Source organism: Uloborus diversus, chromosome 1 (genome assembly GCF_026930045.1).
Source record: "Uloborus diversus isolate 005 chromosome 1, Udiv.v.3.1, whole genome shotgun sequence".
Taxonomy (NCBI): Eukaryota; Metazoa; Arthropoda; class Arachnida; order Araneae; family Uloboridae; genus Uloborus; species Uloborus diversus.
In genome coordinates, this window is record NC_072731.1 from 154,221,106 (window position 1) to 154,322,136 (window position 101,031).

Consider the following 101,031-nt stretch of genomic DNA (forward strand, 5'->3'; position numbering starts at 1 on the left):
AGCAAAAAAAAAAAAATAAATAAAAATAATAATAATAACTTTATTGTTGTTGATACAAAATTCTTTTGAGAAAGTGCCTTTTTAATGGAATAGAGGTGCCCTTTTTTCGGGAAGCACCCTGCCCCTTTTTGGATCTAAGGAAAACACTATAATACCAATATTCTGTAAAATAGACTAATTTGGATTTGGTTAGTTACTAGAAAAAATAAGAAAATTGATAAAGAGAGGATATAAATAGCAATAGCAGAAAAAAAAATATTTAAAAATTGTTGCCTTACTTACTATTTGAACATCATATAATTAAGATTTTTTTTTTTTTGTAAGTAGAAACAACACTAAAAATATTTAGAAGTAGACATGCCAGCACTTACCGCTTCAGCAACTTTTAAAATTCCAGGTAAAGTTTTGATGTAGCTTGAATCAAAACGAATAGCAGGAGATACTTTAGTTGTTGTAGTTGACGCAGTAACAGTTACATTTCCCTGAGACATCTTTGTGATTTATAACACTTCACAAGGTAACTATAATACTACCTGAAAATAAATAAATATAACATGAAACACATGCATATGTTCTTAGTAAATTTTTAAGTAATTTTCCTGTAGTACCATAATATTTGTATGTAATTCACTTTAACTGGATGCACAGCTCTGGTATTTTTTAATGCCACATGATGATTTAGTGAGTATGTCAGATTCTAAGAGATGTTGCAATGAGAGCGACTAAATTTATAAAAACTTAGCAAAAGACGTGTCAAATCATCCAAAAAGAAATAACAGGATCATTTGTCATAAGGAAATCTTTCTATGCATGAAATATAAAATGAAAGAAATGAAAGGGGGGCTCAACCGAACCAAGCACTGCGACCAGAGGTCTATTGTACTAGTCCCTGTACAGAAATCTTAAAACAGACCAGTAGCTGAAGCAGAATTCAGCGAACACCGAATAGGAATATCATGAATCTCGCATGGTTCAAGCAAATGATGACCAAGGAGTTCAAAGCTAGAGGCAGAACACACTTCACAATCACACAGGTGTGAGTAATCATTTCCTCCTTAAATAGGTAATCTCTGCAAGTTGAATCATTACCGATACCCATTATAGCAAGATGCCGCTTTAAGGTGTAAAGTCCAGTAAAACCAAAAGTCTTTCAAATACTATTTTTGTTCAGAAGCCTATTGCATTTCTGGCACGTGATCCTCAGAGACAATCAGGTCTGTCCTCCTTAGGAAGAAGTTGAATGTGTTCAATGTCCACGACAGGAAGCTTTCTCTTACAACAGCCATCTTAAACAGACACACTGGTTGAGCATAGGACTGTGGTTGACCAGTCCTTATTCTTAAAGATGCAGCAGTTTGTGCAAGGAAAGGAGTTGAAACCTCCGATCGATGACGTTTGGTTTCTCCTACCATCTCAGGAATGGCTGGCCCAATGGCTTTCGCCTTCTGTAACAGCCTCCTCTCTCCTGCCTGTGCCTGTTGTGAATAAATGAGTACCCCCTGCCCCCCCCCTACTGTAGAGTCGGTGGGTTGCAGGAATTCCCCCTCACCAGTCAATGGGTTGTAGACCCGCACCCTCACATTCTCCAGCTGCAAGGCTGCTGGTTCTCTCCTTCAAGCCAGTATCTAGCTCCGAATTAGCTGGGAACTGGGCGGTGGTAAAAGGTCAACACTCGCACAACCACCCTGTACGAGTGTAAGGCAACTTACGAGGTTTTGTCCGGTTCCTCGAGGGGACTGTTTAGACATCATACAACCCAGATGCCATCCACTCATCACCACAGTGCCTCACACCTTAGATTGGGTATCCATTTTAGTCACCTTTTACGACACGCATGGACTACGTTGGGACTATTCTTCTCCGGTCACCACACGAAGAATTTCTATGCATAGAAATGGATGTTTATTTTTGTATATAATGCTTAAATCAAGTTCATGTCGGATTTTTTTCACATTTGACACAGATGACTTTTGAAGCTTAGGAATTCCCATGTTTTTTTTCTGCCCCCCCCCCCTCCTCTATGGAGGATGAAAACTCCCTTAAGGAGGGTTTTGCCAAGAAATCCATGAGGCAGAATATTTACACCAATTAATAACAATTACTGAATTTTTGGAAGTTTAATAAAAAAATTGAAAGAGGTCTAAATTTAAATTTTTTAGTATAAAATTGCTTTTTTCTACATATAGACCGGAAATGTGACAATTTTTTCTCTCTTACTTAAGCATGTTGAAGCAACTTTTATTTTTGAGGTATACAACACGCAACATAGTTCTAGTCAAACAATAAAATCTCTAATTATTTAAATTGACAGAAGAAGTTTGTGCCAGTTAAATGAAGAAAACCTTGCTTGCTTTGAATTACACCAGCAATAGTGACATTGAATAAGATTTCCCTTCATTTTCAGGAATGCTTCACACTGGACTGTAGTATTCACAGATAAAGACATTCAAATAAACAAGATAGCAGGTTATTAATATTACAAGTGGGCTCCGCCTCCTGCTCGCTAGTCCAAGTCCCTATTCACTGTCTGCGGCTGGTGACAATTGATGATTTTAATGCTTTATCCCTGTACTTTCCAGGACATCCAGGGGTGAAAATGTCCTCAGGATATCCTTAAGCCTGGATGTTCAGCCGCCTAAGGTTTAGAGGGGAGAGACAGGATGGAATAACTTTCAGTGGATGTTCTTTATCCAATGGTATCAATGTTGAGTTGACCTAGTAGATTTTGCCAGTCCAGAGGAGATAGGGTTATAGACAGATTTTAATAGTAGCACACGGGCAGGGCCGCGCCCTCCCTATATGCAAGGTCGTGCAGCGCACGACGGCGCCAGAGTCAAAAAAGCGCTGAGCTCTACCGATTAAAAATGTTTCAAATAGGGGAATAAATCTACAACCGAAAAAATAAAATTAAACTTTTAATTTTTGAATGGTGGCGGTGAAATTATACTGCTCATTGAAACAAGCAATCTGTCGTTCTGCCTATTTTAAAAGAAAAATTATTACCTTATTGTGTCAAAACATGATATTCCGAAGCGCATTACACTGAAAACACTTGACGCTAACTAATGCGTGAATTAGCAATTTTCTTCCCTAATGTGCAACCATGAATGCTTTTTTTGTAGTGGCTCTGGGTAAGCATGCGAGGCGGCACAGCGCAACAAATTTGCTACTCCCCATTTTGGCTACTGAACTCGAAATAACTTTGAGATATGAAGTAAAAACATACACTGTATTCAAATTAAATATTTGCCATGCTCCGATTTCGGGGTACATACGGATTTTCAGAGGAAAATTTTTCAGTAGTTTATTATGGGGGGGGGGGGGGGGGGTCTTAAATGTATTCTTCAAATTAGATTAATTTTTTAAAATAAAAATGTAGAAATGTATGATGCTCACCATCTTGAGCTACTTTTGGTATGTATTTAATAGTTCATTTTTTACTTTAACGGTTTAAGATATATAATAAGTCCGTAGTGATGCGCCTCGCACTGAAACCGAAGGGGATACTCAAAAGTGATTTAAATGCATATGAAAAATTTTCGTGAGTAGTATTAGTCAATCAATGAACTTCCTATATTTTCCTTGTGAAATGTTTTATAATAAATAGGAAAATGTAGAACATTTCATTTTTAGTATTAAGATCTTGATACTTCAGCTTATAAATGTCGGGGGAAAATCTTAATCATTTTTAAAATAAATTTTTTAATTAAAAATTTTCATGTTGCAAATTATTTGTCAACTTTATTTACGCTCCAAACTCATTTCTCTTTCCTTTATTTCCCTCTTTTTTTTTTTTTTTTACTTTTTTTTAATTCCGTATCGAGATGAAAATACTTTCAAAATTCCAAGCCCTGGAAGCCCCTCCCCCCCAAAAAAAAAATCACTACAGATCGTCTTTAATTTGAGGAGAGCGACCAAACACCCGTGCTCTAACAACATTGAAGATAGTCTTAGATTGCATTTTTGGAGCTTCTATTTGAAAAAATTGCTGAGACCATATGGTTACTAGAAAATGGTCAATAATTGCGTTTTTAAGTCTTTTAATTTCAAAATTTCGAAGCCCAGTGGCAGCGCATCGCGCTTGCACGCTGCAGGTCCTAATTCTGTTCTCGGGTTGGGCATGGTCGACTCAGCCATTCATCTCTTCAGTGGGTTGACAAAATGAGCAACAAGCGTGCTTGGGAATTAAATTCTGCGTTCAGCTGACCACCAAACCGGAACGTCAGGCTTGCACTCCAGAGCCCTTGGTCAGGAAAACTGAGATGGACACAGTAGTTTTTGGCCCACATGGTCTGTCACGCCACTGTTTTTTTTTTTTTCAAAAAATGTTCAGGGTTGCAAAAAATGATATTAAAGTCTAAAACCTTCGTTTTGAGGACTTAAATTTCGAAACATTAAGAGGGGAAGCTTAATCGATCAGAAACTCTATAAGTCCTATTACTCTCTCTAACGGCAACAAGTTGGTCAATAATCGCGTTTTTAAGGCATCAATTTCGGAAAATATTGAAGTTATTCCAGGAACTTTTTCTCCCCTCTGCATCTCCATAGATCGTATAAAATTGCGTGTTTAGACTGATGAAGAATTGAAGCTTAGTTTATAAGGAAAACAATAACCATTAAGTTTCCTCCCCCCCCCAAAAAAAAACTGAATTCCGTTTTCGTCACTGATTTGTAACCCTTAGCCAAAAATGCTAATCAGTTTATTTAGTATAGGATGTTTTCAGCATGTAATAGTCGCGCATAAGTATAAATTTGCTTCCAATGCTATTTAAAAAATAATAAAACTTAATGTTTCAATCAATGTATTTAAGTGTAGATATTAACAAAGCACAAAATGTTTATACATTGTTTTTTTTTGTCCAATGCATGAAGGCGCTCAATAGACATTTGCACGACGGTGCCGATCAGGCCTGGCGCGGCCCTGCAGACGGGTTTTAATTGCATAGATTTTACAGAAAAATGAAAAGTGGGAATACAATTGAATTCTCATTTCTTTTCAGAGGTTTCACTATAAATCAAGCACAGCAAACCCTCCAAACCCTGCATTGCTTAGCCTTTTGTGTTTTGAAAAGCTCATCCACTAAGTAGGGTTTTGAAAAGCTCATCTACCTACCAGTGAAAGTAACTTGAATCCTGATATGGTACTTCTTGAAATACAAGCAGTATTATTTACTGCAAAAAGATAAAAATGATAACTTAAATAACACAATGGCATTACATTTTATTCCAAAATAGTGAAAACAAAGATTTTTCAAATTGGATTTTGACAGCTAAATAATACATCTTTTTGCAACGAAATAGAAAAAACATTTTAAAGTATATTTTTGCACATTTTTTCTTTGGCAAAAACTTGCACAGATGCATTTATTTTATTTGTACTGTAGAAAGTGATCTTAAGAATTGGAAGAAAAAACCAATTGAGATTCTGCTGTATTTTTAAAAATGTCACCTCAGATTCGGCCATCTCGAAAATATCAAACACATTCGACTTGAAAAATTTGTAAGGACTATTGAAATTCGATTGAAAACATGGCATGGCAAAAAATAAATATTAATTTTGATTTAGTTTGAAACAATTCTGCTCCTCTATATATATTTTAATTTATATCAGCATTCAAAGATTTAGAATTAGAAGGTGGAAAATATATTAGAAGTTATAAAAAATAAAAATCGACTATGCTGCGGGTTGATTGATGGTTTTTGTTTATTTTATATTAAGTTTTGATACTTAAGTTGAATTTCAGGTTTGGTTAATTCCATATGAGACAGACATTACATCAGACAACTATTTCTCTTAGTTTCAGGTACCAAATATTAAAATATGTTAATAAATTTTGGTGTACTAAGACATTTTTATGCCTTTATTACATACAAATAAAAAAAAAAAATATATTTTGTTGAATTAAATATTTGAGTTACAAAGTAATAAAACACTGTGACAGACATTACAAAAAATGGACAAGGAAATGAGCTGATGCCTCGTTGTTAACCAATTGCTCTGAATTGATTTATGTTATGGGTTCAAAAAAAAAAAAGTTGTTCGTAAACAAAGAATGTTTTTTACAATATTTAAGTGAAAAAAGTAAAAATTTCAAAAAAGGGTTTTTTAAAAAAATATTTCAATTGTGTGTAGTGATGTGGATCGGGTAAATACCCAGTGGGTAGGTAAATTTTTTTTTTTGTTTATTTACCCAAGGCCTGGGTAAATACCCAAAAACTGGGTATTTTACAAAAAAAATTCAAAAAGTGAATAGGAAATTTTTTTTAAAATCTAAATATGAAATAATTGGTAAAACCGATACATACATATGTATAACACAGTTTATAATAATTTTTATTGAAAGATTTGATGAAATTATGAAAGAAACTTATCGTGAACCAAAGAATCTTTCTTTTCAATGTCATAATTGGAGAAGTATAAGTAATTCAATGATGAACTTCAGGATTTCAAAATCATAATCTAGGTTAGTCATATCCAAAAGGAAAGAAAAAAAAAGGAAGCATGAGGGATGTTTGGAAGAATAAACTGAAAAGTTATTAAGAATATGATGTTATTTATTCATTTTACTGCTGTTTAATTGATAACCTGGCAAATATAGAAACAGTTTTCACATTAATAAGCAAAAAAAAAAAAAAAAAATAAATAAATAAAAATAAAAAAAAATCAAAATATTCTTTTCTGTTGCCTTGCTCATTTGCATTTGCTCCTCGGTACTTCATGAGGAAAATGTGTTCAAATTATTTTTAATACATGCAAGAAGTAATGTAGGGTGGGAAGGTTAGTATTTTTTGGGGTATTTATCCAAAGGCATGGTAAATTACCTAGTAATTGCGCATTTTGCAAAAAAAAAAAAAAAAAAAAAGGTGATATCAAAAAGTGATGATTTTCTTTTTAAAAAACATAAACCGTAAAACATCTTCAAACACATTTTACTGAAAAAGGAATGATCAAGTATTTTTATGCTAACATTTTTGTTGTACTGCATTTATTTTTAGTATTAAATTATTTTGCTCTTTAAATTAAAGCATATCAGCTGCAACGTCTCTATTTTTTCTCACACTCAATACATATGCTTGAAATACAATATGAAGTGAAAGTCAAAATATCAAAATGAATTAAGCAAACTAAGGACTGATAAGTTATCAGCAGAATACACCTCAACACTTGAACTAGGTTTGGAGGAAATTTCTGCATGTAGGATATAGGTAAATAAATAATAATAAAAAATTGAGCGGCATTTTGATGTCATGCTGGGACATATTACTGGGTAACAAAAGACTAGGATCTTAAAAAATTGATGTTTGCTTTTTTGTAACCAGTTAAGCTTTTTATTTTTTGTAGAATGGCTTTTTATATCTGAAATTTGGCTATCAACATTGATTAGGCATATCCAACACATTTAATGCAAATATCGTATTAGATTGCTAAGTTGTTTCACACAATAATTCTTTGAATATGTGATCAAAATACAATTTTTGGGCAAAAATTTATTGTTTTGTATGATTGGTTATATATATACATAGTGGAATACATACAGAAAAGTATTTTAGTTGAATATAAATTTTTGAAATAAATACCCTGGTATATATCCAATTTGGGTATTTACCCGGGTATATACCCTGGGTATTTACCCCTAAAAATAAATACCCGGGTATTTTACATCACTAACTGTGTGACAGACATTACAAGATTTAGTGACAGACATTACACGTGCAAAATTTTTATTTAAATTTCTATCAGTAAATGAAAAATATTTATTTCTTATGACATTAAATGTTACAAATTGAATACTTAAATGATTTGGAAGATGAAAAATTGTTAAACTACATTATTAAAGTTTGTAAAACCCACGAGAGTTGACTAAAGTTGGAGCAACTGTAGTCGCTACTATTTGTGTTTTATTATACCAAACAGCATGGTCTTCTGACTCAAATTTAAATAGTCCTTTTATTTTGGCTGGCACGAGACACTTTATTTGGTACTGTTCTCCCTCTGTTTTAATTATTATACAATTAAACTTTTCATTGTCATATGTTGCATTGAACCATTGACTGCATTGAAATTCTTCACTACCTGGAGGTAATGGTATTAAAGAGCTTTCCATGCATTCTCCAGTTTTAAAATTAAAAATTATTCCCTTTTTGCTGTCTGATATTGAACTATAAAATATTTTCCCTTCAGAGCAAGAACGGAAACAGTGTGCTTTTCTGGTATTTGGAATTCCCTTGATTTCTTCATCATCTATTCTCCACAAATTATCCCAATATGCTTTCATTGCTTGAATGTTTTTTTCTGACCTGAACAATACATTTATTCCAGGACAAACCCTTTTTACTGCTTCAGCAAATTCAAAAGTAGTTCTTGGGTTGTTACAATTTGATGCTTGCATATTTACTATTGTGACAGACATTACATATGTGACAGACATTACAAATTTAAAAACCCTCTATATAATTCAATCTTTTAGGTTTTTAAAAATTAACTACATGTTCATGTTTCTTGTAACACAGAATAAGAGGAAATATAAATAAAAGTATAAGATATAAACATATAATTGTTAAAACTTAAAAAAAATTATGTTTTTTGTGACAGACATTACAGGTCTCAGAGAGATTATTCTAAAACCTTTAAAAAATTCAAAAATATTTTTTATCAATAACTTTGATGTTTTTCAAGTGCTCATGAATCATTTTTCTTGACTAATAAAACCTTTGAAAGGGATCCATTTCAAATTTTTAATTTAAAGGAAAATCAAAGATGTGAAAATAAAGCTTGTAGTTTCGGTCGCAGAATTCACTCTAAAAAATACTTCATAAAAAATATTAAGATATAATAATAGCAGTGAATTTTATTAATTTCAAAAAATTTGTTCTATTTCCTACACATTATGATCCAAAACTAAAAGTTTTGATGAAATTTAAAAATTAGCAACTATGTCCACATATTCATGGAATTAACCGTTTATTTTTCAAAATGATTTTTTTTTCTTTTTGTCAGAACAAGGAGTAAAAACGCATCGATGATACAATTTTGTTGCGAAAACGAGAACAAGATCCAAAATCCATCGCTAAAATATTATTATCGTCATTTGTCAGTTAACATTTTGACCAAATGTATAAATTAGACAGGTTAACATTTCATAATTGGATTTGAAGAACTTACAATTCAGTGCTTAGGTGCGGTGCAATCAATGAAAAGAAAAAACACATAAGAACTTAAAAAGATTGTCAGAGGACTGAAAAGACCATTTTTGTCATTATTGTACGCTATTGGAATTCAAACACAGTTATTATTTTTCAAATCGTACTCATTTTTGACACTCCCAAATTTAGAATTGGGCAAATTCTATACCAACTTACGCGGTGGCAATAAACAAGTTTCACATGTTGCCAAACAGCAAGTTATCTTTATTATTTTTATTTATAAATAGGTGCTCCTCCCTTTCCTTTTTTTCTTTCATTTATTTTATAAATTTTATGAAGGATAAAAACCCTTTATTTAATTTTATTAATATTCTTGACAAAATTTTAAACTACAAAACTGGAGACAAAATGGCAAAGGGCCCCTCCCTTTCTTTTTGTGTCGTGATGGTAACGAAGCTACAGCGTCGATACCCGATTTTACGATTTCCACAGTTTAATAATACATTTCACTAGTCCAGATTTGCTGCATTATATGTCTATGCTCCTCGATTTAACGATATCCATGCTTTAACGATAACTTTTTTCAGTCCCTCGACAACCGTTAAATCGGGGTTATACGCAGGGCCGTCCCAAGCGGGGGGCGAGCGGGGCAATCGCCCCGGGCGCCACGAAATGAGGGGGCGCCTCAAGACGGAACACGAAGACATTCACACGAAAACGACATCATCGTATAAAATGCCCCAAAATTAGGGGCGCCTTGCTGCGCTTCTTCATTTCGTGCGTATCATAGATACACAGTCATAGACACACAAAATAGAGAATCATTGCAATAATTCTCTATTTTTTCCTAGGGCACGAAAATATTCCTCTCTCTAAATCTCCAAAACATTCATTTCCTTTGCATTTGCAGATACAATTTCTGAGAGTAGAACTGTTTAGAATCAAACCAAAGGCACTTCTCCTTTGTCTAGTTTTCACCAAATTTACTTGAATTATGTCCCTGCGCGCAAGTGACGTAACCAGAAAAAAGTTTTAAGGAGGCACATTCATAAAAAAAAATAATCTCTTTTGATCGGATAGGGAAAAAGGTCAAAATCTGTCTGGTCAAAATTTTGAAACTTTTAGTTTTAAAACGCAATTTTAGCCTTAAAAACGCGAGTATAGGTCATGTTTATTGACGTTATGGTAAGGGAGGAAACTCAGAGACTGTTTCCGATCGATTATTTTTTTTTTTTTAAATAGATTGAAATCAATTCCTTCTCCCCCTGCAAGTTTTCGAAATTGAAGTTTCAAAAACGCAACTTTAGACAGACGTTGAAGATTTTATGGATAGGAGGATCTAGAGCATTTATCACGAAAATTGTTCAAAATTATTGTTCAAAAAATTTGAACAATGTTTTACACTCAGGGGCTATTCAACTTAATTTTTTTGTAAGTGTCGTTTAAAAAACCCATTGCTTGTGATATTGAAGAAAGGCGACATGGGAACCATTGCACTATAATATTTTCTTAAACTCAAGTCTTAAAATGCAATTTGTAAGGCCATATTTTGTAAAATTAGGGCCAGAAACTTTTCGAAATTAGAGCTCCAAAAACGCTATTCCGAGCGATGTTCGATGTTGTTGAGTATTTGTGAGCTTCTCCCTAAAACTTACAAATATTTGATGTAAAAGTATAACATCTTTGTTTATAACATATATGAAAGTTGGAATTAAGTTGGAACAGGTAAAACCAAAAAATTCTTGAAAAGAGTCATTGGATGAATCCAGATCGAAATTTAACTTTGATGTAATTTACTTCGATTAATACATTTTCTATTTATAATCAGCAAATTATTTATTCGTGTTCTTATTTGATCAATATGAATTACCAACTCAGTTTCAATTGTTTGTTTTTTATCTAGTGGGATAACATTTTACTAGATAAATATTTGGATTTTCAACAATTCCATTTTTCGAAAAGGTTTTGGGGCATTAATGTTTTACAAATAATCGAAACATAATCATTGCTTGTGTTTTAATTTGTATTATGCATAACCCTCTGATTGTGCTGTTCATTAATATGTAAAAAAAAAATACGTATTATGCATTGATGTTATAACTAACTTGAGGTTTCTGTGCGTATAGGGGGGGGGGGCTACGGGATACTTCCGCCCCGGGCGCCGTCAGCTCTTCGGACGGCCCTGGTTATACGTACTGTACAATTGAACTGAACCTCGATTAACCGAAGTAGTCGGGATACTGAACCTCCAAATTGAAAATTTCGGACAAAAAAAAAAAAAAAGGGGGGGGGGGGGAACAAAAATGGCTAACAGGAGACCAAATAAACTTTAACTTTGGTCTTTAACATAAGTAACAATTACTGAATGTGATGTTTTAATTTATCATAACTATAATACATTTCTTCAATCAATGTTAGACAAATCAGAATGTGCAATGTAAGTTTAATAATATACTCTATGCACTTTGTGAGGCAAAAGAAGTTGTGGTAGCCATACAGCAAAATTCAAGATTAATCAGGTATTAAGGGGAGGGGGCTTGCTCATTTAGTTTAAATTTTTGCTAAAAATTTTGCTCGTCAAATCGTTGTCCCTAGTAAATATTTAAAAGATGCCGCTAAAAGTGATCTTTCAGCACTCAGCAGAACTGAAAATCAAAAGTTAACGATGACCCGATTCACCTGCATTAATAGGCCAGCCAAAGGATCAAAAATCACGCGATTGAAAAAAGATTTTAAAAAAAATTCAAGTTCCAAAACACAATTATCTCTACCAAGAGTCCCTATATGAAAACGTAATACCCAGCCATGGGTCACGTTGGGGGGCGGGGGGGGGGGGCAAGTAGGGAAACTCCAATTGGAGATCACAGAAGATCATCGTGACCTCCCAAAAAGTTCTTAGCAGGCAAAATATGAATGATGATTCGAAAAATTTGGAAACATAGTGAAACAGTTTTGCAATCATATATATATAGGTGTAGCCAGCGCTCACGTTAGAGGGGCAAGCATGGACAAGACAAGATGCTAGATGTTGGAAGCTGGATGCTGTTTTTCTCAAAGAGTTAGGGTAGAGGAACGACTCGTATACTGTTTCTATTGGCCGCCATGACCAAGCACGGAAACCGGTTTGAGAGAGAGAGACAGTGGTAAGAACGGTAGTTTCGTTATGAAAAGTAATGAAATTCAAGCGGTGAGATAAATGTTTTTTACTGCGTCAAATTGCTGATATTTTTCCTCAAATACAATATCAAATGGAAATAACGCTGGAATCTGCTAGGAATTTTTGTCAAATAATTTAAGGTTAAACTGTATAAAAAGTTTTAATGAATGATGTATAAAAACATAATGCACTGACAGAATACAATGATTTTCAGCAGATAAATTGGGAAATTTTTAATCAGTACTCAAGAACAAAAAACTCTACATATTTTATTAAACAGATTTTAAAATAGTGTTTAAATTGTTGGATTTTACTTCATAACAGGATTGATAAAAATCAGGATTTTTAAAAATATATAGATAAAAACTCGGATTTTTTTATTTAAATAGAATTTTTGAAATTTAAATTTATTTAAATATAGTATTTGATATTAACAAGTTAAAATGCCCAAGTTGGATGTTAAATTAGATATTTCTTTTCCAATATATGGTTAAAAATTCATAAAATCTAAGTTTGAGTAATTCAGAAATCAGTAAAAAATAATTACACATCAGAGCTTGATAAAGTCTTACTACAATATAAAGTCCCATATCCATATGGATGTATTTCCCAGACATTTTTTAACAATCAAAATGAATAACAAATCTCTTTTTTCTAAGGGGAAAAAAAAGGAAATAATATGGAATTACATAAACTGAGAAAGAATAAAAATAACGTAGAACATTGAATTATCCCCCCCCCCTTTTTTTTGGAAAAATAACACCTGAAATAAGATGCACGAAGAAAAAAAAGTAAACCATATGCTTCTTGTATTTTAAATATTTTAATAAAACTCATCAAGGACTGAAAAGAAGACTGTTTTTTAGAATTCTTACCTTATAAAACGCATGCATATTTTTTTTCACTGTTTTGACTCACTGTAAGTTGAGGAGGATTGTATGTTTATTTTTTAGTGAATAAGTTAATTGCTTAACTAGAGTGGTTCAAAAATACAGGTTAAAAAAAAAAGTTTCTCCTAGATAACAGGACACCCCTCAATATTTTTAGACTTGAGGCTAGTAATATAACGGAAGAATTTTGATTTCTTATTTCAACTGAAAGAGGGTGCTCAACTCCCTCTCCCAAACATCGTAAGTATGGGGAGGGGCGTTATTACATTGAACTGAAAAAACAATGCTACATATTACAAAAGTAATATGCATATACATTGCAAAAAAAAAAAAAAAAATATTTACAAAAACACAGCTGGGGAAATTAAATGTTTCCAAATTTGTGACATTTTTCATGCTACGACTAATGTTAAATTGAGCACCCTCTTAACATTTGAGGAAGAAACTAAAACTTTTACAGCATAATACTATTAGTAAGTCTTTCAAAAAAAAAAAAAAAAAAAAACGGGTGTGTCCTGGACTCTAGCTAAAAAAAGTTTTTTTTTGAACCATTTTAAAACTCTTAACAGGTTGCTTAACTCTAAACAGGTACATATCCAATTTAATTTATTATTTTTAATTTCATTGAAAGGTAATCTCGTTTCATATGTATATATATACTTTGCAAGTTCTTTCTTTTTAAATGTTAATTGCTACTATGATTTTTTTATATTTTTTCTTCGGTTTCAATTAAATTTATTTAATAACTATATGATTTTTTTGTTTCTTTTAGTAAGATTACATATAATTAATACTTGTTTGTTCATAGTTTTTCTAATAAAAATACTTTGAACTTCATGTCTATCAAATTCAACCTTTTGAACTTTTAAAAATTTTATCTTTAAAAATCATGATTTTTGTGAATCAATGATTTTTTTAAACCAACTGAGTTAAATCAATCAACCCTGCTTCATAAGAAAAAATTAATAAAACATTTATGCATCATTTTTCATTTACAATGCCACATTTATTTTTAACAAAACAACCAGTCAGTCAGATGATACTCTAATTTTAATAACATGAAAGAAATTTATTTGCACTATTTGTTACTGCTGTATGTTGTATCCAACAAGAATACTGTGTTGCTTTTGAATAAACTTCGGACAGATTTACTAAATCACATCACCAATAAAAAGTTAATTGCACATAATTCCCAACGCATCTGTTATCATAGAGTTCGATAAGAGTTTGAAATATATTTTTATCAAATGCAAAATTATTCATTTTTCTAAACACTAACAGAAGCATGAATATTTTTTTTTAAATTACTCATCTAAAAATTTTAAAACTTTGATTGAGTGCGGTTGCTCTGTTTGTGCAACCATATGATGAACAAAATTTCACCATTTTAAAAACATAAACAAAGGCGAAAAGCAGAATTAAAATCTTTTGGTCGACTCGAACTCAATACAATGTTTTGTATTCTGCCACTCTAATTTTTCCCCTTACTGGAACATAGAACTGTTGCCAGATTCAATCTCTATCCTATTATAGAACTCTTTGGTTTTTGTCAAAGAGGGTTGTAATTTTTAAAAAAAATGTGATTTTATTGGGTTGTTCGGAAAGTCATTTCGTTTTTTTTGGGGAACATGAAAGACAGTTTTCGTATAATGAATAAATATTTTATTAAATTATATATTGGCCATTCTGGTCCAACACCTTTTGCCATCTTTCTGGCAGTAACATAATTCCCCTCTCATAAAAGTTTTGGTCCTTGCTGGCAAAAAACTGGTTCAGGTGGTTTTTGACATCTTCATTTGAGGTAAAGGTTTTGCCATCCAAAAAATTTTGCAGGGACCGGAACAAATAGTAGTCGGAAGGCGCCAGATCTGGAGAATATGGTGGATGTTGCAGTACGTCCCATTCAAGCTGTAAAAGTTTTTGGCGAGTGACCAAACTTGTGTGAGGTCTCGCATTATCCTGGTGGAACACTACACCCTTCCTGTTGATTAATTCGGGCCTCCTCTCTTTAAGTGAATCATTCAATTTGTCCAGCTGATGACAATAGACTTCTGAATTAATCGTTGTATTGTCCGGCAAGAGCTCAAAAAAAAAAAAAAACGATTTCTTTGACATCCCACCAAACGGAGAGCATCACCTTTTTTTTGGTGAATGTTGGCTTTTGACACGCTTTGAGCCGGTTCATCTTTTCTGCTCCATGACCTCTTGCGTTTAACATTGTTGTATACAACCCATTTTTCGTCCCCAGTAATAATCCGCTTCAAAAATGGATCATTTTCTTGACGTTTGAGGAGCGAATCACACGCGTCAACGCGACGACACAAATTTCGCTCCGTAAGGACATGGGGCACCCACACATCGAGCTTCGAGGTTAAGCCCATGCCTTTCAAATGGCCATAAACAGTCGAATTCGACAAATTTAATCTCTCACCTGCACATTAAACCAAAAAAAAAAAAAAAAAATTAAAATTATTTTTACTCCCGGTGTATGTAAAAAGCCCAAGTAACATAAATCACGTTACATCACGTTGCTCTGAAGCGTTGACATCACGTTACTGGTAACGTTGATAGAGCGAAAATATGTCTCGTTGCAAAACGCAAAAGCAACGGTTTTAGTAACGTTACATCAACGATTTCAGTAACGTTACATCAACGATTTTTACAAATACAAATGTGACGACCAGCAACAGGCTCTGGGCCCAGCTAGGCTGGTCCTAGTCAATTAATTAGACCCCAATGAAGATCAATGGCCCTCTTAAAGCTATCCACCCCCTTGCTCATTACCGTCTCTTCCGGTAAGCTATTCCAAGTGCCCACGACCCTGCTAAAGTAGTAGTTTTTCCTGATTTCCAAGTTAGCCTGAGATTTAAATAGCTTAAAACAATGACCCCTTGTCCTGCTTTCCCCACAAAAATTTAATCCATTTACATCTTTCATTTTGATAAATTTAAATAACTGAATCATGTCCCCTCTGACTCTCCTTTGCTCCAGGCTATACATGTTAAGCCTATTAAGTCTGGTATCATAATCTAAATCTGAGAGTCCCCTTACTAATTTAGTTACCCTTCTTTGAACCCTTTCCAATACAAAAATATCTTTCTTCAGATAAGGCGACCAAAACTGAACAGCGTACTCCAAATGAGGTCTTACTAAACTCCTATATAAAGGCAGAAGAACTTTCTTAGATTTGTTTGAAATAGATCTATTGATAAACCCAAGCATTCTGTTGGCTTTGTTACTAGCAATACTGCACTGTTGACTAAACTTGAAGTCCTGATTTATTAAGATACCCAGATCCATAACATTTTCTGCCTGATTTATGACTGAACCCTGTAAATGATATCTCATACGCTTATTTCCATGACCTAAGTGTAGCACTTGACATTTCCCTACATTAACTGCCATACCCCATTTATCTGCCCACTTCGTAATATGATTTAAATCCTCTTGAAGCTGATTTACTTGTTCTTTATTTTCGACAATCCCCATAACTTTTACATCATCAGCAAAACAATTCATGCTTCCAGAAATATTTTCATTGATGTCATTCATAAATATAATAAACAAAAGAGGCCCTAAAACTGATCCCTGAGGAACCCCACTTAAAACATCACTCCAATTAGAATGATTTCCTCTCACAACTACTCTTTGCTTCCTACCAGTGAGCCAATTTCTAACCCAAAGTAAAGTTTTTCCTCCTATTCCTATGTCAGCTAACTTGCTGAGAAGAGCAACATGCGGTACCTTGTCAAAAGCTTTTTGAAAATCAATATAAACAACATCCACACATTTTTTGTTATCTAAAGCTGAGGTAACCTTGTCGTAGAAATGCAATAAATTAGTAGTACAGGATTTACCTTTCCTGAAACCTTACTGCAAACTAGTCAACAGACTATTAGTCTCTAAGAACTTCATGATCTTAATTTTGATCAAAGTTTCGAAAATCTTACAAATCACCGAAGTCAAACTTACAGGTCTATAATTCCCAGCAATACCTTTAGACCCCTTCTTGAAGAGTGGCGTTATGTTAGCCAGCTTCCAGTCCTCTGGCACCGTCCCCGAGTTATAAGAAGCATTGAAAATAATCAAAATAACATCCACTAATTCATCTGCACATTCAACTAAAATTTTTGGATAAATATTATCTGGTCCCGGAGCTTTAGTTGCTTTAATCTTTTTCAAATGAAATAACACCTCCTCCCTGGAAAATACAAAATCCTCAAGCTGTATAATAGCTAAGAATAAGTATAATTTGAAACGTTACATCAACTTTTATTTATCACGTTACATCACGTTGCTTTTAAACGTTGTATTAAGCTTTTTTTTTTTTTTTTCAAAGCTTAAATCAAGTTTTTTTTCCTTGGTCAGAAGGGAGGTGGGTTCATTGAACCCCTAATTTTTGATACAGTAAGTATTCTGCATTTTTTGTTAATGCAATTACTGTTAATATACTTTTATAAAATCTTTACTTTTTTTTTTCAATTTATAAAATGTCTCATGGCGTTTAAAGGCGTTCGAGTATTCTCACACTGTTGCTTCATTTACAATATTTTGTAAGAGCATTCCTGATATTTAAAAATAAACAGAGCATAACATAGCATAGCAGAATTTACATCAAGTGGAGTTCTATTAATAGTCAAAATTAGCGGTATTACTTACAAATTAAATAAGAACTTCTTTCATAAATAAATCCTTGAAAAAATAATCATTACTAAAGAACTCCACAAATATTTTTCGAAAGGCATGAAAGTTTTGAAAAAATTGTCTTACATCAGTGCTTCAACAAAAATTTGCAATATTATTACTAAAGATAATTTCAGTTACGTGACAAAATTTTTTTCAAAAAATTGCTACAAAATCATTCTGCAAAAAGCCGATTAAATGAGTAAAAAATGGTATCATTTATCGCTTTTATAGCTTATTAATGGAACATATCCCCAAGTTTCAGCATCTTTTTAAGAAATCAATGAATACATACTCAAATAAAAACATCTAACATTATTCTTTCAAACAATATAATAAATAAAAGTACGGTGGGAAAAATACTCAAACTCCGACCATCGGCGGTTCATTAACTTCATAAAAATATATAACAACACTTTTTTTAATTAAATAAGTATATCAACAATAATACACTAACAATAATGCAAAGTACTTACCGCTAAAAGTGATGAGAGATCGCGATTGCGAAGCTGCAAAACAATGGCGGCATAGCAAGTCAGAAGTTGTTTACTGAAAATGGCCACTAGGATTCGGAGGTTGCCGAAGACGAGGCAAGGTGCAAAGAAAAGTAATCATAAGTAACGTTTCTTTTGCAACTGTTTGTCAACGTTACAAATTTAAGAAATTTGTAACGTGATGTAACGTTTCAAAATCACGCTTTTTGTAAGGAATCGATAAAGCAACGTGATATCACGTTGCGTAGGAAACGGTAACGATGTTTCAACTAATTGTAACGTGATGTAACGATGACATAGCGTTTCAGTGTTACTTGCGAAGAGTAAGAAAATCAGCTGCGAATGTTACGTTAGTCACAATGGAATGACCCCGCTCATAAAACGACTAAAATTGCATTACATATTGCAAAACCCGCTGGAGTAGCCTGAATGCTATAATGAAGCACTTCTGTAAGCTTAAGGAATGCACTCAAAACCTATAACTTACAAAATTTGCCCAATATTTTGCTCCAAAGAAGAAAGCAATGAAAAACCTGACATTATTTGTATATTCGGCACAACTCTAAAAGAGACGATAGAAACTTGGATGAAACGAACACGGGATAACTAGAATGACAGCACAGTAAATTAAGCTGCTCAAGTTTCTGAATGTCGCTTTAAAGTGAGAGGTAAAATTAGCGAAGTTGTCGAGAAACTTTTTTTTGAGACTGCGACTTGGTGAAACCAAGTAGCACTCACCCCTTGCTGTTATGAACCAAATGCACTGATACAAAGACAAAACAGCCACGAGTGTATTCTCAACGCAATTTAAATTGGATACAGCCAAACACATATCCAGTAGACACCGTTTTTGTCCGAAATATGCAGTTCTTGAGCAAAAACCAAGCTAAAAGGAAAAATCTACTTCAGAAGATGAAGATGTTATTCGGGATCTTTTGCTAAATGACCACAATCATTTAATCTCAGTAGAACCAACTGCGCTGGAGCCACAGCATGTGGTTTTCATCAGACGCATTATTTTTTTAAGCAAAAATCCTTTCTCATTCTGTAGGAGCAGTGCTTTGTTAAAACGCGTTGAACTTTTTAGGGCACACTTTTGCATACCAAACGGCAATTTCTAATTGAGACCTGACTTTGTAGTGCTCTACTATTGGTGTACGGACGGGAAAGCTCAAGTAATAAAAGCAGTCCTTCCTAAAAAGCACAAAATTTTCTATTGGACATTAAAATTAATTTTTAGAAGAATAATTGCAATCCCGCGGGATCCTGCGGGATTGGCTCCTTAAAATTCCGAAATTCCGCGGGACTGAATTCGGTGCGTGATTGGAAACTAATTCTTGTCTTTCAAATGAAATGTTTAAAAAAAATCTCAGTTGGAAAGAAGAGGAAGGGAATTTTTCCCCCGTGGCCTATAGTTGTACCAGTACGGGGTACAACTATGGGCAATTTCATTTTAACCTCGAAAACACATTGAAAACTTGATCTGGCCTATTGTTATCTGTGGATGCAAGTTGCCTTCTGCTTGAAAATATATAAAGATTTTTTTAATCCTTCATTTGTCTTCTCGTTTTAAATTTTTTTAAAGTTTAATCATCACTTGTCGTCTCAGCGATTAATAAAGTTCAACATGGTAAGTGTTGGTAACGTTCTTTATTATCTACCTACGTTTTGATATAGAAACATTTGAAAACTAGAAAAATCTCACTAACTAAAGGATAGGTACTTATACTTCAGTCTCAGAAAATATGTAGGTCTGACACGTTTTAAACGAGATCAACAAAAAATTTGAAAACTGAACTGTGAAATCCCATTTCACATTCCAAATCTCATCAAAATAAATAATTTAAAAAAATTATCTCAGTTTGTATTTGGTCCAGATTTCAGTCAGCACCTTCTGCAAAAACTCTTATGAATACGGGCGAAGGGGCGACCCCCAAGGTTTCTTCTGTCTTTTCTTGCCATTATTTACAATAAATAACACAAAATATGACGGAAGCAACTCTACAGAAGAGAAAATGAACCTCCAAGTCACTAAAAACCATGAAAAATAGGTGCCCCATTGTTGTGGCCCAACATTCCCATTTTCGATAAATGTTGAGAGCTCGTGAAAACTATGAAAAATTTTAAGTCAACAAGCGGTTTAATTCATAACTGACAAAATAGTAAAGCAAATTTGAACTTACCAGATCTTGGAAAACAGTATAAGTGGTCTGCCCAAAGGAGACTTTTGGCTCCTCCACGAGTGAGTCGAATTACGATACGCACTAAGAATGACTAAGTTATCTAAGGTATACAACTACAATGGCAATCTCTGATAAAGCGTCTTTAATTACCTCAACGATTACACTACCTGGTGAATTTTCTCGGAGCTAGTACGTTCGAAAAAGCGGCCACTAGAGAGCAAAAATATCAATATAACAATAGTGGCTCATTGTTGCCCTCTTGGCACAAAGTTGTACCATTTTACGGTAAGTTAAAGGATCCAGTTCAGCCTTTTTACATTAAAGCCTTTCCCTGCATTTTAAACATTACCAAAACATATTATCAAATTATCATGCCGTGGTACGAGTTCCATTGTTGATGACGTCAGGAGCGTTACTCGATCATTGGCTGTTATACAGGGTATTCCGTTTTAGCCTGCAAGATCTCTTTTTTTGCAACCATTAGTCCTAGATGCATACTTCCAATTGCAAAAATGTTCAAAACCAGATGCAGAGTTAAGATATTGAATGTTTGAAGAAATAATAAAAATCAGTCAAAAAATACAAAATTTAACTTTTTAGACGAGCGCTAGGTCCCTCAACTTATGTTTAGGGAAATAACCTCCATTGAGGAATGATTCCAACAAAAAATGTTTGATTTTAGTACGATCAATATTCATCGAGATATGAAACGCAGCGTTTTGTGACTTACACCACTTTACATTCGCCTTCAATAACACCTTTTGGGGGGAAATCTAGCGATTAACAAGAATTTAAAATTATATGTGTGCATAGAGTGGGGTTTTTCAAACTATTTGAGGTTGTGTTGTGTGTTTTTGTGTATCATGGCATAACATTTGCATTTGTTTTTGAATAGCGATGAAAAATATAAATACTTTGTATTTTTACTTCGACAATCTGTTATTCTTCTGAAAGGGAGCTCATTGCATCTTTTGTATGGTCCCTTAAAACTTTAAACTCGAATATGTCCTTGAATTTTGGACTAACGGTTGCAAAAATAGAGGTTTTGCAGGTTAAAACGGAACACCCTGTATATATGAAGGTGAGAACGTGTAAGGAAACGGTCTTACTCTAGTTGTGTCCATCGAAATTTCTATTGTGAAATATTGCCAGCAAACCACGATGAGAGCTGTTTTATTTTCATACTGATTTATAGTTTCTCTTTTCAAGACGATTTGTGAAAATTTGTTTTTCCGCCTTAAAACTTTTCAACAGAGTTACTAGGATTTCTGTCAGATATATTTTTGATGTCGGCCCTTTTTTTTAAAAAAAATTCTATTAAGAATCTCTATAGAAATAAATATCATAAGTGCGTGAATGAAATTTTTAGTGTTCATGGGTAAAGTTGCTATATTTCGACTCCTCTAAGCTTTTTATCACCACTAACTAAGCCTGCACATAATTTTAGCAGAAATGCAAATATGCAATTTGTTTATCGTCAAAAAAAGTTTTTAAAAAATGCACTTTTAACAGACAACTGAAGACAACACTTCCACTTCTCCCCCGAATGGTAACAAGACCTTCTCGATTTTGGTGGGAGATGTGGAGTGTGGAGTGAGTTTCCATCGCCGTCCAACAAAGAAACCGTGAACAACAGCTGACTTGATTGAAATTTTGACAACACAAAATATAGTAACACCATCAAAGTCAACATTTTGTGTACATAATTAAGGTTGATTGCAGTTTGGAGAAAAACATATAAATGATTTTTTTTCTTTTTTAAGTACAATTTTGAAGAGAAAATGATGTTACTTCAAAAACACAAATAATAAGGATAATTAATTACAAAATGATTAACAGTTATTTAACATTTTAGAAACAGCATATTTTTCAAGAACAATCTTGATTTGAGATAAGAATGATAAAAAATATACTGGTGCTGTAACAAAGTTGTGATCTGTATAGAATGTCACAATTGGTAATATGGTTATAATCAGTAAATTGTTGACTTTAGTAAATTGGTGGAAAACATAACTCGTCTTTTTTTTTTTTGAATTTCATTAAAGTAAAAGTTTGAAAGGAAGACAAAAATAACAATACCTGTTCACAAAAAATTTAAAATTTTTTGTAAACAGTTTCAGATGGTGTTCATCCTTTGAACACCATCAATAATGCATTTGAACATAATTTTTTAAGTAGGCGCAAAAACAAAAAGTAAAATCATGGGTTACCATACTTCGTTCATGTTTTTTCAGAAAAACCATACAAAGTTCGGAACGAAACCAGGGGCGGTCTGGCCATTTGGGAGATGTGGAAAATTTCACATGGGCCGCACCTAACTTGGGCCGTTTTCTTTTTTTTAACGTGTGCATAATTTTTTCCTCAATTTTACTTCGAAAAAAAAATATATTTTAGCTGGACCGACCGTTCTAAGACCCTGGGCCGTTCTCGTGTTTCTATAGTCAGTCATAACTATAATTGGGGGAAGAGGATGTTGATAGATGGTTTTACTCTTTCAGTGGTCACTCTTTTCTTACCGAACTATTGCCGTATCTTGTTACGAATGGAGGAAGCAATGACTTTGTGGGGTGCAGGGGCGGGCTGGCTATGTAGGCATTAGGGCAAATGCCAGACGGGCCGGTTCCCCGAAAAGAAATCAGAGCAGTAGGAGCAAAATTTTCGGACTACGGCCCCAAAGGGATACCGATAGCTCAGGGAAGGGTTTTAAAATATTGTGGTGTACCGAAAAACTTTTCATAGGGGCCGGGGTCAGTGCTGACGAGAGGCCATGTTTGGTCGGAAACAGGGCTGCCGAGAGCCAAGGCGGGCTCCTTGTCAGTCTGGTCACCGGGCCCACCCTCACAGAAAACTTATCAAACTTATGCTTCTCCAATTCCGATCCAGACCCTTTGTGCCGGGAGTTTACAACTACCTGTAGACTGGCTGACATAGCCTCTTGTTGGTCCAAGCAGTATACATTTTACAAATTCCGCATCGACTCTCGGCGGCCGTAGCCAACTTATAAAACATCTTCATATTTATATATGCGTGTGTCTGTTTTGTATGACGTATTGTAGTTTTATGATATTTTTTAATGAGTGTTTCGACCCCCTCTCATTCTTTTCGCTGCGCTGCGAGTAAAGGTTGTGCATGAGGGGGGGGGGGTGATATGTTATTTCCTCTGGGGACTGGTTCAGGTATTTTTATAATTAAAGGCTATATTTCATTTTACTTTCTTTGTCATAAATCCAGCGTTTTACTTCTAATTTTTAATTGTTGCTAAAAACAATGGAAAATATTTATCATACTTCTGCTTTTTAATTTTTGCAAAAAAATAATGAACGAATGAAATATTAATAAATTTATCAAATTAATTTCAAAGCTGAACTTAAGAAACAATATAGTTGTGGGTGTTTTTAAAAGCGCTTTTTTTTTACTACTTGTTCAAAATGTTTTTAAATTCGAGCATACAAATTAACAGTATTGAAAATATAGATGAATGGTAAATATTAGCTATTCTCACTTTATGAGCAATTCATTTATACTTAAACAAAAGTCAATACCGTTGTTTTTTTTTTTCAAGGAAGGATAGGTAACTAGTAAATAGGTTTCTAATTTCAAAAAGGCACACCTCAAATAAATTTCAAAACGTAAAAATAAAATAAATAAAATGTTTTTTTTTTAAAACTGTTTCTATAAGCTTGATTCGCACTAAAAAGTATGAAACAAAATAAGTATGATTTCTTGATTAAAACACTAAAAAATTACAGTTGATCATAATATTTTTTGTTTAGAGAAATTCTGAAGCGGTCAATATAATTCAAATTGAAAATTTAAGAGAAAAAGCAGTAGGCGGTGGTACGCAGCTTTTTATGAATAACTTTTATATAATACCGCCTCTATTTCTTCTTCTTTGAATTTTTAATTTAAATTTTATTGGATGTTTTAGAATAACCTTAAACTAAAGATAGTAAGATAAACTGCAGTCCCCCCCCCAGTGTTGCAATTAAGAAACCATATACTTATTTTATTTCATACCTTTTAGTGCGAACCAAGCTTTTAGATATAGTCTTTACAATTGAAAACGTTTTTTACATTTTATCACAGGTCTCAAACTTGAACATTGTTTCGGTACTTTTGATGCATATTTATAATTAAATGCAAATATAACATGGGAAAAAGTGCTGCTTTTCTTCCAATTATCCATTTTTTAAAGTTTAACAACGAGTTTGGATATCAAGAACATTATTGCATGTTTTCCAGATGCATACAAAAGTAATATGATGCAAAAAAGATTGTTATTCAACCAGATGCGCCTGATGAGTGGTCACGGGAGGTCGCTGTGACCGCCCAAAAAAATTAACTGTTCAACAAATTTTGTCTGAAAATTGACGAAATTTCGAAACATAATTGCAGCTTGTAGTCTCAAAACGTGTTTTTCCCCCCTGCAAATGCTGTGGTATACTGAATACAAAAGCCTTTTTTTTCATTATTATAAAAAGCAGGGGTTAATATGTATAGAACTAAAAGCTTACAAGTGCAGATTCTCCATTTAAGTTTCTAATTAAAATTTTAAATTCATTTTATATTCGAGTCAAGACAATATAATTCTCTTACAGACCAGTAGAAATTATTGATAGACATTATTGCTATTTAAATACACCATTTGCAAATACACCATTTTATTCAAATTTGAGAGTGTTGTAGCATGTGAATTTAAAAAACAAGTTTAATTTTCTGTTTGTTATATTTTATTTCCATTGAAAAATTAAAATACTTATTTTGGAAAAATACGTGATGTAAAAATTCGAATTGAAAGGGTTAGAGTTGTCGAATCTTAATGTTTTATGTTGAAATTATCATTTTTGAGACCGAAAACAAAAATGATTAGATTTTTAAACAAAATGATTAGATCTCATGGTTTTCTGACCTGAGTCTAAAACTACATCACATAGAGTCTTGAGTCCTTGAAAATAACAAGCAAAGTGTGCCTCATTTTATTTCTCGTCAAGTGTTTGAATTATGAATAGTAAAAATGGGTAGGGGAAGGTCGTTTAGTATCGGACAGCGGGTAAAATCGGACAAGGGCTGCTTCTTAATTCCGCCACCAGGGGCAGCACGTACTGGCTCAACATAGTGTGCCGTATTGGAGAAGAAAGCCACAGACGCCATATTGGTTCAAATCAACCGTTCGTTGTGGTGTGCAAAGCTAGTTGTTTGTTTGTTGAGAGAATTGCAGTGCACGAACTTAACTTCTGGGACATATATTTACACATAGAGTAAGTTATATTGTTTCATTGTTATACCTTTAGACTGATAGTACATTAATCTAAGTATTATGAGCTATAAAAGTGTCTAGCTTAAGTAATAACCTAGTGGTCGTTAAACAACTGTAGCTTTACAGTAGGGCTGTATCGGACAAACCAATTTCGGGTTGTATCTGTTACTGGCACCAAAATAAAATACTGACGGTGTTTTTCTTAGTCCAACAGGTTGAAATGGAAAAATCACGACATAAATGGGATGAGAGAGAAACAAATATGAAAGAAGCCATTGAAAAAGTTGGACTTCATAAAATGACAATTAGAGAAACTAGTGAAAGATATTTAGTCCCAAAAAGTACTTTGGGTGATAGGATCAAAGCTTTACGGGAAAACAAAGAAGTGGTAATGAAGCCTGTCTTAGGAAATTACGAAGTTTTTCAAGAACATTCACAGATGAACAAGAAAAAATACTTTACGATCATATTAAAAATTTAACTTATGCCTTTGAGTAAGAACGAGTTTTTAGCTTTGGTTTTCAAATATGCAGAGCAACTAAATACCAAGCACCGTTTTAATAGAGAAACCAAGAAAACTGGTAAAGACTTTTATTATGAATTTATGAAAAGACATGAAGATTTGAGTCTAAGAACAGCTGAATCTACAAGCTTACAAAGAGGAGCCGGATTCAGTAAAGAACAGGTTGAGAGATTCCTTGGTAAATTAGTTGAGCTGATGGACAAGTTTAAATTCAGTCCTTCAAAAATTTTTAATGCTGACGAGACAGGCGTAACTTGCGTGCATTAAAATGTTATTTCTGAACTATTTGTTTTTATTTCAATATTTTAATGTTTTGTCCGATACAACCCTCCAAAATTTAAAATTGGCCAAAAATAGAGTTTGACAAAAATGTGTTTAAAAACTACGACTCCATGTTTTTTAAACCAAAGTTTACAATTTATGTTAGGTAACTTAGTACAGCATAATTTAGTGTAAAAGCTAATTATTTATAATTAAAACAAAGTGTTATGTTTGAAATGGCTTAGGTGTCCCATACTACCCGACCTTCCCCTAATATGTAACTCTCCCGTTCCCCATTTTTGAAATCTGTACAGTACACCATTTCTTTTAAAGCATTTTTCACTATTGATCGATTTGTATTTAATTCATTGTTGTATTTGTTGGTGAATTTGAGGGGTTGACCAAACACTTATTGTACCGTAACCCGTTGGAGCAAGTAACAGTGCATTATCTTTTCTCCTCCCTCACTCTTTCTGACTGTCGACTGCTATTATTGATTTGTCGAACAAAAAAGCAAGTTTTATTATCTTAATTAGTGAAATAAACTTAAAAAAAGTTTTGCTCTCCTCTTTTTTTTCCTGATATTTTTTCGTTCCAATGTTCCAATTACCCCTTATAAGGCTTCAAAATGCAAAATTTTACACCTTTTTTTCAAAATTTAATCCGGGGGAGAAACCCCAGATCCCCTATTATCCTAATTGAGGACATTCTATACTCAGGGGCAACACACATTAAAAACGAACAAAAAAGTAAAGCATGACTTTAAACAAATTAATATATGGCCTCTTTTACTAGCCAGTGAAAAATTGTCCATACTACAAGACGGGGGGGGGGGGGGTTAAAAGCCATTTTGTCTTCGAAAAAACTTGTTCTTTTCTTTTTAATGAAAAACCCCATTAAAAGCTTTTTGGGTTTGGAAAAATACAATCAAAATTTTTTGCGCAGGGGACCGGCAAAAATATTTTTCCACATAAAACTTTTAGGGCCAGTCCACCCCTGAACGAAACATTTATACTGTTACACAAATACACTCATCAATGTATAATGTGTGCTAATAATATTGATTGAAGCAAGGGGACCCGTTTAAATTTATAGTTGTAGTTGAATTGTGGCTACGAATCATTTTATCTATCGTTTTTGTGCCAACTTAAAAAAATATGCTCGAAAGTATTATCGATAGTGTTTAAAGAATAAAGCTATTTTTCACTTTTTAGAGCACTTTTGAAGTCGGTTAACCATAAGAATATTAATCATAAGAGGTATTTTTAACTATAGATGCATTACTTACCATAGATGTTATTAATACATCTATGGAAATTAAATGGAATTTACGGTTTTTCGCCCATGACTATTTTTTTTACAAATCAAATATGGTCAATAAAAAGTATGGGACTTAAGTTAGAGCATTCCTTACCTAATAAAAGAAGAATAATCAAAATCGGTTCACTAAGAGAGCCGCTGAGCGGGGGAAAAACATATATACGGTAATGAACTGATAACCGCTTCCTTTTTGAAGTCGGTTAAAACACCACAATTTGAGATTTTTTTTTACAAAATACTTAATTTGCAAATGTAAGATTGATTTTTCAAGTCACCAAACAAGCGTCACAACTGATTTTTATTTGTCCTTTGCCTTGCAGCACTTTTTGTGTTAGCCACGAGGTACATTGAAGGCAACGTACCAATATTTCACCATATCCTTATATATTATTTCTGTAACCTGTTTTTTGTTTCTATGCAAGATTTTCCTCAATTCTTGATCGATTTCTTTGATATACACTTTATTTTAAAGCTAATCGTGCAGGCTACTGACGAAAAATAGACCCACGGTCTAAAAATTGTTTTTCGGGCAAAAAAACCACTTTTAAAAAACTAGAATGAGGTTTTCGGTTAAATTTATAACTTTAACTTGCACCGGGACCGACAGAGCTGCATAGCTTGATCGGCAGAGCGTTCGACTGATAATCAGGAGAATGCGTGTTCGGGCCCACGTCCGGACAATCTGCAGCAAAAAATTAGAAGAATATCGGGCATTACATGAACAATGAAGAACAAATTTGAGAGAATAAATGAGATGGGAACGCTCCTTGCTGTTATGAAAACTTGATTCAACATGAAGCTAAATTGAATCTCAATTATAAGGTTTTTTTTAAAAAAAAAAGCTTTGGCTCCTGTAAGAAAATTAAAGCATAATGTTTGCGAAAATATTAGTATCAGGTTTACGATTTCGGACTACAATGGAATTGTTTTTTGTTCAGAAAAATATTATAAATCGTATATTGAAATATTGATTCTTCTAATGAGTTTTTGACTCTTTGTACAAATAAAAAAATTACTATCTCAATTTGAAGGGTAATATATATATTTTTCTTCTTTTTGCAAAAAACAAATACCCTATCTCATTTTTACTACATTCGAAAAGTTACGCTTAAAAAAGCACTTAATTCAAATTATTTTGTATTTTAACCGTACTGTTAAATGATGAACACGTGCTGCCATCTAAGCTATAGCGGTTCAAGCAGCCTGCGATAACAAATTGTAAAAATTTTCAAAAATAAAAATACTTCTCTTCAATATCTTATCTTATATATTATTTCTGTGGATTATTTTTCTGTCAGTATGCGAGATCTCTTGCTTATCTCTTGAAGAAATCCCCCCCCCCCCCATTTTAAAACTTATCAAGCCGGCTAATGACAAAAATAGACTTACGATCTAAAAATCAAATTTTCGGAAACCCCCCTTGCTGTTGCAAAACCTTGATGCAGCCTGTAGTTCTTATGCAGATTTTTTTAAGCAAAGTTCTAAAACAATTTCCCAATTTTTTGCGTCGCTTTCGGCAAGGAAAAAAATTAAAATTAACCTGTAAGTGTGTGTGTGTTTTAATAAAACTTAAAAGCACTGGACTGTGTTGTTCAGTTAAATTGATAAGTTTTTTCGGTAGAGCGTTCGGCTATAAACTATCTGAACTTCGGGCAAGCCCGGGCTGTCCGACATTATAACTAATTTAGATTAGCATTACGCATTACATGTATTCATAACATACAACAGATAACACACGTAATAAAATAAATGCTATGGGAATGCTACCTGGTGTTTCGACTCCTTTATGCAGGCTACAGTTATCATTCAGATAAGATGACTGTTAATCGAAGGGTGTTCTTCCTTTTAAAAAAAAGAAAGCTTTGTCTCCATCCAGACCACTAAGCATAATGTAAGCATAAAAAAAGTATTAGATTTACTTCAAGGGAATCGTTTTTGTGCAGAAAAACATTTTTATTGTATGCTGAAATGTATATGTTTCCAATATCAGTTTTCGACCTTTTGTGCAAATGAAAAAATACTACGTCAAATTGAAATTACGAGTTTCATCCAGTAAACCTTTAATTATTTATTCGAATACGATATAAAACATTTAAATTGTTATCAACTTCATTAGTAAAAAATCATTTTCTACAACTCTGATTTCGACTGAAAAAAAAAAAAACATTTTGTCTTCGTTCGAAAAATTACACTTAAAAAACGGACTCAGTTCAACTGGTTTTGGTTTTGAATTTTAACTGTTCGATTAAGAGAGAAACGTGTGCGGGCATTTAAGTCGTATCGGTTAATGCAGCCTGCTATGAGAAATTGTTCAATATTCAAAAATAAAAACACTTAATTTCAATCGAATTTATTACTTCTCTAGAATGTTTTTTTCAATAGCTACGTGAGATCTTCCTCATTCTGTAATCAAACTCCATGTTTTACGAATAATTTTAAGTCTATCATGCTGGCTAATAACAAAACATAGACGCATGATATTATTTTTTTTTTTCGGCAAAAGCTTTTTTGCTGTTTTTTATTACGCATTCCTTCAATGAATAGCATTCGAAAAGGAAGGCGCAATTGCTAGGTTTGTTGAAGTGTCGTGCTGTTAATTAGAATGGCGGCAGTTCAAATCCTTGCCAATAAATATCTCTTTAATGTTTCTTTGTTTTCCGTCAGATGCTCACATGCACTGTAAAAAAATTCCGAAACGTTACTGAGCTTTTCCGTGTAACGTTTCGTGATTTCAATGTTTTTTATCCACTTCCTGGAAATATCAAGTACCATTGTCAAAAAGTTTCCTGAATTGCTACAAGTTGCACAAATGCAGACTTTTCTCTGTTGTAAAAAATATTTTTAGCTCCCAGTTTAAAAATTAACTGAGAGTATTTATAACGTGTATCGACTTTACATCAATTACGGCTCGTCCTGACTGATTAAGCTCTCAGAGGGGGCGAGTAAGTTTTTGGACTACGTAGCTTTGCAAGAATTGCATTCGAGTAATATGCTTGCAACTCTGGCTTAGCTTTGGCCGTGATTGTAGTACAGCTTATGGAGCTGTTATATCATCCCTGCCTAAGATTACTCTGAAGTTATAAAGACACTATACCGGCTTTAAGCGGAATATATCTGGATTTTTCAGGAAAATTTCAAGAAGGTTACTGAATTTTAGCGGAAAACATTCCTGGCTTTTGCGAGATAGGTTACTGGCTGAAATTGGGCACGTCAGATGCCTATTATTTTCCAGGAGCGTTTCTAAATCGTTTTCACAGTGTGGGCAGGACTGTATTTGCCACAACCTGTTTTTCCACATGCAAAATTACTGCTTTTTCACGGGTCACTCAGCCACACTTTTAATGATATTTATGTTTGCATTGAAAATACGTACAACCAAAAGGTGAGCGATGATCAAATTATCACAACGTTGTATTTAACGAGGTTTTGTTACTGATGTCTTCAAATTAAATGCCTTCTCTTGTGCGCTTACTTTTTCCGTTTACTTTTTTCGGTTTTTCTTCATAATATTCTTTCTTTGAAATTTTAAAAGAGCGAAATGCCTTATGAAATGATTCGAAGTACAGTGCGGAGTTCCGCACGGGTCGAGTAGTTATTCATAAAAAAGGTTTTGGCACATTGGATTTGCATCAACGTTTTTCTCCTATTTCGGTACAGGCCGAAAATAGGAACATCATATTCCCTAATATGGAGGCTTCTACGTGAAGTGAACCTAAACGTTGCAAAAAGCTCTCGGTTCATTAAGTTTACAGCTTACCTTAAAAGAATATATCAAATGCAACAAAATAAACACATTTTAATAGATTCAAAAGAGCATTTGCAAGTCAAATGCTTAAATTACGTCAAATCAAGTTTTTAAAAATCAGAAAAAATGCTCCAAAACGGTAACGCAGCGAACTAGACTTATGAAACTTCCACAAATAAATAGTGTTCTTGACTGCAACCAGAAAAAAAAAAAATGTCACCGGTGGCGACATCTAGCGTCAGACCAGAGAAACTTAGAAAGACAAAATTGGGCACGGGGACGAAATATGGCTTCTTTGCCCTACATAAAAATATAAATGGACATAAAACGTTTAAACACTATTCATAAATTACCACGCAAAGGAAATCTCGATTTAGTAGGCAAATTTGTTAATTTCTGAAATTTACGTTAGTGAGTAGAGAAAATTTTAATGTTTCTCTTTGCGGACGTCACTGGATAGTGCTGCAATGCAACCGATTACAAACGCTTTCTCCGTTTGGGGCAACGTTACAAATTTTATATTTTTTTTTACTACCGCTATTTCCCGTGCCACAAAAGGATAATAACATCACCATTGTAAATGCAAGTTGTAGTTGTAAATGCAAACGAAAAGTAAAAATTCCTAGCGAGCTTTGAAAAATTTTGATGAAAAGTTGCCAGGCATAGTAGATGGACATATGAGTATTTAATATTTTTAATGATATTTAAATAATCAAGAAGAAAGAAAGAACAAAAGAGCAATAGCGTTGATGGCTTGCCAAATGAATACACCATTCTGAAGATCATGAAATGACTTCAATTAAAAAATGTTTAAGAATTTACTAAATTTTGTCAACATTAAAAAGTTTCTCATCGCTATTAAGATACTTTTGACTTCTTAGTAATTTTCAACATTCATACTGAAATGTCTACCAACTTTAATTTAAACTAGTTTTTCACAACAATTAGTGCAGATTTTGCCTGAATGGAATCTTCTTCATTTTCAGCGATGTTAGTATTCAACTTGGGGGTCACATACTTCACAGTTTTTACGATTTTATTTTTGAAAGGCAGTGCAATGAACGGAAAATCGTACAAGAATGCACCTAGCTTAAATTTTTGAAATCCGCGGTACGTTTGTTTTATTTACAATTGAATAACAGTTCCTTGCTTGGTCAATTTTCAGACCACAATCTATCAAAGAGCGAATATTTCTCAGAAAAAATAAACTTCCATATCGTCATGAAATGTAACTTTTGGCCATCACTCATCAACACTTTGCTCCGGTTTGGGACGGGTGGGCGATGGGGATGGAGAGGACCACGTGACTTTTTTTAAGTGGTTTAAAGAAAGAGCGAAAGATTATTAGTAAGTTGCTAAGAAAGAGGATACCTCACTTAAACACATTTGCTGCGCTTGCTGAAGACATTTTTTCCATACCCGCTGCAAAGGGAAAATATTCGAGAAAGTGTGTGTCGGAACTGGGTAAGTTAAAATGCAGCTTTTATGGTAATGTTAATTGTCGATTTTTGTACTTTTGAAAAATATCAGCTCAATTTGAAAAAAAAAAAGAACAAAAATCATTCCTATGTATACAAAACATTATTTGCACTTGTTTTCTAGGATATATAATTTAATCTGAACTGAAAATTTAAAATTTGCAAATTATTATTGAAAAACTGAATTTATTTTACAAAAGGGATATTCGAGAAAGTGTGTTGGAACTAGGTAAGTTAAAATGTAGTTTTTATGGTGTCATCTTGGAGTATTTTGTAAAAAGTGAATGTAAATTGTCGATCTTCGTACTTTTAAAAAATATCAGCACCATGAAAAAAAAATATTCCCATGTACAAGAAATGATTTGCACTTGTTTTGAAGGAAAAATTTAGTCTGAACTGAAAATTTAAAATTTGCAAATAGGTATTGAAGAAAAGAATTTGTTTTGGAAAATTACTTTCAGGTTCTTCTTTCTTTTATTTCAAGGGCGTAGTTGAAAATTTCAAGACCTTAATTCAAAAGCTTAATGGTCAGTAATTTTAGAACCTTAATTCAAAAGTTTTTCGGCCAGTAATTTCGAGTCTTTAATTCAAAATTGATCAAATGTTACATTCAAATGACTGTGAATACAACTAATGAAACCAAAGCGACAGCAGCTAAAATTATCTTTATTTCCGAAAAAAACATACATAGTATAAAATGAAGTCTCCAAAAAGCGTCTGTTTGTTTGAACGCGCAAAACTCGAGAACTACCCGGTCGATATGGCTGAAATTTTCTCAGTATCTTTCTTTCAGCACCGGAAAGGTTTGCAGACCAGTTCGGAAAAAATTTGATCAGTAGTTCTTTTTACTTCCTTTTACAAAAAAGGAAGTATTGTTATAGTGAAAAAATTTTCCCTCAAAAATCAGCCTTAATTTCCATTTTGCTCGCCCCCGAAGGAATATTGATTTTTTTTTAACCCAACCACACGTGGATACATGCCTAAGAACGTATAGACACCTGAAGAATCCATTTTGACGATCCCCGAGCTAATTCAACGAGTTTTCTCGTGACGTCCGTATGTACGTATGTATATGCGTATGTGTGTATGTATCACGCCTAACTCAAGAACGGTATGTCCTAGAAAGTTGAAATTTGGTACATGGACTCCAAGTAAGGTCTAGTTGTGCACCTTCTCTTTTGGTTGCATTCAGATGTTCCAAAAGGGGTCTTTTACACCTTTTTGGGGTAAAATCATTGTTAATTTCAATGTAAACTCAAGCGGTGCTATAATTTGGCAAACACTTGGCAATATATTGCCAAGCTTTTGATCGCCAAGTTTTGTCGCCAACTTGGCGACGAATTTGGCGGTTTTTTTTAAATTTGGTTTTAATTTGACCATATTTAGAGAGCTAACTATTGAATCACATTAAAACGTCCAATATAGGGAAAATTTATCTCTATAAAACGTTTTCTTTGCAACAAACTTGGGGTGAAAATATTTGAAGTATTTCTTTGCTCACTCCAAGGCTTTGAATCGGAGTAAAAGGAAGTCATGTGATACACACATCAGCTAGTTTTATTCCAATTTAGGCCCGATTTTAACATAAATTCCCGAACATGGGGTGAAAATTTACTTGCACATATTAATATTACATATGGTTGGAAAGAGTAGAAATTTCAATGTACTAACCTAATTACGGTGGGAATTATTTGCATTTTTATCTCGATTTTTTTTTTGCTTAGCTGAAATTTAGGCACTACTTTCTTTATTAAATATATCAATAAAAAGTGAAGGAATTGTCCTACAGTTTTCTTTTTGACACCATGGAAAAAGCGACATTTTTTACTCCAGATCTATCTTGACCTAGGTCGAAAAACTAAACTTCTATCTCTAAAGGAAAAAAAAGTTGCAAACATTTTCAAATCAAGTTCGAAAAATCTCATCTCCATTCAAGTTATTAACCTTTTTATTTTCGCGTTTCCACGGTTATGCTTTTTGAATCCATTGTTTCTTTCCGTCTTTCTCATTTTAATTTCTTAAACCTATATTTTTTGTGCTTCCATGGTTACGCTTTTTAAATCCATCTTTTTCATTTTAATTTCTTAAAAGTATTTTAATATCTGTCGTCATTGTTTGGAAGGGAAACTTTGCACGATGTTCTTTTTACTTCCTTTTACAAAAAAAAAAAAAAAAAAAGAAAGAAGTATTGTATTTGCAAAAAAATTTTTACTCAAAAATCGGTCTTAATTTCCATTTTGCTCACCCTCGAATGAATGTTGAATTTATTTTTCAACCCGACCACACGTGGATATATGTCTAGGAACGTACAGACACCCACAATATCCATTTTGACGATCCCCGAGTTAATTATAACGAGTTTTCTCGTGACGTCTGTGTGTACGTATGTATGTGCGTATGTGCGTATGTGTGTATGTGTCGCATAACTCAAGAATGGAACGTCCTAGAAAGTTTAAACTTGGTACTTAGGCTCCTAGTGGCGTCTAGTTGTGCGCCTTCTCTTTTGGTTGCATTCGGGTATTTCTAAAGTGGTCTTTTGCCCCTTTTGGGGAGGAAATCATTGTTAATTTCGATGTAAACTCAAGTGGTGTTATAATTTGGCGGACACCTGGCGATATATCGCCAGTCTTTTAGTCGCCAAGTTTTGTCGCCAACTTAGCGAGAAATTTGGCGATTTTTTTAAAAATCTGTTTTAATTTGGCAATTGTTGGTGATATTTAGAGAGTAAACTATTGAATCACATTAAAATTTCCAGTAATGTGGAAATGACATTAAATTGGAGTAAAAGGAATTCATGTGATGCACACATCAGCTCGTTTTCTTTTATTTAAGCCTGATTGTTGAATATACGTCACTTGACACAATTTTAATTTTCAAGGGAGACCGGGCAAAGTTGGGCAACGCAGCTAGTTTAATACAAAAATGAAATTTTAGAAGGGAGGGTAAAAATAAACCTTATATGTATTAGTTAATTAACTAAATACATTTTTAAGTTTACGTTACAATATATCGTACGAATGCAGAATCCCATCAACCGTTTTTCCATGCACAAAAGCAAGTGCACAATTATTGAATTTAGCGAAAAGTCAGGATAGAATAATAATCCATTGCAAAAGAGTAAGATCGATTGCTTTTTCGAATGCTAAGAGGAATTTTTGGAGTAACACCTTTGTGGTGGAATGATACGAAAGACGTTTTAATCCACGAAATGATGCATAAATGCCAAAAATGAATTTTAAGATTAAAAAAATAAATAAATAAAAGAAAGAAAAGGAAAAAAAAAAGAAAAAAACAGCAACCAGCCTTGGCATTCATTGAATTTTGACATCTTGAATTCAAATTATATTCTTCGCATTCACGAAGAGCGATAAGACTCTACTCGTTGTGTTTCTTGTTTCTACAAATGGAATTGAATGGAAGTGGAGAAGAGATTCGCACCCTTCATATTATAACTGGTGATTTTTTAGATTAAGTAATACGATCCATATGTATTAAAAACGAAATGATAATAATTAGTAAGCAGTAATAAAGATATGCTTATTATGGCCAGTTTGCATTCGTACACTTATCATAAAGATTTCATTTACAGCGTATACTGCTATGGTACACTATATCACCAAAAGTATTGGGAAACTTTAAAAAATTCACATTTTAACGCATTTCTGGAGAAATAAGACACCAGTTGTTTTGTATAGTTTTTGTCACATAAAAGATATGTAGTAGGTGCTATTTTATAATAAAAATTAAATCACCCATGCATATAGGGGATCAGCAACAAATTGAGAAAAACGAAATCGTTTTTTGATCCTTCGTGATCCTTCGTCGTAAATAGCTGAGAATAAGCTCTAAATTTCAAAAATTAGTTAAGTTACTATGTATTATGATTTTACATACTTTTGAGAAACTATCACTGGTTTTCACGAAGATACAAAAATCTCTTTCAAAACTACAAATTTTTTATAAAGGTTTTGACTCATAACACGTAAAATTATCCATGAAACCTTAACAAGCTTTCAGGAGACTTGACAGCATACAAAAGAAGTATAATTCTACAATTTAAACTTAAAATATTGAAAATTTGATGAAATATGAATGTGTAAAGCAATGGGGTTGTTTCCTTCAGTCAAAATCAGTACTTTTTGTCACTGAAATTGATAGAATAAGCAAAAAAAAAAAAAAAAACCATGGAACCAGAAAATACTTTCATTTTTCTAACACTTATTTTTTAATTAATTTTTTAAAATGTCCGATTTTTCAAACAAGGCGTGGTCTTGATGACGTCACAAATGATGCATTTTGGCACATCTTTCTTCCACGTTTCCACGTTATGATAATCAAGGAGCGAATTAAAATTGCGCTCAACGCTTGCTATCAACCATATCGTTGCCAATACACGTGAGTAAAGTTGCGAATTAAATATTTTGCTCTGTGAATGGCATATCATCATTTGTGATGTCATGGGACAGAAACATAAACAATGAAAGCTCGCCGATTTAAGTATTTTTTTAAAAATATTAAACTTAAACAAATTATTTAAAAATGGTCAGATCCTATGTTTTAAAACATGCTCTTTCAGAAAAAAATACTTTTAAAATTTTAGAAACGACCCCATTGATTTTTCACTGCTCGTGCATAAAAGGTAGCAATTTGTAACTTTCATGATTTAAAACGCAAAAGATTTACCAACTCCTAATAAAATACCAGTTCAATATGTTCAAAATTCAGAAAGACATCAGTGATCGAATGAGCCCAATTTGAATGATTTTCGATAGGCGACGAATCGTGAGGGATCGTTCGAAAATAATCTGTTTGTATCATGAATCACACTGAATGATTTCAGGCAAATGCTGCATATTTCCAAACGACCCCTCACGATTCGTCGCTTATCCAAGAATTATTCAAATTCGGGTAGTGTGATCACTGATATCTTTCCGAATTTTTAAGATATTGAACTGGAATTTCATTTGAGTTGGGGGATCTCTTGGGTTTTAAATTATGTAAGTTATAAATTGCTAAGTTGAAAATGAATTGTTTTAAACATGCATATTTCATCAAGTTTTCAATATTCTAAGTCTAAATTTCAGTATTTTACTTCTCTTGTATGCTGTCAAGTTTTCTGAAAGTTTGGTAAGGTTTTATTGGAAACTTTACTTGTTGTAAGCCAAAAGTTTTCAAATAAAATTCGCAGTTTTGAAAAACATGCATATATCTTCACGAATAGCAGTGATACTTCCTCGAAATCACTTAAAATGGTTGAACACAATAAGCTAACTAATTTCTAAAACGTACAGTTTATTCCCATGTTAAAGACAAAGAGCTAGACTATTCTTGTCATGGTTATCTAAAAAATCAAAGAAACATCAACTACGGTGAAGTAAGGTTGAGGAAAATACGGTAAAGTGATTGCTCCAAAAAAAAAAAAAAAAAAAAATTGTAATTTTTCGAATAATAAAGTAATAAATTTTAAATTGGAACGTTTAAGGGGGTCCGGGACACATTTTGAAATTTTTTTAATTAATTACTTTAGAGTTTTGAAATTTTTTGCATCGATTCACCATCTATTTAATAAGCAAAATCATAACATAAATATTCAAAAAACAAAATTTTTTATTTAAATTTCATTTTTTTTTCAAAAAATGAGGTTGGTTTAAATTGCTATAACTCAAAATATTCTTGGTCAATTTTCAATTTTTTTGCAAAAAATTATGCACAAATATCTAAGCTTTAATTTTTAATCGGTGTTTTTAAAAATATTAATTCAATAAAAAATAAAAAATATTTGAAAAAAAATTTCAAAAAAATTCGAAAATAATTAATTTTTTAAAAATCATATTTTTTGCAGTAAACGTTTTTTTAAAATTCGCCGAATAAAAATTAAAGTAAACAGTTTGAAAAAGATATGATCCAAATTTCATTACTTTATCTTTATCGGTTCATTACTTATAAGAGTTGGAATGCAAGAAATCGGGAAAAATTGCATCATGGAGAAAAACGCTTTTGAAGTTTTAAAGTTAAATGCAATATTAGTTAAATGATTGCAACAAAAATAATTATATATCTTGTTCTAATTAAGATAGAAAAAATATTCAAACGTCCTTTTAAGCAGCAGAAAACGGAGTAGTTTTTAAAATAATATAAAAAACATTGCAAAATTTGATGATTTTTATGTCTCGGACCCTCTTAAAAGGTAAAACACCAATCAGAATTAATGGTCAAAAAACGAACTCTGAAACACTATCGGCGCTGGAACTGACTAAAATTACCTTTTTACAAGACATAAGACAACGAGCAAATAAGTAACACAAAAGCTTGGATTAATCCGCATAAGCTTTGTTAGAGAAAAATACCTGAGATCAAGTTCTCCATGATTTACAACGAAATAGTAAATTAAGCATAAATTAATTTTATTGCAGCTGTTTCAGAATTTGCAAGAAAATTTCATCTTACGTATTTTTTTCCTGCATGATAAAATCTAGAAAAAATGAAATAAAGTACTTTTTCTTCCCACCTTTCAGTGTGAAGCTTAAAGATTGCCTTAAAGTACTGGTGGAGTGGTAGACACTCCCCATGCTGGAAATAGAACTCAGGTTGATTGTGTGAACGACAGTGGCCATAACGAGCATATGATACTCAAAACTGACATCCCAGTTTAGTATTGTTAAAAACGACATAAAGGTCAAGCAAAATAATAATAAACTAATTAAATTGAAAAAATAAATAAATAAACAAATAAATAAATAAAACGAGCTGATGTGGGACATCATCACATGACTTCCTTTTACGCCAATATAATGATAATAGTGCCTTGGAATAAGCAAAGGAACTTTAAATATTTTCTCCTCAAGTTTGTTGCGAACCGAAGCAAAGAAAACGTTTTACAGAGATAAATTTTCCCTATATTGGACGTTTTAATGTGATTCAATAGTTAACTCTCTAAATATGGCCAAATTAAAACCAAATTATAAAAAACCCGCCAAATTCGTCGCCAAGTTGGCGACAAAACGGCGACCAAAAGCTTGGCAATATATTGCCAAGTGTTTGCCAAATTATAGCATCGCTTGAGTTTACATTGAAATTAACAATGATTTTACCCCAAAAAGGTGTGAAAGACCCCCTTTTGGAACATTTGAATGCAACCAAAAGAGAAAGTGCACAACTAGACACCACTTGGAGTCTATGTACCAAATTTCAATTTTCTAGGACATACCATTCTTGAGTTATGCGAGATACATACACACATATAGGCATACGCACATACATACGTACATACGGACGTCACGAGAAAACGCGTTGTAATTAACTCGGGGAGCGTCAAAATGGATTCTTCAGGTGTCTATACGTTCTTAGGCATGTATCCGCGTGTGATCGGGTTGAAAAAAAATCAATATTCATTCGAGGGCGAGCAAAATGGAAATTAAGGCTGATTTTTGAGTGAAAATGTTTTCGCGAATACAATACTTCCTTTTTTGTGAAAGGAAGTAAAAATAATAAACAAAGTTCCTTCAAGAAAAATGGTTGCTAGATTTTTTGCTCCCTTATACTTTTCCTTAATTTTCCTCCCGAGCCGACTTCCATTTTCAGCAGATTCATTTTCAAAAATTCATAATATCGTCAAAAGCTGAACCATTTTACACATGACAGTGAAGGCATATTAATTGATGCCGTGAGTATATAATCATGTTTTAAAAGATGGGAGGGGAGGGCGGGATCTTTTACGACTCGGAGTTATTCTTTTTTGGAGGCTAAAGTGAAAAAAAAAAAAAAAGAAAAGAAAAAAAAAGAAAGACCCAACTCAGTGAATGAACTCTTCCAACCAGTGGTCAAACACAGTATTTTCATTCAAAAAATCAGTAATCCAACGTCAGAAAGCACAAATATTGCAAGATATTGCAGACACGTGTTTCTGTGTTGTCTTTTCATCCAGAAGCTCACATTTCTTTGCATTGAAAATGGTGTTCCTTGTAACACAGAAACACGTGTCTGCAATATCTTGCAATATTTGTGCTTTCTGACGTTGGATTACTGATTTTTTGAATTTTCAGCACAAAGGTATTTATTCGTTATACAGTATTTTCATGTTTACTTTTTACAAATGTATTGCTGCTGCCAATTGATCAAAGAAAAACTTATGAAACCTTATTTTAAAAAGAAAAAAAGAAAGACAAGTTCCACTGGAGGGTGTTTAATGTTCATTCACTGGACGGTTCACCCTACCAACATCAGGAAATTCCGAAAAAAAAAAAAAAAAAAAAAAAAACAGGGATTTGAATAGATTTTGAGACAGAAATATTGTGATTTAAGTTGGCTATAGGGTATAGTTTTGTCAGTGAGAAATGGCGGATGAACTGGAAGCAGTCTCTATCGCTCAAAGGCACAGATTCGAACCCGGCTTTTGTCGGTGGACCTTCAAGATGCAAAAAATCGACATCATCCATGTCGTATAATAATGCGGAAGTTAAAAGATACCTCGTGTACTCGTTTGGCTCGAAGTGCTCTTGGCAAAAGTAAACTTCTAGTGAATTTCGCATCGAATAGAGCCTAGATGCTTCCATCTGGTGCGGAAACTGGACGATAAAACTCTCGTGGTAGTGGCATCCATCGGTAGTGGTGCTACACGAAAGAATGGACTCTATATCGGGGGATCAAACTAGGTCTGCAAAAGATGGTGCCCCTAACGCAGTCCCATTAGAAGGACTTGTAGTAGGTACAAACAACAAAAACGCGAGAGCAGTAAAAGCTTTACTACTTTTCGCTGATCCTACATACTTTTTCAAAATGAAGTGGTCTGTTTCCGTTTCCGGTGCATCTGCCATCTCTCCGTGGCGCAACTCTAGCTATTTACGCTTCGAACGAGTAGTTTGTTTACAGCTGCTCTAGGAATTGTTCGGTTTTTGGGCAAAATTTTACGTGATTCTATAATTGAATTGCGTATTCTACGAGCAAAAGCATCCACATGCATTAGAACTAGAGATATCGGTTCATTTACAATCATGTCGTCAATACAGTGATCGAAAAATAATTCAAGATTTTAGGGCAGGAAATGTAGCTGTGGTCCTTGCTTTCTGGATCTGAGTTTCAAATGTACAGGAAATTGCTCCCCTTGAAGCAACCACTTTTCTTGAAAGAATCACGAGTGTGACAGTTGACCCGCACTATGACCCCAATTATATTTTGTGGTTCTCTAATCAGTCATAGTTACCATCTTAGGTTTACGGCTGGGGTATTCGTCAACATTTGAAAGAAGTTTTTAGATGGAGAAACTGTCATTTTTTAATGAGTCACAGAGGGATGAAGTTCGTGAACGACGCTTTGAGTAAAGACTTTTTTTATGAGTCTTTACTCACACCTACGTAAAAACCCCATTCGCAAGACATTTCAAAAATGTAACTCCGATTTTAGTATCTGTTAAACTACTTAAAAGTATTCTTTTTTTTTTTTTTTTAAAGAAAGTACATAAATTGTGTTTCGTTCCAAAATTCTGTACGTTTTTGAAATGTCATTCTTTACTTCACCGAAATTGTTCATATAAATAAATTTTTCTCTGATTGAACAATTAGCTTCATTGGAATTTTACATAAAAGCAAAATTTTTATTAATTTCAATAAAATATTGTCATCCAAAAACAGCATTTTAATTATTTCTCCGAAATAATATCAAAATTCTACTGATTTTAAAATGGTATTCATCAATATAGTTTACGTTTGGTATTTGAATTTGGGAAATTCCAGAAAGAGTTTTTGATAGTAAGTTTGCTTGACAAAAACTATTAGCCAACAAAAGAATATATTTAAGCAACAATCTTTTAGTGGAAGAGACATTTTAACTTTTAAACTCTTAACCGTTTATCGGAATTAAATTGAAAGAAAAAAAAAAAAAAACCTTTCTTAAGCCATTTTGAGGGTGAGGTGTGAAGAGTTATTATACTCATGAAAACTATCTTTCCAAAACCACGTTATTTAAATGTAAATGAGTGTACATGAGCACACATATAACTCTTTACGTATAATAGTAAGCAGTACTGTAGTTGCAAGAAAATGCTTGGGAGAACTCACCTTGGGGTTTGGAGGGATTAACAAAAAAAAAAAAAATAATAATAATAATAACAAAATAAAAAAAATTTAAAATAAATAAATAAATAAATAAAGATGGTCTGGGGCGCTCCGAACAAAAATTTTTTGGATGGGCAGAAATTCTCATTTGCTGAATGGAACTTCACATTTTGCCGAATGATGAAAATTTTGTCGAATCGTCAGACAAAATTGCTGAATAAGGACATTTTTTGGGAAGTCCCATGACCTTAGGGCTCTCCAGAATATGGTATGAAACCAATTTACATTATATTTGCCTTATTTCTACAACAGAAAACCAAATATTTCGGAGGACGGCGTACCCCCAACTACAGTACTCATAGTTAGCAGATAAATGTTTTTCAGATTGGACATAGTATTATTTTTCAAACCTAAGCATAGAATAAAAAATTTTCTTTTCTTTTCTTTCTTTCTTTTTTTTTTTTTTTGATAAATTATATTAAAAAATACATTTACAATAAAAAAAGTATTATGATTTTTCAAATTGTCCACATTTCTAACTTAAAATTTTACTCACTGAATGTTTTCCGTTGAATTTATCTGAATTAGTTTATTCAAACTGTTAATTCACTACTTCACAATATCAAAAAACGAGCTGATGTGTGCATCACATGACTTCCTTTTACTCCAATTTAATGTCATTTCCCCATTATTGGCAATTTTAATGTGATTCAATTGTTTACTTTCTAAATATCACCAACAGGGGCCAAATTGAAACCAAATTTAGAATTAAAAAAAAAAAAACCTCGCCAAATTTGTCGCCAAAGTTGGCAACAAAACTTGGCGACCAAAAGACTGGCGATATATCGCCAAGTGTCCGACAAATTATAACACCACTTGAGTTTAAATCGAAATTAACAATGATCTCCTACCAAAAAGGGGCAAGGCCTTAGGAACATCCGAATGCAACCAAAACGGAAGGTGCACAACTAGGTCCCACTAGGAGTCTTCGTACCAAATTTCAACTTTCTAGGACATACCGTTTTTGAGTTATGCGAGATACATACACACATACACACATACGCACATACATACATACAGACGTCACGAGAAAATTCGTTGTAATTAACTCGGGGATCGTCAAAATAGATATTTCGGGTGTCTGTAGGTTCCTAGGCATATATCCACGTGTGGTCGGGTCGGAAAACAAACTCAACATTCATTCGGGGGTGAGAAAAATGGAAATTAAGGCCGAGTTTTGAGTGAAAATTTTTTCGCGAATACAATACTTCCTTTTTTGTAAAAGGAAGTAATTATAACTGCAGTGCATTATTCCTGTTTAAACAAATAATTATCCCACATGCAATGGAGAAATATCCTGAAAATCGCCATTTTTGAACTTACGCTCTGAGGTCCAATTATTATATTCTAACCAATACTACCATTTCATTATTAGCTTGTCAGGATTTTTCTATGCTGGGCCCAATTTGCTAGCTCTGATTTATCATGAACTGAACCCGAATAAAAAACAGGAAATTTTGGCTCTTTTCTATTAGTTTTAATGGCGTTAGAGCGTACTGTGACAAACGGTTGTTTAAAGGAGGTTAAAGGACAGAAAATGGTACTGAAAGTTAAAGTTTAGAATAAAGAACTTAAAAATGCTGGGAATTTGAACTATACTAGCAGAACAGAGAGTTAGGCTGCTACAGCTAGGGCAGTCCTAACCTGGCAGCATTGCGAAAGCTACGCAGGTCATAGTCGAAAGTATTACGACGATGCCAGGTTTTGGTTTGCTTCAACTATAGACGAGACATAAATGTGTAATGCAAAGAACTATTGACTAGACTTTACCCATTCTATACGAAACCTTATCAAATGGAATTAATTTTGCTTTAGATAGCGTGGACTTAAACTTTTTTCTTTCTCGAAACAACTGCAAAGCACAAGTCAGTTATCTTTCTAAATACGGGATTGATCGTTGTGATGTAGTCTTGCATTTCCTGTTCTTATTTCGGAAATCGCAATTACTAATCTAAGCTATAGCTTTTTATGCAAGCAAGACATATAAAATGGGATTTGCAAATGTTTTCTCTCCAAACACCCAAGAAACCCTCTTCTTTTTTAGAACCATCTCTTTATGACTTCTTTCCGTGACCTACTCCGGTTGCAAAACACAGTAATTTACAAGTCTATATGAATCCGGTGGGCAGTCCCGTAGGCCGTTCCAGCACTGATTGTCTTCCGGGGTTGGCTTTTTACTTTCTTCAATCGGCGCTTAACCGAAAGGGTTGCGATTGCTTAACTCACGGGTTTTAATGAAGATAGCGACCCTAATTATTTTAAATACTCTTCCAATCGATGCTCATTCGCCTCTTCTGTTTTTCAGACGCACTCAGAATTTAAGTGAAGTTGGCAAAAAATAAACAAGGTTGTCCGTGAGTTGACGTAACAGATGCGAAAGGGTTTGTTGTCGTAAACTCCCACAGGATTTTTGTGGCACTGACACACCTTAGCAACATTTCATTACCTTTCTTTTTTTTTTACAACTGTCTTCCACGCTACCAGCTTAAGGTCACTTAGTGCATGATTTGGAGTTAGTGTCTTCTAGTGGCTGTTTCCAATGAGTGAACCTTAGAGATTGAATTCAGAAAGTATTGTGATACGTATGTCGCTCTATCCAATTAAAGTCAATTAGTGGAGGATTTAAAGTTTTTCTAGCAACTGTTTGAAACGAGTGAATCTTCCAGACTGAACTCAAAAAGTATTGTGATAAGTATAATTATCTATCGGCTTAAAGTGACTTAGTGCATGATTAGGAGTTTTTCTAGTGGTTATTTCAAACTAGTGAATCGTATGGATTAAGTCCAAAAAGTACCGTGATAAGTATATATAAGTTTTTTAAGCAATTTATTCAATTAATCTAAATTCGGAAGAAAAAAAAATGCATGTGTGACTGTAAAGACTGGATTTAATAGAAATTACTCTTTTATTTATTTCCTACTTAAACTTTTCCAGGTTTGAAAGTTATTTCCCCATTTTAATAAAGTTAAAGACTATTCAAGGCAAAAAGACTATTCATAGTTAAATTTGAGGGTTTACAAAAATTAGGTTTCCATATATTTGGAATTTTTCATTTACATTTTTAATTTGCTGACATTTTTAATTCATTATTTCAAGTTTGAATGCTAGTTATGTAAAATCAAATTACCTCAAATAGAACTGATTCGGTGATGATTTTGATGACTAAGTACTCTTTTTCTTTCCTTCTTTCAAAACCTGTGCTTTAAAATTTTTAAAATTGCTAATATAAAGAAATAATATTTAAAAAAAAATAAATAATAAATAAAAAATATTTGCTGAATAGAAATAAATAGAAGAACATTTGAATGCAGTCAAACTCGCTTGTAACGAGCGTGAAATGATCGCTGTATTTTCTCGTTACAACCGCGTGCTCGTAAAAAAGGGTTCATAAAAATTCTTATGCACTCACTTTTTACTTCCTTTTACAAAAAAGGAAGTATTGAATTCGCGAAAAAATTTTCAGTCAAAATTCGGCTTTAATTTCCATTTTGCTCACCCCGAATGAATGTTGAGTTTTTTTTTCAACCCGACCACACGCGGATAGGTGCCTAAGAACGTATAAACATCCGAAATATCCATCTTGACATTCCCCGAGTTAATTACAACAACTTTTCTCGTGACGTACGTTTGTATGCGTGTATGTGCGGATGTGCGTATGTTCGGATGTGCGTATGTGCGGATGTGCGTATGTGCGGATGTATGTCGCATAACTCAAGAACGGTATATCCTAGAAAGTTGAAATTTGGTACGTGGACTCCTAGTGGGATCTAGTTGGTCACCTCCCTTTTTGGTTGCGTTCGGGTGTTTCTAAAGGGGTCTTTTACACCTTTTTGTTGGGAAATCATTGTTAATTTCGATGGATACTCAAGTAGTGTTATAATTTGGCGGACACTTGGCGATATATGGACAGTCTTTTGGTCGCCAAGCTTTGTTGCCAACTTGGCGACCCATTTGGCGATTTTCTTTTAAAAATCTTGATTCAATTTGGCCACTGGTGGTGATATTTAGAGAGTAAACTATTGAATCACTTTAAAATTGACAATAATTGGAAAATTACAATAAAATTGGAGTAAAAGGAAGTCATATGATGCACACATCAGCTCGTTTATTATTATTTTTAACTTTCTGTTCAGTTCCAAAGGAGTTAGTTTATTTGCTTTGAACTGTTTAATTGTCTCTTCTGTATATGTTATGCTTTACAGTTAACTAATATAAATTTCATATACTCTCTAAATTTTTTAAAAGGGCACTCGTCACTTGTTTTCAGGATCTATGACTCCTCACTAACTTTCGGTTGACTTCGTAATGTTAAATGATTTTTTCCGATAAAGGATGAGCTGGTCTGGAAGTCTATAGAAATTGTATGAATCATAAAATATTGCTCGCGTAAAGCGGGGTTTGCTCGTTAAAAGCGAGTTATGACTCCACAGACTTAACATTGTACCAACTAAATAGTTCTGATTTCCTCGTTAAATCCGAGTTCTCGTTGAATAAGAGCTCGAGATACTTGCTTACAACGGTAAGCAAGCTCGACTGTACTATGATTAATTTGAATTATTTAATCTAATAATACTATATAAAGCTTGGATATAAATCATCTGTATATATTGTGATTTAATCTAATATTTTCACTATCAAGAACTATGGGCTTTTATAACTTAAACATTTTGCTTATTTTTTGTGCTGTACTTAGGTCACCCTCAGAAAAATAGTACAGTTAATGTCCGACGCAGTTAAGTTTTGTTTATCAAATTATGTAATTTACTCCAACCAATCATATTTTTACTGATTGCCCATTTTGTTAAGGGTTTTTAATTATTCGGACCACTCTGTGTAACATAGTGGAAAAATAAACTTTCAAAAAACCATTCTCATTATAAAGAAAAATTGCAACTACAAAACAAGCACAAAATAAAATGATGATTCTAGAACTTATTCCGCTTGCAATTCAAAGAAAAAAAACTTTCTTTTTAACATAAATACAAATGCAACAGAATAAAAATTCAACAGCTCAAATTAACTATCAAAAGAAAAGAAGTAGACTCACTTTGTTGACTATGGAATTCCAAGTAGTAAATTAATCATAAAAGTAATACTTCGTACTTATTTTCGTCTTCGAAAAAATATAACACGATTAAATGTAGTTGTTTATTTTATTTTCGAAATGGCTATAATAGAGTGGACAGTGTAAAACATAGAAAATGCTGAAACATCAATGAATTATAATATTTTTCAGAGGGATTATTTTCCTTTTCCCCAAGTTGTGTTGTAACTTTATTTTTGTGTAAAATATATAGCTGATAGTTCATATTGTTGTTGCAATGCAGCACAATTTTAAATCGCAGTTTAAACCCTAACGATTTGAAACCTGGAACGCATAATATTTTTCTTCTTGTTTCAAAGAAAAATATTTTTGAAATTTTTATAAATTAGTCATATATAAACAAATGATACAATCATATTTTTAAATCGATTCTCCATTTAACTGTGCATAATCAATTACGCACAATTGAATGGAAAAACAATTTAAAATATATGATAATATTTAAAATTTATTTAAAAAAATTGTACCATTTTCATCACCTATCTACATTTTATTTCTGAAAGCTTTTAAAGGCGGTTTCATTTTGAAAAATTAGCCAATACTTAGTGAGTCCGAAAGTTACGTTTGGTACTTCATGGAAAGCCGAATTTTCTTCTCCACAACGGATGAGTCTAGTCATCAGATTATCACGCCTCTTGCAACAAAATGTACTTTGCCGCCGAAATTCTTTCAAGAATGAAAGTGAAAGGAAGAAAAGAGTACATGCTATGCTGTTATTCTTTTGCGGGTGGTCTTCAGAACTTTCCAAATTGTTTTTATCTTTTAATTTCGATAACTAGGCGGAAGTTTTCAACATCTTGTGACTTTAACGGCCAAGATATTAATCCTCAAACTATAAATAAAGCGTTCCTTGCTATGAGCGTATAATCATCGTACACCAAAATTTTCAAATTATGCTGAAAACTTAATATTTATTTTGGTGTCATGGCACTGATGTACTGTTACAATCAAGTTTGTTCCAGTTGAGCGTTTTATAAATTTGAAATAATAATTTATTATTATCATTAATGTTGTTATTTATTATTATTTTTTTTAATATTGATAGTTATTATTATTATTATTATTATTATTGTTATTGTTATTGTTGTTGTTGTTGTTAATTATTATTATTATTATTTTAAATCTCAGAATTTTTATCTGCCTGCCGAAAACTACCGGTTTTTATTTTTTTGACAAATTTGAAACAGATTCGAATTGAAATTGACGTTTTCATATAAACTGAAGAAAGAAGAAAAAAATAAGACAAGCCACAGAACAATATTGTGTTTTTGAATCTCAAAATGATGACACTGACATAAAAACTATCAAATGTTTTTCAGCAACAAACATTTTTTACATCATATTGAACGCTTCAAAAATGGACTAATCCTGCACTTTCGTGACACTTATTCTCTTCCAATACAATTGTTGAACTATCCTTAACTTCTTATTGGACGAACTAACTCGAATGCTTCTTTTTTAATCGATTGATCTAAGAAAGTCCCGTGCAATCGTTTAAGTATATTGATGTACTGGAAAATAAATTGTAGGAAGGGAGGGGCTACATTTTTCACTCAAATTTGCAAGATTTATTGGAATGTTAACTATAAAGTTACGTACATGGAAGTTACAATGGAATCGGCGCTAAACCAAGAGAAAGGAGATTTTTACAAAGTGTCAACGTTCTGTCTGCAAGAATTTTAACGTCATTAACGGAATAAAGAGCTCATTGTGTGCGATACACATGATACGATCTATATAAAAAAGGATATACAGTAAAATCCCTCTAATGCGGACGCTAACGGGACAATTTTTTCTGTCCGCAATAGAGAAGTGTCCGCAATACAAGGGTTTAATAACGTTATTTGCAATGGAACTGGGGAATAAAAAATTGTCCGCATAAGAGGGGTGTCCGCCTTTGAGGGGTGTCCGTTAAGAGGGGTTTCACTGTATATATACATCCACTTAAAACGAAAGTTATACAAGGAAAACGTGTATTTGCAGTTACTGCAGTTACTCAACATGAACGCTATCAAAAAAATGAAGCAGTTTCCCCCTTTTTTTAGCTACCTATCTCAAAAGTGACGAAAATGCTTTTGTGGTTGTCAACACATGAGATTTCTTTCTTTCTGCTAGCCAATTGAATCGCCAAATAAGTTCCGCAAAATGCGCGAGTACAGTGACTCGAAGTCTTTTGAGAAAGCTATTCCTCTGCTTCAGTGATCACACACTGCCGCAATGACGGCGGCAGTCTCGCTAATGAACTCTTAATTCCTATATATACGTAGAGCGGTTGAAGTGGAACCTGTTACTTTCGAATTTTTAAAAAATGAGAGTGGGAGACGGACGAAACAGACAGCCTACTTGCTTAAAGCCGTACAAGTAGGAAAACAAATTGAGAATCGGTTTTTGATCAATGCATTAAATACTTTCTTTTAAAATGAATGTATTAATCATGACTCATTAAAAATAGCCTCTTTTAAATTTTTTCAATTTTCTTGTATTGCACTGACTGTAAAACTTTTTCATACCTTTGAAAAATGGGAAAGAGGGACGGATGAAATAAACAGTTTTAGAGACAAGCAGGAAAAAGTTTTTGAATCTGTTTTCGATTAATAGATTAAATGTGCGCTTTTAAAATAAATGTTTTAATTTTGCGGCAATAAAATTAAACCTTGTAGTATTTCTATTTTTCTGAATTCAGTTGAATTCGATAACTAACAGTTACAAATATGCTCTTGGTAAGTTTCTCGTGGATTTATTTTGCTTATTTTAAATAACTTTTCACCGATGATAGCCACCTTTTCTAATTCCATAAGTATTTATATATTCCGCTGAATTCCAAATTTTCTTTTCTGAATGTAAAACAAATACCATTTTGACACCTAATGAAACCGTTTTCAGGTTTTTAATATCTATTTTTTTTATATTAAAAGTTGACGGCGTCTCAAGTGTTGTTTATATTTATTTAAGGAACGACAACCTGGTTTCCCAAAATCGCATGTTAGGTATAAAGTCCTGCAGTCAAGTGAGCCATTAACCAATCAAATTACGGTTTTGTAGGCAGCGTAACGAGCTCGAATCTTGATTGTTAAATGGTTTTTAATATTTTACTTTTTAAATAAATCATCCTACTCTGAAGAAAAGTAAAAGTGTAATTAACAACGTAAAAACACAAATTTTCAAAAACATTTAGACACGTGTTTCAAAGTTACAAGCTACTCCTTTTTCAGTGCAAAAGGATGTGAGCTTTTGCTGCTCTACAAAAAAGAAAAAAGCATCATCATTTTAAATTAATTTATTAGTTTTGAAATCAGCGTTCTTAATTTCGATCTTGTATTTACATTCTTCATTTTAGTTCGAGAGATAGACAATGGCTTCGGTTGTTTTCAGATAGTATATGATATACAAGTAAAAGTAATACGAGGTTGATCTACAAATTTGAACAAAAAACAGTTTCTGATGAACTGATTTTCGGAACTTTCAGTCATCATTTGACATGCTCATTTGTACATAATAATTTAGTTAAATCATTAAAAGCATAGACGCTCTCAGTTAAAGAAATTCAGCATGGTAAAGGTATTTGTATATACTAGTTATTTTTGAGTTAAAAGAAACCACAATTAGCAGTTTTAGGAAGAATAAAGTAAAGATAGAAGCAGATTTTTTTTATTAGTATCTGTTGAGAGTATAAGAGAACTATACATATAAATAAACATTGTATTTATAGAGCTGGGTAATTGGCAATATTTCTTACTTTACTCTTCGTAGCTGTTTCGTCATCCTAGCCATCCCTTTTTATATATTTGTTTTAAAATGAGATGACTGAAAACTGTTCTTTCGTGATGTACTGGTTGACATTATGGGAGAAATGTTGTCAAAAAAAGAAAAAGAAAAAATCTAGCTTATTTATAAATAAAATATGTAGAAACACAATTCCAACTCTATTGAGAAATAAAATTACTAAAGAAATATTTTTTGTTTTCATTTGAAACATACCAATATTTCTATTCGGAACATGATCAATTTTTTTTAATAAAATTTTCTTTAGAGTCATCAAAAGGTGTGAAATTGTATAGCGTAACGAATAAAATAAGCTAATGAAAGTATATATATATATATATATATATATATATATATATATATATATATATATATATATATATATATATATATATATATATATAGTAAAGTGTGTAGTTTCACATACACGGGTAGCACAGAAATAAGTGTATGTAACAACGAAGATAAACAACAATAACAACAACAAAAATGAACATGGAACGTTAAAAAATAAATTAGGAACATTGAAAACAAGAATTGATGAAATCATGGGTATTAAACTGCTGCTACGTTTACGAAGAGCTGGAGCAGCTGGCATATTAAATATTCTGCAAGGTTTCTGTGCGGGTCAGTATCATACATGCAGCAAAATTGATTAGAAGTAAAAGTATATGTATTTGAATTAACGAACTAATATGTGTAGCTACTTATAAGGCTTAATATAGAAGGCAGGAAAATTATCAAACGTTATATATGCAATAATTTTTATAAATGTAAATAGTATGCTTATTAGAAATATGCTGTCATGTATTACCAACCCCCCAGCTCTGACCTGCAAAATAAAAAGAAAAAATTACATACCACATGATTTCAAACATTTCGTCGACAACAATGTCTATGTCTAGGTATCCATTTGCCAGAGACGAAAATCCGATGCCACGCCAATCGAACAGGTCGCTGGGGCAGGGCATCCAAAAAGCACCTTCCTGTCGAAAGGATTTCAGCACTCTTTATCATCAAAGTTACCCAGTTACACTGTTGCCAAATCGCAGTTGTTTGGGTGGAAACTAAATCTGTCCTTGTTGAAGAAAAGATTTCTTGAACAAATTAAGATAATAAAATGTGAAATTGGCAGGATAAAAATTGTAATAGTAGAGATTTGCAGCAAATTTGAAGATTTGTTTATTAAATTGAGAATTGTTGCTACAAATTTTAAAGAATCTGCTTAGCTGTCCAATTATAATATTAATGAAGATCTTTTTATGTAAATTACTGTACCAATGTGGCATACTTTTTGTGTAAAAATTAAAGTTATCTTTTTTATCATAGATATCTGTAATAAGGTTAGAATCAACAATTTTGAAAGAAATGTCCAGAAAATCGGCAGACAGAAAGTTGTCATTGGCTTTATTGAGCTGTAGATTTTGTGGATAAATTAAAGGGAAAATGTCATCCATACTTTTGTTGAAGATAAGGATGTCATCTATATACCTGAAAATATCATGTTTTTTATTATACTGTACTGTGTATTTAAATTCATAGAAAAAGAGATACAGATTAGCAGCTGTGCTGGAATAGTTGGTGCCCATGCCAATTCCATGTATTTGTTTAAAAATAAAGTTGTTGAAAGTCACAAAATTGTTAAAGAAACAGAAATGACAAAGACTATTGAAAAAATTCCTGTCGATGCCCAATTCCTCACCAATGCAAAATATGTCAAAAAGTTTTAACAAAGTTGTATATAAATCTTCGATGGGAATGTTGCAGAACAGATTCTCAAAGTCAAATGTGTAAATTGATTTAGGTGTGCGTTGTAGATTTTTAATGATTTCGAAACTGTTGTCAATGCACCAGAAATAGCTCGTATGCATAAATTTGACCTTCAGAAAATCATAAATTTTTTTCAAAATAAACTGTAATTTGATGTTGATATTTTTTCCCAAACTTTTTGTAGTAGAACAAATGAAACGAAATTTAACTGGTGATTTGTGGAATTTGGGCGTCATAAAAATGAAAGGCAGATTTTGACAATTTGAAATTGTAAAACTGTATGAAAAATTCGATTTGCAAAGTTTATTGTATGCAATAAACTGTTTAATAATCACGTCTGTAGAAAGATTCGATTTTTCGTAATAAAGAGACGAGTTAAGTTCTTGTAAGACTTGTTTAACGTAGAAATGTTTGCAAATGATGCCATAATTATTGGCAGCTTTATCAATTGGAACAAAGACAAATTGGAACAAAGACAAAAAGTATGCCACATTGGTACAGTAATTTACATAAAAAGATCTTCATTAATATTATAATTGGACAGCTAAGCAGATTCTTTAAAATTTGTAGCAACAATTCTCAATTTAATAAACAAATCTTCAAATTTGCTGCAAATCTCTACTATTACAATTTTTATCCTGCCAATTTCACATTTTATTATCTTAATTTGTTCAAGAAATCTTTTCTTCAACAAGGACAGATTTAGTTTCCACCCAAACAACTGCGATTTGGCAACAGTGTAACTGGGTAACTTTGATGATAAAGAGTGCTGAAATCCTTTCGACAGGAAGGTGCTTTTTGGATGCCCTGCCCCAGCGACCTGTTCGATTGGCGTGGCATCGGATTTTCGTCTCTGGCAAATGGATACCTAGACATAGACATTGTTGTCGACGAAATGTTTGAAATCATGTGGTATGTAATTTTTTCTTTTTATTTTGCAGGTCAGAGCTGGGGGGTTGGTAATACATGACAGCATATTTCTAATAAGCATACTATTTATATTTATAAAAATTATTGCATATATACAAAAAATTAGCATATATAACGTTTGATAATTTTCCTGCCTTCTATATTAAGCCTTATAAGTAGCTACACATATTAGTTCGTTAATTCAAATACATATACTTTTACTTCTAATCAATTTTGCTGCATGTATGATACTGACCCGCACAGAAACCTTGCAGAATATTTAATATGCCAGCTGCTCCAGCTCTTCGTAAACGTAGCAGCAGTTTAATACCCATGATTTCATCAATTCTTGTTTTCAATGTTCCTAATTTATTTTTTAACGTTCCATGTTCATTTTTGTTGTTGTTATTGTTGTTTATCTTCGTTGTTACATACACTTATTTCTGTGCTACCCGTGTATGTGAAACTACACACTTTACTATATTTTCAATACATTTAACTACTTTAGCTGCAACATTGCGCTGTTTAAATGTAGAATATTTTACATCAATTTTGATCATTATAATATATATATATATATATATATATATATATATATATATATATATATATATATATATATATATATATATATATATTAGGGTGGTCCTTATTTATATGGGAATTTTTTTTTTTTTTCGGAATTCAACAAGTGACGCCCCCTAGTTTTGTGACACTATAATAAAAAGTAATCGGTGCAAAATTTGAACTCGATCGGTCAATAGTAACACGTGCCCCTAGGACGTTGAACTTTAACACTTTTGATAATTTTCGCACAAATCTTCGAGTTTTCACTTCAGACCCCGTACATCGTTCCTCCTACGTTTGCAAAATATTTTTACAGCGAGGTAGCACAAAAATTAATCTTTTTAACTACTTCATATCGTCTAAAGATTTTACATTGAATAAGAATGAAATAGTGCTTTAGAAACTTGACCTTGATTGTACGCTTTTCTCAATGTATCTCAATCGTGTGCATTTTTTCCCGATAGTCTTGGACTGTCTGTGAAATACTAAATTGCTTTTGTGACTCATATTTGGTAAATTGATTGTGAAATTCTTCGATTAATTGTGTTCCTCTTTCAATTGCATCATTCACAACTTTCAGCGTTTTAACGATATCTCTTCCCTTTAAATAGCTTCCTTCATTTTGCCATGAATCAGGATCAAATAAGAAAACATTTTTTGGTGTTTGTAACTTATCAAACAGTTTTATTGACTTGTAATTGATTTTATAAAGAGGAAGAACTTTACTAAGAAAATATTCCAAATCATCTACTGTTATCTGAAATTTTTATACAGTCATCAGACACGTCTTCCTATTCAGCAAGCATTTTTTTTTGAAGTAGTCTTTTCCTATCTTCAAAGTTAATTCCTTCATCCAATACGGACAAAGCTACTAGTTCATCCCCTAAGTACCATAAGTGATTTATGAATTTTTCAATCACTGCTTCTGCTGCATGTTTGTCATCATTTTGTACGCTGCAGGTTTTTAGACACTGGACTTTATATTAATTCAAAAGGCCTAGAATGGGTTGCTGCGAAAAACTATATCTTCATACAACATTTAACTGTAAAACAGCATTTACGGGCATTCTCTTCATGTAAGGTCAATTTAAATTGTTTCCTAAATATATAAATATTCAAACAAATTCCTTTTGCCACCCATCTGGCTCACAGATAAGCTCCAGGTTGCCGAAAACATATCCCTGTAGGAGGGAGGACTTCACCAAGCAATATTATTACACGTTGTGAGAATTCTCTGTAATATTTCTTAATTCCGCTTTCTACGAACAATAATATGTCATCAAATTCTTCTTTTAGAATTTAAGTGGTATGTGTACTTTTTGAATTTTAAAGCGCTTAAATAATGGAATATTTAGTCTAGAACTAAGAAAGGCAAGAACTTCTTGAAAGACACTCTGCAGTACGATTTCAAGTGCATGATGATAGCAATACAAATGCAATATATCACCGTTCAGCTTTTGCTCTAAAAAATTACATGCGCAATTTATACGGCCGATATTGTAAGCCGTTGTATCAAACACTACAACTTGAACAGTTAGCAATCAAGAGCAATCATCTAAGATATCATATACAAGTGAAGAAATATCTCAGAAATTCTGAGTATCTGTTCAACATATGGACCTGAAGCTATCATGGTAAGCCTATTGGCGTTTTTTTCCCGTTACATCTGGATGTAGCTTTGTATCCCAGAAAATAACTAAAAAATCTAAATTTAAATTCATGAAATCTGATTTTACCTCTCGAAGATTTTCTCTTGCTCTCTTAAGGGATGTACGATTGATCATAAGGTTATTTGGATTTAAATGTACTGCATCTACATAGGCTGTTAATAAATGAGCAACATCTTTGTCCCTAATATGGCATTTGTCTAACATTGATGAAATGCGAGTAGATATCAATAGTTGTGAAGCTTTTTTGCGTTGTGGTAGACCAGATATAGAAAAAAGGTTCAACAGGTTAGGATAGATACCCATTTCGGTTTCTAAATCTTGTGAATTGCAAGAGGAATTTGATGACAATAAAGGACTATGTACTGAAATAGAAGACAGTTTAAAGTATAGATTTTTACATTATTCCGATCTGGAATTTTTTTTAAATTTATATTTTAGATATGGAAAATAAAGTAGGGTAATCGAGGATTTTTCAGAATTTGAATTATAAGAATACATAAATATTTAAGTATATAACTATCAGCGAATTAAAATATAATTGTCATTACTTATATTTATAACATGGAAACCTAGTGACCCTATTTGCCACACCTTTTACATACACAGAAAAGTTTCTAAATCAAAACCCCCAAAGCCTGGAGGAGGCAATTTGATGTTGTCAAAAATCATTCATTAATGACCTAGACCATTCATTAATGGCCTTTAGAATCCCTTGTGTGCATCTTGGTGGAAAGAAATGTTCCCCTGCCTCTTGGTTTGAAACGAGCGCGAATAGCGGTATGCCTGTCCCAAAGCCATTGGTGTATATGTACCCTATGTAATATGTAAAATTTTACAGAATGAAAGTGAGAGAATGGTTGGTCTGGAAGTAGCAACATCTATTGAGGTTCAAAATTACTTTAAATATGAAACCTAGGAATATTTTTACATAAAAATGAGAAAATCCGCAATTTTTTCTTCGAAACTCAAAAAAGGGGACCCTAGGGGGCACGTGTTAATATTCATGGAGTGACTTAAAATTTTGCATGGATCATTTATTTGTATAATGGAACAAATTGAGGGGGCGTCGTGTAAAATATCTACAACTTCGAAAATAAGGACCACCCTAATATATATATATCATAACTAAAAAGTACTAAAATTAAATATATATAACAAAAAGAAAACAAATGAAAAGATATTCATTATTCATATTTATAAACAAAAAGATTCCTTTTAAATAAAAATGATCATAACATAAAAACTTGTATAAAACACACCATTTGTTTAAAGAAATACAAGCTCAAGTAAAGAATTTGAGACAATCCCAAGAAAAACCAGGCTCGTATTTCTAACATTTAAAACATCATTACCGAAATCTTTAAATATATTGTTTTTAGGTCATATCTTTTGAATGAGCTTTCAACAGCTAAAGGCATAATTATTTAGTCTTCTAGAGTCATCTTCCTCCACTTCCACCTCTATATTTAGCAGCTCTTGCTCTTCTTGAGTTATCGGTAGATTTTCTCTTTGTTTAAACTCATAACACTTGCTATTTCTAGTTGCCATGACTCTGCTTTGAGATATGGATACAAGATTAGTCTGTGACCCATTTTTAAGCTATTAAAGCCTGTAATAATGAAGAATGAAATACAAAGCTAAACGTTTATTTTTAAATCTAACTATCACTGAACTATTTTATTTAAAAGGAAAACTATTAGTCATTCTGCAAACGATGTTAAATTTATTCTCTCAGTCTGTTAGGTACTTTTTTTGCAAATACTTTTTTTAACCACAAAAATTATGTAACTCTGTTTTACTCTATAAAAATATAGCATACAATCTGATCTGTCATTTCAACTTTTTCTTGGTGCTAGTAATGGGGTAATGGGAGGAGGACAAAGAGTATATTCCAAATTTCAACATATATATTAATATACACACATACATATCACAACATCTTTTTCAACTTTCTCTCAAAGTTAGAGAGCAATTGCTTTGTCTAGACTCCTCAAAATCTACGAATCTGTACAAAAAAAAAAAAAAAAAGAAAAAGAAAAAAAATAAACAACATCTTTCTTATAGATTGCATGATTCACGAATCGGGGGGGGGGGTCACTGATCACCCGTTGAAGTTCCGTAAATACGGGCCTATTTATCTATTACTGACCATTTACCTATATCAACTTCTATTTATCTATCGATCTATCTATACTATCTATGCATATCTACTTCTGATGATAATTAACGATCTTCTATTTATCTATCGATCTATCTATACTATCTATGCATATCTACTTCTGATGATCATTAACGATATTTTTCATGTATATAAAACAAAGATCATGCAGAAAAACCGCGCGCTTTATTTATTTAATTAAAATAGCACCAAAAAAAAAAAAAAAAAATCTCTCTGTTCCCCGTAGTGTGAAAAGATTTAAAAAAAAAAACTCACTGTTTTTATTGAATCAAACACTCACAAGTATATCACGTTAAAAACAGCAAAATGTGGGGAAGGGGGGGATGAATAAAAATCCCAAATGGATATAAAAAAAGAAGTAAAAACAAGCGATGCAGTTGGATCACGTGGCCATGAGGACCTGCCCATGACGTAATGACCATCCTAAATTGAAGATTGACAAAACTTCGACTATGCTTGGAAATCATGCCGTGCTCCGCATGAAAAAAAATTGTAAACAAATAACTGTTGCGTATTTTTGAAAACTTTTTTTTTCTGACGAAGGTGAAATGGCTTTGATATTACATAGTAAAATTCCAGAAAAAAAAAAGTCCTTTATACTTTTTGCGGGATGAGTTTAGAAAAAACTAAACCCAGGGAAAAATGCAAAATAAAGGTTTTTTCAAAAATTCATAAAAAAATACAAAATTGCTCTATCTGCAAAAACTTTTTTTTCGTCATACTTAAAAATAAATTTTCTACATTTTAGTACAATTTTTTTTTTTTTTTTTTGCGCAATTGGTTCGGGGTCTGCTGGGTAAAAAGTACTAAAAACTGCTAAAAATCACATAAAGCATTGAATAACTTTTTCTAATTAAAATAACAATGTAAATTATAGCCTTTAGCCTTCCTCAATAAATGGACTACTCAACACAAAAAGAAGTTTTCAATTCGAACCAGTAGTTCCTGAGATAAGTGCGTTCAAACAAATAAAAAAGCTCTTCAGCTTTATATTATTAGTATAGATTCAAAGTTTAGCTAATTTTAGTACTTTGTTACAATAAACTGCTACATTATTAAATATGTAGCTTTACTAAGGTATAAATGTTGGACATACATGATTTACTAAGGAAAAAAAAGGGTAACTGCTCAGATGTCACTTTAAAGGCTTAGTATTTGTTGCTTACGTTCAAATTGCTTTAGTAAACTGCACAAAATATGCAGATACCACTTTTTTGATATAACTTTTTTTAATATATGCGTTCACAAATCGCCAAAAAAACTTGAGATTTTGGTAAACTAAATTACTAATGACCACCAGGTGACAATCAATAACTCAGTTTTGACAAAATGTGCAAATACCACATCTGTGCTTAGCAAGACAGTATACGTAACGTAAATATAAAATAACTTATAACTTATATAACGCCTACTAATACGCAAAATTTGTTAACAAAGTTTTACCGGTCAGAGGATCAAAACAGATTGAGAAACGCTGTATGCTCTTGCTCTGGCAACGTTAAACGCTCTCCGAGTAAAAAAATTCTATTTAAATGCCGATTTTTAGGGCACATAACTGAATGAATGATCAGTCGTATGATGAGAATGCATTATTCATGTATCCTTTCAGTCGTAAAATCTTGGTGATCTTGAGGATACGCCAATTCCAACCCTAGACTTTTCAGTTCAGACGAACCTCCAGAGTTTTTTCAATGCATGGGATTCATCTCCAACCAGAAAGTTGACAAAAAGTTAAGCTCGGATACTCAGTTCTGAGTCACATGTTTCGAGCTCTTTGCATTTCTTATCGTTAAAAAAATGGGGAGGGGAGGGGGGGGGACTTTTTTATTTGGTTAATACATTGATTGAATAAAGCAAAAATCTAATTTCAGAAGTTATTGCTTATTTTCTGCCTGCAAAGATGTGCCACATTCGGGCTGCTTTTCCACTTTTCACTCCAGAGTCCCCCGTACCTACCACTGTTTGTGATTTAACAACTGGATGGAACCCTGAAGAAAGCTGTGATTTTTGATCCAGACCAGGAGCCGAGCAATCCCTGTTCCAAAACCCCCAGAGGCATCGTTTCATTTGGAGGATTTTGTGACCACGAGCATACTTAACGTCCCCCAATCATCATTAATGAAGACGCTGGATCTTCGGCCGGCTAAGATCGAAGGACCCTCTGGTCACCAAAATTGGGCTTTAAGTGATTCGAGATATTTCATAGAATCAGCTTTTTGCCTCGACTTTACAATAATGCAATCCAAGTTTCATTGTCATTACCAATAAACGAGAAAATATTGAATATTTAAAACCGTTCATGTTTCCATCACCGTTCTAGATATGGTATTCAACAAAAAATTACATGAACTGAATTGTGGTTGTATTTATAGTGTGTGATGACATATTGTATAAATTTGATATAATCTTAAAATACTTCAATTCTCTACAGATAAGTTCTAAAGACGATGTCTCGACCCACGAGTCCTGTCCGCCATGTCAGTGGCTATGGCAGACGATATGCTCATCGCCTTCCTTTGGAAGAAAACAACGACTACCTCAATGAGGTTTTAGAACGAATGAGAAGAGATGCCATGAGGCGTAGAAGGTACTACAATAGGGTGGACGAAAGTATGTTGTTCGTTCAGAAATTGATTTCTCGGATTTATCAGTATATTTTAATTGTATATGCGCATATATTCAAATAGGGTAAATGATAAAGGTTAATTTTTGAAATATTTTTAGAGAAAAAATAAAAATCTTAGAAAGAATTAATCTACCTGAAATGTGAAATCCAGATTAAGTGCAACATTTAGTGAAATCTTATCAGGAAAATCCTCCCGTGGAAAGAGAACAAAGCTATTGCTTTAACATTGTCCGAGAAAGTATTAGATATTTATTGAGGTACCTATCTTGGATTTTTTTCAGACAAGCATACGAAACACATTTCTAAACATCATCTCATTTCTGCAACATTCATTTCACGTAAATAAACAGAAAAACAAGCAATTTAATTTTTTTCAATTTACAACCATGGTAATGTAAATAAGCTAAAACATTCAAAATAGAAATAATTCTAAGCAAAGCAAGCGTTTAAGTAAAGCTATATAAATGAAGGCACAAAGTGAAATTGTGAAGCTGAAATAACAAAACATAATACGTCAAACAAAGCTGTATTTCTGCTTAAAATAAAAAAAAACAATCTGGTCAAGCTTTCGAATACTTCATTCCATTCCCATTTCCGATAAATAATTCCGGAAAACACCATCATTCAAGAACTATTCGCTAATTGGAAATTATAATTGAATCAAAGGAAAAGTTTGAGTATAATGTAACAAAATGATACAAAATAATGAATCAGTATCTGAATATTAACACAGATACTGACAAACAATGACTTTTAAAAAACTAACAACGTTTTATGTGTGATGTAACTTTTTAAAATGGCGTTATTTGCACTTAGGTGGTGCTCATTGGATACGTTCATTGTGCTCTAGGATGTGTAGAAATATTTTTACTAGTAAGACTTCAAATTTATTTTTCTCGATAGATATAGATACCTGTGCTTTCGTACTACAATAAATGTTTCTTTAAAATGTTTTTTCTATGTTCATTTATAATTTGTTTTAACCAGTCGAATGTAAACAGATTATGGTTGTGAAGCTCATTTTTTTTCAGCTCGTTGGGAGAATCGGGGGGAAAATTGATTAAGTTAAGAGTTGACCATTCAATAATAATTTCATTTTTGAGAAAATATTCTTTGCCGAATTTTTATAATGTTTTTTTATTGTATTGTATTTAATTCAAAACTTTTTTTATTTAAATATATCACAATTGTTTAGTCAGTTTTTTTTTAAAGGAATAAGTGACTATTCTATGGACCAAAAATATGGTAGCGATTCTTAACAAGTTAAATGCACTTTTATTTCTTAAATGTATAAAGGAAAAAAAGTATGAATTGATTCAACAGTGATACATAACTTTTCTTTGAATAATCCTACTTTTTTCCTCAGAATATAAACTTTATTTCTGACAGCTGCTTTTCGTCCTTCCAAATTTATTTTTCGCTCTCTCTTTGAATACTCCAACAAATAAATCCCCACCATGTGTGAAGTCTAATGCGTCAGAGCATAATAGAATGAAACAAACGGCAGAATTGAAATATTTTCTGCAGGTCTCATCGACTTAGACCTTAGATGGAACATCCTAAGGATCATCACGTTCATCTATTTCTTCTTTATTCAAATATTCATCTTTTCGAATTTGGGGATTTTCAAGCAATTTTCTCTTAAAAATCGTAGTTGGTTTATCATTTAGCTTATATGAACTTTGTCAGCTTTTTATTTTTCTCAGCGTCTTGTTTTCCAATCGCCTTGTTTTTTTTAACCTTGTCTCTTCTTGACTGGCTTTCTATTGTCATAGAATGACTGGTGAACTTTTGTCCAGAGCTTTTTTTTTTTTTTTTTTTGGTATAGTAGGAACATTTCTATTTCTAGGACAGGACATATCCGAAAACTTCGGGTATCTTACCCCATAACATGTTTGTCGTCTTCCCTCAAAGCATTGAACAAGATGCCAATCATTCTTTCGAAACGCAGCAGAGACAGAGTAGCCCACACTTCAAACTGATAAAAACTAATCGAGTTATTTCTATACTATGAAAACAACGGCTAGCATGACTATGTAATGTATGTGGGGATGAGATTTCAGGTATTTAACAGAACACTCAGGATGACAAAATCATTTAAAAGCACCAATTAAAAGTTATTAATCAACAAACCTCTGTGAATTACTCTCAATGTGCATGCGCTTTCATACCAACTGACCAGCAGGCAGATTTTGCGCACGATTGTGGGTGAACCACGTGGCACAGCATCTTGTACAATACGGCATTTCACCCCAATCTACCGTACAAGGGCTTAATTTCTAGAAAAATGTGTACGGTTTCCAAATAGTCTTCTAAACTAATTTTCGCGCAGAAATATTTTGAATTACGTTTAATATGGAAACATTAAAAAAAGCTAACATAAGTGTACAGAAAATGAGCTCCTGAGGGTTCCCATGCAAATGAAATATTGCTTGAGGCAATATTGATCTCATTCAGCTGAAACATGGTGTTATGATGAAGCCTCGAATATTCCTAGTTCCTGCACAGGAAAATTATAATTTACGTTGCCTCATTTGAACGTACGTGGGGCTCGTTTTAATAGACGTAAGTCATTGACATTTGGTACACACAATTCTTGAACAAAGGGATGAGCGAACGAAGTTCCCAATGAGAAAATACTAGTTCAAAATTTTACCACCAGGCGAAAAATGGGTGCTTGGAGAAAAAAACAACAATAAAAAATATATATTTTTAAATCCATACTTTAACTAATGGGATTTCTATTTGCTTCAACCACATCTTCTAAGAGTGCTTTATCTTGTTCAGCAGCATTGAGAAAGGTTTCTCAATCAACTGCAGCAATTTGTCAATGAGAATTGCTGTTGATAATAAAGTTAAGAAGCTGTCTCCTGACGGTAAGCAATTTGAACAAGCATTATCTTATCGCACATTTCTTTTTCAATTCGATCATATTATAGCATATACATTAAGTTTCAATGACATACGTTTATTGAAATGAGTTATATGTAAGTCTAAACATGGTAGCTTTAATTTTGATCACTCTGTACTTATAATGAAACGCATTTACATTTAAAAGAAAAAACTGTATGATGCCAATTAATAGCTTTCTTTCTTTATTTCATTTTTTTTGTGAGTATTAATAACGAAAATATTCACACTTCAGATAATTTAAACAACGATAGATGACTATACATCTTTAAAAAACACGTTCCTTTTCAGCCGATCGAGCGATTCCTCTACCTATTGAAGTATCCACGGTGGAGTTCTACTGCAAAGATAATGCAAAAGCACATCACACAGAAGCCTATGATTTGGTGGAAGGCAAAGAGCCCGTTCCAGTGTTTCGTCGAGGAGAACCTTTCTACCTAGGTATCCGTTTCAATCGGCCTTTCAATATCAACACAGATCAAGTCAGAATCGATCTCACTTTTGGTAAGTTCCTTTAAATCTGCAGCTACCGCTTTAATTCAACTAAAGAAAGATATTTCAGGCATTTTCCGTTAGTTAATCTGCAGCAAACTGCAAATAATGTTGCTACATAAGATAAAATCCCTCAATTCATAATTTTTTTTTTTGACATGAGCAAAGTGCGAATTTGTTAAGACTGCAGAAACATACTTTTTCCGCAGCCATTACCTGGAACACCACGCATACGGAAAACTACCATTCGATTTTAGAAGCAGGATTATTGCCATTCAAGTGGACATTTCTAGGTTTCGCTATACGTTGTCCAGTAAATTTATATATTTTCTTAGTTGTGTTCCTCTATTTTTGTACAGGAAACTATGTTTGCTATTTCTTTATGCAATATTAAATGAATACGGTTCAAAATCTGAAATCACAGTTTCATCAACTTCCAGTTTTTTTCGAAAGTTTCATTAATTTTTATTGACATCCAACAGGTTGGTAAAAAAATTATTCCTTTGATATTGGTGCTTGTGCTCTTAATGAGTTTAACTATTCTCACCTTCGTGGCTAATTGAATTTGCATCATAAAAGCACGTGGATGTGTGAAACCACTGATAACATCAAAATCTTTAATGGTAAGCTTTATGTTTGGTGAAGTGTAATCCATTGCACTGACTGCTTTTTTCTTCAGGGTCATTTTTTCCTGATAATTTTCTTTTTTGAAAAATAATTTTTGAGGGAAAGAAGGTTACACTTTAAAAAGTTATATAAGTCCGTTCCCGATTTCCATGGTCCTCGGCAGACCACAGAAGTAGGGCTCAAAATAAATAAATAAATAAATAAATAAATAAATAAATAAAATAAATAAAAGGAATTAAAAATAAAAATAAATAAATAAACAAATAAAGAAATAAAAATAAATAAATAAATAAAAATTAAAAATAAAAATAAAAAAAAAATAAATAAATAGACAAATAAAAAACAATTAAAATTCATGTTTCCCGCCATGAATAGAAATGAAGCAGTTTTTCTCGTAAGCTCACTAAAGAATCAATGCTTCCGGCGATATAGCGGTCAAAATGGATTTGATGACGATGATGTAGATTCCCATATAAATTCTCATCCTTCTAGACATCATGTGACTTCATTTAAAGTTTTTTTCTTTATTTACATGTCATCATTACCACAATAATGTCGTATCTCAATCTTCCCCTATATTTTGGGTTAAAAAAAAGTAAATGAACAAAAGAAAGAAGAGGAATAAAAGAAAATCGAGATACACTACTATTGAAGTGTCTTTTATTAAATTTGACTGCCCACAAAAATAAAATTTTAGCAGTAGCATTCATGCAGTCGCACGTTTCACTCTGCGATCTTTCGTCAAAACAGTTCGATTGCGGTGACTTGGAGTGGGAAATAGAATCAATAATAAAAACGAAGATCAACAAATTCACATTATTTGGAAAAATAACGTAAAACTGGTCATTAACAGATCTCTCTTTTACAGGTCCCAAGAATCAGCTAAACAAAGGTACTTTGATACTCCTGCCAGTAACTAGTCAGAAAAGCTTCACTCGTGACCCCTCCAAATGGGATATCTGCCAAGCACGGTTAGAACGGGCCATACTGACCGTACAGATACAGATACCATATGCAGCTGGTGTGGGCTTGTGGCGCATGAAGATTCAGTCAAAGGTTCCTGGAAGTAACAAAATCAACGTCTTTGAATGTAAAGACAATATTTACATTCTGTTTAATCCTTGGTGTAGAGGTGAGAAACTTTCCTTACCTTTTTTTTTCTTCGGCTTTCTTCAAATGATTTCAACGAAAACAATCATACTTTTTACCATGTAGGTGTAAAATAGTAAACAAATAGAATACGTTTCTAAAATAGTCATAAAGTATTGACAAATCCACTATGCCCTGCCTGATGTTATTTTGAAATGCAGTCGATTATTAATGCCTCCTCAACTGACGAAATACAACGCTCTAACGACCTGAAGAATCTCCCAACTCTCTCTCTCTCTCTCTCTTTCAAACTAACCCAATGAAATGATTCATGAATTCTGAAATGTTTGCAGTATTTTTTTTTTTGTGAGCTATTTGTCCATTGTCTTCCATTTTTATTCAATGTATCCAAATGTTGATGCCAGTTAGTATAGGGGACATAGCTCATAAATATTTCCGTTACTGAACAAAGAAATATTATTTAATCATTACTTCTGGAAATCTTCAAAATTTAGCTGCATTACATCGGAGTAGAACAAGGGCTTAATTTTTAGCAATAGAAGCACAGAATCCTTATGCTCTACAGAACATACATTGACATGTAAAAGATAGAAAAAAACACTGGTAAAAAAACTATAAAAAAAAAGTACTAGAGCTGAACTCGCATAGAAATTATGCTCTGTATCCCGGGGAGGTCTCGTGAAATTTTCAGTGCTGAAACATTCGATTTTATCTTATACAGTGGACTGCAATTCTGTAAGAGGGCGGCTATTTAATGAAAAATATGATTTTCATAACATGTATTTAATGTAATAGTCCTAAGGAGCTGTCCATAAATAAGGTCACGTTTTAAGTCCAGAGAGTCGTTCATGAAATAGTGGCAGTTTGTGACAGGGGGGTAGGGAAGGGGTAACAAGAAGTGTGATATCGCGTATTTTTATAGTATTTTTATAGGGATATGTTTATGAAAAATAGCGTGACCTGTGACAAAAAGGAGGGGAGGGGGCAAGGAGGAGTGTGACACTTTGCGACAACGATGGTGAGGGGGTAAAAAATGTTGAAAAAAAGGATGACATCATTTATGGACAATCCTTAAGATTATTTTTCTGTAATTTTTAAAAACGTTTTTTCTCACAAAATTTCACGCTCAAAATAAAACAAATCAGCATTAATGCCAATTTTTGTTTTAAGACAAAGCCCACTATTGGTTCGTCACACTCATATGTAATTCATGATTCAAGCGATCTACATAAAATTTTAAAATATTTTAAACAACAGATCACATACATGCAATATACAGACAGTTCGGTAATGCCACAACTCACATGTTAGATTTTATGTTAAAAAAAAAACCCTTCCAATAAAATCAACACGTTTATAAAATAACTATAACATCAGTTTGTTTTTTAGTATATATCATTCCACTAAAAAATTGAATGTCTTATATTGATATTTTCAGATGATCCCGTCTTCATGGCAGATAGCAAAGATAGGCAGGAATATGTACTAAGTGATGTTGGTAAAATTTTTGTCGGAACGCACAGTCAACCAGTTGGTCGTCCTTGGGTGTTTGGGCAAGTAAGATAATTATTTAATCAACTTACAAAAAAATGAAAAGTGAACTTAAGTAAGAAAAATTTATTCGTAAAATAAGGGGAAAAATAAATCAAATAGTAAAAATAATAAATGTTGAGTTAAAACACTTTTGGGAAATAAGAATAGGACGTAATTTTAGTATAGTATTTCAAAATTAAGCGAAAAGCTTTGAAATTCTTTATTTGGCGTGATGTGTTCAGCAGTTGAAAACATATTTTGAAACTTGTAACAATAACTTGACTCAGTAAAACAGAAAGCAAACCAGAAATCTTGAAAATAGTCACGTTAAAAAAGAATTGAATTTTATTGATTACACATTTTGAAAAATTATAATTGACGCAAAATGAATGAGTATGAAAACTTCGATTAAAGAAAAGCAAACTGTCAGAAAATTATCTATTAATGACAGTCCCTATTTTACGAAAGGGCAACAAAGCAACTGCGTGAAGGCCAGGGCTTCAGAAGGCCCGGAATAGTTTTAAATATTTAGTTAGTATCAGTATTTATAGTTGTTGTAGTATTTAGATAATAGCAAATTAGATTTAATGAAATGTGATCAAAAGAGTGTGGAAATAGATTTTTATTGTATACATTAAGTATAATCGTATCGGCGTCAAATAACACACTATACAATATTTTTCAGTTTGCCGAAGCTGTACTGCCAGCAAGTGTCTTTTTACTCGAAAAATCAGGACTTGATTATTCTGCTAGAGGTAATCCTGTGAAAATAGTGCGAGCTATATCAGCAATGGTAAGATCTTAGCATGTACAGCTAAACAATAATTAAGTTGTAAAATTACTTACAAATTTATTACAAATTGTTTAAGTTGATTCAATAACTAAGTTGTGGAATAGGATGGTATGAAGTTGCTTGGTTTTAACAATTCAGGTTGATCCAGAAGTAAGTTAACTTTTCAAAACTGGATAATTCAAATTGTAATGATGAATTGAGGGTGGAAAAGATTGTTCAACATGCTTGAAATGAAATGTAATTTTAATATAAGTTAATTTTAAAAAAAGAAGTAAATAAAAGGTAAATTGAAAGAGCTAGGTACAATTTTAAACATTAATAATTGGTATGAAATCTGTTTTTAGGTTGATGCTGTCCTTAACAAATGCTCAAGATATGAGCATAAGCCATCAACAACATTTATAGTTAACGGACAATATTGTGTGCAACACGTCTGTAATAACGGCGAAACGTTGTTTTCAACATCCCCCTACTTATTAGTCTTTCTTGCAATAATTTAAAATGGGGAAAAATTTTTAACGATTTTACAACGAACCCGACTTTGTGCCAGCACATGCACCAATTCTTGAAACTCTACGTACAAACAAAATATATTACATAATACAGTTATAAATGTCATTGATACTTGAGTACCTATTTTCACGGCACATAAGGGCAAAGGTGTCCTGCTTCTAAGGGCTATAGTGCACCCCCCTCAAATGTTACAAAGCTCCTCCCAAGTATGAAACTATCAAAATAAGAGCAATAACCCTCTGAAACAAGTCTTTAATCCCAAAACTTTCATGCTTTAGCAGCAAACATCAATGTTTTGCGAAAAACTGGCTCCCTTCACCCAACGTGCACCATAGGTGAAAGATGGTACCCTAGGTGAGAAAAATGGCACCTTTATTGCTTCCTATAGAGATTCCTCCCCCCCCCCGTGTTGTGTGTGTTTTTGAATACAATTGTGTTTTATTTATTTTGATTTATATATACGAAGGCATTTGATCACATTTCAACTTTCGAACATAGTTTAGAAGTGTTCATGACTTTAATTTGTCTGTTCGTGCACTAACTTTCTTATATTCACACTTGGATTGCTCAGTAATTAATATGTTGTTGACAACTTTTACTGCATGATTCGTACTGAAAATGAACAGGGAAGGTATTTATCAATCATTTGCCGGAACAGCCAGAAATATTAGGTAACATTAGATTAGAATCATGGGAAAATAAAAGCGTTTCATAAACGTTGAAATTTTTAATCGAGCGTAACATATCAATACTTATTATAAGATTCGATATTTGAGTATCCTTATGAGTACAAGATGAATACTAATTTAAAAGCCCTTCTTTCCAATGTCAAGTTTTCCGTCAGATTAAAAATAAAAACGAGTAGATAACTACATTCGCTTTATGCAATAACGCCTAAGAAAGATACGTTAACTGAAACACGATGTGAAACTCATAAGTCAAACACTGAGTAGGGCCGTTCACATGACGTTTTTCTACTTCGCATTTTCTCGCTCCGGCTCTGCAAAAACCCGGATCGAAAAATTCCTCATTCACATGTGAAAAGCTGGTTTATCCCAGAGAGCGGATTTACCCAGCATCCTTTGCGAAAATCCTAAATGGAGAAAGTAAACCGTCACAGTTGGCGCAGTGCATTCTGGGTAACAACCCGGCTTTTCTCCTACCCCCAAGCAGGAGGAAAAAATTTCCAGCATTTCCCCAGCAAATAACCGGCTTGCGGTCGAAAGCAGGGTTTTTCCTGGGTCGAAAAGCGTCATGTGAACGGCGCTAGTGAGAGAGATTTCTTTTCAGGCGGTTTCCCCCCCCCCGCCTTTGCTCTGCTGCTCTGTTCGTTTCCACTACGTAGTTATTTCATTGAGAAGAAATGGATATTGGTATATATGCTCACGTCGATGCATTTTTATTCCGGAATTAGCCATTCAATTATCAGCTGATTTAAACGTTTTTATTTTTAATGTCGTTGTTGTGCAAGATAGTACTGATAGATAGTTTTAGGTAACAGTTTTGCAGGATATAAATAGCAAGATATAAAATATTTAATAAGGTAAACGAAACAATAAGCAGTTGTCAACATACTTTAAATATGTTCGAAAGCTTTAAGAGCTACAATATGATCAAATGCCTTTACTTACGTGATATTTCGAAGATTAATCCAAGAAATTTTCAGTTTTGTAATTCATTAAATGTGAAAGTAAATTTCGTTGCAACTTCCTTCGTTCGCCATTCAAAACTGAAGTTGCCGTTGGACGATAAGTCAGAGTGCATGCGCAATGAGTCGCTCTCCTATTGAATCACTTCTGTCAACGTCGTTCATCCACTGAGGAACCAAAAGCACCTTGACGACACTTCCTAGCCTCCGTTGCACCCTGAGGCTCCGTGATTTCACCCTAGGGTGAAATTCTTTACACCTGTGGCACTTCTGGTTTTAACAGTGTAGTGCAGGTTTCTTAAAATGAGTGCCGTGGCACAGTAGGCTCCCACAAAACGTCAGCTGTATCAAAATATATATTTACATAATAGAGAAAGACTAGGCTTTAGTGAGAAAATTCTAATTCTTCAAATTTCGCCGTCCCCTGCCCTTGGGGATAAGTTTCCAGATTTCTTAGTTTAATATTCAAGGGTCTACAGGGTTTGGCTTATACCTCTCCCATATTTGGAAAAGATGCTATAGCAGTTGTGGGGCGGAGATACGATGGTAGAAATGGTTTAGAAGATAGCAATATATATGCCATTAGCAGCAGTAGCAATGTCATGGCAAGGTAAGCATCGTCATGCGTCGTGTGCATATTCATAAAGGTGATTTTTTAATAATTCCTGAGCAATAATTTCATTTCCGGTTCTAATTTGATCGATACAATCATGTTCCAGATTAAAATAAAATATCATGTTTGTGTTTCAAACTTTAGAGTCACCGGTACTGCACTGAAAGCAAATATGCCTGGCCGAAATGCGGCGAATGTGTGAATGTCCACCCAGAAATCTCCAAAGCGTTTAGCACTGCAATATGCAGCGGCTGAGTTTTTCTCATAGCAATATAAGAAAAATCCTGCACAACGTAAACAATTTTCTAACCGAACAGGATAATTTCAGCCAAGCTGGATCCGAATGCGAAATTCCTGAATAGTTATAAAAAAAAAAAAAAAATACGAATATACTTCCCCTCTGCTCATGCTCATCGTGCCATGGTGTTGCTACTACAGCAAATATGGCACGTATACTGCTATCTTTCGATACCACTTCCACCGTAATCCCAACAGAACTCACACAGAGCCTTGTCCAAACACGGGATATGCTGATGACCCTGAATTTAAATCTCGTTTACTTTAGAAAAAGGTTAAGCATTGATAAGTGAAGATGCCATCTGAATTTAAAACTATATCAAAAATAATAATTGAACCTTTATGCTTGAAAAGTAAAAGAACAGACAACTTCGTTATAAGTTACAAATTTGCAGGAGTCTGCATATACGTGTTTCGGGGTTACAAGGGAGCTAGAAGGGGGGGGGGAGTCAATGCAAAAGAAGTGAGCTTATGGATGAAAAGATATAGAAACGGCAAACCCCGACAAAGAAAAGGGGATCCTTGTAATCACAAACTACATGTACTCAGTTTCCTAAAAATTCATGCCTTTTAACGTTTTATATTCTTTTATATAGCAAAAACGTTCTTTGTAGAAGAATTTTCCATACAAAATCTTTTCTTCCTTTTTTATACCAAATCTTTTTGCACTGAAAGAAGTTAATCTGTTTTTGGGCAGATCAAATCATATCCAATCAAGAAATTAGTTTTATTTTTATTCTGAAATTATAAAATTTTTCGGTTTGTAATTTTGTGATATAAATAATTAATCATTTTGATAGCTAGACTGCTCTCTAACAGTATGCACTTGTTTGTTTCTTTTTTTTTTTTAATTTCATTTTTTAATGTATCACAGGTGAATAGTAACGACGACAGTGGAGTTGTAATTGGGAACTGGTCGGGCAACTATGAGGATGGTACAGCGCCTTGGAGTTGGACAGGTAGCGCAGCCATATTAGAACAATTTCTAACAAGCGGAGGAAAGTCCGTCAGATATGGACAGTGCTGGGTATTCTCCGGTGTGTGTACTACTGGTAAATACTGGCTTTTCAACAATCATTGTACAAACTTAACACTGCATTTTTTTAAATTTGAGTTATTTTTCTCCTTTTCCCCTTTTACAATACATTTTTAAAATGTAGTAGTTCTGCTCAAGTTTATAATGAATTTGTTGAAGTTAAATACCGTTTTATTCCGCTGAAAAAAAAAAAAAAAAAAAAAAAAAAACCGCCACATTCCAACGTTTCTCAATTATTAGTAAAGAATCCAAAACGCGTTTCTTGAAAAACTCATTTCTGCACATATTGCTTTTTACTTTCCCACGGCAGAATGTTTTTTAATTCAGACAAAGTACTTAATTTAGATTTTCACATTTGCTTTCTGAAGATAGTATCACCCAACTGATATTAGGTATTTCAGTTTGCAGAGCTTTGGGAATCCCTTGCCGAAGTACAACGAATTTTGTGTCTGCCCATGATACTGATGACAGTTTGACTGTGGATATTTATCTTGACGCTGATGGGAATAAACAGGAAGATCTCATAATGGATTCTATCTGGTAAGCACAGTTGACAACAGTACACGTCATTTGAGCGCCCTTTCCCTTGATAGATTTTTATGTGATTTTGTAATGTAAATTAGGTGAAATTAATGAAAAACACTCTAGCAATGCTTTTCTTTTTAAAACTGCAAATAGAAGCAAACACCATATCAAACCAATTAATATAAAAGTTCATTAGCAAACAAAAGCAGAATGTCGTAATCTATTTTAAGGTTAAAATTTGTTTCTCCATTTCATTGTTTTTTTTTTTTTTTTTTTTGAAATTGCACTAAATGCTACATGAACGATAAATGTTACTCCCTATTCATCTATTCATCTTCGGTTAAACCAGAGGTGTCTTCCCAAGAACGAGACCCCCGTCCCCCAAATGAAACCAAAATTCCATCTAAACAATCACACCTCTCCAAAAAATTCAATGCCTCCGTTTGCGCCATTACTCCCCTCCCGTGAGCACCTCTGGTTAATCGTTACTTCTAAATGGTATACGATTAAACGACGGTACACTTGCCCTGCAAAATGTTTGGGAACTTCAACTCAATTGATTGAACCATGAGAATAAATTTCTTAAAATAAAAATCCAGAGCACGCCAAACCACAATTTCATCACAAAATAGTCTGACCTATTTTAACATCGGTGTCATTTTGCTCTTTCGAAATTATTATTACACTTCCTTGCGCATTCTTGTTAGAAATAATTCAAAAGCATGAAAAGAAAAATGTGTCGATTTCGAATCTTCCTGACAGTGAAAAAATAAATTGTTAGCCTCTTTACAAGTAGAGCTTGATGGCATTGTAGTCAAAATGCAGGTTTTTAAACGAATTCTCGCAATAATTTTAATAGTCGTAGCTTTTTTTTACCGGCACTACAAAAAATAAATCTTGTTTTTCTGCTTTTAAATATTAAAACAAATATTTCAAGATTGTTGTAGTCGATAGAAAACTCTTTCACTTAAACAGCTTTCACATAACTTTTTTTTTTTTTAAATATTGGTCAAATTTTTTTTCACTTTAGAACATATTGCTATGGGTAGGTTTACAAGACATCCATATTTTGCTTGGATAGTCAAAGTTTCAGTGCTCCAGCCGGAGTTAAATTTATATTCTACCCGAACTAAAAAAAAGTCCAACTTTCTTTACCACACTACTGTACGTTTCGCTGCCAATTTTGAATGACGTTTCGACTGATTTGGAAACGTTTCTAAAATGATTTTTTCCAACTAAACTTTCATAAAGATACTAAAAGTTCTAGGGTCTGAAATATGAACCCAAAGACTAGTAGTAGAAATGTTTTTCATAAAGGAGTTTTTAACGAACGAAATTGATTTAACGCGTTTTAAGTTCAAACTTTTTTTTTCGTACCAAGACTGATTTTTTTTCATCAGGAACTTCCACGTTTGGAATGATTGTTGGATGGCAAGGTCCGATTTACCATCTGGATATGGTGGATGGCAAGCTATTGATGCAACACCGCAAGAAACAAGTGAAGGTACTTCGCTTTTTTACATCAAGTATTAATTTTGGTAGGTTGATTACGTTTGTACGTTTAGCAAATGGATATCATCGAAATATTCCTAAAGTAGCTTTTGATTTTAAACATAAAATATAGAATCACAGAGCCATTAAAAGTATTAATAACACACACAAATTCGAGTCATGAATAAAAGTATTAAGCTAAAGGAGAAGTGTAAGACTTCTGATGATTTTTTTCACTAAAACTTTCAAAGGATATACGACTGATGAAAAAGTAAGCAGTGCAAGTGAGAATTTTGGACAATTTTTATTATTTCGTTTTTTTTCCCTTTTTCCTTCTATTTTTTTTTTTTTTTTTTTTTTTTTGAGCAATCACGATTGCTTATTGCTTTCATTTGACTGTTTTTGGCGTGTTATCATTTTTCCCACCGGCGCGGCGCCACCCTCTGCCAGCACCACCCGTCACGTCGGCCGGCCTCACGATGCTGCTCCTCTAGCGAAAACTGTCTCCAGGTTCCGTCCATATCCTACACACACACGCATACATACACGCACCAACACACACGCACACACAAATACATACACACACATACACAAACACGACCATACACACACATACCCCTACACACTACACAAACACATACACACACGCATGCATACAGACACCTACACATACATACAAATACATACAACTGCCCACACATTCATGCCTGCACACAGACACAAACACATATGCTTACACGCACATACACATACCCCGCCCGCACGCACACAAACACTCATACACACAACTACCCACACACTCATGACTGCACACTGACACAAACATACATGCCTACACACATACACATACCCCCCCCCCCCCCCCCACACACATACAAACACACACTCGTGATTGCGAAAAACATAATTTGAATTCAAGATGACAAAATTCAAATTATTATTATTTTTTTTTTGTCATAGCTTCTAGCTCCTGTGGAATGTGGCTTAAAATGCATGATCACCCACAATAATCTATCAATGCACTTTGTTCCATGACGAAACATCACTTGGGAACTTTTTGCTGTAGCAATCAAGTTGAAGGTGGCAGACTTTTTGGTGGCAGACAATTTTATTCCCTTTGAAAACTACTTCTTTCATTAACTATCAAGATAATTTATTAATTTATCTGGGTTGAAGTAGGTTGTAACACTTAATGCACATAATTTAAAAATAATTTTAGCTTTTAAGTAAATTAATCAATGACGAACTAACAGTAAAATGTTTTTAACGAGAGCAAGCTCACTTAAAAGAGTAAAAGTATTTTTTAAATTTTTATTGCTAAGATTATTTTATTTTATTTTATTATTTTTTTTGTTAAGTTCTTTTTTTTTTCATTTAACTTTACATAGTCAATATACAACATTGGTGCTAATTTAACGATCTTAGAATTTCTCTTTTGAAATTTCTTCTTTGTGAATTTCTAAGCCTTTTCATTCAGGTGTGTACTAATCCAATGCAAAGCTCCATATTAAAAAAAAAAAAAAAATCAATTTAGAAATTTTAAGGAGCAAACTGATAGATTGAAATGAATTTTTCTGTCCCTTATTTCATTGATAAATAAAAAAATAGTAGTTTGTAGCAATTTCTGGAAACTACTTTTAAATAAACTTTAAAAAAAAAAAAAACACAGAAAAAGAAAAAAAGAAAGCAAGAAACAAGGTCGAATTTGACTGCCGCAAATTTTACGCAAGTGCATCAGCGGATGCAACGAGAAAAAAGATTCATAAAATACGAGCATTTTGACGCTAAACATTCTACCTGTTTGACATTCTATCGGCCATTTGTTGAGCAATCACGATTGCTTATTGTTCTCACTTGACAGTCCTTGATGTTTCGGTTCCTTTTTCAGCTTGGACCAGGCCTGCAGCTCCACCGGCGGCGGCGCGGCTGGTCCTGAGCACTGTCCCCCGGAATCCACTTTTGCTGGGCGGTGGCGTCCATGTCCTACACACGCATGCTCATACACAGTCGCCTACGCGTGCACGCCTTTACACACATACACTCGCCTACGTGCACACACGTAAGCCTACACACACACAACTATATACACGTAAGCACCCAGGAGGAAGGACATGCTTGGGCGGGGGAGCCATTTCTAGAAACAATAACTCTAACCAGTAGAGTCTTGTCGCAACTCGTGATTGCGAAAAACATAATTTGAATTCAAAGTTTCGGAATTCAAATTAGAGTTAATTTTTGTTTTTCATCTTAATTTGCATATTTCACCAATATTCGCATTGAATAGAGCGTGGTTTTAAAATAAAAATATAAGCGATAACTGCCCATTTAATAGCACGTTTGTTTTTCCGGCAGCCAAGAATGTCCCGTGTATGAACGTTTTGGATTCCAATGGGATTAATGTTCCAAGATTCACCAAATATTTAAGCAATTGTAAATTTTACACAAAAGCATGATGTTGAACAACACCTGTGATGCAAACTTCGCTTGTTAAATCAAAACCTTTTGGCATCAATGTCATCCGCATATAATTTAAAATTGCACATTGAAGTAAGTCACGTCTTATATTTCTGACAGCATTTATCCTTACATATTATTTCTGTAGCCTGTTTTTTGTTCCTACGCGAAATCTTCCTCAATTCTTGACTGATTTATTTGATTTACACCTCATTTTAAAGCTTATCGTGCAGGTTAAGGACGAAAAATAGACCCACGGTCTAAAAATTGTTTTTTTTCTTTCAAAAAAAAAACCTGTTTTAAAGCATCGGACTAAGGTTTTCGGTTAAATTTATTAGCTTAACTTGCGTTGTGACCGACAGAGCTGAACGGCGCGATCGGTAGAGCGTTCGTCTGGCAACCAGATGAACGAGTGTTCGGGCCTGCCCTGGACAATCTGCTGAAATCGAAAAATTGTTCTTGCGTCATGCATCATGTGTACACTTACCGTACAATAAGTAAGGTACGTCGGGCAGTAAAATAAATGAGCCGTCAAAGCTCCTTGATGCAGCCTGTATAAATTGACTATTATTCGGAGTTTTTTTTTAAGCTTTGGCTCCTGCCAGAAAACTTAAGCAAAATGTAAGCAAAAATATAAGTATCAGGTTTAAGATTTCAGACTACAAAGTAATAATTTTTTGTTTAGAAAAAAAATCGTATAGTGAAATGAAGATTCATTTAATGACAGTTTTTGACTCTTTGTATGATTAAAAAATTTACTACCCCAAATTGAAATTATGCTTTTCAATTAGTTCGCTGATGAATATTTATTAGAATTCGAAGTAAAACATTGAAGTTACTAACAACTTCAAGGGTGAGACATAATATTTTTTTTCTTCTTTCGGCAAAAAACATATAATCAGTCACATTTTTACTACATTCGAAAGCTACGCTTAAAAAACGAACTTCGTTCAACTTATTTTTTACTTTAGCCGTTCTGTTAAAAAATGAAAACGTGCTGCCATATAAGTTATAACGCTTCAAGCAAGCTGCGATAATAAATTGTATAAGATTTCAAAAATGAAAACACTTCTCTTCAATATCTTATATAAATATTATAATTCAGTGATTATTTTTCTTTCGGTACGCGAGATTTTCTTATTTCTTGAAGATATTCCCCCTCATTTTAATGCTTATGACTGGCCGGCCAATGAAGAAAAATAGGCCTACTATCCAAAAATCAATTTTTCGGAAACGCTCCTTGATGTTGCAAGTCCTTGATTCACTCTGTAGTTCTTATGCAGTATTTTTTAAAGTAAAATTCTAATAAAATTTTCCAATTTTTTGCGCCGCTTTAGAAGAACTTTTTTTTTTTTTTTTTTTTAAACAATTCGCCTGTATTTTTTTTAATGCTTCGACTTCTTAATGCAGGCTACAGTTATGATTTAGATAAGTTGACTATTAATCAAAGGCTGTTCTTTCTTTCTTATTTTTAAATTTAATTAATTTTTTTTTTCAAGCTTTGACTTCGCTCAGAAAACTAAGCATAATGTAAGCATAAAAAAGTAGTATTAGATTTAAAAATTCAGACCTCAATTGAATCATTTTTGTGCAGAAAAACTTTTTCTTTGTATGCTGAAATGTAGATTTTTTTTTAATAGCAGTGTTCGACCTTCTGTATAAATAAAAAAATACTACTCCAATTTGAAATTACGCGTTTCACCTAGTGAACCTTTAACTATTTATTCGAATACGAAGTAAAACATTAAAACTTATCAATTTCATAAATATGAAATCATTTTCTCCTCTACTTTCGGCGGAAAAAAAATGCATTTTGTTTACGTTCGAAAAATTACACTTTAAAACGGACTCAGTTCACTGGTTTTGGTTTTGAATTTTAAGTGTTTGCTTAAAAAAACATGTGCTTGTATCCAAGCCGTAACGGTTACAGCAAACTGCAATGGTAAACTACATCAAATTTCAAAAATAAAAACACTTTTTTTCAATCTTATTTATTACTTCTCTAGAATGTTTGGCTCAATCAGTACTCGAGATATTCCTAGCTATTCCTTATTCCTTAAACAAGTTTCCATGTTTTACGAATTATTTCAAAGCATATCATGCTGGTTAATGACAAAACAGACCCATGTTTTTTTTTTTTTTGGCAAAAAGTTTCGTTGTTGTTTTTTATTGCACATTGCTTCAATGAATACCATTCGAAATTCAGCGCATTTGCTCCATTGGTTGGAGTGTCGTGCTGACGGAATGCGCCAGTTCGAATCCATGCCAAACAGTATCTGTTTAATGTTTCTTCTTTTTTTTCGTCAGAGGCACACATAAGCAGGATTGTATTTACCACAACTCCCTTATTTACATGCACAATTACTGCCTTTTCACGAGTAGAAACTTTTAATGATATTTATGTTTGCATTGAAAATACGCACAACCAAAAAGTGAGCGATGATCACATTATCACACCACTGTAGTTAACGAGGTTTTGTTACTGATGTCTTTAAATTACATGCTTTCTTTTGTGCGTTTATTTTTTTCCGTTTACTTTAATCCATAAATTTTTTTGGATTCTTCTTCATTATGTTCTTTCTTTAAAATTTTTAAATAGTGGAATGCCATATGAAACGATTCGAAGCACAGTGCGGAGTTCCGCACGGGTCGGCTAATTAATATTTAATAATGAATGCTAGTACACCGTTTGGGATAGTTTTCATATTTCATTATTTTTGCTTTTTTAGTCATTGAATGTTGATATATTTACATAACAAACGTCTATTATTAAATATCTGTAAGTTTTTTCAAATTATTTGGAGGGATTGAAAAAACGTTTTTGTTTCACTTCATCAGTGGCGTAAGAAAGGGTCCAGGTCCAGACCCCTTGCATGAAGCTCAAAATTAATTGAATTACTCCCTAACAAAATATAAGTTCCAATAAAATTAATTCCTGTAAAAAAAAAATCAAAGTTTTTCTTTTCTGTTTAAAAGATGGTTTTTAATCATCCATTTAATTTTATGTATATGTACGTCTATGTAATATTTCAATAAAATTATGGCTGTTTCTATTTAAACTTTCAATTATCCGGTGCATCTAGAAGAATTAACTAAGTTAACGGAAAAAAAACTCGTTTTTGACAGCACGGGATGTTAGTTAGTTTATAGTCTAAATCTAAACCATCGAGACATAATGTACATATTTTTTTATAAAAACAAAGCATTTCATAAAAACTATTTTCTCGTTGAAAGTAAAATCACAAGTTGTGAGAAATCGTAACGTGACTTTCATGGAGGACAGTCAAGTGGCATATGGGTGATAGGGAGTGAGTGGGCGTGTCATGTATGTTCCGAGACCTAAAATGTCAATCATTACATATTCTTCTTCTAAAGAGAAGTTTTCAGTTTCTAATGCATGAAATGAAATGAACCTAACTTCTCCATTTTAGGAGCATTTCGGGCAGGTCCAGCGTCCCTGGTAGCTATCAGAAGAGGCGAAATCAGCCACTTGTATGACGCGCCCTTTGTTTTTGCTGAGGTAAACGCAGACGTTGTCCATTGGCAAGCTGATGAATCAGAACTGGGCTTCAAAAAACTGAAGACCAATACGTATCAGTGAGTGTTGTCAAAAAATTTCCATGAATTCAGTTTATGATTATACTTTATTTATTTGTTGGAGAAAACAACGACGACGTTCAAGAAATTCCGAAGAATTATTATTATTATTTTTTTTTTTACAAATTAATTAGAAGTTGGTGAAATGAAATTTTCTCTCAATTATAAGTTTGCTCAGAAAAAATTCTCCCTACTGGTTTATTTTGATTATTTTTTTCAGTGAAACCAGTTGTATTATTTACATTTATTTACATTATCAAGGCTAATGATTAGTTAGTAAATGAAAAAAGCACTAACTGTTGGTATTTCAGCAAGTTTTATTAAATTAAAGAGAAATAAGGTTCACAACTAGTGTTTAGAAATATAATCTTAAATCCTCATGAACCATTACAATCTTCTATTTTAATGATGCAGGAGTAAAATACTTTTATTTCATTCTGGCACAAAAGCTTTTCTAGTTTTAAGGGTCACTTCAACAAAACTTTTTTCCTTGCTGACGTGTACAATCGTCAAAATTGGAACAAAATTAAATTCAGCAGCTGCATTAGGACATATTGATATTATCTCAAGAGAAGCAATCGTCCGTGCAATACGCTGCTCATTCAGTACGTCTTATCAGCTTCAAACGTAAAATGTTTCTTTCAGCAGAAGAAAGTGTTACCCTTTTAATAGGACAGATATTTAATTTTTTGCTACATTTCGAGTTTCGAGCATACGCAGCGAAAACTGTTTTCATTTCTTTCAAGTGTTCAGATTTTATCTCATTTTAATTTATTTTTATTTAAAATTTCCCCGTGATTTTTCTCTTGCATGCTGCCAAATTTTCTAAAAGTTTGGTAAAGTTTCGTAGAAAACATTTAAGTCAAAAACTTGCAAAGAAGGGAATTAGTATTGCTTATACACATCCTTCTTCTAAATACAACTGATACTTTTACGAAGATCTATAGAATATTTGTACGTAGGATTTAAAACTAATTAAAAATATGCAGCTTATTTTCAGCTTTTTACGATGCAGGATGATGAAAACGAGTTTTGCATCTTCAACTTGTTGTGTTCTTCTAAATGCATGTGTGATTGAAATTTTGCTGGAAAATGTGAACTGAAGGATATCCATTATATTTCAAAAGTTACAAAACTATTCGTCCGTTAAGTTTCTTGGAATTTGAGAAAATGTCAATGTTTGAAAGGGAACTATATAATATATATGTGAATGCACTATACGTACTTTCTTCTTAATAAATAAAATCATTTAAAATTTCACAAAATTTAAATATATGCTTTTTTTTCTGAGTAATTGTTTCTAAAAAATATAAAATCACATTGTAAAGCATTAAATACATTTATGTATTCCATACTGAAGTCTCTCGTCTTTTCGACGTTGAATAATAATAATAATAATAAAAATTGCTAAGATTAAGAGCATCACCATGCATACTTATGTTACTTTCTCGACACTAAAATTTTAATATTTTAAAAATATATTTCAGTGTCGGTCGGCTCATCGTGACCAAAAGAGTAGGATTCGATGATGATTTTGGAACACGTGATATGGAAGACATTTCTCTTGACTATAAATCCAAAGAAGGTCAGTTTATTTTTTCATCTTATACACACATTTAATGTTACTCTTTAATATGTTTCAAGCTGAATGCCCCAATAAGATCTTATTCTCGGTAACTAGTACCTATATTACTGAGCAATTTCATTCTGGAGTGTTTTTCAGGATTCGCTGTAGAAACTTAAGTGAGAGGTAGAAAGAAACATAAGGAAACATTTTTGTACGGGAGTGGTGGGTAGGAAATCCATACTGATGTCAGTAACAAAACTAAGAGAAAAAAGTGAATATTCATTAATAATTACAGCAAGGTCTCAAATGTGACACTATCTTTATCGATGATATTGGATTCGACAGTATCTACCTAGTGGTTGGCGTCTCTATTTCAAAGGTATCGGGTGTCACGAAGAGCTGGTGCAATGATAGAAAGGGGGTCCTCAATTTGCAAGGTGTTCCTCGTAAGAGTCAATTAGAGACTCACGGGGAGTGCCTTGATTGTCTTAGATTTGCCCCATAAGGAAACATAATATTTAATGAATCCGATTTAGAAACGGAATACGCAACGACTCCATTTTATCTTAGTGAATTACTTTCAGACTAGTTCTCATGTATGTTAGTTATTAACTCGTGGATAAGTACCCTGACTGTCTTAAATGTGTCCCACAAGAAAATCCGACAGTTGATGAATTGGATGCACGAACAGCCGACGCGACTGCTGGACTGTTTCCCTTTAGTAAAAAATTAGCAGTTCACTAATCCTCATGTGAGTCAGTTAGAGACTCGTAGATGAGTACCTTGAAGTGTTCTGACAAGAAAAATCCATATTTGGTGAATCGGCTGCATGATCTGGCAGCGAGACTAGTCCATTTCATCCAATTCAGTGGTCATTACTGTGTTCCGTAGCAAATCTCTAAGTGTTAAACAAGAAAAACCCTCATATTTGTTGACTAGAGTTTATTAAATAAAAAATATGAAGAAGAAGGAAGATGAAATGCGACGTCTATGAAGAGACTACGACAGTCTGGGATTCAAACCACAAACACACCCTAGTTCTCAAACATAATGAAAAATATGGCTACACCTACAGCACAAGCTAATGATTCTTTACGCTACAGTAATATTACATTTCTATATAATAATAGTAATTGTCACGTACAAGTAGAAACTAATACATCAGTCTGTTTTGAGAATTTTTTTGTCATTTTTCCAAGGGTGAAATGAGGTTTCCTGAAGCTACAATGCATGTATTCACCAAACTATTTGACTCCAGGTCAGACACTCAACCACTGATTAACGCTTTCTTATTGGTTCACGAGGGTTTCAGCCAGCGGTTTCACTGTCTGACCCAGTAAAAATTCGGTGCTGAGAAATCCCACGCAACAAAATAAGTAAAAGAGTCAATGATAATTATTAAAGGTGCCTTTTAGGATCCTCCGAGGAACGGATGGCAGTTTTGAACGCAGCCCGACGTACTGGTTTGACCCACATTTACGACATGCCACCACCGGGTAAAGAGGATGTGCGATTTCATTTACGAGACATCGACAGGGTCATGATTGGACAACCTTTCAGAGTCATCGTGGATGTGGAGAACAAGAGTGATGAAGTACGAACAGTTACGTCTGTACTTTCAGCCAGTACTGTCCATTACACAGGCATCATTGCCAGAAAAGTCAAAAGGTCTCGGGGTGTGTTTTCACTGAAACCCAGACAAAGTAAGGGAAAATGTTCCTTTTTATTATTTCATTTATTTATTTATTCATTTTTGCATTTGTATGTTCTACAAAACCATACGTCCGCAACTAACTTAAACTAACTTTTTAGACGTTTTCGATACATACGTACAAAAGGTCAGATGATGTCATTTTCGATTCTAATTTGACTTTAAATGGGAGAGTACGACATCACCAATTTCAGATGCATCTTTTGTTTTCGATGACACCTTGTTAAATGTAATTAAAAACGGGCTCTCTGTTTTGTCATTCGGAAAAGAAGACGACAAGTAGAGTTTAATAAATTTCATACAAAACGTTTTACTTTTTATCAGCATTTGATAAACTGATACTCATCTATAATGGCTATTTTAAATTTCATACATTACCAGAAGTATTCAGTTCTCCTAAAGTAGGATGAAGCCTTTCTCCAAATCTTACTGGCAGAGATGCAATAGAAATTTAGCAATTTAACATCGAGTTCAACTCATTTAAAAACTTTTATCAGTGCAATTTTTAAAAGCACGAAAAAATAGTAGGACAGTGAAAAGCAATTTCAGAAAAGCAATCGTTAACAGTATCGGAACAACACGAAGATTACTTGTTTTTATAACAGTAAAAAAATACAGCTGATTAGTGTTGTTTTTGTAGTTGTGGACCATATTTATTATATTTTTTTTAGCATTGACGAAAATTCAAATATATTTTTTTTTCTTTTTTTTTTCAAAGTAAATTATCTTAAAAATATTTTTGCTGTTAATATTTCATTAACAGGAGTAATATTGATTTATAGAGCAGTGTTGCCATTTATTTGTAATTGATCCGTTTTCGATCATTATTGAACCTTTGTAGCTTTAATATTATTGTGTTTAACTTCGGAGCAGATAAAGACGAAGGAAAAATAACAATTCACAAAATAGATGAACATGCTTTTGTTTTCGCACACGTAACTGTAGCTTGCTTGGTTTCAACCAGTGCCTTTGCATTCATAGCGTGTGTCTTGGGTTTCACTCTGTAAGGGGCTGTAAAAAATTTACTACCTCTAAGAACACATTTCAAGCAATTGGATCAGAAAAAGATAGCCGTGGTTCATTTACACTTACTAAGTTATATAGTTCTCAATTAAAAGTTAAAAAGTTTCAGAAAAGATTTTCAAAATTCCGCGATGCAAATTTCTTGAAAAAAGCAAAAGGCACTATTAATCTGGGTTCCTAAGTTTGCAATTCAATTCGTGGATTACCTTAAAGTAATACTGCTATTACTTTTCATTCAATTCCTGAGTTTTCTTCCCTTTGTAGATAATCACAGTTATAGTCAAGTCTGCAGTTGCACACTGCACACTTTTTGGTTTACTTGGTTCTTAGCACCTTCCTCTTTTCAGTTCCTAATTTGTTGCTGAATTGGATTCGAGTTAAACTTGGAGTAAATGCATAACTGGAGTTGCTGAACTGGTACAATGCATTTTGGCTCGTAACTCACAACTAATATGTTGATTCTAACATTCTGGTAAAATGCTTAACCCCAGCTCTGAGCTCCGAATACGGTTTTTTAAGTAGTTCTGTATCATTACCGAAACCACGAGCTACTTTGGCCCACATTTTGAAACTTTTCTCATCTTTTCTCAATAATTTTAATTACTATTTATATTTTCAAACAGTGGAATTTTTTTTTGCTTATCTAGAGTTCTCTTAATTTAATTTTTTAATAGTGATCATTTTGTTTCCAAATATTGTTATCCTTTTTAATTAATTTTTATTTGAGCCAATGTTACCCTAGTATTTGGGTTACTTCGGCCAAAGTGGTTTTCCCTATTTAAAATAATTGCAATACTAACTCAAAGAAAGACGTGTGTTCATCCGAAAAACTATTTATTTGAAAGAAAATATATTTTAAAAGAAGTTTCAGTCGCACAAATTCGTTTCAAGAAAAATAAATAATAAAAATAAATAAATAAATAAATCAATTAATTAATAAAATAAAATAATTTTTTTTTAAAAAATGTGTGTACATTCCTAATTATTGTCTCAGAAATTGCAGACAAATAACAGTCATCTTTCCATTAGTTTTAGAAATTGAACAATTTTATTAACAGAACATCGTTTGTAAAACAAAGGATCCTAAATTATCGGCTTCTTCCAAAACTTGCTGGTGCATTCCAATGCTCTCAACATTAGTTCCTTCTCTCACATCAACAGCTGTGCTCGGAAACCTGAACCCATTCCATTCTACAACAACAAAACTCCGTAAACTTTCCAACAAACGTAACAAAATTTGTAAGAAGTAGATGCTTCTGAGTTCTGAGTCAACTTTTCTAAACGTCTTAAAACGTCTTAGAACTTTCAGTTCATCTTCCAAAATAAAAGCCATTAACTGAGCCCGGGGGGGGGGGTCGAGAGGAGGCGGTCGCACCCCCGAATTTTTCGAGCAGGAAGACAAAAAATGGGTAAATTCAATTTATGTAAATCGCAAATCAATGTTCATTAAAAAACAAAAAATCACGCTGGTTCTCAGTAATACACATTTTCATACAAGAGCAAGTGTTTTCCTTTATTTGGATGATGACTTAGAAGTTCGTAAAGCAATTGCCGGCCTTCTGCGAAAAAAAAAATATGAAGAATCATCAATCATGGTAAATTTTAACCAAAGAAGTCATTTTTTAGCCTCATATAGGCTAAAAAATACTTCGTGCTTGCATGCTCAGTGTAACGATGGTATATCCAATATGAGAAGCCCGTTCAAATGGTGTGACTGCATGATTTTCACAAGAAAATTCCCTGGTACCAGTGGCGCCGACTCCATGGGGCCTGAGGGGGCCCGAGCCCCCTCAAAAAAAAATTTGAGGGGGCAGAGCCCCCTCAATAATTTAAGAAAATTATTTGTTATTTAATGCTTTCTAAACTCACAAATTTGTCTCGGTATTTTTTTATTTTCCTTGTTTGAAGATAGTTACCTTGTAAAATACATTCAGTAATGAGTTACAACAAATAATTTTTACAGTAAAAAGCAGGTTAACTGAAAACGAGTGGTGTGAATAATGACATTATTACGGTGCTGCAAGCGCTTAGAATTTGTCCCAGTGTGCGAACGTGCGGATAGTCTGTCCGATCAGCAATGGGGCAGATAAGCACCGAGATATTTTGGATGAATTGGATATTCGACTAGTCGTCAATGACTTAAAATTCAGTAATCCAATCAGGCGGTCGACATTTGCACCTTTCTAAAGACAGCCCAAATATTGGTATTTAAAGAGCATTAAAACTGAGAATTAACTGCATACAAAATGTTAGATTTAAAATTTCAAAATATTAGTACTATTTTATTACCGTATTACTATAGTACTGAATTAGTTATTTTCAAATACTTAAATATTTTTGGAGTATAAGAACCTATAAAAACCCGCTATTTACATACTATATTAACTTTATTAAACTAATCAACTGTTGGATATAATTTTTATTTAATGAACTCTGAGCCTTATTCAAAGCAAGTTTAAATTTATATATATATATATATATATATATATATATATATATATATATATATATATATATATATATATATATATATATTCACTATTCTGTAATAGTCTAAAAACAAAATTATTATACTATAAATTAAATTAACTTTTTACGGAAATACCGTACATGTGTTTTTTTTTTTTTTTTTTTTTAAAGCCAAAACATGTGTCGGGTTAACGAGAGTAGAGTTTTCGGGCTCTAATGTTGATAATATATTACTCTAAAATGCTTAAAAAACTGTAAAACTTACTTTTTCCATCTCCAATTTAGAAAATTTCCCGGGGTTAAACCAGCGGTATGCCCCCCCCTCCCAATATTTTTTGTATTTAGGCGCACTGGGAGTGCCCTTCCATGCAAGTCAAGTGCCCTACATTATATCAATGCCTAGCCACGGAACTGCACGACTTCCCCCAAAATATAACTGTAAAAATGTCCCACACTGAAGACAAGTGACATGATTTAATTGAACCAAAATATTTGTATACAAATTCTTAGATTAACTTTGAAAACGCCATGCCACATGTTTGTTTGTATAAATCATATACACCAGAAAATATGTAAATTGGCATTTTCAAGGTTCAAAAAATCTGAACTTTTTTTCTTTTTTTTTTTTGAAAAGTGAGGGTGTGGACGCCTTAGGATTACATAACCCCTGGATCACCGGTGACGTCTAGCCCCCTCAATAATTTTTGCAAGTCGGCGCCCCTGCCTGGTACTATACATTCATTGTTACGCTCATATTTTAAGTGTGTCATAATTTAATGAGTTTTCATCCCTCTCTTTATGCACTCTCGAAATGACACAAGATAGTCTTCAAGAGATTGAACCATAAAAACATTTCTCGATAATTCCAAAACAGTGATTTGAAACCTGGAAGAAATCACTTTCGGAAAAGACTCCTTCAATGGTGAAGAAGTGCCCCTTTAATATGTATGGCTTCGTTTGAATTTTTATTCAATTTGTTCTCTAGCAAAACATCTTCAGTAAGCTAACCTTATTTTTTGGTCTGTTCAAGCATCAGTTCAATATACATATTGAAATTCTCAAGAAATTCGCATAGATGTATCTTCAAACCAAGCGTAAAACGTAAAAAAAAAATCAAACTCCGAGCCAATTTTAAAAAGGCGCGGCAAAAAAAAAAAAAAAAAAAAAAAAATCGAAGAGGTGGGGAGAAAAAAAAAACATGATGATATAATGACAAGCAATGATGGTTTCTAACGAAATCAGCACAAGATTTGATGAAAAATGTTTTTCTGTTGTTTTGTCCCTACATTATCTGGATTGGATATTGAAAACGAAAAATAAAACGTTTCAATTATAAGTAAAACTTTTAACTGTACTGGCAAAAGAACACCACACTGGGCATAGATGGATTAGTAACAAGATTTTCTGCTCTTCCGGATTCGAAAAATCATGCATTAAAACTTTATACTCAAAAGTGAAAACTGTACAATTAAGATGTTTTTAATATTAACTTATAGTAAAATTAATTACAATTTTTGTCATAAAAATTTTAATTGTTTTTTGACTACTACCTGTTGGCAAATGTGGGTTTTGTTCCGTACAGCGGCAGTTTACATTTAATAAACTCGACCCCCCAAATGAGATGCTGAAATGCCACCCCTGACTGAGCCTTGATGAATTGAGTCTGTAACCGCTCTCTTTATCAATTGCTGAGAATTCCGGGTATTTTCTTGTACTTTTTATGTTTAGAGTTTTACTTTTAGCTTTCCTTTTCTTTTTTTAAATCTCTCTGGTGGATTTTTTAAAGTTTTTATGCTGGGTCAAACTAAGTCGTAATTTGTTGTTCAGAGATTTTTTGATATTGTGAAAATTTGAAATAAAAACCTTAACAGAATTGAGAAGGTGAGAATTACAACTATACTACTTCATAAAGTATTAAACAGTGTTCATTAGTAGGTATTTAACAAACTCTTAGATGATGTAGAACTGCTTCTACATGTAAAAGTTTGCAAGGCTATAAAGACGCACTAGGAACGAAGAACCGCTAGTGTTACTTCTTGAGCAGAGCAATCGAACTGCTTGGTATACATTACTGAGTGCTAGGGGTTGCTCTCTAGCGGATGCTGTCAAAATATGTTTAAAAATTGCTTCCTGATGGTTGACAGTGAACGTTGTATCTTTTTCTCAATTTGGACCAAAGAAGGACCCTAGGTAGGTCCAAAGTAGCCCGCGTTTACGGTACTGAAAATAAACAACTATGGTAGGTTTTCATCGAAAGTTTCCGAATCCGTTTATCATTTCATGAAAAATGAATGCTTTCATACATATGAATGAGACCAATTTGTGAAGGTCATATTTTTTCATTTGCAGAAGAAGAACTGGGAATTGAAGTATCTGTGGATGATTATTTAGACAAGCTTGTAGACTATGCCATGCTTAAAATCTACGCCATTTCCACCGTTAAAGAAACACAGCAGACTTGGGCTGAAGAAGACGATTTCCAAGTAGAAAAGCCTCCACTGAAGATAGAGGTAAGCTCATTTATAATACCCTAGTCCCTAAATGTTAACCGTCTACTGAACAAGTTCGACGTGGTGAGGCACAATATTTGCAAGGAAAAATATTTGTTTTGGAGTTAAAGGAATATCTTCTTCAGCATAAAATGGAGCGTAACCACGTTGGATATTTTTCAATTGTTTATTTGAAGCAAATGTACTAACAGTCAAAATGTACACAAATAATGTTCTTCTTCTTCTTTTTTTTTTTTTTTTTTTTTTTTTTTTTTTTTTGACAGATTGAAGGAACACTGAAAGTGAATAGAAGAGTCAACATACGGGTCACGTTTACAAATCCGCTGAAACGAAAGTTGGAAGATTGTGCTGTAACAATTGAAGGACCTGGCTTGAGTGAGCCTGACAAGACACTGCTGGAGTAAGTAAACTAAAAATATAAGTCACGATATAACAAATTGAAAATATAGATAATGGATGAAAATATTATTACTTGTTCTAAATTAATTTCATTAGCGATATTGCTCAAAGGATTTTTTTTTTCAAAGTAATCATTTCGAAATGTATCCTGTTCATAACTTGCCTTTCGTATGATTTCCGCTACCATTTTTGAAAGTAAAGATTTATTTTAACGTTGTGTTCAGAAAGCATGTAACGATGTCGATTTTCATTTCTTCGTTTACATTACATTACTGAAAGAGAGTAAGAGATTTGAAAAAGACGTAAAGCTTACAAATTCTAAACTGGCAGCTTGCTGAGACCTATCTAGTGACTAGTGCATGATGATAGGAAGAAAAGACCTGCACTATGCGCACATTTCCGGATTTCCAATTTTGTTCCCGGGGCAAATCTTGAAGCTGCCGCCCCACACAGAAATATGGAAAATTTGAAACCGTCAAGAACTTGCCTCCCGGGGCAAGGCGGTTTGTATGAGCAACTTGTGTGCGCGTTACATCTCAATTCTCAAACAAAGTTGTCGCGTGCGAGTCGTCGTGGGAAATTGAATAACCAAGATTTTAAAATTTGATCCTCACTTGCCAGTAATATGAACTGTTCGTTTGGTTTGCATCATTAAAATAGCTGATTATTTACATAAAACGAGAAGCACACGAAAAGACGAAGGAAAACAGGACTTCGCTACGCTTGATAAATTAGTTTGCCTAAGCCAAGATAGTTAAAAAACAGTAAATTTAAATACTATATAAGCACTTCTTTTCGCGGATCGTAATTTTTGCGATAACGAAGATATCGGTGATTTGTGCTGAGCTGGAAATTTTTTCGAATTTTATATGAACAAAAAAATTCTTTCGTGTGAAAGAGCATGACAATTATGTTAAACAAAAAGAACTAGTTCGTTCTTCCATCGCTCTGCATTGTTGGACTTTTGGACATTGTTTTGATTTTTCATCTGCATTTGTAAACGTTCTTCGGCCTATGACCTCGATTTTTGGGAAGCTTACTATATATGTGGAAAAATTCTCATTCCCTAGTCAATGATTTTTCCAGCACTCCATTTTTTCATGGTATTTGGAAGCAATTTTTGTAATTGCTTTCTCGATTTCTTCGTTGTCTCTCACTTTTTGTCTCCTGGCCTCTGATTTATTGTCTCTCCCCCCCCCCCTTTCTCTGAGCCCGGGGTTGATCTGTCTTTTGCTGATTGGTTGTTAATGTCTTGCGTCGTGAATTCCTACTGTTTGGTCCTCTTTGGTATAAATACCGGTGTCCACGTGATTGTTGGTAGTTCTCTCGCGACTTTTGTTTGTGTTGGTGAGCTTTTGCACTGATGAAGAGGCTCCATTGTAGCTTTGAAATAGCTATATGCTGTTTTTTCTTCAAAATTTGTGCGTTATTTAAACGTTGGTTTTTCACTTTAACCATTGTGTGAATTTATTCATTAATATCGTTTTTTATCTAGTACTCGACGCGCATTGCTACGCCAACAAAAAAATACATCATTATACTGATTTTTATGACAATCAGTTGAACTGGACAGAAGTTGCTACTCTGCAGTGCCACCTGGTGGCGAGTGGCTTCAATGAGCATATTATGCACCTTCTCCGTGGAAAAATACATATATATAGCAATTTTCATAATAATCGGTCCAGGTATCAAGTGAAGCCGTGACTATACTCAAATTTTGTACTCACGCAGTTTGCAAGATCAATCAATCGCTAAAAATATCAAATAGAAAAAGTTTTAAATCCCCCCGTTGCATGAAAAGCCATAAAACAATAAAGAAAGAATTCATTTGTTCAAACTCAAGAAAAATGGCAACAGCTAACTTCTTATCAATGAGATCTTTCACGCGAATTAATTTCTGTAGCCGATAATTTTATTCGTATTTATCCAATGGATTGTGACTTAAATTGGAATAAAAAAGGAACTATCGATCGGATTTTTTTCGAAATGGTCTATAAACATTCCCAGTACCAAAAATAACAAACGGTGAAAGTTTCAGCCAAATCTGCCGGGTAGTTTTTGAGTTTATGGATGACATACAGACAAACATTCATTTTTATTCATCTATTTTCTTGTTTTCTAGTGATGTTGGTCCTGGAGAGGTGATGAAACACATCCAAACACTTGTACCTAGAAAAGCAGGTCCTAGAAAAATCACGGCTCTGTTCACTTCGCGTCAACTCATTGAAGTCCTGGGATCCAAGCAAGTAGTGGTTTATGATTGATCCTGAAAAAAAAAAAAAGAATGATTCTGGTCCTCATACATGTTGTATTTGCTACTGCTACTTAAGATGATTTAAATTTAAAAAAAAAATCAGCTTAAGAGTGCCAAATGAAACTTAAATTATAGGTATTATTTCATAATGATATATTTTTTATTGTTTAGTAAAAGCAGATGAATAAATTATTTTTTAACATAAATTGAAGCTATGGTGGTTTTTTTTTAATTTATTTATTATATATATATATATGTTTGGGGGTGACATTTAACAACTTCAAAATGGTTTTTACACAAATGCAGTGTGTGTGAAATAACGTGCAGCAAAATTTAATAACTTTTCTGCTCATACAAATACAATTCTCAAAACAGGATAAAATTCTGCTAATTTTAATATACTTATTTGTTTTTAACTAAATATTATTTATTTACAATAAGCTTCAAAACGTTCAACACAAACTTTACTCAACTTGGTAAAAAAACAGATTTTCCTATCCGCATGTTAAACCGAAGCTCGACTGATGCTCAAAAACTTGTGAGAATATTGGCTAGGGAGCAGCATCAATCTGGTATGACTGTTGGCTCTCCATTTATAACTCATTTTGAAAAAAGGGCACTGTGTAAACGTATCCAATGCGTAAACGTGCCCCGGTCTACCCTAATGCCCCGGTAAGAAATAAACAAAGAGAAAATTCGTCACCGGCTCTACTCCTAAAATAAACCCTAGTTTACCTTACCCGTCAGCCAGAAGGGTATCTTATTAACCAACAGCAAGATTGGCAATTTATTCCTGAATGATCAAGCGAAGACGTAACAGATTTGTAATATTTGAAAGTACAGTAAACTCCAGATTATCGGCGTTCTGGTTGTCCGCGGTTCGGATTATCCGCGGGTCTGTTCATTTTTTTAAACGGTATTTACTAATATTATAGTTAAATGTCTTTCAAACCTATGATTGGGAAAATATTTTTTACATTCAATGTTATCATTTTTAAATATAATTTAAATGTATGTGAGTGTTATTCTTATTTTTACACTAATATTGCTTTTTACGTGTTATTCGGATTATCCGTGATATTCGCTTATCCGTGGTTACCGTGCCAACCTATTCCACGGATGATCGGAAGTTTACTGTATTCAAACGGATGTGCAAATATGTCGCGTTTCAACGAACATGTAGCATTTAGTACTATGTTCCAGATGACAAAGATCAATGGATCCGATGCAAGGTCGGGTCCAGCATCTTGGTTTTGAAGGAGGTCATTCTAAAATATGACCAAAGAAATCGTACGGGTTGGTCATAAGTTTAATATTCTGGCACAAGTGAGGGCTCTGAGGCTCCCCTCTGGCGATTTCTTGATTAAAGTCTCCAAAACGCTGTTTTAAGTTTTGGTCCATTAAATTGCAACTCATAACCCATCTGGATTAGCTCTCAAATATATGGTTGTATTATTGATTTTGTTAATTTTTGAAAGTTTATTGAACGAATAAATATTGAAATTCAATAAATGTATCTTAAATTTGAAGAGATATTGCTTGACCAAGTATAAATATGTTTGAGCGCGTTTTTGAGCGTGTTTTAGTGTGTTTTTGGGCATTAACAAGTAGTAATTACTGGCATTGAAACATCTCTGAAAGTAAGCCAGAGTATTTTTTTTTTTTCAAATAAAAATCAGACAAGGTCTTATATTTTCGAAAAACACGATGCTTCAATTGGAACAATAAGTTTTAAAAGAAATGACCTCTTCCGATTCAGGTAAGCAGTGAGGAAAGGGAAAGAACATCACTTTTATTGAATGACATGTCACAGCTATGAAATATTAAAAACTATGGATCTCGAGTGCTACCCTTTCGTGCCATCTACAAAAAGCATGAAGAAATTAGCCTGAGAAAAAAACGTGGTTAGGTTTATTTTATCCCCCCCCCTCACTTTCCACAAACCAGACGAATGAGGAATCTTATAGCATCCATGAGATTAGGCAGACAGGCCTCCTCCTTCATGTGCAGGTCCGACGAGAGGCCATGTCAGCTTAGTCGGAAACTAGAGACCCGGGTCTTAGGGGGGCCCGGCAACACTGAGGTAAAAAATAAATAAAAGAAAGAAAAAAAAGAAAGAAAAAAGAGGAAGAAAGAAAAAAGAGGAAGAAAGAAAAATGGAGAGAAAATCTCCGAATAAACGAAAACGTAAAGATAAAGTAAAATTTTCTCTTCTGGTATTTACTATTGTGGCACATAAAACAAAGTTACTTGTTTTCTTGTAAGCAGTTTTAATTTTTTTTCTTTTTTTTCTCTTCTTTTTTCTTTCTTTTTTTGGAGGGTGGAGGGGGCGGTGACAAACCTGACAAGGCTCCTGCCTTGGCTCCCTGTGGCCCTGTTCATGTGAGGTAGAATCTCGGGCTTCAAAACTGAATCAAGGAACTATTTCATTAATATTTTTTCCTTCCTTTTTAACTAATTATAGTTTTTGTCTGTAGCATCATTTCTCATGACTGTATGGAGGAAAATTACGCAATATCAGAAATTATGGGTAAAACATGTTTCTTTCAAAGATATTTTTGGGAATGTTTCAATTTCTCTTCATACTTGTAGTAGTAAAATCACCTCGCTGTTCGCTGTAAATCTTTATTTTAAAAATTTAAGCCGTCAGAAACGAATTTGTTATAATTATTTTGTTTTCTCATTCCCTTTCTTCTGCTGATGAATTCGGCGATGAAAACGAATTGGAAAAGAAAATCACGAAGTTCAAATACCATATGTGACTAAAACATGTCCTTTTTATATACAACAGATGGCAGCACCAGTTTTTTCGAACTCTGTTGTTGCAAATTAAATGGGAAAGCTGTATTTGAATTACAATGCATTCGAATTACCCGAAATTCCTATCACAACAGAAAAGAAAAAATGTGTATTAAAAAAAAAAGAAAGAAAAATGTCAGTCATTTGTTCTTAACACTACTATTTCTTCAAACTCTTTGACTGAGAAAAAAAGAAAGAAAAGGATATGTTTCCTTTTTTTTTAATAAGCTTTTTCTGACTGTAAAGACACAATTGAACACAGATTTTTTTTTTTTTTTGACATTAAATGACTGTAGCCTATGAGTTAATGCAGAATAAGAAATTTATAGATCTGGTATATGTCTTCAATCCAAAGACTTTTAATGTAATTTTTTTTCACAATATTTTAAAATATTTTCATCAAATGTGATAATGTGATTCACAATTTATTGCATCAGTTTCTTCAATGTGTACAAAATATGCTGAAAAAAAAAATACTTCTTTGTTTTTAAAACATTTCAATATTTTCAGGCATTAAAAAAAAAGTAACGTCAAAGAAATTGTGGCGGGTCTGTGTCCAGGAGACAGCCTTTAAATTTCTTACACAATTATTTCGAGCCTCGGTGGTTTGCACCTGGGGTTTTTATTTGAAACTTCGAATTAGTTTTTTGAAATTAATTTTTTAAGTTAAAATTTCGAGTAAATTGCCTACTGAAGGGATGAAAGATTTCTCATATTAACATATGATATCGTTACAACCCCAGGGCCGATTCTAGGGTGTCGGCCGCTCGTGTGCAAAGACCTAATGTGCTGTCTCTCAAGAGTAATTTGCATATTTTGACTGACCTTTAACGTCCATATAAATCTTTCTTCAAATTTCTATACCAAGTTCTAATTTAAAAAAGAAAGGGGAAAAAAAAAAAAAAAAAACAGAAGAATGATGAACTTATAAAAAGGAAGAAAAGTTTTATAGTAAGAAACTCCTTAGGTACAATTTATATCTTTGAAGAAAGTAATAGATACCAAAATTTACTAGTCTTAAAAACGCATTTTATAGTTTGTCTTCGGTGACATCAGAGGAAGGACGGAGGAGGAGGAAGCGGGGGGGGGGGGGGGGGTTTAATCAGGGGAGGGGGGTTCGACTCCGAGAAAATTATCGAAATTGGCGTATAAAAAATAGTTTTAGGTTATCTTTGGTTGTGTTCTGTTACAAGGACAAAAGAGTCGGGTATACTCAAGGTGCATGGAGAAAATTTCGAAATTGACGTCAAATATTGCAATTTTAGGAACTTTTTCGAGACTTCAGGAGATAGTAATGTTGATGTTCTTTCCTAAAACTCTTCCCAAATTGAAATCAGTTTGAAGCTATTTTTTGTGACCGTAGCGTAGGAAGGATCGGCGCTCTTCCCGAAAACTTTCCAAAACTGAAGTCTTAAATACGCAATTTTAGGTTACCTTAGTTGACGTTGCTAGAGGCAGGGAGATTCAATCGTCTCCCATCGAAGGTTTTCGAAATTGAAGTTTTAAAAGCAAATTTAGGCTGTCTTTGGTTATGGTAGGGGATCTGGCGGCTTTCCTCCGGTAATTTCTCGGCACTATTGTTTAAAAAACATATTTTGGGCTATGTTTGAAAACGATAGGGGAAACGTGAAAATATTCCGAACCGAAATATTTCTCAGAACTAAAATCCATTATAGACTATTTTTTAGAAGGAAGGGTTTTGAGGCTCCAAGCGGATGTTTCTAAAAGCGCAATTTTATACCATCTTTGGTGACGTTAACGATACTGGGTAGCTTCGGCTTATCTTACGGATATTTTTCGATATAATATCTAAAAAATACAACTGTAGACTTTTGTCTATCTCACCTCGACGATTGATGGGTATGCACTAGCGCGGTAAAAAGTTACATAAGCCAAGCAGTTCTCCTCCGGAATTTTTTAGAAATCGAAGTCCCAAAAACGTATTTTAGGCTTGTTTGATAACGATGGGACTAAGAGCGGGCGGGGGTTCAGTGCGCCCCTCACGAACTGTTTTTAGAAACTGAAGTCAATTTCAGGCTAGTTTAGGCAGGAAGGGTTTTGTGGCTCCACGGAACCGTCTAAAAACGAAATTTTGAGGTATAGTGATTGCATTGGAAAAAAGGGGGATCCGGGGTCCTTCCCCGAAAGTTCTTGAAACTAATGTCTGAAAAACGCAATTTTAGTTTGTTTTTCAATAAATTAAGTGAGAGGGGGTGGAATTAGGGGCTTCTCTAAAGACGCTAACTGAGACTGTCTTTGGTAGTAATTGCAAAAAGTCCATTGCAAAAATTTCGAAAAACAAATCCGAAAAATGTCATTAAGCAATTTTTGATGACATTAGGAAAGTCTGTTCTTTAAAAACCCATTTTAGATTTCGGAGTCAACATTTTTAGGCTATGTTTGATTAAATTAAGGTGGAACGGGTGAATCAGAGACTTAATTGGGTCCTTAATATCGGTGGTTCGACCAGTGAAATATTCCGAAATTTAAAGCCCTAGAAACGCAATTTTAGGCCTTCTTTAGTTTCGTCAAGGAGGTCATGGCATCCTTTTGGATCTTCGTTTAAACTTACTACCCAGGGCAAGAGCCCTGTCCTCCTACCTAATCTGAAACCGGGCAGTTCATTTGGGATTTTAATTTGAAAAAAATGCCGTAAAGTGGGAAAAGTTACAAAATTTTATTTCGTCATTCACATATGTTTGACTCTCAAAGGCGGCGCAATTTTCTACTTTCTTCCCACGCATCCACGATTATTGAACACAGATTTTTTTTGTTTGAAATGCTTATGATTGAAATGCTATCCCTCATTCCCCTCCCCCCTATATCCATGCCTGATTACCGGTTCCTGATTACCAAATGAAGCATGCGTGTAAAGAGTATAATATATAATAAAGATATTAATGGACAATGAACCAACACAATGTTCCCAAATGTTCTATTTTTCTTAAACTATGCTATGTGCTGTCGGGAAATCGACACTTACTTTGATAATTGAACATTTAAAATTCAGCATATTTATTCGACTTATTATAACTTATCTTGTGAGAAATTCTTGAGGAATTTTTCTTGATTATAAGAACTACATGATGCGGCCTGCGGCCGCCCCTTGCTTCGGCCGCCCTTGTGCGGTGCACACTCTGCACACCTGCTAGGATTGGCCCTGGTTACAACACCTTTGGCATTAGAGACAGAACCCTATCTTGGATCTTCGACTTTTTGAAAGATAGAGAGATGAGGGTGAGATTTAGAGAATCTTTATCTAAAACTTTTAAGCTCAGTCAGGGAGTCCCGCAAGGCTCAGTTCTGAACCCCTTACTCTTTTCCTTATATATTGCGGGCATTGAGAAAATCATCTCTAAAAGTTGTGAGGTAGGACTTTTCTCTAATGACATCGTCCTCTGGAAATCTAACTCCAACATCGACCATATTGAAACCACGATTGATGCTACCCTTTCTGATGTACAGAGTTTTGCTGAACAACATAAAATTAGTTTTCATGTTTCAAAGTCAGTCAGTCTTTCACGACTAATCGACTTTTATACAGTTATCAACCCAAAATTATTTTGAAAGGCAATGATAAGCACCCTAGATATTTGGGCTACATTTTGGCTCCTGAGATACTTACTTAGCAACAGGCATATTGACTATGTGATAAATAAAGGCAGAAAGAGACTTGACTTGCTGAAATACATCGCTGGAAGGGACTGGGATGTGGATGCTGGTACTCTCAGATTGACATACACCTCTTCGATCAGGCCTGTTCTAGAGTATGGCTCTCAAGTTTATTTCAGTGCATCACCTACTAATTTGGCGAAACTGGACCGTGAACAGTCAAGCGCTGCTAGGATTATCACTGGTATGAGACATAGCTGCCCCACAGAAGTAGTTCTTTTCGAAAGTGATATCGAGCCCTTGGGTCTGAGAAGAAACCTAATACTTACAAAGTACTTTTGTAAACTTTACAGCTACGGAGTTAATAACCGCACATCTGCATATCTTATTAACTGGACAAACAGACAAAGACTAATAAGAGATAGTCCTTTCTCTCGAATGCCTGTGATGAATCCATTGGATCAGGACATAGAAGAACATGTTTTGAAGAAAGTCTTGAACCCTCTAGAGGGCTTACCTAAAGTCCATTTTAGATCAGAGATGGGGACTAATACTTTCAAAAATCAATTTCCACCTGAATACCTATGTCAACTCGCATTGGAGATTATTGATCAAATACCAGCTGCTGCTACTCAAATTTATACCGACGGCAGCAAAAATGACCGGAACTCATGGGCATCTTTATAAAGGTTCCTAATTGCTCTCATAAATTCAAAATTCGAAATCCAGACTTCTGTTCCATTTTTAGATCCGAGATTGCCAATGATGAAGATCTCAGAATCATCAAGACGGTAACATCATATGCTGAAATATGAATTTTATCTGACAGCCCCAGTGCTATCCAACATCTTAGCAACTGGACATACGTTGGAGACTAAACATCTGTCTCAATCCTTAAAAATCTTAAAGAACTCACCCAGCAACATAAGATATACCTCCAATGGATTCCATCCCATATTGGTCTCTTTGGCAATGACACAGCGGACCTTCTGGCCAAGGTAGGTGTCACTGAAAATTTGGTGTCGAGAAGAACTTTGACCTTCTCAGAAATTTGTTCTAAAATGAAAACTTTGAACCAAGAACTTTGGAAGACTCCTCTGACACACCCCTGGTACAATAGGCAGTCCACAGGTGGTGCCCTTTCCATCAAGGCGGATAGAGTCGTCCAAACAACAACCAATTGGCTTGCAAGTGAGCACATCAAGTGCCTTTCTTTT

The 101,031-nt window shown here is 33.4% G+C and overlaps 2 protein-coding genes across 6 annotated transcripts in view; one reads left to right on the plus strand and one right to left on the minus strand.

Annotated features, from left to right (window-relative positions):
- Positions 1 to 527, minus strand: part of LOC129216414 (CKLF-like MARVEL transmembrane domain-containing protein 8) — a 77,165-nt gene extending 76,638 nt beyond the window's left edge. Inside the window, exon 1 of the mRNA XM_054850632.1 lies at positions 358 to 527. Coding sequence (XP_054706607.1) covers positions 358 to 491 — 134 coding nt within the window. The 5' untranslated portion in view covers positions 492 to 527. The remainder of the gene's footprint in view (positions 1 to 357) is intronic.
- A 32,505-nt stretch (positions 528 to 33,032) lies between these two features.
- Positions 33,033 to 93,575, plus strand: LOC129222250 (hemocyte protein-glutamine gamma-glutamyltransferase-like). Of its 5 annotated transcripts, none has more exons than XM_054856747.1 (15): positions 33,033 to 33,121; positions 61,637 to 61,815; positions 65,033 to 65,245; positions 66,729 to 66,992; positions 68,409 to 68,527; positions 69,189 to 69,296; positions 73,242 to 73,419; positions 73,805 to 73,943; positions 75,329 to 75,432; positions 81,305 to 81,470; positions 82,958 to 83,055; positions 84,453 to 84,740; positions 90,590 to 90,750; positions 91,014 to 91,150; positions 93,272 to 93,575. In XM_054856747.1, the coding sequence occupies exons 2-15, from the start codon at positions 61,653 to 61,655 to the stop codon at positions 93,411 to 93,413; spliced, it is 2,280 nt and encodes a 759-aa protein (XP_054712722.1). In that variant the 5' UTR covers positions 33,033 to 33,121; positions 61,637 to 61,652; the 3' UTR covers positions 93,414 to 93,575. The 5 variants fall into 5 exon arrangements, with proteins under 5 accessions (XP_054712722.1, XP_054712707.1, XP_054712714.1 ...); XM_054856732.1 differs by lacking the exon at positions 33,033 to 33,121 and adding an exon at positions 45,774 to 46,046; XM_054856739.1 differs by lacking the exon at positions 33,033 to 33,121 and adding an exon at positions 45,774 to 46,034.
- Positions 93,576 to 101,031: the final 7,456 nt, after the last annotated feature.

What these genes read in the sequence shown, in the direction of transcription:
- LOC129222250 (XM_054856747.1), top strand. Translation starts at nt 61,653, where the DNA reads ATGTCTCGACCCACGAGTCCTGTCCGCCATGTCAGTGGCTATGGCAGA. An exon ending in TGCGAGCTATATCAGCAATG is followed by an intron (nt 69,297 to 73,241) that starts GTAAGATCTTAG and finishes AATGTATCACAG; the next exon opens with GTGAATAGTAACGACGACAG. An exon ending in TTCACTGAAACCCAGACAAA is followed by an intron (nt 84,741 to 90,589) that starts GTAAGGGAAAAT and finishes TTTCATTTGCAG; the next exon opens with AAGAAGAACTGGGAATTGAA.